General features: G+C 41.0%; 1 protein-coding gene and 1 long non-coding RNA gene across 2 annotated transcripts; both read right to left on the reverse strand.

The window, feature by feature from the left end:
- Nucleotides 1-12,113: 12,113 nt before the first annotated feature.
- Nucleotides 12,114-16,658, reverse strand: LOC132681641 (uncharacterized). The gene is made up of 3 exons (XR_009611161.3): nt 13,676-16,658; nt 13,178-13,413; nt 12,114-12,453 (listed from the first exon to the last, which is right to left on the reverse strand). It is a non-coding gene; the product is annotated as an uncharacterized LOC132681641 (long non-coding RNA).
- A 19,429-nt stretch (nt 16,659-36,087) lies between these two features.
- HSD17B4 (hydroxysteroid 17-beta dehydrogenase 4) lies at nt 36,088-121,377 on the reverse strand. The gene is made up of 24 exons (XM_060636300.3): nt 121,212-121,377; nt 116,426-116,479; nt 107,685-107,792; nt 105,490-105,549; nt 103,920-103,941; nt 103,766-103,812; nt 100,857-100,941; nt 99,332-99,519; nt 92,498-92,589; nt 88,961-88,985; nt 86,853-86,981; nt 84,269-84,372; nt 82,553-82,789; nt 79,472-79,523; nt 76,984-77,055; nt 73,578-73,681; nt 70,605-70,670; nt 60,260-60,329; nt 58,796-58,902; nt 57,606-57,692; nt 53,290-53,376; nt 51,936-52,074; nt 42,264-42,391; nt 36,088-36,482 (listed from the first exon to the last, which is right to left on the reverse strand). The coding sequence occupies exons 1-24, from the start codon at nt 121,267-121,269 to the stop codon at nt 36,393-36,395; spliced, it is 2,211 nt and encodes a 736-aa protein (XP_060492283.1). The 5' UTR covers nt 121,270-121,377; the 3' UTR covers nt 36,088-36,392.
- Nucleotides 121,378-124,235: the final 2,858 nt, after the last annotated feature.

Consider the following 124,235-nt stretch of genomic DNA (forward strand, 5'->3'; position numbering starts at 1 on the left):
TCAAAGTAATTTGAATATTTTTCAAGTAACTTTCCTTAATACTCTATGCAACTGAGAAATCCCACAGGCCTGTAAATGTTAGCAAAACCACTGTTCCCAGCTGTCAACATTGTCTTTGGGTTTGTCTTTCTCTCTTCTTTTTATGGATGAATAACATTTTCAATCGAGTTGTTTTTCTAGTTACTCTGGGAACCAAGCTCCATTATAATAAGCAGATATTCTAATAGAATAAGCGGATAGAATCCTCTATTTCAGGTTCTCTGGCCTCAACTTTTCTGTCTTGTTTCTGCTAGAGCATGACATTCATATTCCAGGAACTGTGTGGAATACAGGGGAGACATTTTGGGTTGGGACAACAGACTTTTGAAATCTTAAGAGCAGGGTCACCTCGGAGAAGACGCTTCACCCCTCTGAGTCTGATTGTCCTCTGTAAAACATGGCCAATAATGACACTAGTAAGAATCAAATAGGACTTCACTCAATGACACCTCCTCTACAAATGCTCTCCTGTAGACTGTCCTTCCCTTAGTGAGAACCACCCACTCCCCACCTTGTGTCCCTTCTGTGATGTATACCAACTTCAGACACAACCTTCGAGCCCATTTCCTGGTTTATATTTCTCTCTCCCCCCACCAGATTAAAAACTTGCCTTATTTATTTTAGGAATCCCCAAATCAGGAGGGCCAATGTTTGCTACGCAATGGGTTCTAATAAAATGTCTGTTGAAGGACTGACATGTTAATCAACTAGTTGACTGATTGAATGCTACAGATGAAAGCACTTTATAAAGCTCCAATCACAGACAAATGTAAATCATTATTACATGGAATGCTGTGAATTTGCTTTGAACTTAAGGTAATGAGGCAATTGCTCAAAGTCAAGGTGTAATGGACCTTATAAATGTTATTTCATAGCATCTTTAGTTTTTGTTTATTTGTTTAATCCAGACAGGTGCCAAGACCTCATACACTCTAGGAGAGCCTGGGTGGCTCAGTCAGTTGAGTGTTTGACTCTTGATTTCAGCTCATGTCATGATTCCAGGGTGGTGGGACCAAGCCCCACATCAGACTCAGCACTGAGCATGGGACCTACTTAAGATTCTCTTTCCCTCCCTCTTCCCAACTCACATGTGCTCAAAGGAAGGAAGGAAGGAAGGAAGGAAGGAAGGAAGGAAGGAAGGAAGGAAGGAAGGAAAGAAAGAAAGAAAAAAAATTCACACACTCTAAAATAATAACACACTAAAAAAAGCAGTCTATGAGGGGGGAGGGAAGGGGGTGAAAATAGCTACAGAGAGGGAGGGAGGCAAACAATAAGAGACTCTCAAATACAGAGAACAATGAGGGTGGATGGGAAAATGGGTGATGGGCACTGAGGAGGGCACTTGTTGGGATGAGCTCTGGGTGTTGTATGTAAGTGATGAATCACAGAAATCTATCCCCAAAACCAAGAGCACAATGTACACACTTTAGCCAATTCAACAATACATTATATTTTTTTAAAAAAGCAGTTCATGCAACAGAAATACTGAAAAATATTCTGCTGGTTAAGTTTGTGTTGCCTCTAAAAGACACAATAATGAAATAACACACTTGTATCCACTTGTATCCAAGTGCTTCTTGGGTACAAACTGGCATCCTGGTGAGACCATTAACACAAAAGGCCAACATGAAACACTGAGGTGACAGTCCTCAGATACCCATTTTGTTTTTACTGATAACTCTCGGTATAAGGATACTTATAAGAAGTACTTGGGGGTGCCTGGGTGGCTCAGTTGGTTAAGTGTCTGACTTCAGCCCAAGTCATGATCTCACAGTTCATGAGTTTGAGGCCTGTGTTGGGCTCTGCACTGACAGCTTAGAGCCTGGAGCCTGCTTCAGACTCTGGGTCTCCCTCTTTCTCTGCCCCTCCCCTGCTCACACTCTGTTTCTCTCTCTCAAAATAAATAAATAAACAAACAAACAAACAGTAAAAAAAAAAAAAAAATACTTGGCTTTGGAGGAGTTTTTTTCCCCACTATTCAACTTACAAATATTGGACACCAGCTGCACATTGTCCAAATCCAAGAAATGCAAACACAGTTTCTACATGGGCTGTGGGTTGCATGACAGGGTGTTGACAAGAACACAAATATCATAATCAAGGTTGAATGTAAACAATAAAATACAGACGTAACTTTTCCAGTGTAATAGGTCTAGAGACAGAAATAACAGGCACTTGGAGGACATCAGAGAAGACTTCATGGAGGGGGCGGTATCTCTGACAAAAGTTAAGCTTTGAACAGTTTGTCAATGCACATACAAAGGGCACATAGCATGGAAGGGTGGGGGGAAGAGTGGGGATTGGGAAGGAGGATTGTGATGCTGCACAGAAAGCCCAGAAGGGAAGACCAGCTTCCATGGCGGTCTTTAGTCTTCATTTCCAGAAGTTTCCATTCTATCTGCTCCTGGTACACTAATCTGACTCTAATTACCAATTCAAATTTGGCTGCATTTAATGTAAGGTAACACTCATATTATTACTGTGAAGATCTCTCCCTTCTCACAACAGTGGTAAATACGATTTTGAAGGAATGCATCGAATACTACGTGTATATAATATCCCTGGAGAAATTATTCATAATAGAAACACATTTGGGGCATACTGTAATTACATTCTTTAATTTTCATTAGAATTCAAAACAAATGCTTCTTAGCCTTTTCTGAAAATGATCAGTGCTTAACATGGAAAAACCTTTTAATTATTAGAGCGTAACATCTTGCCAACTTATACATCATTTTGCCCTTGTGAAATTCTGATGTCTAGCATTAGCATTTGCTTCTTTGGGATATTTTTAAGAGCTGGGAAATGCAGCTGTAGAACTGTATGACATTTCTTAACTCCATCAAAGTTCAGAGAAGCCTCTTCCATCTGTGATAGAAATAAATAATAGATTTAATGGAACGTCTCCCAAACTGGTGTTCTGCCAGATATTAAAAGATGTTTCATTTTAAAAAAAATGGGACGTGTTATTGGAAAAAAGTTAATTAAAAGTTTTTGTTTTCCCTACAAGACTTCTCAGCCATTAGTGTATTCTTATAAATTGTGAATCTCTAAAGAAGTGAAGGGACCCATGTCCCCATACTTACTATACAATGAAACATTTTTTCAGAACACATTCCCAGAATGTTGTTTCAAGAAATACCAACCTGAGAAATACTCATGGAATGAATTACTCTAAATTAAAGATAAGTCACAAGTCATGTTTGGGGGGGGGGGAGGGTCAGTTGACCTCCAGAGAAACTATCTCCTTCATCCAACAAAGAGCAGGCTTAGCAAAACAAATAAAAACACACAAAAAACAGAGTATGGATCCAAAAACAAAACAAAAGTTATATGAATTAGGTGGCAAATGCCACTTAGATAATTCTTTCAAGATGCCAAAACAAAAACTTCAATCATGAATTTCAAAGAAATACTGAGATTTTCCTGTAGTATAAAACATGTCTGAGAGGCACCTAGGTGGCTCAGTTGGTTGAGCTTCGGACTTTGGCTCAGGTCATGATCTCGTGGTTGACAGGTTTGAGCCCTGAGTTGGGCTCTGTGCTGACAGCTCAGAGCTTGGCACCTGCTTCAGATTCTGTGTCTGCCTCTCTCTCTGTCCCTCCCCTGCTCATGCTCTGTCTCTCTCTGTCTCAAAAATAAGTAAATGTTAAAAAAAAATTGTTTTTAAATAACATGTTTGGTGTACTAGTAAGTCAGTTACCATGTATGAGACAAGTAGAAACACAAGCTACTTTACACAGGTTTCCTTATCTGCTGAACACTTAGCATCAGAATATCTACTTTAATGGGGCTCCTGGATGACTCAGTCCATTGAGGGTCACACTCGTGATTTTGGCTCGGGTCAAGATCCCAGAGTTGTGGGAATGAGTCCTTCACATCCCCCCTCCCCCACAAACCCATGTCAGGCTCTGGACTGAGTATGAGCCTGCTTACTGCTTAGGATTCTTTTTCTTTCTTCGTCTCTCCCCCACTTGATACCTCTCTCTGTCTGTGTGTGTGTGTGTGTGTGTGTGTGTGTGTGTGTGTGTCCTTCAAATAAAATAAAATAGCAATAGAAAAGTCCCCTCTGGCTGTTCTCCAGACAGACCTGTATACTCTTCGATCAAAAGTGTTGTGTATTACCACCTTCACCTCCCTCGCCTTACTAAGGGAAAAATCTACCCAAAGAGTAGAAAGATAGAAAAGCTTGTGAAGAAAGTAGGTACATCTAAGAAGGATGGAAAAGCCCAAAATTTAGAAGGGAGAAGTGAGAAGACAGAAGTTTGGTCATGCATTGTTCCCCTCTGCCAAGACTATGATTTTTTTTTTCTATGTGTGAAAACTTTGAAAGATATTTGAGGTAGTAGTTGGTTCCAGAAAACTTCACTTTGTTGTAGAAGGATGTAAGAGTGATTTAGTGATTTGGGAGCAAACTGTTTTGAGTGGGTTGGAAATGCTTTACAATCTTTCCCATTTAAAATAATGAGATAAAGGTCACCACTATTCCAAATTTTAACATCCAAAATCTTTGCTTAGATGTGGTGAGGAAAGATGCCTGAATATGTATTTGAACTATTCATGGGGTAGGTGGTTCAATATCTGCCAAAATAAAGAGTTAGCCTTTCTCCAAGTAGGCACCTTGGGAATCTATGCCTTTTATCCAATAATGCTGCCATTCCTCAAAATATTTTGGAACACCTCTTTTAAAATTGCCTTTAGTTTGTGACATATACTTTTAAATTTCCTCAGTGGTGAGAAATTTTCAGCAATTATGGGTAGATTTGATTTGGAAAGTAGACAAAGACATTCAGAGCCGCATCTGGAAAATAAGGTAAATGGTCCTTCCAAGAAATGGTATTTTGCTCCATGGGAGTCTCCATATGATGTAATGACATGACATTTCTTTTGTCACTTATGAAGTGGTTTTTAAATCAGTAGGATAGGAGGAATTCCAAAGTGTTTTTATTAATGGCAGCATCGTTAGAAAAAATATATTTTTCCAAAATGAAAGTAAAGAATAAAATTTTTTGTTATGAACATGTAGATACGGTTTTTCAAAATAGTTCCTATTGCTTTTTCCAGATTTTTTTTCAAAACAACTTGTCCACGCAAGGCAAATCCCTATTAACTGGATACCTACCTGTTTTAATCCAAATGGGTTATTTCCCTTTCAAGTATTATTTGGAAGGAGACTTACCCTGTCTTCTCTTGAACCCTCTCATTTACAGGACTTAAAAAAAAAACTGATAGGAGATTAAAAAAAAAAAAAAAGAAAGAAAGAAAGAAAAGGAAAAAAAGCCAAAGTTGGGTGGATGGGAACTGGAAGGTAGTCAGCAGGTATTACCAAATTGTCTTTTGACCTGGAGGTCAATCAAGTCCCCAAAGTAAAGATGGTTTCAGTATCTCCCAACATCTCTCAAAGCAACCACACAAACCAATGATGGTTTTGCATCACAGTATTTTTTTTTAACTTTAATTTCAAATAACCTTAAAGGTCCAGTCCTTTTGGCCCTAAGCAATGTGGCAAAGTGCATTTAAGACACTTGCCTTCCAGTCTCCATTCTGTGCCTGCAGGTGGGAACTTGGCCCCTGAGCCAGAAAACCCTGTTTTCTTCACTAATGAATGAGTCCCAAACACTTAGAATGTGCACTTACAGGTACTCAACAAACACCTGCAGCAAAAGGGCTTAATCTCTCTAAGCTTCAATTTCCTTATCTGTTAAACGGGGATACTGGTTCAAACCAAGAGATTCCATTCACAGGGATACAGTAGTTACTAATAGAGCCTCATCTTTTTTTTCCTTGCATTTCCTTTCCAGGGGTACAAACTTCTCCCCAAACTAGACCAAAAGGCAGAAGATCAGTCATGTTAAAAAAAAAAATATATATATATATATATATATACATACATACATATATGTATATGTATACACACACACACACACACACACACACACACACTGTGATGCAAAACCATCATTGGTTTGTGTGGTTGCTTTGAGAGGTCTTGGGAGATATTGAAACCATCTTTGCCTTGGGGACCAGATTACTGTCTGTATTATCAACAGGCACTTTCATAAACTCAAGATTTTCCAGAAATGAAAATGAAGTGGGACAGAAACGACTGGTTGTCCACGGAATAGCCATGCTTTTCTTCTTTCTCAGTAGCAGTTTCAGTTTTGCTCCAACTATCCTGTGTTCAGCTAAAACAAAGGGAAAATATTTCCCCACCGGCCCTGTGGTCTCTGTAGTTATAGGACACAGCTCTGGGGAAAGCTGTAACATTTCCTAAAAGAAGAACAGAATCTCCTGATAGTGCCATAGCCATCTGGAAACAAGGGTACCCACCAGGGCTGAGATGCTGGAGGTGGGCCCGCCGTGTGGAAATCTCTAGCAGGGGGGGTAGGGGAGGGGGATAGAGGAGGGCCACGAGGAACAGTCCCAGGGAGATCCTCCAGGAGGCAGACACTCAGAATCAGATTGTTCCAAGAACATTATTGGGAGGGCATCCACATTTTTCTTTTCATTTCATTTTTCTTTTCATTTTCAGGTCACATGAAAATAAAAACCTAAGTGGAGGGATTGCTTAAACTGATGATAACAAGAGCTAGAAAAGATCAATGATCTGCATATAAAGATGGACACTCATATGTATGTAAAGGATATCAGGCGTATATACACCAAGGCACTATTTACAGTCACTGTGTCTTTCTTCATCAGACAGTTCTGGGATCATCTGAGTTGAATCAAAATAGTTCAAATTTACCTAATTATAAAAACTTATTTGCATCACATCCCCTAACACGGTTCTCAACAGCCGCCACTTACTCACCAGGAGCTAATTGAAGTGGGGGCTCAGTTTTCAAATTGAACCAAAATGCTCGGGCAGCCGGGACCCAGAGGTTAGGGAGCTTGGTAGTCTGAGGACCTCTTTCTGGACACCACATCTCCTCCTGCTTCGAAGAATCTCCAGGTAATGGTGGTGCCTGCACCCTCCAATGAGGAAAGCCTTCCAGAAGCTTCAAATGGAGGTGTTTTATCTGTTACATGGGTCATGCCAACATTGTCAATGTCCACCAAGCCACAGGGCACTGACTCTTGATTAGGAAATTCTTTATGCCTACTTCTTACAGTCAAGCAAATGATTCGTAAGGGAGCCCAGAACTGCTAAGACCTTCCTGGAGCCACAGCATTTATCCATCCCTAGACCTTTCAGGAACCAGACTTCTAAAGCAAAACCTCTGAGTAGATCAAGGCCAAAGCTGACACCCCTCACCCACCCTCCCTTACAACCATTACTGTGTTTTGTTCTCTAGAAGCTTCTGGGCACTGCACACCACCCAGAAGTTCTGAAGAGCCTAGCATTTCTTGTTTTGTGTGAGCATTTTTGTCTCCCTCCCTAAAATCATATGAATTAAAAAGCAATCCATACTAACATAAACTGGCTTTTGTTCTCTTAGAAAGACAGGGTTTCATTCCATGAATAAGCAGCGCCTGCTCCCATCCTTCAGATTCTCCTCCTCATCATCTACAGCTCCAGCCACGTGTGACCCAGTCACTGTGGCTCCAGGAGGGCAATGCGGGGGTTAAGTGGAGAGCGTCACTTTCGGCCATGGCTCACTAAAGCCAACCCAGCAAAGGTTGGCTCGCTCACCAGCAAGGTAACAGAATTTTCTTCACACGGTGAATTTTTCATTCCCATGCACCTCACCACACTCCACCAAGGATTGAGGAAGGAAAAATATGGCCACTTAATCAGGTTAAGAAGAGAAACCTATGAAACCAGCTGGGAAAATTTACCTGAAGATTAGGTTTGTTCTGTTTTGTTTTTAAGGAAGGCATGTATTTAAGGTAACGTCAGGGTCCATCTTGTTTACATTTAACATTTTAATGGTAGGAAAGTTAAGGTTTGGGAGTGAGACTTGTTGCTACTCACGTCCAAGCAACTGATTTTATTTTAGTGAACCTTACCCCCTCCCAGGCATTTAAAGAGTCCTGTTATAATGTCAAGCCCTGATCTTTTTCCTGAAAGCAGGCAAGAGAAGAATTAACTCTATAAAATGGCGCCGTGTCACAGCAAAGCCAGCCTACCTACAGGGGAGCTGAAAAGACAGAACAGACAGTGAGTTGAAAAGGACAGAGGGGAAGGAGCATCGGAGAAACGAAATTTCATGCTAAGGTCTCTGCAGAAAAACAGGAGGCAAACTCTTGGGAGGGGACTTGAGGTGATAACTCCCATTACAAGCTGGGGTTCTGCGGCCGATTTCTCACCCTGTCTGCCCTCACCCTCCTTCTCTTCCCAAACTTATCTTCGTCCTTGCAGGTTGCAAATAATTAACAGGTGCCCCCAGATGGAGGACCTTGTCGTCATGCCTTAATGTCTTTTCCAATTGCCTAAGAAAACGGGAATCTGGGATTTACTAAACCCGTTCCGCATATGCACCCCCAAAAAAGAAAATTGTACACTCACGCCTACTGTCGATGGCCTTTCCACAGTGAAACGTGTTTTCTTCAATCTCGAGCTGCTAGTTAAATAACCAATTCCACAGAAAATTGTCCCTTCGGAGAGAGTGCTGTGATTTCCAGTGCGGGAAGGTAAGAGGGCACTTTCAGGCCATCGGTCCCCAAGGGAGCGAAAACCAGCGGCCCAAGTCAGAGCAGCCTCAAGAGTGGCAAGCTCCCTCCTTCTACAAAGACAGATCCAGGTGGCCTCGGGACACAGCCCAGATGAAGGAAAACAGGTGAGGAAGAGCAAGTTGGCCTCAAAAAGCACCTGAGCACAATCCTCATCCCAAATAGGAACTTAAAATACTATCACATCAGAGAAGAACTTTCTGTTGTTAGACCCAAACTCCCTAACCTGAAATTCCCTTTCATTTTTTTTTTTTATGTTTTATTTACTTCTTTATTGTGAGAGAGAGAGAGAGGGACAGAAAAGCAGAGGCAGAAAGAGACTCCCAAGCGGACTCCGGGGCTTGAACTCATGAATCATGAAATCATGACCTGAGCCTAAGTCAGACACTTATCCAACTGAGCCACCCAGGCACCCCTCTTTTTTTTTTTTAAGATGCTCTCAGCTACGGGGCACATTGGAATCACCCAGAGAGCTTGGTGGAAAAAAATAAAGTGATGTCTACTCCCATGCCAAACCAATTACATAAGAATATCTGAGGGCAGGGGGCAAGCACTGGGGGGAGGGTACCAAAACCTCTCCAGATGATGCTAATGTGTCAGGAGGGTTCACGGTCCCTGGACTCCACCATCCACACCTTGATCAAGCAGGCACATCTGACACACCTCTTGTGACAAGAAATTCCCTAACCTGGGGCACCTGGGTGGCTCAGTCAGTTGAGCAACTGACTTTAGCTCAGGGCATGATCTTATAGTTCATGAGTTCGAGCCAGGCATCAGGCTCTTTGTTGACAGCTCGGAACCTGGAGCCTGCTTCAGATTCTGTGTCTCCCTCTCTCTCTGCCCGTCCCTGTCACACGTTCTCTCTCTCTCTCTCTCTCTCTCAATCTCAAAAATAAATAACTATTTAAAAAAAATTTTTAAAGGAAATTCCCTAACCTTCCATGGAAATCCATTCCATGTTGAGACCGTTTTGATTTTTAAAGGCTTTTCCTTACCTTGAGGCTCAACCTCCCTTTCCATAACATCCACCAATTTGTCCTTGCTCGCTCTGCTCACAAGGGCCACAGAAATCCACACAACACATATATGGAATTCGGGAAGGGTACAAACCCAGAGGAACTTCTGTGAGAGCACAACTGACAAGCCGAAGGCAAAGGTGAGGCCAAATTTCACAAAATAAAACCCAACATGTATCTGCATCCTGTCTTTTACTTAATTAAAGAAACACCTGTGAGAGGAGAAGATTGGGGAGAAAGGGTTTTAGCAGCATGAGTTCTGGGATGGACGTCCAGCACAGCGATGGAGGGGTGGGGGCAGGATCTTGATATGAATCATCAGGGGAACGTGGCTGTCCACTTTGCTCATGCTGTCCCAGGCTGCGTTCAAAGACGTGTGATCCCCAGAAAAAAGGGCACTCAGGAGACACACCTGTAGTAGAGCCCTATCGTGACCATCCTTCAAAATAAATGGAGGAAAACAGAGGAGAAAGACCCTGATGGTCATCGATTTTTAAAGGTCTTCAGTAAAGAAGTGTTGGCAGAAAAGCCACTGAAAAAGACAACATTAAAATGGCAAGAGAAGGGGCCGGGTTGCTCCGAGCGTCCAACTCTTGATTTCCGCTCAGGTCAGCATCTCACAATCATGGGACCGAGCCGTGCGTCGGGCTCTGCATGGAGCCTGCATAAGATTCTCTGTGTCTTTCTCCCTCCCTCTGCTCCTCTCCCCCGCTTACCCATTGCTCTCTCTCTAAAATAAAAAAATAAAATAAAATAAAAAATAAGTAAATAAAATGGCAAAAGGAAACTCACATTTGAGTTTATGCTCTTTGCTAGGTGCCCTATATCCATTCCTTCCAGTAATCAAGACAGCCTCTGAGGCTACCCGATGATCTAAAGGGAAGGTGTTTACATGATTTCAAGGAATAAAACCAGGCAGGTGGGGTTGGCTTGAAGCTTAAAAGAACAGGTATCAGCAACTCTCTTTTTTCTTTTTGAGTCTCCTTCAGAGAAGACTCAGTTCACCATGCTTCTCACTTGGTGACATTCCGTTCACTAGTCCGAAAAGCCTCCTCACCTACTTATCTAAATGAACCCTTTTTACCGTTTATTCACATGTATATGGTTTTAAATCTCACTCTTCTCTTCCTCTTCAAAGATAACCATATATATTCTTTTCTTTGCATATATCCTTGTAGAATTTTGCAGGTATTCTGTAAATTTTTCTTTCCTGTAATACTTTGCCATTTTCCACTAGAGTTTGTATCTTTTTCCTGTTAATTTGCAGGTATTCTCTGTGTTCTAGGTATCAATCCCTTGTGGGCATTCACCACTTTATTTCTAGTCTATTCTGATCTTTGTAATAACATTTCCCAGATGTCCTGAAAATCAACTTATTTTGGTATGGATTTTACATCTGAAGCTTTACTTAATAAATCCTTCCCTACCTAAGGTCACAACAAATTCTCCTACCTTTTCTTCAAACAACTGTATCATTTCAGCTCTCCTATTTAGATTTTTGATTCGTCTGGAAGCTACCATTGTGTGTGGCGTGATGACAAGGTCAGTGTTCTTTTTTCCATAGAATGAGCCTCATTTTCCAGTAGCATCTATTACACAGCCCTTCCTTTCCCCTGTTGACTTAGGGTGCAACCTTCATATTATATCACCTTCCAATCAGTGTATGAGTCTGTTTTAAGCTGTTCCTCCTATCGCATTGATCTGTTGGTCTGTCCTTGTACCAGTACCACACTGGCTTAATTACTATGGCTCTGGAGTCTGTCTTAATATCTGCCCAGGGAATATTACCCCACTTACTCTTCCCTGTCAAGATTGGCTTACTGTGAAAAACTTCTGGACATCTGCCATACAACATTGTGCACATAGTTAACAGTATTCTACTGTACACTTAAAAATTGTTACAAGGGTAGGGGCGCTCAGTCGGTTGAGTGTCCAACTTCAGCTCAGGTCACGATCTCACGGTTTGTGGGTTCGAGCCCCCTGTCGGTCTCTGTGCTGACAGCTTAGAGCCTGGAGCCTGCTTCAGATTCTGTGTCTCCCTCTCTCTCTGCTCCTCCCCCCCCCCCACCTCTCTCTCTCTCTCCCTCTCTCTCTCTAAAAAATAAACATTAAAAAAATTTTTTTAATGTTTATTTTTGAGACAGAGACAGAACCTGAACAGGGGAGGGGCAGACAGAGAGGGAGACACAGAATCTGAAACAGGCTCCAGGCTCTGAGCTTTCCACACAGAGCCTGATGGGGGGCTCGAACCCACGAACCGTGAGATCATGACCTGAGCCGAAGTTGGACGCCTAACCGACTGAGCCACCCAGGCACCCCTAAGAAATTTTTTTTTTTAAAGAGACTGGCTCACTATTTGTGGACTTTAATTATTCTGTATAAATTTCAGAGTAAAGCCTATCAAATTGATAAAAAAAAAAAATCCGAATGAAATTTTTTATTGGGATTGAATTGAAATCACAGATAATATATGAAGAATCACCATGTTCATGTTTAAGTCATCTCATGAAATGTCTCTCCATTTACTCAGATCATCCTCTATGTCCTTTACTTACATTTTAAACTTGTCTCCATAGAGCGTGTGCATAATCTTGAATAAATTAATTCCTAGATACAGTCTTTCTGGCGGGAATCCCTCTCCATGGACTGATAGAGAAACGATATCTGGACAGCAGTTCACTCTTATCGGTGGAGAATATGTTCCAAGACTCCCAGTAGATTCCAGCAACCGCAGACGGTACTGAATCCTATATGGGCTACGTTTTTTCCTCTACATACACACCTATGATAAAGTTTAATTTATAGATTAGGCACAGTCAGAGATTAACAACATCTAATCATAAAATAGAACAATTATAACAACATACTGCAATAAAATTTATGTGGATGTGGTGTCTCCCTCTCAAAATATTTTATTGTACTATACTCAGTCTTCTTCTCAGGACCACGTGAGATGATACCATGCGTGTGCAGTAAAATGAATCGAGGTGAATGACACAGGCTTTGTGATGTAGCATTAGGCTACGTATACTGCTGTCAGAAGAAGGACTATCTTCTTCCGGACTTTGTTGACCAAGAGTAACTGAAACCGCAGAAAGTAAAACCGCAGATAAGGGGAGACAACTATGTAATAGAGAAGCCTCTCACATTCATACCCTGTGCTATCCAGCAACAGCAGGTGTATGCAAAGCAGCAAACCCAGCTGCCATTGGCTCCTGTGGTCAGGACCCTACACGTCCTTGATCTGTTTCCATCTGCTTCAAGTCCCAGGTGTGTGAAAGCCAGCACAGATTTAGCGCTGGTTGTGTAACCTCTGCACCACAGACCCGAAGTCTCTGTTTTTTTTCCCAGCTGGTTGCTGTTCACTTCCCGGGTTAGCGCTTCAACCAGACAGATCACGTTCTCTGGTTAGTCCCCAGAGAAGTAGATTTCAGCTCAGTCCCAGGAAGGACTTTCTGTCCCAGCTGTCCTAGGAGAGAGTGGCTAACAGGTAGTTACAACCTCACCTAGTGAAGAGGGCATTCACTCAGCCTGGTCAGAGAGGTGATGGTGCAATAATCTGGAAACTGTGGTCTCTGTGGTCCCTCCCAGTTCTGATATTTGGTGGTTCCCAGGCTTCAGGTACCTCTTTTCATGGCCCAGCTTCACCTTCAGAGGACCACTCCCCGTGTTCATCAGTGGTCCCCACTTACCCCTCGAGGTCTCCAATCCAGAGCATACAGAGCTCTAGTCTTCTGGAGAGCTAGAGGGAGAGAAGGGACAATGGAAGAATCTGGCAGACTTGTGGCACATCTTTGGGCACAGTGGGCATCACCCAGGCTCCAAGAGTCCAGCTGGTACTAAGGAAACCCCACCTCCCTGCAGAGAAGTGCACTCCCCACACACACAGTGTGAATCTTGTTCATTACTGTAGATCCATAAAATGAGCTGGGCAGTTTTTACTCTCTGGAACATCTAGGAGGAATTAGAAATGAACTGTTTCTTGGAAGCTTGGTAGAACTTACCTGTAAAACAACTTGAGCCTGGGGTCCCAGGGAGGGGAAGCCTCCTGAAATATTTGTTTAATATTGATTGTTCTATTCAAGTGTTCTATATTTGCACTAGTTCTGCCATTTTATGTTTTTCAAGGAACATATCCATTTCATCTAAGTTCCTTTGCCTATAGGAGAGAAAATCCCATAATTGGATAAGTAGAGTGCAAACAAACAAAAGAAATCCATTGTGTAAGCACAGAGCTGTTGAATTGCAAGGTGAACCAGATGTTGGGGGCAAGCCTGCACAACCAGGGGCTAAGAGGGGCAACGTTACAAAGTTCACACTTACCCGGCTCGCTGCAATGTGATGCCATCTAGTGGTAATTGCCTGCTCTGGCTTATATACACAGCAGAATACTTCTGGGACCCAAGGCTGGCCAAAACTTTCAGGTCACTGCCAGCAATTCCAGAAATGTCTCTGGTTGTCCAATGCTGCAGATTTGGGCTAAAGAGATGCCTGCTCCCTTTCAGGCCTCTTCAGTAGTTGCCTGCATCTGCCCTACCTCAGTCTCACTCCCACACAATGGCCCCAGAAAAGATCAAACTTGAGCCCACAGCCATTTGAGAACAAGGGCAGGATACATCACCAAGCTCAGTGTACCAAGTTCATGTTATTGGGAGATATTAAGGTAATCTTTTATATGTGTGTGTGTGCGTGTGTGTGTGTGTGTGTGTGTTTCTCCCTCTCTCTCTCCCCCTCCCCTCGCTTGCACTCTGTGTCTCTCAAAAATAAATAAAACATTAAAAAAACTTTTTTAAACATAATGAAGGTGTTCTTACCTTACTGTAAATTATAAAGACTTTGGCCTGCTATAGGAAGAGGTGCTCTTGCCTAATTTAATAACTACATATAGACGTATATCTCCAGCTTTTCTGGATCAGATTATGTCCTATGAGGTAAAAAACCAGCTCTAAGTTAAAAGCTAGCCTGTTTCCCTGTTTTCTGATTGCATTTCTGATTATGGTTTATTGCTCATCATTTATTTCCCATAGGTGTTACTGAATGGAGTTTTACCCTGAAGCTTCATTTGTTAAAAAGAACACTATTAACATAAAAGAACCCTCACTAGAACTCCAAGGAAGATGTATTACTCCAGTTTTTTCTAGTAGCAGCCAGCACATATTTTATTAAAAGATTTAATAGACTATTGTTTACAAAAATGACGCATGGAAATCTAAGTCACAATTTATTTCTGAAAGATATAATGGGAAGGATCAGTCACAGAGGAGACACATGAGGAGTTGAGAAACTCTTTTGTTAGTCGGTGTCTGATATTATATCCAGCCTTCTAAAAAATAATTTCACCTTTCAGGATAGTCTGAGAGGGAAGCCAATCAGCCAGAAAGAGTTCTCTAATTTTCTTCAGCATATAATATCCATGCAAGGGAAGAGGTAATTTTAAAAGATTGAGAGCCTCATATCCCAAAGGTAAGGCATCCCCAAGGTGATATTTTTAGTTTTATAGATGGTTTCTCCATTATGCATATAAGGGTTCTCATTTTTCAGAAAGCCTTGAGTTTGGCTTGAGGTATAGTTTGTTTTTAATTTTGGATCATTTCATGTTGGTGTAAGTCTGTGGTCCAAAAGCTTCCTCGCCCTTCATACTAAGGCGACTGATTCTTCCGCAAGCTATTTCACTAAAGAGAACATTATTACACTTATGTCTACCCAGTGGCCACCTAATCCATTCTGGTTACATTTATAAAGGAGAATAGTCATAAAATTCCATATCCCAACTAGAATTCCTTGCATTACCTAATGAATTCATCTTAATCTGAAGGACTACACAAATATAATGTTTTGCAAGACAGGTTTCACATCCCATCTTCATTCAATTTGATTCTCACCTCGGACCCATTACAACCGATCCCAGGCTACATGGGCAAAACTCCCATGATGCTTATAGTCTCCTGATGTTGCCTCTGAGCCGCCATAGAGTTAAAAATGTAAGTTCTGCAAACGAAAATTGCCTTTCCTGAAATTCAACAGTTTCATGGTAACTGTCCATCCATATTTAATTTTTATGCACTATCATTTGGATAAATTTTCATTTAATATCATCACATAAGTTCCCCCTGGGGCCCAGTGATGTTCATGTTGTCAACTTAATCACCATGAGTCAGGTATGTATGTTGGTGTTTCCCAGAATTGCCCTTTTTCCTTTGCCTTATGAAGTCAGTACTGCCCTTCTTAGGCTCAGGAGTATTTTATACTAAAAGAGGCGAGATACCTTCCAGAGCTTTAGAAAAAAAAACAAAAAATTGTGGTTGGCTTTGTGGCCGAATTGCACCACCCCAGCTCAACGGGCCACATAAGCATTTGCTACTAAAAGAGCTTGAAGACCAGGCTCTGCTCTCCACCACCTCTCACCAAAGAGTTCTGGAAATCCCACCTTCCTGGGGCTGGAATCCACTGAAGGCATGGAGACGGGGTGGTGCTGTGACCTGACCATGCCTCAGAATCACCTAGAAACTTGCTAACACAGACTGCTGAGTCAGTAGGTCCGACCAGGCCCAAGAACTTGCGTTTCCAACAATGAACCGGATGGTAAAGACACTGCTTGTGCAATGACCATAATTTGGAAACCACTGCATAAATCCCATGGCATTAACCTCTTATCTGGAAAGATACTAACTTTTCTCAACGCATACCAATTGCAAAGACTGAAAAGGTTGGAAAAACAGGTAACACCGTCAAAAACTCGTTGGCGGCCTACTTCGAGATATGGTGGATTTTGTAAACCACTTGCCAAATCTGGCAGATTTCCTGGCCTTCTAGATTCTGGACCTTCCTCCCTTACCTAGATTTCCAGAATTTTCCAGACTCCGTCTGCTTCACTATTGGACTGTTGTTACCCTTGTCTCAGTATCACGGCTTTATTACCACATATCTTCTGACTCTGATAAAGCCTGCTGAAGAAAAACTTTAGTCATATTCTGAAAGCAGATGAAAACTGCTCACCAGGTCAGGATTCCTGACTAATAGTCTCCTATTTTTTTTTTTAATTTTTTTTTTTTTTAAGTTTTATTTATTTTTGAGACAGAGAGAGACAGAGCATGAACGAGGGAGGGGCAGAGAGAGAGGGAGACACAGAATCGGAAGCAGGCTCCAGGCTCTGAGTCATCAGCCTAGAGCCCAACGCGGGACTCGAACACACGGACCGCGAGATCGTGACCTGAGCTGAAGTCGGACGTTTAACCGACTGAGCCACCCAGGCGCCCCAGTATTTAGATTCCTCTAAAAGCACAAGCCCTTTTAAGGGTTCGACATAAACTAGCAATTCCGGAAGTCCCTGCACATTTTCAAGTGACTCCAAACTCATAGGATGGAGAAGTATCTGATATTGGCTTCCACTATTACAAACACTTTAATAGCTTGTGAACAATTCAGAAAGGCAAAAGCATGCCCTCAATGAGCTCATGGCTGCAATAAAGGCTGGATGAGGCTAGAAGAGGGGGTAATGTGACTGGGATTCACATCCCCCTGACAGTCCCCTTAATTTATTCCTGTTCAGGCCCAGCCATTTACAGATGCACTCACAATATAGCTTCGGCTCACTTAGAGTCCCTGGCACAAAAGAGGTTTCACAGGCACTGCTATTTTCATCGTCGAGCAAAATTATGTGCTGATTACCTTGGGATAGTTTGGGGAGAAGTCATGGATAATCTTTATTAAAGACAAACACCTGGTGGGGCGCCTGCGTGGCTCAGTAGTTAAGGGCCTGACTTAGGCTCAGGTCATTATCTCCTGGTTCCTGGCTTCAAACCCCACGTCAGGCTCTGTGCAGACAGCTCAGAGCCTGGAGCCTGCTTCAGATTCTGTGTCTCCCTCTCTCTCTGTCCCTCCCCCAGTCACACTCTGTGTGTGTCTCTCTCTCAAAAAAAAAAAATTAATTAATTAAAAAAAAAGACAAACACCAGTTGGCTCAGTCATTTAAGCAACTGACTCTTGATTTTGGCTCAGGTCATGATCTTACCATTTGTGAGTTTGAGCCCTGCATCAGGCTCTGCACTGACAGTGTGGGGCCTGCTTGGGATTCTTTCTCTCCCTCTCTCTGCCCCTTCCCTGAATGCTCGCTCTCTATCAAAAATAATAATAATAATAATAATAATAATAATAATAAAATAAACTGTAAACTCCCTAAGGGCAGGAGAAAAAAAAAACACGAGGGGCACGGGGTGGCTCATTTGGTTAAGGGTTAAAGGTCTGACTTTGGCTCAGGTCATGATCTCAAAGTTCGTGAGTTCGAGCCCTGTATCGGGCTCTGTGCTGACAGCTCGAAGCCTGGAGTCTGCTTCGGATTCTGTGTCTCATTCCCTCTCTGCCCATCCCCCGTTGCACTCTGTCTCTTTCTCAAAAGTAAACATTAAACAAGCAAACAAACAAACACCATCACCACCCCCCACAACAAACCCTCTGAATTATCTTCTCACAACCAACATAATGATTGAAAACAATCCCAGAACATATTAATGACTACAATTTATTTATGGCACGGAGCAAGAATTTCAAACCATAAATAAGAAGACCTTGTGTGGCCCAGTTCAGTTGTGCAGCCCCCCAACTTGACATCACAGAGGCAGAGAGGAGAACCCAACTGTTCTACTATCCAAAATGAGGTGGTCACCCTGGTTCCTAAGTCCATGGAAAACACATCAGCCATGTTGGCTGCTCTCTGGTTATGGCTGCCTGTCTTCTCTGAAGCTAAGAGGCTTCTTCCCCCTTCACATTTGGAGAAAGAAAACCTAACACTGCAGAGCAATGAAATTCATCTTCTTCAGGCAAATGTAGCAGGGAGCCTCCTGGCTTCAAAAGCAAGGGTCACCGTTCCCCTTGGGGTCTTCCTTGCCTTAGGCAGTCAAGGCCACAGAAGGAAGGAAGGCCCTTTGTTAGTCCTGGCACAGACCAGAGTGAGTCCTGAGCGGCCTCTTCTGCTTGCCAGGCACCCTCCCCATCCCCTTCTTCCCTCTCATTAGAAAACCTCTCATATCACCACTTAACTTTTTTGACTGATTATACTTCAAGGTAAATGAATTCCAATGCTTCATCCCAGCCAGGTGTTCGCTTTTATGCACTTAATCACTGAGGACAGATTGTGGTACCCTCTCTCAATACTGCTGTTTTGGCCAGCAGCAAGTAGTTGGAGGGCAAATTTTCAGGGAATGGTTGAGCACTGTTTCCCGGAAATAGAAGGGATATGGTAGGTGGGAGCAAGAGCCAGAGGAAAGTGGCACCTGAGGGACTGGAGCCCTTGTTCTCCAGCACAAATATCCTAACTGCCATACAGGGTCAGCCTGAATGTCAAGAGCATGCCTTGGGGCGCCTGGGTGGTTCAGTTGGTTGAGCGTCCCACTTCGGCTCAGGTCATGATCTTGCGGGTTCATGGGTTCAAGCCCTGCCTCAGGCTCGCTACTGTCAGCGCGGAGCCCCCTTTCAGATCCTCTGTCGCCCTCTCTTTCTGTCCCTCCCCTACATGTGCTCTCTCTCTCTCTCAAAGTAAATAAACATGGGGGCAACTATGTGGCTTAGTCGGTTAAGCGTCCAACTTCAGCTCAAATCATGATCTCATGGCTTGTGAGTTCAAGCCCACTTCATGCTCTGTGCTGACAGCTCAGAGCCTAGAGCCTGCTTTGGATTCTGTGTCTCCCTCTCTCTCTGCCCCACCCCTGCTTGCACTGTGTCTCACTCTCTCAAAAGGAAATAAACATTCAAAAAAAATTTTTTTTTTAATTTTTTTTTTAACGTTTATTTATTTTTGAGACAGAGAGAAACAGAGCATGAACAGGGGAGGGGCAGAGAGAGAGGGAGACACAGAATCTGAAACAGGCTCCAGGCTCTGAGCTGTCAGCACAGAGCCCGACGCGGGGCTCGAACCCACGGACCGTGAGATCATGACCTGAGCTGAAGTCGGACCCTCAACCGACCAAGCCACCCAGGCACCCCTCAAAAAAATTTTTTAATAAAAAAATCATCATAAACATAAAAAAAAACACAACTTGTCCTTTCCTACACACACAGTGCCACACCAGATGCCAGGATCCTGGACCCATTAGGACACACAGGGGTGTCTCTGGTTATCACAAAAACTCAGGAGGACCCCCAGCATTTCCCAGGACTCCTTACTCATCTTTTCAAACTGGACAGAGGGTGGTAGGTCACTCGATCAATGCTTTTTGTTGGATTACACAAATATCCAGTGATTCCCCTAAATGAGCAGCTTCTTATAAACAGAGTTGGAAAACACAGCTTAGGTCTAAGGCCACAATACAGCCTTTTACCTCAACTTACTGTGTCCAAGAAGTCAGGGTAATGAGGGGCGCCTGGGTGGCTCAGTTGGTTAAGCACCCAACTTTGGCTCAGGTCATGATCTCACCATTCATGAATTCGAGCCCTGAGTCAGCCTCTGTGGACAGCACAGATCCTCTGTCCCCCTCTCTGTCTGCCCCACCCCCATTCTCTATCTCTCTCTACCCCCTCAAAAATAAACATTAAAAAATTTTTTTAAAAAAGAGGCATAATGAAAAAGGCTATAGCCTATAATTAAGGATATCAAGAACTGTCAACAGGGCAGTTTCCTAAAAAGGGGGTGTGACTGAGCCAGCATTACTGGCTACCTTTGGAAGGAGGGCTGTGACTGGAACCTGATATCTGGGGGGAAGAGATGCATCGGCTTTGCACTACACTTACATATATGAGGGGACTACCTTTTTTTATGAAAATGTTCAAATGTGCACAAAAAACAGAACAGTATCATCAACTCTTATCTCTTCAACCCTACGTAATTCAGTGTGTCATTTCTCTAACAGAAGGACACTTTCTTTTAAATGTTTATTTATTTTTGAGAGAGAGTGAGCAACTGTGAGCAGGGGACCGCGCTGTCAGCACAGAGCCGACACGGGGCTCGAACTGACGAACCGTGAGATCATGACCTGAGCTAAAATGGAGAGCCGGTCACTTAACCAACTGAGCCACCCAGACATCCCAGCACATTTTCTTACATAAGAGAACACCACAGCTGCCCTTAAAAAAATTCCTAGATATCATCTGGCATCCAGTTTCATATTCAATCCTGAAAGAAGAGACATGTTTTTATTTTGCGTGGATAACAGGCAAACTGGTAATACTGAAAAATCGGTTATAGCATCACTGACTGTAGATACCAAACAACTGTAAAAGAGAAACAAAACTTAGGAACATTTGGTAATTAACACTAATCACAATGATTTATTCAACTGTCTGACACTTATCCCCAGTAACCACAGATCATAATAACAATTATGCATGTCATTAAATGTTCACGGGAGTACAGCTGGAATCAAATAAAATGGACATGAATAGGGACAACATCTGCTTGCAAATTTACAAGAAAATTGTTTGCTTCCGACAAAATCAAAGCGACCTAGATCATCCGAGTTCAGACCCAAGGAAGGGTAGTTTCTATCAAGAGAACCAAAACACTTTGGACTTCATCAAACTCCTACCTTTTCTCATTATCTTTGCAATGATACATTATGCTCTTGGCTAGGTGGAGAAAACGCTGATCCCAAATCAGCTGAATTACAGACCCAGCGCACCTGTTCGGGCATCTCTGAGAAGGAGCTCATTTCCCATGAACGTGACAGAGTGGGAAGGGCAGGTTTTGCGTACTGTTTAAGAACACTTCGTCCTCCCTACCCCTCCCTAAATGCACTTCAGTTTGCAGGACTGCACATAGGTGAGGGTGCAGAAAACTGACCTGGAGCAAATTCCTTCTGTGACTCGGTTTGTCATTTGGGGGACACTGATGGTTACATGAGAAGGCTTTCTGTCATGCTAGTGCACTACCTGTGTGACAAATTTGCGTGGTCCTTTCTAAATCCAGGTATAGTGGCACCTGGGTGGCTCAGTTGGTTAAGTGTTCAACTCTTGATTTCAGCTCAGGTCCTGATCTCAGGGTTCGTGAGTTTGAGCCCTGTGTTGGGCTCTGTGCTGACATCACAGAGCCTGCTTGGGATTCTCTCTCTCTCTCTCTCTCTCTCTCTCTCTCTCTCTCTGTCCCTCCCTTGCTCTCACTGTCTATCAAAAGTAAATTTAAAAAACATGATAAATGAATCAATCCAGATATAAAAGGATACATTTAGTTAGAAGGCAAAAGGGTCCAATAGAAGGTGAGGGAGCTCTGTGCACCTAAGTCTCCATTCCCTAGCAGTTGGTGTTTGCCATGAAAGCAGCACAGATCTCTGTCTCATCCTCTCCAGTGCTGGTGGCCACTTGGTTCTTTGGACACAGAATCTGCTGAACTCAAGGACCCCAACCTGCCCCAGGGATCAACAGCTGGGCTTAGAGCCCTTCTGACAAAACCATCCCTGTAATGTTGACTTGACTTTTTAGTAAGGTTGTAAGTATAACTGGGCGGGTTTTGTTAAGTTTACATTAGCCTAAGCCTTCTGCACAAGGGGAGGGAGGAAGAGAGGAAGGTGAGAAGACAGGCAGGCAGGCTGGGCTTGGGAGTGGGACTCTCTGAACCTGAAACACTAGAGAGCCCGTTAAAGGCTTTGGGTCTGACAGCCCAGCTTCCCCATTCCACGGCAGCTATAAACAGAATATAATTATACTTAACAGAAGCCACCTGCATTTTGAAGTTGCCCTAAATTTAAAGCTTCTGGGAGAGTTAATTAAATTTAATGAAAACCAAAGCCGCTAAACAAAGACGTATTGTAGCTCCCACTTAGGTATTCCTGAAGAAATTAAGTAGCCATCATGAAGACCTACCTCACCTTTCCCATTTAAACCTCTGGATATTAACGCCCTAAGTCCATAAATAAGGTAATGCGGTCTTCTTTTCGTTAGCTAATAACACTGTCAAACTGCTCATCTGTTCCTGTAGAAAGCAAGTAAAACAAAATTAGAAGGGAAAAGAGGAGGACAAAAGAAGGAAAGCTATCCTGAGCATGACACGGGGTAATATCCTAACTGACTTCCCATCCCTAAAGCCCCTCCACCCTCTCCACCCCACACCCAAGTGGCATCTCTTTAGTCTGTGAGAAAACTGTATGTTATTTGCCATTGCAGAGCAATGCAGATCAGGATGGATACCTGTAAATCACAGCACCGGAACATGTGGCTTGCTATGCTCTTGTGGTCATCTTATTTAACCCAGACTATTTCTATGTAGACGCCATGGTGATCCTTTGGGTGGAGTTTAGCAGTAGGCTGGTAGACGGTAAAAGGTGACACCAGGCAGAAACTTTTTTTTAAGTTAATTTGCTTATTTTTGAGAGAGGCAGAGATAGCATGAGTTGGGGAGGGGCAGAGAGCAAGGGAGAGAGAGAATCCCAAGCAGGCTCCACGCTGCCAGCGCAGATCCCCACGAAACCACAAGATCATGACCTGAGCTGAAACCAAGAGAAGGACGCTTAGCCAACGGAGCCACCAGGTGTCCCAGCAGAAAACTTTTGTCTAGAAGAAGGACAGGAAGAGGAGGAGGTGAAGTGACCTTATCTGCCTGCACAGAGGGTAACCAGACAGTCCGGGACAGGGTGCTCAAATATTAATGTGCATCACAATCCCCTGGGGAGCTTGTTAAAACATAGATTGCTGGACCTTACTCCCAGAGTTTCTGACTCAGGGGGTTTGGAGTGGGGCCCCAGAACTTGCCTCTCTAACACATACGCAGATGCTGACTGATATTGTGGTCCGCCAGACCATATTTTGAGACCCACTGATCTAACATGTAGTGTCTCCAAAGTCTAGAAAACAGAGGCATTTTTTAAGAAGTGTTTTGGTATTGGGTCAATCCAATCCAAAAAGCACAACACAGTGTTGAGAAAACTAAGCCGCCAATGACAGGAAGTAGGCAGGTAATGGCTGAGTCCCAGACATCTGCCCCATCTGGCAGACCCATCAGTATCAGGTGAGGTGAGCAAGCCTCCCCCTTGAAAGGTGAAAAGAGATGGGTGGGGTCCTACAGCCACTATCTAGCTGCTGGAATCAGATTACGACCTCAGCCCTTAGGGGAACCAAGAATAAGCTGTGGAGGGTCCCCATGGGCTGAGGAATGAATTTGGGACAGACTGCTTCAGGCCAAGGAAGCTGGGAGCATCTCCTACCTATGAAAAAACCTGACCCTCCAGGAATATGCATTCCCCTCCTGGCATCAGAACCTACCCTCTCCCCACCCATGTCCACAAATGTGCCAGCTCTTTACAATTCCTCTATAATTAAGCAAAATACCCGAATCACTAAAGTCCACACTCATCTGCCTACAATTAGAGCCCTGTACACCAGTTTAATGAATGATAAGGCACAGAACCATAAGGCAAAGTCACTAAAACACTTTCATGTTCACTGTCACATGACTCTTCAAACCACCCCATGAGATGTACCAAGAGAACAGGCGAGATAAAGTAAAGGATTCTCAGGCATCACAGGACTGGCCCTCAGACCCACGACTGTGTGAAGTCGAGGCCGGCCTCCTGATTCCAAGCCTGGCCTTTTGACTGCAAGTCTAGTATTTTTCCCCCCGTTAGACCACACTCCCTCCCATTTAAAAAGGATTTGAGGGGCACCTGGATGGTTCAGTCAGTAAAGCGTCCGACTTCGGCTCAGCTCATGATCTCGCAGTTCATGAGTTCAAGTCCCGCATCGGGCTCTCTGCTGTCAGCACAGAACCTGCTTCAGATCATCTGTCCCCCTCTCTCTCTCCCTCAAAAATAAATAAACATTAGGGGGGAAAAAACACTTATGTAAAAATAAATAAATAAATAAATAAATAAATAACATTAAAAGGATCTGAACCAACTCTACAGAACAGAAGAAACTTAATCTCTCCTGCTTCATTAAGCAAACACCCAAATCAACAGATTATCCAACAAGCATATTTCATCACTGCACTGAACTTTATAACACTTAGCTTAGTCCATTTCCCCACGGAAAGGGAAGTCCCTCCCCTGCCTTAGGAAAAACAGAATTCTCCATCCCTAGAGGTAACCAAGCAAAGGAACGTTGCAGAATTACTCACCAGGTACATTAAAAAGGGGATTCAAGTATTCAGTGGGATGGATATTGACAGATATGGCTATTGATTCTATTGATTATAAATTCTCTTAATTTCTTCATTAGGCTATTCATTAAAAAACACTCAAGGGGCACCTGGGTGGCTCAGTCTGACTTTGGCTCAGGTCATGGTCTCACAGTTCATGAGTTTGAGCCCCACATTGGGCTCTCTGCTGTCAGCACAGAGCCTGCTTCAGATCCTCTGTCCCCCTCTCTCTCTGTGCCTCGCCTGCTCACATTCTCAATCTCTCTCTCTCTCTCAAAAATGAATAAACATTTTTCAAAAATTAAAAAAAAAAGTATTTAAAAAAACACAATATCCCTATCACCCTCTCTGTCACTTTTTTTAAAATTTTATTTATTATTTTGAGAGAGAAAGAGAGACAGAGACAGAGAGACAGAGAGAGAGACAGAGAGAGAGAGAATCCCAAGCAGGCTCTGTCCTGTCAGAACAAAGCCCAATGCAGGGCTCGACCTCAGGAACCATGAGATCATGACCTAGATGAAAGAAACTGAGTCAGATACTTAACCGATTGAGCCACCCAGGTGCCCCACCCTCTCTGTAACTTTTAGGTGCAAAATGTTTCTGTGGGCACACTAATTTCAAAGGACCATGAAAGCCTGGTATTTTTGTCGCAACAATGAACATAAATGACAACGTATTTTTTCATACTTGCCAGCTAGTTCATTTTTGTCAAGTGGAAGAACACAGTAAGATATTTCTTACTGGAATCCATGGGTTTGGAATTCCAAAATTAGAACAATCCTAATACCTCACAACCCCAAATGTGTGTATTTCTTTTCCAATGGTATCTTTGCTATTTGAAAGTGTTATCTTTAATCTTCTTTAATGTATCTTCCTCCTTTTCTATTGTTCTCACTGTCAAGTTTTCAAATAAATGTCCATATGCATCAACTCTGTGATGTTCATTATAAAGTCTGCAAATTTTTAGTACAATCATTATAAAAAATTCTGCCTGTTAAACCCGAGTATGAGTATGGATACATGAATATTTTTTTAATATGAAATTTATTGTCAAATTGGTTTCCATACAAAACCCAGGGCTCATCCCAACAGGTGCCCTCCTCAATATCCATCACCCACCCTCCCCTCCCAACCCCCATCTACCCTCAGTTTGTTCTCAGTTTTTAAGAGTCTCTTATGTTTTGACTCCCTCCCTCTCTAACCTTTTTTTTTCCTTCCCCTCACCCGTGGTCTTCTGCTAAGTTTCTCAGGATCCACAGAAGAGTGAAAACATATGGCATCTGTCTTTCTCTGCCTGACTTATTTCACTTGCCATAACACTCTCCAGTTCCATCCACGTTGCTACAAAAGGCCACATGTCATTCTTTCTCTTTGCCAAGTAGTATTCCATTGTATATATAAACCACAACTTCTTTATCCATTCATCAGTTGATGGACATTTAGGTTCTTTCCATAATTTGGCTGTTGTTGAAAGTGCTGCTATAAACATTGGGGTACAAGGGCCCCTATGCATCAACACTCCTGTATCCCTTGGGTAAATTCCTAGCAGTGCTATTGCGATACATGAATATTTTAAATGGAAAGCCCGTCAAGACAGCGTGCCACGTAGAGTTAGGAGACGAGTGATCTAAGTTTGACTCCCGGCACCACTACATCCTAAGTCTGTGACTTTGGCAAAGTTTCCTCTCTGGGAAAAAAAAAAAAAATGAAGAAAACTGCACATAAATCACAGGAATAAAATGCAATAATGTCGGGGGTGGGGGGGCGCCAGCATAATGGATAAGGCAGCATTTTACCATGATGAAAAATGAAAACTATGTGTGTCCAAATCCCAGATCTGCCACTTGACAGTGATATGATGGTGAGCAAGTGATTTAACCTCCCCAAACCTGTTTCCTCATCTTTGTAATGGGGGTCATCATATAATCTACCTCACAGGTTTGTTGTGACGACTGGCTGGGATGGTGCTTGTAAAACTCTTGGCACAGACTGCTCCCTTTCCCAGCATCATTTTCCCCAGGGTCCTCAGGTCTTCCTATGCACCTCTCTCCCTATCTTGCCATCCTACGTGGCCCAGAAGGAGATACTACATGTAAGCTAGATGCTGAAGCCTCTCAGGGAAAGAAATGTATCTGTTGAGGTATGTACAGTGGAATCCTTGTTATCTGTGAAGAGAAACTCCCAAATGGCCTGGTTGAGAAATGAGCCAAACCATTGGATATGATAAAGGGGGAGAGCATTGAGCTTCCAGGGGCATGAGAGGTGAGCAGAGATGTGAGAGGAGCCATCCCATTGGGGAATGGCCAAGGCACTTGGACAGTGGGAATGGCCAAGGCACTTTTAAGAGCCAGAGGGTCTAGTATATGCCATGAGTAGCCAGTTGGGCTAAGCTGTAAGGTAAGCCCTCTGTGTTCATCCAAGTGTTTCGGTATCTGCCCAGTACACATAATTACCTTGAGTGTGTGTGGAGAAAATGTCAACAAAAGTGAATGCTGCTCCAAATTTAGTTTCAGGGCAGAAAGGAATGGCTGAGCCAGGTGAAATGAGAGATTATGATCCAATGGAATCAGAAAATCATATCAAAAGGTGACTGGAAAAGCCATTAAAACTCCCCAAGAATACTTGGGCGCATTGGTGGGGACACTGGATTTCTCATTGTAAGCAGGATGGAAATTCTGGATTTAATTATTAAGGAGGGGTGATGGATAGTGCTGGAAAACTTGGGCCTGACCCCCTTCACCTATCAAGACTGCTAACAGCTTAGTTGTGCCATTTTCCCCTTTTCATCACTAGCTTTTAACTGGACATATGTATGATTCTTACTCAATGAAGTGAAATATTTGATTCCAAAGCAACGTTGGAAAGTGCATGCTCATAGGGTTCTGGAAATCTTGAAGCAAGACAACCTTCTGGCAGTGACCTAGTCCCTGCTCATAACAGCTAGGGAACCAGCCTGGGGAGTGGCATGCCCAGATCTCACAGCTCATTCCAGCAGTAAATGGACTGGAGCTCACAGCCACAGGCAGCCATTCCCCTCCTTATCGCTGGGCTGGTTTGTTTCACGTCAGAAAGGGAATAAAAATGAGCCTGAGTGTGTAAGGTGGCTCACAAAACCAGGCAGCTCTTCCTAGTTCCCTGCAGACGTTCCAGAGAAGAGACACTAGTGATTCCACTTCAGCAACAATCTGTTTCAACTACACCAATCAACTATGTCAATATGTTATTAGATCTGGTAACTCTGACGACAAATGAATGTTCTTTTGAGGATAAAATATCATGATGAGACTCATTCTTTGACATAGAAAAGTGAGATGAAGTATGAAAACAGGCCCATTGGACTATCAGAGCTTCTCAAGTTTCGGGGCACCTGAGTGGCTCAGTCGGTTAAGCAGCGGATTCTTGATTTCAGCTCAGGTCACGATCTTACGGTTTGTGAGATCAAGCCCTGTATTGGGCTCCATCCTGACAGGGAGCTGAGACTGCTTCTGATTCTCTCTCTCCTCTCTTTCTGCCTCTCCCCTGTTTGTAGTTGCTCTCTCTCAAAATCAATAAATACCCTTCTAAAAATATTTAAAAAAAAAAAAACTTCTCAAGCTTTCATTTGCTTCTCTGTGTCTTGAACTGATTTTCTGGTGAGTTGAAACAAAACGAACACAAGTTTAGAAAATCGAATGCCTTTACAAAGAATACAAGACTAAGCAATTTTTGTGGTTGTAGTCTAATTATCGAGTATGTGCTTAAACTAAATGTCACTGAATGTATGAAATAAAAATGAACTAAACGTTTTAATTAACTTCATTTGGAGATTTTAAACCTGTGATTTTTACAGAATGGCTGAATGATAAAGCCATAACTCCCACAGTGGTGCGATACATTTTTAATAGTAATAACTGCACTTTCAAGGTATACAAAGAAGTCAACGATGAGCTACTCTATAGAACTTGAAATTTGGGGCACCTGGGTGGCTCAGTCAGTTGAGCGTCTGACTTCGGCTCAGGTCATGATCTCACGGTCCGTGAGTTGGAGCCCAGCATTGGGCTCTGTGCTGACAGTTCAGGGCCTGGAGCCTGCTTTGGATTCTGTGTCTCCCTCTCTCTGCCCCTCCCCTGTTCATGCTCGGTCTCTCTCTCTCTCTGTCAAAAATAAATAAACATTAAAAAAAAATAAAAATAAAAAAGAACTTGAAATTAACAGACCATGTCTCACGCCTCTAAGTATTTGCCTGGATAATAGAGTTATAAACCTAATTAAATTCAAGAGAAAACTTGACTGTCAACTATAAGATTTTATCAGAAAAAGACAAAAGATATTTGCTTGGGTATTAGAGGAGGTGTGATGGTCCAGGAGAGAGGACTCCCCAAGGTATTGTAAAAAGAAAGTTAGGGGAAAGAACTTTAAAACATCGAGGAGCTAGAGGAGAATAAGCCAGGGGCACGTTTTCAACCCTGCAAGGAAAATCAGAAATAAAACATGTCCAACATAAAGGGGCTTCTCTGGTCCATGTAATTCTATAATACCCAGCATTCTCCTATTTCATCTTTAGAGAATTTTCTATAATTCCAAAGTTATAGAGTTAAAGTCCTGCTAGCATTATAGATCAGCACTCCTCTGAGCTCCATTCAGTTTAATTTTTAAAAAATTATTTTTAATATTTATTTTTATTTTTGAGAGAGAGAGAGACAGAGTGTGAGTGGGGGGGGGGAGGGGCAGAGAGACAGGAAGACACAGAATCTGAAACAGGCTCCAGGGTCTGAGCTGTCAGCACAGAGCCCGACGTGGGGCTCGAACCCACAAACCGCGAGATCAGGACCTGAGCCGGAGTCAGACACTTAACTGACTGAGCCGCCCAGGCATCCCACATTCAGCTTAATTAAGGGGTCTAAGTCAAATCAGATGATGTACCAAAGATAGGGATGGAGGTTTAGAGATATCGCTTCGAATGCATAGTAGAATAAACACAAAGTAGGAGTGGGCGACCTTGTTTCTTGGTGTGACATTCATGAGTCTCCCAGGGTGATCTGGCGCAATTCATTATCTTCTGAGTTACATGGCCGTCTGCCAAATCAGGTTTTTTTAATTGTCAACTCTAAGGAGTTAGAAGCTAACAATTCACATGGAGGAAAAATACATATTTCTCCTTTTTTAAGTTTATTTATTTATTTTTGAGAGAAAAAGAAAGGGGCAGAGAAAATCCCAAGCAGGTTCCACGCTGTAAGCTCGAACTCGCAAACAGTGAGTTAGTGACCTGAGCCGAAATCAAGAGTCAGACACTTGACCGACTGAGGCACCCAGGTGCCCTCATATTTCTTTTTTTAAGATTATATTATTTTTTAAATAATCTCTACACCCAATGTGGGACTCAAACTTACAACCCCGAGATCAAGAGTCGCATGTTCCACCAAATGAGTCAGAGAGGTATCCCAGAATACATATTTCTGGAACAACTCCTAGGCAAATATATATTCTCTAATTAATTTTAAAAATGCAACTGGGGGCACCTGGGTGGCTCAGTCGGTTAAGCATCTGATTTCAGCTCAGGTCATGATCTCACAGTTTGTAGGTTCAAGTCCCGCGTCAGGCTCTGTGCTGACAGCTCAGAGCCTGGAGGCTGCTTTAGATTCTGTGTCTCCCTCTCCCTTTGCCTCTCCCCCACTTGTGAGTGCTCGCTCTCTCTCTCTCTCTCTCTCTCTCTCAAAAATAAATAAACATTAAAAAAAATTTAATGCAATTGAATTCAAACCTGAGACATCATGGAACATGTGCTAAAGAATAGTAATTTCTTTAAATGATAATATCTTAAGACATAACAATAAAATTGCATTCACTCTTCAATGGAACTAGCTCCATAATGTCAGATATTCTGTCTTCCTTGTTCACATCTGGATCTCCAATGCCCAGTACACATTAGGAGTCCAATGAATACTCCTTGACTGAGGATCCATTAATGGTCTTGAAAATTGTTCTCTGGGAAACAATTTCTGCTACTGCTTCCATATTAAGCTGAAGGGTGAAGAGTGAGGGGAAACAATTTGTTCCATCCAGTGTGTCCTTACCTCCACAGGCCAATAAAACTGAGTACTCTGAATTAGGCAGAAGAAAAAGAAGGGAGGTCTATTTTCACTGGGGACAGTGGGCAAGAAAGTCGTGGTACCAACACCCCAATCTCTAATCTCCCAATCAGAACTCAAAGGTAAAACACACTTTCACTGTCCATGTGTCCTCCGTTGGGACACAGGCAAACGTGAAGGCTCACTTTGGGTTGAGGCTTGGCTGTCATTGGACCCAGCTTCAGGTGATTATTCACAAAGGTCAGGACGACTGGGTGGCTCAGTAGGTTAAGCGTCCAACTTTTGATTTTGGCTCAGGTCATGATCACACGATTCATGAGATTGAGCCCCACATCGGACTCTGCACTGACAGATTAGAGCCTGCTTGGGATTCTGACTCTCTCTGCCCCTCCCCTGCTCATCCTTGCTCACTCTCTTTCTCTTAAAATAAATAAATAAACTTAAAAATATTTTTTTAAGTCAAAGATTCAACTCAAACACACAACACTACGGATTTTCTTACAATACACTGGGTGAACAGGACTGTTATGTTCTGATCATGAACCCACTTCCAATCAGAAACAGGGACCAGCCCCCAGACACAGGGCACGTACCTCTTGTCCAATTTACTGCCACAGCCACCTCATTTGAATCAGACATCTGAGTCTTAATTGCTTCAATTGCTTTTTCTTGTTTGGTGATACAAAACGTAGTAACGCTAAGCAATGAAAGCCTTGCTGCTGTCAGCAAGGAATGACTTTGCTTAAGGCCATCGCTTTTGGTTTTTTTAATGACAAAACTCACCGTTATGGACACGCTGACACCTGCCTTCCTTGCCTCACCTCCCCAAGTGAGACAAGCCTACAGGGAACCTGCCAGCTGTAAAGCCGCTCTTACCATCTGACCCAGTAAGTAATTCCACTCCTGAAAGTTTTAGTCTAAGAAAACAACTCCGAGGAAGGGCAATGTTTACAACAACACTGTGTAAACAGGGCGGAGGCTCATGAATGTTGACGGGGATGAAAAGTGAAGATCGAGGTGATACCTGAGTTGCTGGTTTGGAAAACTTGAGTAGGTGCCGGTGCCTCTCACAGATACAGGGAATGCGCAGCTCAGGCTGGTAAGAGCTGGTAACTGTGTGTGCCCGGCAGTTTTAACTGCCTGGGTGTGTGAGTGGGAGAGGGTCTTGCGTACTTCCATAATTGTTTACAGCAAGAAGGAATGACAGTCTTAAATACTGTTTTCTTTTTTGTTATTATTCATTTATTTTGAGAGAGAGGAGAGGGAGAATCCCAGCGAGGAATCCCATGCAGGGCTCAAACCCATAAACCACGAGATCGTGACCTGAGCGGAAACCAAGAGTCGGAGGCTTAACCGACTGAGCCACCCAGGCACCCTTTAAGTACTGTTTTCTTAACTGGCACTCAATATCTACCCCAGGCCCCATCCTATAGGCCAAATCCAACCCCTGACCTGTTTTTGTACAAGTTTGTACCTTTTTTAACAAAGGTGTTTAAAAAAAAAAAAAGTAGTAACATCAAAAGACATTATGGAATACAAAGCTGAGCTGTTCAATATTCCTTCAAAGGACTCTTCCTCGATGTGATACTTTTTAGTCTGTTTTTCTGGTTCAATTTTACATCTTCTTCCATTATACCTCCAGAAACTTCCCCCAGTCAATGCTGCCCCAAGCAACACACAGCTTTTTCTGCTTGTGTATTTTGTTATTCTCGTCAGCTGTGGATAATTTATGTAGCCAAGGTTCTTAAAACAGAGGTTCAGGGGGTGCTTCGGTAGCTCAGTTGGTTGAGTGTCTGACTTCAGCTCAGGGCATGATCTCTTGGTTGGTGGGTTTGAGCCCCGTGTCACGCTCTGTGCTGACAGCTCAGAGCCTGGAGCCTGCTTCAGATTCTGTGTCTGCCTCTCTCTCTGCTCCTCACCTGCTTGTGCTCTCTCTCTCTCTCACAAAAATAAACATTTTAAAAAATTAAAAAATAAAATAGATACACCGACTTCTGTGAGAAGTCAACAGTATTAATAAAAACAGTTTCACACAGGTGCACACTTGAAAAGTTTAAGGATATAGAGGAGTTTACCAGGTGATGAAGTTAAAAAAAAAAAAAAAAAAGGAGCTAAGGAGTCTTTGCAGAGGGACCATTGTGATTTGGTTTCCCAGCATTCTCGATTTCCTCAGACATCACACCTGATGAGCTCTTGGGCCATGAGGTTCGGGGAAAGGATCCCATGGATGTTAACAGAGTTAACAGGGCAGCTCTGAGACAGCTATCCTTAGAAAGGTTTGCCTGCAAGGTTGGCCCTCGGCTGGCATGTGGGAACTTAGATTTCAGGAGGGCTCCCCCATTCCCTGAGAAAGCGGCTCCCTGTTCCCAAACTGTACCAGGGGGTTTATGCTAAATATACCTGCTTTCCTTCTATGAATCTGGAATTCTGCTACGGGGTCTGGCAAGACGAGCCTGTGTGACAAGCCTCCCAGTGAAAACCCTGGACACTGAGTCTTGATAGACATTTTACACGTGTTGTCACGATTTGATGCTGGGGGGATTAAGCATGTCTTGTGTGACTCCATGGGAAAAAAAAAAGTCTTGAAAGCTTGTACCTGATTTCCTCTGGACTTCACTCAATGCAGCCTCTTCCTTTTTCTGCTTTTGTTTTGTATTTTTGATTTAATAAATTGTAGTCTTGAGTGTGGCTGTATGCTGAGTCCCACGAGTCCTCCCAGCAAATCATCAAAACCAGGGGAGTCGGGGACCTGCCAACACACTACCCTCAGCCATACGTTTGGGTCCTGATAGATGCATGCATAGCCAACATCTCTATCGAGGTGATCCGAGGATTGGCTTCTGACTCCAGCATGGCTAGTGAGACCAGATGAGGCCTTCCCTGGCGTTCTGAGAACCCAGCATTCTTTATTCTGCTGGTTGATGTGGGATGGGACTGTGAGGCTGCACCTGGTGGTTGCCTTCTTATGACCAAACAAGAACAACCTGGAGTTACCAGGGAGGGTACCACGTGGAACCTGCTGATAAGGCAGGCACAGAAGGCAAGGAATTGGGCCAGGATCACAATCAATTGCTTGATCAAGCCCCTTCAAAGACAGTCCTACCCTTCTAGATGTTTCCTCTGTTACGCAGGCAAGTTGTGTTACCAGTGTGAACTAGTAACACACCGCAAGGATCCCAACTGATGCGACACTGAACCATGCCAGAGTCTGACGGAGAGAAGACTAAGTGAGAACCCTGTCAGGTTTCTGAGTTGGGAAGTCACATATTTATTCAGGTGTGTGTACTAGTAAGGCCCCTCTGGTGGGCAGGAGGTGCGTGGTGAAAAACTGGAGACCAGTGGGAACACCACTAAATGAGCTATCCAGTAAGAGGGTATACATGGTACCAGCAACTGGAAAACCCTGGAAGATTCAGTAAATGGAAGTGAAGGATTGGCTGTGGGAGAGAGAGAATCCCAAGCAGGATCCCCACTCAGTGCAGAGCCCCATGCGGGGCTCAAACTCACGAACCACAAAATCCCAACCTGAGCCAAGATCAAGAGTCTGACACTTACCCGACTAGGCCACCTAGGTGTCCCTAAGAGGTGATGTTCTTAACTAAGGCAACAAGAATACATGCGCATTTAGGGGTGGAGGGGAAGACGACGTGTTGACCTGCACAGTAACCAGAGGACAACAGCCTCGTAATGACTTGTAACTGTGGGTGGGACTGTGGGATTATGGAAGGAGCGTAACTAAAATACAGGTTCAGGGGCACCAGCACTCAGGCGATGGGTGAAGATATGAGAGGAGATGAAACCATCCAGGAAGAAAATGTCTTCCAAAGGGTGGTCAGGCCTGAAACCTCAATCCTGATCCTACAGAGGTGGGTAGATAGGAGAAATTATAGAAGAGACAAAGAGAAAACAGGGAGACTAACCCATGGGTTCATTAATAAGTTAATATATTTCTTAATGAAGGATAAAAGGGAAATGATGAATTAAGGAGGACAGTGTATTCAACAGTATGAAGATTACAGAAAAAGTTAAGGAGCACAAAGACAAAGAAGAAGCCGCTCAATCTGGATAACAGCCTCTCTCTGACCTTTGAGACTGACAGAGAAAGGTTAGGAAGATAATTAAAACATCTCTTTCTTAACATGCTTTAAAGATGTAGGGTCTACATTCAACACTCTCATCAGTGTGTGGCATTTGATTCATTTTAACATACTGTTTCTATTTGAAAGGACACTAAGCTCTTCCAAGCTCAAGAGCAACAACGGCTATGACAAAAGACCAACGTTAAAAGGCTGCCCCTTTAAAAAACAAATTCAACTGGTGTAACAAAAAATCACTCTGAATTATAGTTTTAGGATACCATACAGAGATCGTGAGGCTGAGGCATAACTTCTAGGTCTTCTCTGCATCCTGCTCACTCATTAAGCCAACAATCCTGAGGCGTGCCTTCGTGTTCCCCCAGTGTGCTAAATGTTCCAATTCCATGTTTCTGAGACCGTTTCCCTTGATCCCTGAGCCTCCTGAAGCGAAGTGCCAGGCCACGCTGCCCGAAGCCCTATTTGGGACTGAAGATGGTCCCCCAGCTCCTGAGCAAGTCAACAGCGGTCTCTGAGCACACTCGTCGGCCCCAGGTCACAGTCTGTCCGTAGGCCGGGCCGTAATCGGTGACTGGTTAGCGCAGGGCAATGCTGACGGGCACCAGAGCCTCCTCTGTTCTCTCTCTGCCTCCTCTGCTTACCACTCTCCACCCAGGCGTTGATCCCACATCTCCAAATATATTCCTGCCCGGAGATCTCCACGTCAAAGCCCGGTGGCCAGGGAACGCAGCCCGTAACAGCCCTCTCCGCACACATGTTCTCGGCCGCACTCCACAACTGGAATTCACTCCATCTCCGACCTCGGCATCCCACTTGCTGGTCGCCTCTGCGGCCGACCCATCAAAAGGGCATCTCCTCGGCACACATCATCCGAGCTAAAATGGTGGGGGAAAACACCAGTGTGACAGCACTTGCCTGTGACCTATTTCTGATTTGAGAGTGCTGATTAAACAAGAAAATTCTTATGTTTGGTAGATTTACAGGCATTCTATGAAAATAAAAAAATTTCAACAAAACCGAGGTGAGAAGAAGGAAAACTATTTGGGAACATAAAGACCTTTTTCCTGCTTTAAAGCAGAACAATGTCATAGCAAAGTATGGAAAAATAAGTGAATACATGTGACAATTCATGTTAAAACTAGGGTATCAATACATTAGAGAACAGAAATTAGCAAAACAAAGTGCAGAAGACATCAAAGTGGTTTTCCTCATTTAATGTTCCTTTCCACTTATAAATGCTATCACAGTTCTAAAGAATTGGGAGAAAAATTTTTATTATGAAGATATAGCTCTAAGAACAGAAAGTAATTACATGCTAGCTTATAGTTCATTGTAAAAAATAATTATAACATGAAAAGTTAGTAAAAAATTAAAATCTGAAAAGTTATCTAAAGTCTGAAAATGTTAAGCAGAGTCCTCTGTATCTTGGCTGTGATCACTTTTGCATATCTGGGAGAGGAGAGTATTTAATTTCTCTATTCTCATTAATAAGGTGGTGTGTCCTTCACAGCTTGGCATAGTCTTTAAGAATCATCTGAAGCTTCTGGCTCAGCAAGATGTTCCCTTTGGCCTTCAGTCTGCCACTAAAGAATGCCTGGAAAGGAAAGCGGGACAAAAGAGCGCCAGACTTTATCATGTTGCATTTCATTTCTTTTTTGAAAAGATCACTGTTCAGACTGAATACAATTGAGATAATAACTCTGGATGACAAAGGCAACTTTTATCTAGCAATAATACTTTAATGATTATAGATAGTACCCAAATTCCTAGATACCTAAGGAAACAAACAAACAAAAAGACTCCTTGTGTATTTTGGAAAACCACAGAATAATTTATCTGAACTGACAGATCTGGGAGTTCTGTGTCTCAACCCACACTTGGATGTTGGTCTATGTTCTTAAATGTGAATTTGAGACCCTATGAATATAGGGCTTTGCTGTAGTCCTGACAATAAAAGTATTTCTTACTCCTTGAAAGAGAAAGCCATGTAACGACAAAACAACACCATGTAACTAAGTAGTGAATCGGCCCTGTGCTATAGCATCAGAAGGGCTGGGTTAAAATCGAGGCTCTGCCACTTCCAAGCAAGGTGAGCTTGGGCAAATTACTTAACCTCTCTGAGCTCTAGCCTCCTCATCTATGGGGGCATGACAACAGTACCTAAATAACGTAGCTTTGTCGCTGAGCTGAACGAAATAGTGTGTCAAGTGCTTAGCTTAGAGTGTGATGTGCGGTAAGGGCCTATCAAACGTGTCATTATTATAACCAAGTGAAGGCTGGAGAGTTCGAACACTACAGAATCGCCTGTGGGCGTGGCCTGACACAGAGACTTGTCCACGTTCCTTAAGTTCACCCTCGCTGTCAACTTCCCTCGCAGTAAGAAAACACATACGTCAAAGTTCATACAGCTAATGGGGAAATAGTATATAGACTATGAAGTGAAAAAGAAATCCCTAGGTTTTTAGATAGATGGAAAAAAATGTAATATCCATGTATTCTTACCATTACAAAGCAGCCTAGGAATACAGTCTCACCTGAGAAGCCAAGCCATCAGCTTGCAGTGAGCCTGTTTCCTGCCAGTTGACAGCTGAGAAAACTTGAGAGCTGTAATAACCGGCTCAAGGCCACAGCGCCAGCAAGAAGAGGGGCTAGGCCTTGAACTCACACGTGTTCTTCCTCAACACAGCCTCCGGCTTATCAACATACAGCAACCTGATCTTAGAAGCAAACTCTCATCAACTGGAGGGAAAGCCAAAACTACGCCAACTTCTTATCCCAGAAAAAAATAAAGGGGAACTCATTCACAATCAGGATCAACTGCGAGGGGTCCAAAGAGGAGCCTGGGATTTCAAAGCTAAGACTGCTTTCGCGGGGCAGTGACAGGCACTACGCTCCGCGAGCCTGGCAGAGGCGTCAGTACCGAGACCTGCCTGCTGGGGTCCAGCTCTGAGACGGACCTGCCACCGAGGATCAGAACACCTAATTCCTTGAAGTAGATACACCAAAGCCAACGAGGACAGGTGTCGCAGAGTAGAAGAATTCTGTACAGAGATCTCTGTCCCTATCTATTTCCTTAGGATAGATTCCTAGAAGAAATACTGAATCATGACACAACCACGCTTGCCCATCACCAGTGTGCAAACTGTGCGGCACAGTATGGAACAGTATGGAACATTTAGCATTTTCGAGGGAAATACAGGGACATCAGTGAAACACAACTCTTGCTTGGACCTAATCACTTAATAAAGGGCTGTTAGGTATTTCTCTGAGCCTAGGAGTGCGAGGCAAAAAGTACTGAGACCGCAGGTTGCCACGAAGGAACAAAGTCTGAAGCCCTCCCACAGTGCTTTCCAGAAAGACTGTACCCAGTTTATAGTCGCTTCAGCTACCTGTGAGTTCTCTTATCCCAACTGTAACAATACTGTTCATTTTAACCTTTGAAAATTTGAGGCAAAATGACATCCGCTAATTTGCATTTTGTGGCTACTGGGAAAAATGAATAGTTCTTATGTATCTAAGTCATTTCTATTTATTGATTACTGGATCACAACTTTTGCTAACTTTTTTCTATTTGGTGTTTTTCAGAGCGTTGCAGAGGTTACTGACACCACTCTACCGTGTATCGTCGTTGTCTGTGTTATTTCCCCCAGGTTTATGGGACCACCTCGAGGAGTCCGACAAGCTGGCGTTTTCAGTTTCCCCATGGCCTCAACTGCTGCTGGTGAGCTCCTGTTCCTGATTTTTATCCTTGCTTTCATCTGCTCAAGTATCAGTGAGGGCCCACAGTATGCCAGGTGATAATCTAGGCAGGAAATAGGTTATCTTCCTCTGTTCCCATGGAGCTAACATTATGGTAGGGGAGTCAAAAAATAAAATGTAAGCAAGTAATTAAAACCTGTCATAAACACTAGGAAGGAGAGAGCAGGATGCTATCCTCACATCCTTCCTAACAGAAAGGAACTACTCTGGATGAACTGAAGCCAGCTCTGCCAAAAGCTCAGGGGACAAGATCCAGAAAAGGCAACGGCACAGACACCAAAGCAGTAAAAGGTGATGGGAAGAAATGGAAAGAATGAACAATGTGAATGAATCAGAATTCTAAGTGGGGAGACAAACGGTGTGGGCTGAAGCGAGAAAAGACGAGCAAGAAAATCGCCACGCAGGACATGGGAGATTGGTAGTCTGGATGTCATCCAAGTGCAAACGGAAATCTTAGGGAGGTTTTCAGGTAGGGCGACCAATAATCTAATTTACATTTTTAAATGGTTCCCCTGGACCCTGTGTGGAGAACAGACTGGTGGAGAGGCAAGCTTGGAAGTAGTAAGACCAGCCAAGAAGCCACAGGAGTAAGCCAGCGGAGATGCTGGAGGCTTGGATCGTGGTGGTATCTCTAGCGGGGAAGGTGGAGGATGAATGTTAAGATATATTATGGAGAAAGATCAGGCAGAATTAAGGACAAACAGAATATAGAGGTATAGAAAGAAGCCAAGACAATCCTTACATTACCAAGCGTATTAACTTGTATAGATAGATGGTAGTGCCATTTACGGAGACAGAAAAGACTGGGGGAGAAAATGAACTCATGAGTTCTATCTTAGATGACGTCAGTGAGAGATGCCAGTAAGACCTCCCATCAGAGGGTCAGGTGGAGAGATGCCGACAACACTGTGGAACTCAGAGAAGACAAGTCAGACATTTAGATCTGTGAGCTGTCAGCACATCCAAGGCTTTAAATACCACAGGATGGAGGAACGCATTTGGGGAAAGACGTTACTTAGAGAAGAGCCCTGAAATGAGCCCTGAGAAGCACCAAATTTAATGGGTGGGGTGGAAGAAGAAGACAGTAAAGGAGATTAGGAAAAGCCAAAGGTACAGAAAGCAAAACAGGAGAATATGGTGTCAAGAAAGCCAAGGGATGACATCATTTCAAGAAGTTGGTGGTTAACTCAGTTGAATGCTAAGAAGGGCTAAAGCAGACTTGGAATGCAGTAAAAGATAATCAGAAGAGAGATGAATGAACAAAGGGTCACTTGTTGGAGAAGCCATTTTTATGAATCATGAGGGAAGCTACCAAGGTCAGCAAGAGTCGGTGGCAGAGAGAGAAAGACTGTATATATGAGGAGATGCGGTCTCTGATGACTGAAGACTAATGATCTTATTAGCACTGAGGTTGGGGAGAAGGTAACAAAGCCAAATGGCTTCAGAAAAACTCCGATATTAATTAGAATTTCTCAAAGGATTATCATTAAGAAGAATAAGTAGCTAGGTTTCTGTTAAGTTTTTGCTTCTGCTTTTATTTTTTACATTTAATCCCATTCCCTCTGGTGGTGACTTAGGTACATGGAATGATGAAAGCACTACCATTTGCTATGCCGCTGCCCAGTGCCATCCACTAAATGATCCATTCACCCCCAAGGGTCTTGTATTCCTGGCAATTACAAAAATGTTTCCCTGATCCTACATTAAATCTTTATATAAGGGCACCTCAAATGTAACACGTCTAAAAAAGAACTCCTAACGACCCACTCTCTGCCCTGGAGTCAATTTTCCACTCAGCGGCCAGAATGACCTTTCAAACTCATGCCACAATGGCTTCCTATCACACACAAGATCTAGACTCCTTGCCAAGACTGCGAAGGTCCTATGCAAACCAGCCCTTCCCCACTCTCCCACTCCCCCTCCTCCCTCCCTCCCAGGGCTCTTCACCTGTCTCCTCACAGTTAAAGTGCTTCAGTAAAGTCCAGCTACTCCTGCATCAACACTTCATGTCCTTGGCCTCATGGTTCATCCATGAGCACTCACTTTGGCCAGTGCTCTGTCAGGCCTTTTTGGACAACCCCATCTCAAACAGTTCCCCTAGCCTATCACCATCTAATCCAGGGGCCAGCAAACTACAGCCTGCAGGCCAAACTCTGAGGCCAGTTTCTGGAAATACAGTTTTACAGATGGAACACAGCCCCATTCATTTATTTCCATATTATCTGTGGCTACTCTGACTCTACAGGGGCAGAAGTGAGGGGATGCAGCAGAAACCATCTGGCCCACAAAGCCTAGAATGTTCACTAGGTGACCCTTTACCGACAAAGTTTGCCAACCAGTGCTCTGACCCATTACTGTGCCTTATTTTTCTCAATACCTGAAATTAGATTTTTTTTTCCCTTCCACTCCAGAACTAAGCTCAAACAGTAGGGGGCACTATCATGTTGAGCCACACCTAATGCCTGAATCAGAGTTAAGTGCTAAGTAAATTTCTGGGAAGGAATCAACTGAGGTCAGCTGGTGCGAAGCACCAGACTGAGCTCTTCGTATACGTTATCAGGTTTAGTTATGACTATTGTTTGGGATTATCACAATTATTGTATTAACTTTATCGTTGAGAACACTAGAATTTAGAGAATAAGTGACAGCGTGGATTCAAACTCAGACCTATCTCATGTCAAAGATCATATTTTTAACACTACACTAATTACTGTACAGTTCTTTTTAAATTAGTCTTTCTATCCAGGAAAAGTGCACTTTCTCAGGTATCCAAATTTTCTGCTCCTTGTAAACTTGCACAACTGTTCTCAAATAGGCTTTCCTTGTTCGGGAAGTCACTGGCATTTTACAGTTTGCGTTGTGATTATAAACAACTTTTATTTTCAGTGACATCTTCTACTTGGGTTCACTGCTGTGTGAAAGCTATTTTTTAATAATAATTGAATATCCAACTGCTTGCTTGAAGCCCTTCATTCTAATAAATAGTAGTTGATTCTCTTGGGATTTCTAGCTACATGATCATGGTTTGAAAGTAACAAGTTTTTCTCCTCCATTCTAATTGTTACATCAGTTTCTTTAATTTTGCGTCTGTGGTTTGGCCAAAAGTCTCAGAACAATATTAACTAATAGTGATCTGAGAGGGCAGCCTTGTCATAAGCATTATTTTCCAGGGAAAGGCCTCTAAATGTTTCATCTTATTAAGTAAGACACCAGCTGTTACATTCTATCCTTCTATTTCCAGTTTTCAATGATGATTAAGACAACTTATTAATCTTCTACATCAGGAATGAATTTCTAATTTCATAAAGTATCTAGTAATGCATGGTTTTTCACCTCTGAATTAATGACAGAATATATTTAAAGGTCTAGATGTGGGTTTTATATTGTTCTAGTCTATGCTGAAGAAGAACGTCACCCCCAAATTCAGTTTTAAAAGGTGTTATTTGGAACTCCTTTAAAAATATATATGATCTGTCAACCCAGATATTGATATCAACTGTGTCTTCTTCAAAGCTATAAGGAACCTGTCTTATAAATCAGCATTTGGGAGTCAGCTGAAAACTGCAATTGTCAAATAGGAAGCAATGATGATGAATGGACTTGTTAGGAACATTACCTTTTGAGGGTCAAGCTTGCCCAGGACTACCTCCATGAAATCTTCGTCTGAAAGTGTGAAGGTCGTATCCGCAGAGCCTACTGCAGGGCCTTGATAGACTTTTCCAGAACCATTTTTTAGGTCAATAGCTGTCAAAGACAGGAAGAGAGCAACGTGTGTTATTTTTTTTTTCTTCACAACAGGAGAGTAAAATAAAGCAAACGAAATGCAAACATATTTATAGTTTCCAAGATAGTGTGGCGCTTTCTACATTACACGTTCTCTGTCATTTAGAAAAATTAGAAAATCCTTTATTTTTCAAGATGTCTTTTTTATAAAGAAGTTCTTCACAAGAGTAAAAATCAATAATAGTTTCACTTCACTAAAGAAGTATATACAACAGAGACATTTTAAATGTGAATTAATGTAGAGTAAGATATAAGGAAGCTAAATTGTTGGTGGTTATATGGTTAAGGCCTTTAGGTTCAAATACAAACTCTATAGTCAACAAAGGAAGAAAGCTGAATTTTAAAACAGGTGCATGCTGGATACACCTGGGTGTCGCAGTTGGTTAAGCATCTGACTTTGCCTCAGGTCATAATCTTGCGGTTTGTGGGTTCAAGCCCCGCATCGGCTGTGCTGACAGCTCAGACCTTGGAGCCTGCTTTGGATTCTGTGGCTCCTGTTGTCTCTGCCCCTCCCCTGCTCATTCTCTCTCTCTCTTTCTCAAAAATAAATAAACATTAAAAAAAATTTTAAACAGGTGAATGTTAGTTGGGTTGGAAGAAGGAAATACACAATCTAGTCACCTTTTAAATACCTATATTCATCAAAGGTTCTGTCATAGCAAGATAGTCAAAACAGATGCGTAAAAATGTTCTAATTTGTTGCATGTACTTAGTATTTATTTACAAAATATTTCTTGCCCTAATTGTTGCAAATAAACATCAAAATTAACTTCTTTTCCAGGGCACCTGGCTGGCTCAGTCGGTTAAGCGGCCGACTTCAGCTTAGGTCATGATCTCACAGTTCGCGGGTTCAAGCCCTGCATCAGACTCTGTGCTGACAGCTCAGAGACGAGCCTGCTCCGGATTCTGTGTCTCCCTCTCTCTCTGCCCCTCCCCTGCTCTCTCTCTTTCTCAAAAATAAACATTAAAAAAATTTTTTTTCAATTTAACTTCTTTTCCCTTAACTGTTTTTGACAGAAGTATTTAAGTATCCCAGAAAAAGTCTGGGTAACTGGGAAAACTATGAAAAATTACCTTCATTGCTCTCTATAACATTTATAGAGTTGAATACCAAAGCCACAATTTACAAAGTTTTAAGTGCCTCCCATGTGACTGAGACCATCATCCCCTCCTCCAGTGCCAGCCTCCGGAAGGCGCTTTCTCTTGCTACAGCAAAGGAGCTACAATCGCATCACCGTCCCTACGAGTGTGCAGAGAGCTTAGGGCCCAGCTTAGGGCCAAGCTACACGTGCATGAGGAAAACCCAGAGTGCTTAACTACCTCCTGCTTAGCCCAAGACCTGCTCCAGAGGGAAAATGATATCACTCCAACTCTTCAGAGCAGAAGTTGGCCAACTAAGGTAAAACAAGAACTCAACGAAAAGTCACCTTGGGGAAGAAGAAGGGCAAGGAGAAGGGGAAGTTTTTGCTTTGTACACTTCGTTCACTCACTCCACTGCTGAGTTGCTACTATGGGTGTCAGACAAACGCAAGGTACTAGAAGTCATGCGTGAAGAACAAAGGCTCTGTTCTTACTGGCACTTAACTATGACATGTGTGTTCTCCTGTATTGCTTGTAGAGTTAAACAGAAAGAGAGAAAAAGGGAGGGAGTCAGGAAGGGTGGGGAAGGAAAGGGCGGGAGAAAGACTCTAAACTCTAAAAGGCAAACCTCTGGCGTTCAACAAACAACCTTCATGATGTTAATTCGTCACAAGTGAGCTAAAAGCCCACACCAGTCCTGCTCAGGAACGTTAGTGGGCTGCACACATCTTAATGCTCAGGTGAGGGAGGAAGGCTCTGAGCTAACGAAGGTTCTTATCTGTCCGCCTGCCCTCTCACTGCCCCTGGTTCTACGTGCAGCTTCACAGCCATGACTCTTGGAAAGCAATATGACTCTCCTCTGTGGAAAGCTAGAAACTAGGACTGATGAAAAAGAGGGCTCAGAGAAAGAGAAGGTTCTTAGCAAGAACACAGGGGGTGAGGGGAAAGGATTGGCATGTCCAATTCCAAGGTGGCTCAGGTTATGGTCTACAATATGGCTCGTTCAGCAGACTCATCATCCACCACCATTACCTTGAGTTTACATTCACCCACCAGTAAGGTCATGGTTATTCTTACTGAAATGAAGAAACATACTATATGTATTTTCTTTTACTGGTAGCAACTATTTTAAAAGCTTTGTGAATGACTTCAGCTTTGTATTTATATGATCATTAAGGCTCCGAAAGAGTCTATGAAAATTTCAGTTGTACTTTACAACATTTAATGGGGGTGAGAGACCATGCCATTTGGAAAACTGGGGATCTCTAAAGGTCTTGGGATATATGTACCTTACAAATCACAAAGGAGAAGGCAGCTGTTTATACTGATGCCTCCTTCCCTGAAGATTATAAATGCTCTGCTGGAACAAGAATGTCTTGTCTGTATCCCCTACACTTCCTCAAATAGAAAGTACTTAGAAACTATTTATTAACGGATGATTAAAAAAGCACACCGATGAAGCATCTCTATTAAAAAAAAAATAGTAACAACAAAATGAAAACTTAAGTTAAAAATAAAGACTTTTTGGGGGCGCCTGGGTGGCTCAGTCGGTTAAGCATCCGACTGAGGCTCAGGTCATGATCTCACGGTTTGTGAGTTGGAGCCCCACATCATGCTCTGTGTTGACAGCTCAGAGCCTGGAGCCTGCTTCGGATTCTGTGTCTCCTTTTCTCTGTGCCCCTCCCCCACTTGTGCTGTCTCTCAAAAATAAATAAATGTAAAAAAAAAAAGTTTTTTTTAATAAAGATTTGTTTTAAATCACACCATGAAGAACACAATACTTTTGTGCTGTTCCTGCCAAAAACTCAAACTAATAATCATGGGAAACATCAAATAAACATAAACTGAGGAACATTCTACAGAATATCTGGGCTCTATTCTTCAAATATGTCAAGGTCACAAAAAACAAGAAAAGACTGAGGAACTCATCCAGATTAACAGACTCAAGAGACCTAATAATGAAATGTAGTATCTGATCCCAATTGGACCCTGGACAGCTCTTTCTTTTTCTTTCTTCATTTCTATTATTGTTGTTATTATTCTTTCTATTGTTACTCTTTTGCTATAGAAAACATTAGTGGGACGACTGGTGAAATAAGAAAGTCTGTAGATTAATTAATACTGTATCAATGTTAACTTCTTGATATTGAGAGTGGTTCTATGAATAGATAAGAGACAGTCTTTGTTTTTAGGAGACGCTACTGGACTATCCAGGGAATAAAGGACACTGTATCTGTAAGTTTCAAATGCTCTCAAATGCTTTAGAAAAATGACCATAATATGTACGATGAAAAAAAATAGTAAAGGATATGGAATAAAATCATAATTTGGAGAAACTGAGTGAAAGACACAGACAAGTTCTCTGTACTATTCCTACAACTTTTCTGTAAGTCTGAAATCATTTCAAAAGAAAAAAGTACAAAAAGATGTTATTAAGATGAATAGCACCCACAGCAAGATGGAAAGCCATTAACGATTTAAGTGATTTTGTGAGCAAGTGAGTGAGTGAGTGAGTGAGTGAGTGTGGGCAAGCAGTCAGGGGCTGTGCTGTATGAGGGGATGTGGTCACAGGTGCTAAGGGAATCGAGAGTAACCTGAGGTAGACGCCCCTCCGACACACAGGTCCCCACCCCTGACTGGATGCCATAGTGCTTTCCGAAGGTCATCTCTTCAAGTCTTTCCTGTAAACCCATGAGACGCTTTCGGATCCCAGTCCAAAATGTGGAACAAGCATCCTCAAGACTGAGTTTATAGCCCAGCTGAGAAACCCTCAAAGGTGAACTGGTTGGTCTGCTAGAAGATGAACACCGACTATGAAGCCAATAGGTCCTAATGATCAAACGGTGCCACTAAGAATGAATGTATTCTGATCTTAACAGAACGCCAGTTGCCAAATCTGTATATATCCTTCCACATTCTGGCAAGTTTCTAAGGTCCAAAATAAATGACCTCTAATATTTACAGAACACCTTTGTCTAGACATTGTTACATGGTGCATAATGGATGCCTGGATCTAGTCCAATTACGTAGACTTAGCTCTATACAATTAATTTCAGTATATATATTTTTTAAACCCAAATAATTTCATTACATAACCAGCAGTATGCAAGCAATAATGCATAGTATTTCTACAATCTTGCTATATCAATGCCAATTCCAATCACGTTCCTATAATGGCAAAGAATACAAATGTGTGAAAAGAAACTAAATTTCCTTTAGGGGAAAAACAACCAAATGGTTCAACGCCAACCAGCTTAAACCTATCATCAGAACATATTTGTTACTCAGCAACACTGTATCATCACTACACGAAAAGAAATGGGTCTTTATCAAAAGTTTCAGTAGCGTGGCTATTCTACATCTACTAGATACAATCAAACAACAGACAGATTCTTATCTGGAAACAGAGGGTAATATCCATGTCTAGACTTACAACAAATTGCATCTTTAAGATTCCCGAGCCACAGTGTAAGATGCTCACTTTATTTAGACACAAATGGAGACGCTGGGGCCATTAGCTACGCAGCAGACAGTCTTGTCGGAACAAGGATCTCCCTCCATTTTCTTCCTGCGTGCCATGAAGCACAGCAGCAAAGCTACTGCCCGGAGTCCCACCCACCATTTCCCTGAGCATGGTTTCCAAGGCCCTGTCTCAGCTGTGACTTTATTTATCCCATGTTCCCAGCCCACGGTTCCTACCCACCAGCCCACATCTCAGTCTGCTACAGGTAAGCACCATGGCTTATCCTCTTCTCCCAAACCCCTCCCCTGGCCCACGTTTCACACATCTGGCAACACAGTCAACAACCCCAGCCACACAGGCTCCAAACTCTGGCATCCATTTGGACTCCTTCTCTTTCCTCTTGTTTTTCAGACATTATCAGTAGCCAAGCCAGTCAATTCTTCTTAGCAATAATCCACATATGCCCTCCTCCCTCCATTCCTTCCATGACCTTCAATTAGGTCTTCCTTCCCTTTCATCTGCAATGCAACAATCCTTGTCTCTCCAATCTCTGTATTCAAATTTTCCTGTGTCCCGCCTCTAAGAGGGAACAGCCAGTCTTCTCAAATTTGTGATCTGCAACCTAGCAGGGCACCTGGCACATTGTAAGCACTCAATTATTACTTGAACGAGCCAATCCCCCCGTTCTGTGAGAGTTGATGACACCTTCTCCATGTCTCTTATCAATTCTGTTCAGAATTATTGATGGATATGAATAGGCCCCGATTCCTTATTTGTACTCCTCCAAGCAAAATGTGTTTTAGAATTCAGAATCTTCCAGATTTCAGGAAGGAAATACAGCGCATAAAACATGTATCATCTATTATGGAAGAGATGCGACGATGTAACACTCTATACACAGATACACGATTTCTGTACTCAACTCATTCACACCGGGTGAGATGCGGACAATTATTTGCATTATATGAGTTCCAGTCAGGTTCTGGCATCAATGAGTTGGAAGGAAAAAGACCTTTCCAGTTTTAGACTTTGTGGTTTCTGGAATGACGGACAGAAGAACCTGTGTTTTAATTTTCAGGTAAAGCCTCTGATTCTTTATCATCCTCTATGCCTTCCTGTCATCTTTCATTTCCTCTGAATTTTTCCTGTTGCTTAGAACAACAGAATGGGATCCAAAGGGTTTAGCAGAACAACTTTTGGCTGGCTTTAAAAATTAACAGCCATGGGGGCGCCTGGGTGGTTCAGTCGGTTGAGCTTCCAACTACAGCTCAGGTCATGATCTCACATAGTCCATGAGTTCGAGCCCCACATGGGGCTCTGTGCTGACAGCTCAGAGCCTGGAGCCTGCTTCAGATTCTATGTCTGTCTGTCTGTCTGTCTGTCTGTCTCTGTCTCTCTCTCTCTCTCTCTCTCTCTCTCTCTGCCTCTCCCCCCCACTCACACTCTCGCTCTCAAAATAAACAAAGATATAAAAAAAAAGATTTTTTTAAAAAGAAATTAACAGTCATAGATGTTATAAGCTATATTGCTTACTTATAAAAGGTTTCAGTGGGATCACCCTGTTCCTGATTATTTCCCTCATACTAACTAGAAAATATCCACACAACACGTTATCATTTTAAAAGACAGAAGGTACCAATTTCAGAACTTAAAAAAAAAAAAAAAGCAGGTGTGTGATTCATCTAAGACTATATACTCTACATGGCTTTTAGCACTTAGTCAACATACATGGAAAGAGGCTACTGTGTTACAGGTTGTACTAGAAGCAAGAAATCAAAAATTAATCTGTAGCCCTTTCTCAGGCTTACCCCCAAGGTCAGATGGGAGGAGACACCTAATTATGAATGGTCATAACCCAGTAAGATAACTGTGACAAATAAAAGACTGTTCAAAGGAAATTTAGAGATTTCTTTCTCCCGCTAATGTCCATCTACACCCCTGCAACAGAATCCAAGAATCCCTATAAAAGTAAAAGGCTAAAGGAGAACATTTATTCAAAAGGGTAAAATACCCGAAGGAACAGAACATAAGAACATGGCAAGGCTTTCAACTACATTTTAGAGTCACAAAAAGACACAAATAACAAGATCATTATGTCCTTGATATCATTATATGGTTACATGTTATAAATACTATTTTATACACTATTATATGGTAATGATATGATATATAACATTGTTCATTATTAACAGTGAAATAAGAAAAACAGGCTTCTCAATTTCTATCTACATAAAGAAGCACTATGTACGGGTCATAACATTTTTAGTAATATAAAACAATGCTCTGTAATCGAACCATTGTCTCCAGAAGCAGAAATAAGAAGGTCCTAGTGAGCCTCCTCCCCAGAGTTCCTCATCAAGGCCCTGCTTCCGGCTCTTTATGCAGATCTGGCGCCCTCATCCCACATCTCTCTGTTCCGTGCTCTCGGCCCACAAGAAAGGAACGGACGGGCTCTCCAGCCTCTCTGAGGCCATCTCTGCCCAGTGAGGCAGAGGCCACACCGGCCCTCCTGCTCCTGGGTGACGACGCACAACAGGCTTCACAGGGCCTCATCTCAAAGACACAGATACGGCTCCTCTGCAGCCGAAACCAACCCTGACCCAAGGGCCAACACGAGAACTCAGCTAATTCTCCTGAGATTCAGACAAATTTGGTTTTAAAAGACTCTTACTCTCCCCACCTCCAACCACACATGATTGGGTGATGTCAGGAGTGGCATCGGGATGGCAGGAATGGGGGGGGGGAGGAAGGGCGGGGAGAAGACGGGCACAGTCCAAGATCTGCAGTTGGAATGCACCTTCCGGGCCAATAAGCCCAAACCCCCGGGTTCTGAGACTCGCACAAGGTCAGTCACTTGTGACGGTCACTCCGGTGACACCCATGCTCAGCCAAGGTGCAGTGAGGAGCTGCGGTCTTCTCTCCTGTCCACCAAGACACCAACGAGGCTGGGACAGCTAAGAGCAATTTAAAATACTAAGATGTTTAAGAAAAAATCTTTAAAACCGCTTGTGCAAAAAAAAAAAAAAATAAGGACTCCCTAAATCAAAGCATTCAACCATCCATTTCATGGCATTAAGCGCCAAGATGAAGACGACAGATGCCAACATGGAATCATTTTCTAAGACACCGTAAGCCCAGAGGCCTAGACAGCTTCTACTGCCGCCAGCCACGGTGACATAGTCTGTGACACAGAGACTGGGAAAGCAACAACCAGAAGTGGAAACAGTTACGACACAGCTGAGATTCAGGTCCAATAATAGGTGGCCGACCAAAGGGAACAGTGAACCCTTTCAGGGAAAGCTTTAGGATCCCAATGTGACATGAGCTTTACTAAGGACTGCTCAAGATGAGAAAGCAAGCAAAAAGCTACCGGGCATCAATAGTAAGTAGTTATTAACAGGATTCCAATATTTCCATTTTTCCAGTGGAACTGTCAGGAAAAACCCTTCTCCTGAGTTAATTAAAGGTCATTTGTAAAGGGAAGCACATTTGCTAACACTGTCTACGAGGAAAAGTACCAACAAGACAAGGGGCAAATCTGAGTTACTAACACTAGTTTGCCAAGAGTGAAGCTCTTGTCTATGTTACACATCCCTGCAGGGCTCGAGGGTGCCAACTTTGGGACCCATGATTCCAGCACCTTCTCTCACTATTTACAGATCTCATTCCTCTCCTCTACCAGTATCTTCAAAGATCCTGTGCTGTAATTCAACTTCTAACAGACATTCCTCCCTAGGGAAAAAGCTGAATTCCATCATGGAAAGATAGACAACGGGAAGGGTGTGATAACACCTGCACACACAGTGTTGATCTATGAAGTTATTTAGACAAAAATTAGACACTTTGAAATCTGGGGGACTAAATACCTATCACATGTTTGCCTTCCTTTATCCCCCCCAGCGCCCTTCTAAATTAACTTCCTAGAAGCCCAGTGAGTCCCAGAAGAACAAACATCAAAATGTTAACTGAGGGTGGTGGCACTATATACATCCTTATATTCTTCTTTATGCCTTTATATATCAAACTATATGTCACAAGCATACACTGCTTAAAAGGAACAACAGTTGCTATATTACAAAGAAGGTTGTTAATATTGATCCAAAATCAGTTTAACAAAACTCCTAAATGTTCTTCTAGGAATACATAACAGGAGACTATTTCAAAAAGTTTCAGTTGCTTTAGAGATATATTTTAATTTTCTGCTCTAAGTGAGCATTTATAGCGATGTTTAGTTGTAGGGAAGAATAAAACAAACTGATTTTCAAGGCACTCACAAAGTCAGTCTTAAACAGCAATCTGAGAATTAAGGTGCAATCCAAATTAGTAATGTTTTGGGATGAGGAAAACAGTTTTATTTATTTATTTTTTTATTTTTTATTTTTTTTTGATTTTTTTTTTAACGTTTATTTATTTTTGAGACAGAGAGAGAGCATGAACAGGGGAGGGCCAGAGAAAGAGGGAGACACAGAATCTGAAACAGGCTCCAGGCTCTAAGCTGTCAGCACAGAGCCCGATGTGGGGCTCGAACTCACGGACCGCAAGATCATGACCTGAGCCGAAGTCGGATGCTTAACCGACTGAGCCACCCAGGCGCCCCGAGGAAAACAGTTTTAAATCTGTCAAAATATAAAGATTTGAAAATATTTCATTTGACCTATAAATTTGCTTTCTGTTTAAGGGGAATTTAAAGACAAAAGAAGCACATAGCTAACAAGACTGTTTAAAAGTACTAATTTCAGTTATACACAATGAAATCTTTAAAAACAGATATTTTCATTTTCACGGATTCTTTACACCTCTGAAAAACACACATGGGTTCAGTGCCCTAAAACGTGTTATTTCCCATGAAAAGGTAGGGTTCACCTACCTTCAAAGACACAGGCTCTAATTATAACAAGGACGCTTTACCTCTATGTACTAAGAGTTACCTTAGGACAGGATAAGGTCAGGGATAGGACTTACTCCACTTGGCTGCAGTGTTTCCACCTTTAGTGATGTGCCACTCAAATACAGCATCCACTTTCTTCACCACCTCACGCCCAATATCCCCAAGGCGGCGACCTATTTCCTCAAACACCAGGGTACTCTGAAGCTCCTCATGCTGGCAAAAAGAGAAAATTTAATTTTAAAAGTTTGTAAAATGACACGAGGGGAGAAATGATTACAAAACGTATGTGCAATAAAGTGATTTTTTTTAATCTGCATAAAAATAAGGCAAATTAGTTTTTTGCACACCAGCCTTCTTTTACTCTTTCCTTACATTCATTCATGTCACCCAGGACCTCAGTCCTCTTAATGAGGATTTTACTTTTATCAGAATTCAGAAGTAATATTTGAAAAGCACACTCGACAACCTACGTCCTAACTAACTTCAGTAGGAAGACACTGGACAAATCAGTCTAACCTCTGCAGTCTCATCCCTTGCTTTGTAAAATGGGATTAAGTTATATGAAGCCTGATTTTCCTTGGAGCTTTAACACTTCTAAAGTTTTTGATCTTAGATTCTTCTTAAGGGATTTTAATCTTCAGTCATTATGGGATGACACAGCTCATAAGAGACAATTAAAGATCCTGTGTCTGAGAACCTCAGATTACAAAGTTAATACTTTGAAGACCGAGAATAGAAACATTTGCATTAAAAGCCTCAGCACGTTAATCGAGTAACACAAATATTTTAATAAATAATACATGCTATTGTTTTCATACTTGCATACAAAGCTTTACACAGATCTTTAAATCAAGAAAAGATACAGGATATTTAACTTTTTCATCTGCTTTTCCCCAAAATATTGTTAGCTTAAAATTTCCAACGAAAAAACTGATTCAGGGGCGCCCAGGTGGCTCAGTCGGTTAAGCGGCCAACTTCGGCTCAGGTCATGATCTCACAGTCCGTGAGTTCGAGCCCCGCGTCGGGTTCTGTGCTGACAGCTCAGAGCCTGGAGCCTGCTTCAGATTCTGTGTCTCCCTCTCTCTCTGACCCTCCCTTGTTCATGCTCTGTCTCTCTGTCTCAAAAATAAATAAACATTAAAAAAAAAAGTTTTTTTAAAAAAGAAACAAATGATTCAGTTACTCTAAAACTAAAATATTAAGTATTTTCTCTTGAAAGCCACCCCAGCATCTCCCTTTAAAAAGTTTTAAAAATTTCTAAGTTGTCAAAGTATTCCTTTTACTTTCACAGTTTTGAATTATTATCCTTCAAGAATAAGAATCTTTCAGAGCTCTTAATTTTCTAAAGCAGCCTGAACACTCTAGAAGTAATGTTAACTGAAATGCATAACTCAGGAAATGACTGGGATACCAGTTTCTACGACCTACCGCAGAGGATGTCTTAGCTGAAATACAAGATGCTGGCACAAGATCCACATATGCATTTGAAATGACGATGTCTCCGGTTTCATGAATCTTAAAGAGAAGAGGGAAAAACACCAGTTCACTCTGATGATTCCAATGAAAACACAGTATTGCCATAAAACAGTATAAAGTCATTTAAAATTACAGTTTTTCCTCATAAGAAGAAGAAAATAATAATCCAAATTAAATAAAGTTTATAAATTAAATATCAAGATGAATAAACATGAAGTCTTACTGTTTTACTACAACTGTTATTAACCCTAACTGGAGTCAACTGATGCCCTTTTAAAAAATACCTATGACCAAGGTCCCATCTCCAAACTTCTAATTTAAATAGTCTGGGGTGGACCCCTGGCATTCGTATTTGGAGATTTAAAAAAAAAAAAAAAAATTTATGTTTATTTATTTTTGAGAGAGAGACAGAGCACGAACGGGGGAGGGGCAGAGAGTGAGGGAGACACAGAATCTGAAGCAGGCTCCAGGCTCAGAGCTGTCAGCACAGAGGGGGGGGGGGGGGGGGGGGGGCGCCTCAAACTCACAAACCACGAGATTGTGACCTAAGCCTAAGTCAGACACTCAGCCTACTGAACCAACCAGGCGCCCCGACTGCATTGGTCTTTTTAAAGTAATAATCCAAGTTCTTTCAAATAGGAAGTATACATAGCATAAACAAAATGCTTAAATATACTTTCATCAAAATATTCATTTGAGGAATTCAAATTCTAATTCCTAATACTTCATCTAAAATTATTCCAGTAGCTACTCTTTCATAAAATTGTGATATTGCTACAAATATACAGGATAATGTCTAAAAATTAAGGTGGCATTAATGTTGACTTTTAACACTTAAGAAGATAATTGTTGGGGCAACTGGGTGGCTTAGTCGTCTCAGGTCATGATCTTACGGTTTGTGAGTTTGAGCCCCCTGCTTGTGCACTGTCTCTCTCCCAAAATAATAAATAAATAAATAAAACATTAAAAAAAGAAAAGAGCACACTCCTTTGACTACTTGCCATCATACTTGAGAAAAAAGATTTTTCAAACAATTTGTTCATTTTGTTCTAATTATATACAGTGCAAAACATGGAAAGAGACAATTTATGAACAAAATATACTTTAGTAAATTACTTTCTTGTGACCAAGCCAAGCATGTCATTTTGGAATATTAGTTTAAAATGTTTCTTAAAATACAACATGAAAGAAGGAAGGAAGGGAGAGAGGGAGGGGAGGAGGGGAGGTGGGAAGGAAGAGAGGAGGGAAGTAGGAAGGAAGGGGGGAGGGAGAGGGCGGAAGGGAAGGAAGGAAGGAAGGAAGGGAGGGATGGAGGGAGAGGAGGAGGAAGGAAGGAAGGGAGGGAGAAAGGATCCTATATATAACTAATAGGAAAGAGTATCTCTAATCACTGGGGGGAAAGAGCAAATATAGTGAAAAGATAAGAAGATATGCTTAGATTTTATCAAAATGGCAAGAAGGTATTATATTCAGACATTAAGTTATTTCTCAGCCCTTTCAGTTGTATCCATGGAAATTATTTCTGTGCTGTTCATTACTAGACCTGGAGAAAACAGAAACCTGTAATATAGTCATGGACCTTAACACTTTCAGATTTCATCATCTTACTCAAAAAATAAAACTTAATCAAAATAATGAGAAAACAGGAAGGCTCCAGAATATGTGGCACAAACATTAACCATAGGAGGACTTGAGAGAAAGGCAGTATGTGAGTTTGTGTGGGCAGAAAAAGAGGAGTGAGCAGTAAGGAGCTGCTGCCTCCAAGGGCAAGGTAAGAGCTTGAAAGGAAACTGAAAAGACAAAAGGCCACGGGAAATGAAGCGTATACACAAATAAAGCAGGCAAGTGATAGTGCAAGCTACAGGAATTAATGAGGAGTAGGGCAACCACATAAAGAAGAGTTCCACAAAGTTATTTATTTATGAAAGAAATTGTGATATAGTAAGAAGAGCGAGGGCCCTGGGATGTAGGCTTTGAGCCAGAAGACCTGGGTTTGTACCCCGGCTCCATCACCTTCTGTGGGACCAGGAGATGGTATTTAAGAGACCCAAACCCAGGGCGCCTGGGTGGCTCAGTCAGGTGAGTGTCCAACTTCAGCTCAGGTCATGATCTCATGGTTCATCGGTTCGAGCCCCACGTCACGCTCTGTGCTAACAGCATGGAGCCTGCTTCAGATCCTCTGTCTCCCTCTCTCTCTGCCCCTCTCCTGCTCGTGCTCTCTGTCTCTGTCTCTCAAAAATGAATAAATGTTAAAAAAATAATAATAATAAAAAAAAGAAAGACCTGAACCCAGATTTTCTTTCATCAAATACAGAGTTCTTAGGTATATTAGAGATTATGGTACAGCCTGCTCACAGATGTTTAATAGCTACTATTATTATTCATGATGGTGCCTACACTGCCCAACACAAACCATCTGTGTGGTACAAAATGATCAGGCCAAAAAGTACCAGCTTGGTCAACCATATTAACAAAAATTAGCTTTAAAAATCTCACATATAAAGGAATGATCGCATGTCCTTTTAGTATTTTACCGGAACACTGCTAACAGCCTCACCCAAACATTACTTAACTCTTTAGGGATACATACTTATTTTGTGTCTTGTTTACTATTCACTAGGCCCAAATTCTGTGACATAAGGTGTTAATTTGTGGTTTTTTAAAATTTAAATCCAAGTTAGTTAACATATAGTGTAATAATGCTTTCAGGAGTAGAACTTAGTGATTCCTTTCTTACATAGAACACCCAGTGCTCATCACAAAGTGTCCTCCTTAATGCCCAGCACTCATTTGGCCCATCCCCCCACCCCTCCCCACCTCAGTTTGTTCTCTGTATTTAAGAGTCTCTTATGGTTTGTCTCCCTCTCTGTTTTTATCTTATTTTTCCTTCCCTTCCCCTTTGTTCATCTGTTGTGTTTTTTAAATTTTACATATGAGTGAAATCATATGGTATTTGTCTTTCTCTGACTGGCTTATTTCGCTTAGCATAATACCCTCTAGTTCCATCCACAATTTGTGGATTTCTGTATGATTGAGATATCCAGTAGAAAACATACCCATAAGGGTATGGTTTTACTGTCCTGTGCAACATTAACTAGTTTTGTCTCTAATTCAGCAAAATTATTTAGAGTGGGTCCTGTTGGGCCATATATTGTTACTCCAATTCTCTTTTGGACCACTTTTATCATCTTGCCGGCTCCCTCATTAAGCAATTAGATTTGTCATATTTTCACTTAAAAAAAGAATCTTTTTTAATGTTTATTTTTGCAAGAGAAACAGAACATGAGTGGAAGAGGGGAAGAGAGAGAGGGAGACACAGAATCCACAACAGGCTCCAAGCTCCAAGCTATCAGCACAGAACTTGACACAGGGCTTAAACTCATAAAGTGTGAAATCATGACCTGAGCCAAAGTTGGATGCTTAACCAACTGAGCCACCCAGGTGCCCCTCATTGATGCAATTTAAAAAAAAAACTTTTTTATTATGTTTATTTATTTTGAGAGAGAGAGAGAGAGAGAGACAGAGTACGAGCAGGGAAGGGGCAGAGAGAGAGAGGGAGACACAGAATCCAAAGCAGGCTCCAGGCTTCAAGCTGTCAGCACAGAGTCCGACGCGGGGCTCAAACCCACAAACCGTGAGATCATGACCTGAGCTGAAGTCGGACACTTAACAGACTGAGCCACCCAGGCACCCATCATATTTTCATTTTATACCTGCGGAAGAGTGATGCCTTTAATATTCTGAAGATTACATTTTGACAAGTTGATTGGCTGAGTCAAAAAGGCTGGGTTTTCAGAATAGCTGTGCCTCTTGTACAAAGGCAGGTACCAATTCAGTAAAAAATAAAACAAAAAACAAGGGACATAGACACCTTTTCAATTAAAAGTTACCACTGATTAGGGACACCTGGGTGACTCAGTTGGTTAAGCATCCGACTCTTGATTTCAGCTCGGGTCATGATCTCACAGTCACCACATCAAGCCCTGTGTCAGGCTCCATACTGAGCGTGGAACCTGCTTGGGATTCTCTCTCTCCACCACCCCACCCCCCCTTCCTGCCCCTCTCCTGCTAACGTGCACGCACGGGGGACCATTCTCTCTCTCTCTCTCAAAATAAATTTTTTTTTGAAGTTACCATTAATTAAAAAGAAACTCTCTAGATTTTCTATCATACCCATAGCACTAACCAAAATAACACTGTAAGACAGAATACAATTACAGGGTGTGGTGAACCAGGTAACAAAGCCCCTCTGACTACATTACTCATACCTTGGTTTGGAAATGAATTCTATTTCCTTCTTTCCACATCTCAGTTTTTATAGTCTGTCCTGGATATACTGGTTTTGAAAAACGAACCTTTAAAAGAAAGGAGTTTGGGGGTTAACAATGTTTTAAAATGAAACCTTTCTACTCGTGGGGAAAGAAATTCCAAGGAAGGTTGGAGAACAAAAAAGGAAGAAAACAGGTTTAAATATATTTAAATTCTTAAAAGGACAAAAACAGTAGTAAGAAAAAATTACAGCAACGATATAGTTCTTATAAGCTCATTCTTTATCTTTCAAAGCACAGAATCCATGAATAGTGTTTAATCTTGAGAAACAGAAACATCATTGTATTAAGGACAGTTATACAGGTAGTCCCAGAACAGCTTCATCAATGCAGATGAAAGCAGTACTAAGTATATCCAGGGACTAAGATTTGGGGTGGCATCTAGAACAAAATAATCCCACTTCTTATTTCATAATTTTCTATGCCATATTATTTGCTCTGTGTATGTTTAGCTATTAAGAGTAGCTACAATAAAATGAAAAGCATGAAAATAATCTGTGTTATTAAAGGCAACACATCAGAAAATGCAATTTCACTGCTGCACAGAACACAACTGATAAAAGCTTTTGGAGCCATTTGACACTGTCTTAAACCATTTGTTAATGTCTGTCTTTAGACTTAACTTCTGCAAAGATGCTGTGTAGAGACAGGTTTTTTTTTTGTAATTTATAATAGATGAAAACGTGAAACCAACTTAAAAGTACAAAAACTAAAATCAATATGCAGCCGTCATGTTGACATAGGTATACGTTAATGAGTTCAAATGCAGCCACTTAACATTTTTTAATTAAATTAAGACAAATTACAAAATAGTCAAGAAAAAAAATGTTTAAGGTAAACCTCAAGTTTTTATTAATGCGGATATACTGACATATGCATGTATGCTCCTAATTAATGAAACAATCAAAGTAATCTGTGGAAATTATAATTGTATATGATATCTTTCATGGTTCATGCATAAGAGGTATTTATAGCTACAATAAGAACACGGGCTGATTGCCAAGTCAATGAAATAATAAAAATGTGTATTGCTTCAGTACGGTACCTATTTCAAATGAAGTCACTAAAACTCCTTTTCTAAAAATAAAAAAGGGAACTAATGTTCAAATTATGCAATAATACACATATACCTTAATTGCCTTGAATCTTGACGTATCATTATCTGCAAACTTCTGTAATACATGCCTCGCAGAAAATCCAAATGTACATAATCCATGTAATATGGGCTTGTCAAAACCTAAAAAAAAAAAAAAAAAGAGAGAGAGAGAAGAGAGAGAGACTTTAGTTAGTTAGATATAGGTATATTTCCTACTTAAAACCAAGGGCCCCTGAGGGGTTCAGTCAGTTAAGCAACCGACTCTTTGTTTTAGCTCACATGATGATCTCACAATTTCGTGGGTTCAAGCCCCACATCAGACACTGCACTAGCAGCTGGCTTGGGATTCTCTCTCTCCCTCTCTCTCTGCTCCTTCCCCACTCACACTGTCTCTCTCTCTCAAAATAATAAAAACTTAAAAAAAAATTTATTTGTATATATATATATATATATATATATATATATATATATATATATATACCAAGGATAATTAATTCAGGATTTCAAAAACACATCTTCAAATGGCACTATGATGGGGCATCTGCATGGGTCAGTTGGTTAAGCCTCCGACGTGAGGTCAGGTCATGATCTGATGGTTCGTGAGTTCCAGCCCTGCGGCAGGCTCTGTGTTGACAGATTGGAGCCTGGAGCCTGCTTCAGGTTCTGTGTGTCCCTCTCTCTCTGTCCCTCCCCTGCTTGTGCTCTGTCGCTTTCTCTCTCAAAAGTAAATATTAAAAATTTAAAAAACAAAAAACAAAAAAAAAAACAGCACTGGGATGAATTAATACCATCTATTTTAAGAAACATGGAAAATATTTTATAAATAATACTTCCAGGGAGAAAACTATGAAACAGAGAAGAATCAAGAAAGGAATGTGAGAGATGTGGGAACACAAAGAATTGTTTTGTTTGGCTGTGGTCCTGACGATGAAATCACCCCTGCTGATTTCAATATCCAGGTATGCAGATGATCCTTTCCTAGCCTTTCAGTTCCTTCCTCTCTCCTCCAATGTTCTTGCCCAGCAGGATAACTCCGACACCCACCTACATGATAAAATCCTAACCCTGCACTAGGAGCTGCCTTCCTCCACAATCTGAATTATGAATTCCAAGCACAACACCTCCTGAACACTACTTCCTACTTTCTCTGCCCTTAGCATAAATGTATTAGGAGAAGGCTATTTTTTAAATACAACTGGGATGCCTGGGTGGCTCAGTTGGTTAAGGGTTCAACTTCGGCTCAGGTCACCATGGCATGGTTCGTGAGTTCGAGCTCTGCGTCAGGCTCTGTGCTAACAGATTGATCAGAGTCTTGAGCGTGCTTCAGATTCTGTGTCTCCCTCTCTCTTTGCCCCACCCCCACCTCCCTAAAAAATAAACATTAAAAAAAATTTTTTAAATACTACTCAAACTACCTGTCTTAAGTAGCAATGTCCCTGAGTGTTATTTAGATAACGGAACTACTAGTTTTCATTGGTACACATTATGAGCAACTCACCAGCGAAACTAGAGAAGTTAGGATCAATGTGTAAGGGATTCCAGTCGCCACTGAGGCGGTACAAAGCAGCCTGAAGAGAAAGAATTATAAAAATAACTAGCACTCAGTGCTTTCTGAAAATACATTAAAAGAAAAACAGGAAATATGTTCAATTTTTATATAAGAAATATATAATATACCAAATTGAAGCTCTACTTAGAAAATAACCATCTCTAACACAGATGAACTGTAAATCAAGTGCTTTTTATAACACCTGCCACTGGAATCAGCTGGGGAGGAGGGGACCTGTCGGGTAATGGGAAGGGGCCAAGAACTACACCTGGGTAAAACCATGGTTAACTCTGCCTGAGGAGCAAGTCACAGAAAGGAATCCATCAATCTACTCTCATTACAACACAATGAAAGGGTGGGCGGCTGGGTGGCTCAGTCAGTTAAGTGTCTGACTTTGGCTCAGGTCATGATCTGATGGTTCACAAGTTCACACCCCGCATCAGGCTCTGTGCTGACAGCTTGGAGCCTGGAGCCCATTTCAGATTGTGTCTCCCTCTCTCTGCCTCTCCCCTGCTCGCACTCTGTCTCAAATATAAATAAACATTTAAAAAAAACACACACGTGGGGCGCCTGGGTGGCGCAGTCGGTTAAGCGTCCGACTTCAGCCAGGTCACGATCTCGCGGTCCGTGAGTTCGAGCCCCGCGTCAGGCTCTGGGCTGATGGCTCGGAGCCTGGAGCCTGTTTCCGATTCTGTGTCTCCCTCTCTCTCTGCCCCTCCCCCGTTCATGCTCTGTCTCTCTCTGTCCCAAAAATAAATAAAAAAAAAAAAAAAAAAAAAAACACACACATACACACAGTGAAGATAAGGTAGATGTTTACAGCCTCTGCTAACCAAGCATAATTTAGGCACATAATTTAGGGGTGCTTTCAGTTGAAGCCTGTAGACTACCACAAACTTCCATCCTCCTGGTACCCTAAGTCCTGAGCACTAGCTCTCCTGCAACAAAATAGACTGACAGGTTGCCATGAAGATTAAATTTCTGCTTGGCCCAGACCTTCATATCACTTCTTCACTTAGATGAGGCAGGATGAGCAGAAAGATACAGATAACAATAGAAAAAACGTTACCAGAGCTCCCAGCATTTAACTTGTTTACTGTTCAAACTAGAAAGTACTTTTCAGAAGGGGAGAGATTCACAAAATAGCAGACAGTAGGCATTTAATATATCTGTATTTAATTTTGATCCTCTTGTGCTGCCTCAATACTTCTCCCTGTTCTCATAGATTGCAATGTTAGACTTTCCAAGACTACCTAAATGTTGCATAAAGACTAATCATGTCAGGGGCACCTGGGTGGCTCAGTGGGTTGGGCGGCTGACTTCAGCTCAGGCCATGATCTCACGGCTTGGGAGTTTGAGCCCCAAGTCAGGCTCTGTGCTGACAGCTCAGAGCCTGGAGCCTGCTTCAGATTCTGTGTCTCCCTCTCTCTCTGCCCCTCCCCTGCTCACACTCTGTGTCTCTCTCTCTCAAAAATAAATAAATTTTTTTTAAAAATTAAAAAAAAAAGACTAATCATTTCAGCATATCTGACTTTCTTAATTACTGGGTTTTTTAATTATTGATTATTCTTTTTAAATAGATTTTATTAATAGAAAACAACATTTTCTATAATGCATAGGAAAATGTCATTTCTTTTTTAATATGCTTTGTACAATTTTAATAAGCTCTTTCTCTTCTTCATCACCACATATAATAGTTGTATCAATTATTCATTTTCTCAATTGCCGAATATTATTACCTTTCTACTACCTTCTAAGAATAACTAAATCAGATCAACAATTATCTTACAGCGGTGACTTACAAGATTCCACATAATATGTTGGAGGATTAAATGACAATATTTGAAAAGCTCTTTACAAACAATGAAAATACTAGGCAAATATACATCACTATGTTGCATACAAATGAAAGCAAAAATACATTTCAGAGTCTGAAAGGCAAACTGTTCAACACATGATAGACCATGGGCTTTGATACCAGCTCTGCCTTTAATGGCCGAGTTTCCTTATCACCCCAAGCTTCAATTTGCTCACCTGATAAACCTTTCAGAAAGCATTACCCATGATAAATATTAATACCTCAATAAATGTGAGCTATTGTTCTTATTTTAAAAGATATTAGCAACAGTATGTCGACGGAAAGAAAGCCGACCTCAAAGTAGGTAGGTAAATAAACGCTTTATTCATTGCCTTACTGAGGATGCCAGCCTGGGAAAGTCTTTCCATTTGCCCAGAAGAACTGCTCTGCTCTGCAGCGCATCAGCTACAGGGGAAGGGAGAAGGTGTGCTTGCAAGCAGTTCTCCAAATACTTGCGCGTCACAAGGTATATGTGTTATGAATGTCAAAACTAAGGTTTTCTGATTTCCACAGAGACACAAGAAAGACCCTTAGGTCATCTTAATACATTAGGTTTCAGGGCGCCTGGGTGGCTCAATCAATTAAGTGACCGACTCCTGATTTTGGCTCAGGTCATGATCTTGCAGTTTTTGAGTTCGAGCCCTGCTGGGTGTGGAGCCCGCTTTGTCTCCCTCTCTCTCTGGCCCTCCCCTGCTCGCTCTGTCCCTCTCTCAAAATAAGTAAATAAACTTAAAAAAAATATATTAGGTTTCTATATATCTGATTGTTTAAAAATATTGCTTCCATGTCTCTGTTTAACCGGTTCCCCAGTTCTTGCTGGTTTTGATTTCTCCTTGAGGTCACTTGAGACAGTTCCAGGAGGCTAATGTCAGTCACCTACTGCAGTTGTAGTGCACAAAAGTAGAACAGCCAAGTTTTAAGATTAGTACCAGTATTCTTATCCCACAGAGATCATTCCTATAAATGGAAAAAAAAACAAAAACAAAAACAAAAACCAATTCTCCTAAAGAAATCTTAAAGGAATATGAGAATTTTCATATTCTTTCTTTTTTTCTTTAATGTTTATTTATTTTTGAGAAAGAGAGAGAGAGAGCGTGAGTGGGGTAGGGGCAGAGAGAGGGGAAGACCCAGAATTTGAAGCAGGCTCCAGGCTCCAAGCTGTCAGCACAGAGCCTGATGCGGGGCTTTAACTCATGAACCACGAGATCATGACCTAAGTTGAAGTGAGACACTTAACCGACTGAGCCATCCAGGCGCCCTGAGAATTTTCATATTCTTTCAATGATAGCATTGCTTCCTACAGATGGCAGAGAAAGCAAAGACAAAAAAAGAGCCATCATGAGACATGACTAAAGTCAAGTAATTGGAGGTTTGACGAAATTCAATCATAAAGCAAAATAACCATTCTCCAAATAATAAGGAACACTGTGTTCAAGGCTTACTTTCTGAATATCTTGAGGGACATTCATATTTTAAGTTTCAGAAGGAGAGTTAAAAGCTTCTTTTGTTACATCTCTGCCTCGATAGAAAAGTCATTAAAACTTGCAAACACATATACACAGAACTTAGAAAATCAGCTATAAATTACCTTGCCCGTGTATTACATGTCAGCGGGAGTATCTTCTACATATGAGTATAGTAGTCCTTAATTTTATTTTTAAAAGTTGTATCTTTAAGTTAAACTAAATGCTAAATAAAAGAAATCAGGAACTTGTGCTTCTCAAATCCTCACATGCTCCAAAAAAAGGTTACAATCAACAAAAGGAATAAAATGACACAGATCCCAAGCCTACAGTATAACCAAAAGACAGAGAATACTGCCCACTTCAAATTGCTATAAACACAAAAATGAACACCGATCTCCCGCACCCTCTCCAAGCTACTGTAGAGTGGTGTGGGTAGAGAGGGGAGCGCGGAAACAGTGCATGGAAGAGAGAGGAAGAAAAGAAAAGTCACTTCTAGAAAGACCACCTTAAGAGGAAAAAGTACTGAGAAGAATCCCCGAAGATAAGAGCACTGACTACAAAGAGAAGAATTAAGAATGTATCAGCCTCCAGGTCGCAGTCCAGACTGGCCACATTTCTAAGGGAGAAGAGGGTTAAAAAAAAACAATGTCCCTTTTGAAGACTGGATAATGTAGGAAAAAAGAAGAGAGGAAATTTAAGATAAAGAGAACTAAAAAAATGTTTTGAATAAAACAGCTCCCGACAATGTCCCACTCCAAAAAGCCATCTCTAAAAAAAAATGCACTTTGCCACACTGACAGAAGAGGGCAATCTTGAATTTCATAATGAGAGAATCATGTAAACCATCACAAACTACCAATCTTCCTCTCAAACTGCATACATTTAAGTAATCTCCATCTATATGAAGCTACTCTAAGACTAAAAGAGGAAACAAGAACCAAAACATTACCATAAATGAAATCTCCCCAAACAACCAACTACCAAACAGAACAAAACTGTAACACAACATTCAAGCATTTGGGGATACGAAAGAAACACCATGAATTTAAAATTCAAAAACTAAGAACAACATCAACAGACAACAAACATGAAGGAATGAAATAAGATATAATTAAACTCTAGAAAGAAAAGGAAGGGGGGGGGAAATCCTATCAGAAATGAAGACTGAATTATAAAATGCCTAGAGGAAAACATATTCATTTTTTTTCTTTTTCTTTTTTTTTAATTTTTTTTTTTTTAACGTTTATTTATTTTTGAGACAGGGAGAGACAGATCATGAACGGGTGAAGGTCAGAGAGAGGGAGACACAGAATCTGAAACAGGCTCCAGGCTCTGAGCTGTCAGCACAGAGCCCGATGCGGGGCTCGAACTCACGGACCGTGAGATCATGACCTGAGCCGAAGTCGGCCGCTTAACCGACTGAGCCACCCAGGCGCCCCGAGGAAAACATATTCAAATAAAAATTTAATAAGGGGCACAGAAGAAAGGAAGGGAAAAAAAAAAAAACAAGAGAACAGAAATGAGACCAAGAGGGGCACCTGAGGGGCTCAGCTGGTTAAGTGTCCAACTCTTTATCTCAGCTCAGATCATGATCTCACGGTTCACGAGATTGAGCCCCACATCAGGTTCTGCACTGACAACATGAAGCCTGCTTGGGATTTTCTCTCTTCCTCTCTCTCTGCCTCTCCCCTGCTCCTTGTGCTCTCTGTCTCTCAAAACAAATAAATAAACTTAAAAAAAAAAAAAGAAAAGAAAGAGAGAAAAAAAAAAACAATGAAACAAAACCAAGAAAGAAGTAAAAAAAAAAAAAAAAAAAAAAGCCACGAAGTGGCTAAAATAAGACAGAAAAAAGATCCAATGCATATATAACTTAAGTATTTGAAGAAGAAAAACAGAAAAATGAATGAGAACTACTATTTAAAATTATAATCCTAGGGGCGACTGGGTGGCTCAGTCTGTTAAGCATCTGACTTCGGCTCAGGTTGTGATCTCGTGATTCACGAGATTGTCAGCTGTGCTGACAACTCAGAGCCTGGAGCCTGCTTCAGATTCTGTGTCTCCCTCTTTCTCTGCCATTCCCCTGCTTGAACTCTGTCTCTGTTTCTCTCTCTCTCTCAAAAATAAAAAATAAAATAAAATAAAATAAACATTAAAAAAATTTTACTATCTAAATATACCTATTAAAAAGGCCCACTAGTGACATAGGGTCAATGGCCAGGAATGGGCAACACTGAGACCCAGCCTAGTAAAACTACTTGACTTTAAAGGTAAAGAAAAAAGATAAAGAACAACTCTAAGGGCCTAAAGAATAAAGACCAAGAAACCTGGAGAAAGATAAAAAAGACTGTCATCAGAGTGTTCAAAAGCCACATTCAAAGCAAGGTCCATGGAGCACCATTTTTAAGAAATTCAAGATTTCATATCCAGCCAAGTTGTTCTTCAAGTATGCAGGGTATAGAAAAATAGTTTTAAATACACAGGAACCAAAGAAACACTATATACATGAGCGCTTCTTGGGGCACCCACCACAGGTGGGGCTTTATCCAACCAGGAGGTGTTGGGAGAAGGTTTGGCAAAAGGACTGATACAATCAGTCGCAAATCTAACACTAAAATGAAGATGGGGAAGAGAATACACAAAGAATATACAAATGTTAAATGCTCCGAAAAAGTAAAATTAATGCATATCAAAAGATGAGAATAAAGGAGAGAGAAACAAGAAAATAAAATAGGCTCTTTAACTGTAATACAGGAAACAAGTAAAAAACAGAGACAACAATAAATACTGAAAAACCATATGGTAACAAGTGAGAAAATGAGAAACTACTATTTTATGGTAAAAACCATAAAAGGTTTGTACCAAGGGCATAGGAAAAGGTTTATGATTTCTACTTCTGGCCATGAGAGAGTACTCTTCTACTGCCAACAACTAGCAAAAAAATTTTAAGGCAGAGAGGGAGGCACTGCTCTTAGATGTTACACAGTAAGCAGTTTGAGATTAAGACTTGATAGAAGAGACACAAACAAGAGCCACAGCTCTCTGACAGCACTTTTCAGACTGTGGGGCAAGAAAGGAAATCCAAACACAGCAAAACAGTCTCAGTGAGTTAAAGAGATAGAGATCAGAGTTCCAGGAGTCTATGCAGCTAGAATCTGTACGTACTGAAGAAGAAGCTACACAGAAAAGAGCTCCAGAAATCTAAACACAGGTCAGTCCCCTTGAGGACCATACAGAAAGGCCCTGGAAGAGGAGACATCACATGAAGAAAGAGGCCTTGTGGAGAAGTTTAGAGGCACTCCAGCCAAAAGTCAGCAAGAAGCCCCTAAACTTAGCAAAGATGGTATCTTTGGCCTCCCAGCCCTACCCAGCCACCATCTGAGAATAGCTACACAAGCTAAGGCAGAAGGAACACCCAGTCAATCCACAGTCATTAAAAAAAAAAAAAAAAAAAAAAAGTAGTACTTATAATACACCTCGTAATGTAATAAAAAATATTTTAATGGATGATATAACTAATATGCCAAAGACTAACTTTATTTAATAATGACAGTAGTGGGGCACCTGAGTGGCTCAACTGGTTGAGCACCCAACTATCGATCTTGGCTCAGCGAATGATCTCACTGTTTGTGAGTTCGAGCCCCACTCCAGGATTCTGTCTCTCCCTCTCGCTGCCTCTTCCCCGCTTGCTCTCTCTCTCTCAAAATGAATTAATTAATTTAAAAAAATGAGAGTAGCTAAAATCCTGTTGGAATAAATGGTATAAAATAACTATCTGGGAAACTAGAGATACTTGTTTTCATTCTTCCCCCAACTGTAAAGCCTGACATCTAATATCTATTTATTCTTTGGCCTTTCTAGATTACTAAGGATGAATTTTTTATTTATTAATTATAAAACACTCAAAGGACACTTACAACTTCCTAAGTTTGAAGATGAAGAAATTCCCCTAAGGACATGATAAACAGACCACCCCAGAAGTGATCTCAGTACAACTAAAACTACGGTTGCCTGCTTCCTCAGTGATTGAAAAGTTACTGACTTAATTTAAAACCTATCATACAGTTGACACTGTAACAGCGTAATTTTTTCCTTATTTCCACTCATTCAAGATCTGCCCATCCATGACCATCTCCCACTTCTCTGTCATGTGGCTGCTCCAGTTTTTACTCTTTCTACGCCATCATGCTCTTCTCTTCTCTTACAGTCAGCTATCATGACGTCTTATCCTCTTTCCGGCCAAACTGCAAGCCCTACGTCTCTGGTAAACAGAGAGTATCTACACGCCATTTTGGTTCAGCTAAGTTCCATCTTTCCTACCAAAGCCTGCTGAACATCATTCCCTGTGAGTATCCCCACTGTGAATGTCCACAGCACTTGCTCAGCAATTCAAAGCCCGTGTTTAATCACTCACAGTTTGGAAGAGGTGCCCTAGTTATTTTGACATTTACATCTTGAGTATTTGAGTGTCTTTCAGCTCCTTGATGACACATCAGTTTTTCCACTTGATCTATGTCTCCTATATAGCTCAGATTCAGTTTAAAACAGCCCATAACGCCCTGAAATTTATGCAAAGTTTAATGAAAAATGGTTTTTGAACAAACGGTGGCTTTTGTGAGATTTTCTTTTTGTTTTTTTTTTAATTTTTCTTAATGTTTTATTTATTTTTGAGACAGAGAGAGACAGAGCATGAGCAGGGGAGGGGCAGAGAGAGAGCAAGACACAGAATCCAAAGCAGGCTCCAGGCTCCAAGCTGTCAACACAGAGCCTGATGTGGGGCTCGAACTCATGAACCGTGAGATCATGACCTGAGCCAAAGTCAGACACTCAACTGACTGAGCCACCCAGGTGCCCCTCGTGAGATTTTCAAATGACCACATGAGACTAAAATGCTCTGTCAAATGACAGGTGCCCGTTATTTATACAAAAAATATTTGTTAACTAGGGTCACCCGGGTGGCTCAGTCGGTTAGGAGTCCAACTTTGGCTCAGGTCATGATCTTGCAGTTCATGAGTTCTAGCCTTGCGTCACGCTCTGCGCTAACAGCTCAGAGCCTGGAGCCTCCTTCAGATTCTGTGTCTCCTCCTCTCTCTGCTCCTCCATGTTCATGCTCTCTGTCTCTCTATAATAAATAAATGTTAAAAAAAAAAAATTTGGGGGCGCCTGGGTGGCGCAGTCGGTTAAGCGTCCGACTTCAGCCAGGTCACGATCTCGCGGTCCGTGAGTTCGAGCCCCGCGTCAGGCTCTGGGCTGATGGCTCGGAGCCTGGAGCCTGTTTCCGATTCTGTGTCTCCCTCTCTCTCTGCCCCTCCCCCGTTCATGCTCTGTCTCTCTCTGTCCCAAAAATAAATAAAAAATGTTGAAAAAAAAATTAAAAAAAAAAAAAAAAAATTTTTAATAAAAAAAAATTTGCTAACTTAAAAACTTCCCTTTGTCACACAGCAAAAGAGAACTCTGCTGAAAATAAACGTAAAGTTCTACTCTGAAAAAGAGGAAAAGAAAAAAAAGTCTCTCTACTTACTGTGTGTAGAAATTCAAGCCTTGCAAACTATTCAGCTTTTCTTATCTACAGCAGATACCTTTCATCATTTCAGTAACTCCAGAATAATAAGGGAGCACTGTGGGGTTTCGTGAACCATGAAACCACGAAGTCCTTTTCTGTTCTTTCTAGTGCCTTAATAAAATTAATTTCACTATGAAACTTTAATTAAACACAAATATGAGTGCACGCATAAGAAACTGATAAGAAACAGGGATGGGAAAAACATTTAGAGGCAAAAACTAATCTCTGGAAAAAAGTGTTCTCCTTTCCGTCACCTGGTTATACAAGCACAGGAGAAAAATATAATTAAATATGTACCAATCTTAATTCTTTCTGGCTCGTGAAATTATATTTCTATTTGCCAGCAAACAGAAATCCTGCATAAGTTCTCATATCAAGCATATCAAAGTTAGTATCAAAAACCACATATACTTTATAAATAATTTGCTGTCATTACAGTAGCTCCCTCACAGTGTATCTTCAAAGCTTTATGTTTTCGTTCTGTATCTGCATGGTTACTCCTCTGGCCACTGTGGGGAAGAATCTTTGGGGACTCTCAAACACAAAGTGGCTTTTCTCATCTTTATGGTTACCTTCTGTTTCTTAAATAAATATCTGCATGCTCAAAAAATTTGTCAACTGATAGGGCATTTTATCTCCTCCATCAGAAAACAAATTATTTATGCCCAAAAAAAGACATTAAATCACCTACCCCTCCTAAGATGCTTTATTTTGCCTATCCACTAAAGCTGGCATAAAATAATCTGTTTCTGGGGTGCCTGGGTGGCTCAGTCGGTTAAGGGTCTGACTTTGACTCAGGTCTCAATCCCACAGTCTGTGAGTTTGAGCCCCACATCAGGCTCTGTGCTGACAGCTCAGAACCTGGAGCCTGCTTCAGATTCTCAGTCTCCCTTTCTCTGTGCCCCTCCCCTACTCATTCTCTCATTCTCTCTCCCTCCCTCTCTCTCTCTCTCTCTCTCAAAAATAAACAAACATTAAAAAAGAATTTAAAAAATAATAATAATAATCTGTTTCCAAGCAATGTAGCTCAACTTTCTTTCCTGAAAGAGGAAAGGGTGACCAAAATTTGCCTTTTAATTCTTCTCCTCCTGCTCACTAGGGGTTGAATGAAATTCTTCACTACTAAGTTAGGCAGTGTCTTTAAGCACTGCCCAGCAAAGCAGGATGCTTCCTGAGGTGACATGTGAAAAGTCTTTCTATATTTTCTTTTGATTTATGGTGGAGAAAAAAATCTGATGAGCAAAAATGTAGAAAGACCAGATTACAACTATGGAAATATACCCTTAATCTTTATCATGTTCAAGGACAAAGCCCTACGTTTGGACTCACAAAACTATAGGATATCAGAGTTATATATTCAAAAGCCAGCAGTCAGGTGGCTTTATCGCTTTTCAAAAAACACAATCTCACCTGATTAAGTGAGGTGACATCTGTAAGTACAGCATCAGGAGGTCTATTAGGCACGGCTACAGCTTCCTGAAACCAAAAAACATCACAGGTTAAATACTAACAAAGTAATTGGTACTCTCTTTACTCAGATTAGTATTTGATGAACAACCATGTTTCAGTATAACAAAATCTGCAAGTTAGAGAAAATGTTTTTAAAAATAATTTCTGTTCAGGAGATAACATTTAAAATCTCATAACTGTTAGCCTCATCTATGCTGTGATTTCCCTGAAATGACCCTGTTTAACGAAAGGAATTATACAACCAGATCCATTCCCTGGGCCACCAAGGAGAAAGAGGTAAAGACCCTTTTCCCAGTGCAAAAGGTGATAATAACTATAAGAACTAAACAAACAATTCACACCTACATTGATTTAATCTTTAAATGTACTTTTTACTAACAGTGCGGGTCTCTTTGCATCTATATCCTATTTGGAGTTGGTTCAGATTCTTGCATGTGTAGATTAATGTTCTTCATCAAAACCATCATTCCTTCAATTATTTTTTCTATTTCTCTCTCTCTCTCCTCTCCTTCTGGTCTTTCCATTACATGCATCTCGCTATACTTAAGGTACCCCACATTTCACTAAGACTTCTTTTTCTTTTCATCTTTTTTTGTCTCTGGAGATAGATAGATAGATAGAAAGACAGACAGACAGACAGACAGAGAGAAAGATCTTCAGGCTTTTTGATTCTTTTTTCTGCCAGTTAAAATCTACTATTGAGTGCTCTAGAAAATTCTTCATTTCCCTTATTGTAATCTCAGCTCCAAAACTTCTATTTGGTTCTTCAACATAATTTCTATTTGTTGATTTTCTCTACTTGATGAGTCACTGTCATCGTACTTTACTTCTTTAAGCGTGCTTTCCTTTGGTTCTGTGAACACATTTAGAAGAGCTGCTTTGAAGTCTTTGTCTACCAAGTCCTCTCAAAGGCAGTTTCTATTGCCTGTTTTGTTCTGGTCTTATTTTCCTGTCATTTCTTTCCAGGTCATGTGCTCCTGTTTCTTGCATGTCTTGTAATTTTTTGTTGATGACTAGACATTTTAGATAACCTATTACACAACTCAGGATATTGACCTCCTTTCCCTGTGACAGGCTTGTGGTTATTGTTAATTTGTTTATTTGTGTGGTGCCTTGGCTAGATTATTTCAGCTAAGTCTATTTCCCCAATAGTGAGCAACTTCTGGTGTGGCTCCTCAGAGGTATAGCCTTGGGCAAGAACACAGTCAGTTACCCAGGGATAACAGTGGGTTTCCCAGGGTTCTCTGTGACTCTCTCTCCCTGATCTCTCTGCTCAAGTGTCTGCCTCATTTGGTATCATACCCAACCGTTAGGCTCCACTAATCGCCAGATGATTGCTCTATTACTTTCAATAATGCCCTGGGGCATAAATCACTCTACAGTCTGATCCAATTAAAGTCAGGCCAGTTTTTGTCATGATCCCATGAGGGCTCTTCTTAGCTCTCTCTTTCCACGGTTCTCTCTAGAAAACTTCTAGCTGGGCTGGTTGTTAGCTTATTGTTCTCATGGAGCTACAAGGTTCCTCTTGGTTGTTAATCTAAAGTAACTTAATATCTGTGGGCACCCTTACCTTTGAACTTTCAACTACTCTATTCCTTGGGATGAGCTTCAGAGATCTCTATTATTACAGGCTGCCTCAGTGCCTGGGTGAAACCTCTCCTCCACTGCAGTAGAAGTAGGGGCAAGGATAGTGGCCCACTCATCTCCAAGTGACATCCTCACTCTACAAGAAGTTGTGCTGGGCAGGGGTAATAGCTTCTGGCCTCCTCAGCTTTCCTCACCCTGTGGGCAAGTGGGGGCAAGAGGGATTGGGTCCTTCAGTCTTCTCAGCCTACCATGTGTGGAGCAGAGTTTCCACTCTACATGTGGAGGCCGGGTAGAGAACGAGAATGCTATAACTCTTAGCCACTTCTACCTGGAACAGAGCTTCAACAACACAAGCTGGGGGCTGTGGGAAGCATAAGAAAATCTGGTGACCTGCTCTTGCTGGGAGGACAGCCTGCTCTGGGAGCAGGGACAAGGGATCCTGTGCTTGGGCTACACATGCCTAGAGTGGAACTGCCATTATGCTGAGCCCAGCGATGAGGGAAAAAGGAGAATAGCCGTGGCTCAAATGCCACAGATTCTCAATGGTCTTACCAAGATAAAGACTTCCTTGAATAAATATTTCCTAATTTGCTATATGCCCTGAGGACAATCTCCAGACACTTTAAATGGTTTTCTTTTTGTTTTAACTTTCATCCATTATGATGTTATGGCTGACTCAATGGGGAGAGGGTCCAGGGGACTCCTCACACCATCGTTCCAGAAGCAGTTTGTCCATACTGCTTTAAGCGTACTTCATTTATCCAGAATATTTACGACATTATAATCTCATTACCTCAAATAAATCAGAAGTAAAGGCCAGGTTAAATGAAAAGGAATGTCCAAGTTATAAAATATTTTTAGAAAAAAAAATGTTTTTAGGTAGAATTTGAGAACTAAAGAGTAACTAGAATCATCTTACACAAGACAAGTCCTTAAGTCATTTAATGAATAAAGATTTTATTTTACACAAGGATCACTCGCATGTGTTAGGTTTTCCTAAAGACTTCTGGGTGATGCAAAGTCTGTAGAAGAAAGTAAAAACATTCCCATAATTATCTCAGATACATTACACTTATGTCAGCCAGACTCCTCTACAAATACGTGTTATATATTAAAATATGCAAACATACGTAGCTCTTTCAATTAATTCAAAGATACTCTGATTCAAAGAAGTGTGAATTACTGAGGATCTACTCTGTTAAATCACACCTATGGTAATATGATAAGTTCAAAATATACATACAGATACTTACATACCCATATATTTTGCTTATATGGATACTTACATACCCATATATTTTGCTTATAAAGCTTATAATAGCCTACCTTGACTTTGTCTGACGTCCGTTTTCCCCCAATGCCTCCAGAGCCAACGAGGAAGAGAGAGAACTGATTGTAACATATAAGTTCCTTCTCAAAATAAGAATAGACTGAAAAGCAAATGAAAGAAAAAATAAAGGAAGTTATTATCGAAAGACATAACCAGTTAACCACGACATGATCAGCAATTCCTTTAAAAGTTTCAAAAACAAAAAGTAGTCACTAGAAGGTCTGATAACTTAAAGATGCCCAAGTTTGGTTTATAAAGCATCTTTCAATTTCTTCACTACCGGTCTCTAGAAGGCAGAGTGAAGAGGACCTTCACATACCCTCTCTTGACTGTGAAACAGCAGTTTCTCTCTCCTCTTCTTCAACCTCCCCAACTGCCTATCCTATCTTAACTCTCTCCATCTCAAACATTTCACAAAATCCCACTACACAGTGCAGGTATCCAACACTCTCAAACATTCCAACATTCTGCCAAAGGACTCAAAAAGAGCCTGGAGGGGTTCCTGGGTGGCTCAGACGCCCCTCCCCTGCTCGAACTCTCTGTCTCAAAATAAACAAACAAACACACACACACTAAAAAAAAAAAAAAAAAAAAAAAAAAAAAAGAGGGGCGCCTGGGTGGCTCAGCTGGTTAAGCATCCGACTCTTGATTTCCACTAAGGTCACGATCTCACAGTTCCTGAGTTCAAGCCCCACAATCAGGCTCTGTGCTGACAGTGTGGAACCTGCTTGTAATTCGCCCTCTCCCTCTCTCTCTGCCCCTCCCCTGCTCTCACTTTCTTTCTCTTTCTCTATCTCTCTTTCTCTCAAAATAAATAAATAAATCTAAAATTTAAAAAAAAATACTTGAAAAAAAAAAAAGAACCTGAAATACAAAAGAAGAAGTGAAGATCAAGGTATAAGCTTCAGGAGGACAGAATCATGGGTCTTGCTCACCATTATATTCCTAGCAATCAGAATGGTACCTGGGACAGAAAAAGCACCTAACCAATATTTATTAAATTAATGAGTAATGAGGGGCGCCTGGGTGGCTCAGTCGGTTGAGCAAGTGACTTCGGCTCAGGTCTTGATCTCACAGTTCATGAGTTTGGGTCCCGCGTCGGGCTCCGTGCTGACAGCTCAGAGCCTGGAGCCTCCTTCGGATTCTGTTGTCTCCCTCTCTCTCTGCCCCTCCCTCACACGCACTCTGTCTCTCTCTGCCTCTCAAAAATAAAGAAAACTAATTAAAAAAAAATTTTTTTAAATTAATGAGTAATGAATAAATGATACGAGTTAGTGAATGAGTAAGCAAATAATGAATGAATGTAGGACAGCTGTCCCTCTTTCTACTAACTTCCTAGTGAGGGTGTGAGAACTCTATCTCCAGCTCTAGAAAATTAGAAATATGACTTTGAACTGCACACAAAAGAAAAAAATCTAATTATAACAAAAAATAAGGAAGGTCATGGCAATTTGTATTAAAATAAGATTTTTAACTGTATTATGCAGGAAATTGGATATCTGATTTCATTCGCACTTTGCGTATAAATTCTAATACATTATTACCCAATATCAAGCTGTAGTTAACTAAATGGAGTGGGTCAAGAGAAAATAGTAAAAACGAAAGTTAAGGTTACTGCAGAAACTTTGTTCTGAGGTATGTCACATGTCTGGAAGCTCAGGAAGAAGAGTAAAAGAAAACTGGGAGAGGAGTGCCTGGGTAGCTCAGTTGGTTAAGCGCCTGACTCTAAATTTTGGCTTGGGTCATGATCTCACAGTTTGTGGGATTGAGCCCCATGTCAGGCTCTGCACTGACAACGTGGATCCTGCATGGGATTCTCTCTCTCTCTCTCTCTCTCTCTCTCTCTTGATCTCTCTCTGCCTTTCCCCCAACTCTGATACTCTCTCTCTCTCAAAATAAACTTTAAAAATAATAATAAAAAAAAGAAAAAAGAAAACTAGGATAGTTGCAGCCAAATGTTGGCCAACTTCTGGAATGACAAACAAACACAAAAATCTAAAACATGGGGCATCTGGGTGGCTCAGTCAGTTGAGTGTCCAATTTCAGCTTAGGTCATGAGATCATGACCCCATGGACACAGGGTTTGAACCCTGTGTCGGGCTCTGTGCTGACAACTCAGAGCCTGGAGCCTGTTTCAGATTCTGTCTCCCTCTCTCTCTGCCCTGACCCCACTTGTGCTCTCTCTGTCTCTAAAATAAATAAACATTAAAAAAAATTTTTTTAAATAAAAAAATAAAAATCTAAAACAGAAAGGGGAGAAGGAAGAAGAAGAAAAGAAAGACAGGAAGAGGAAAAAAACAGACATGCTATGAAATACTATGAGCTGACAGAAATAATGTAGTAGGAGAATATTTAAGAGCATCAAAAATGTTCTCAACATATTATGTAGTAAAAACAAGGCAAGTTCCTACACAGCATATACAGTATGACCTTCCGTGTATTTAGAACAAAGATGATGAAGCCTATATTCCAACTATCAGACAATATCAAATTTCCCACTCTAATTTATTTCCAAAATTTTTGACAATAAAGATCTATTTCTTCTTTTTTTTTTATTTTTTTAAGTTTATTTATCTATTTTGAGAGAGAGAGAGAGAGAGAGAGAGTGAGCATGAGCAGGGGAGGGGCAGAGGGAGAGGCAAAGAGAACCAAGCAGACTCTGTTGTCAGCACAGAGCCTAATGTGGTGCTCGATCTCACAAACCATGAGATCATGACCTGAGCTGAAATCAAGAGTCAAACAGATGCTTAACCAACTGAGCACCCAGGTGCCTCAATATCTATTTCTTCTTAAACGTCAGAATAAATAAATTTTAAGCAATGTTTCTTGAGCTGATGTTTAATTACTAGTATGTCAACCTTTACTAAACTACTATAACCTTTTTTTCCCACTGCAAATAAAATATGGCTGTGGTGTTTAAACCACATTTGAGTTCAAGAGGCTTGAATGCACAACATTAAGAACTTAACCACCATTCATGAAAATGATTGAGAGCCAAATACGTTCCAAGTTCCAAAGAGCGAACAAAGACAAGAGTATCTACAATACTAATTATCCAGTGATGGTTGTCGATGTGTTCCTTCCTGCCAAGTCCAAACTCCAGTCCGCCACTACGTTCTCTGTACCAGCCGCAGTTTGCACCTCTGTGCTCTGGTCATGTGGTCTCAAATCCCCTGAAATGCCCCACTCTTCCCACCGCTACCCTAACCTGCTCCTTTGTCTCATCCTCACTTATTTCCTGAGAGCTTACAAAATTTTTAGAACGCTGATCGTTATCTTGGTTTCTCGAAAACTGGAAGATGAATGTGAATGTACTGATCAGTTTCTATGGTGAAGCACCACATGACACACACAAGGCCTGTCAATCTAACAATATTATTGTAAGAATTAAAAGTGACTTACCATCCATAAGAATTACTAAACCAGATCCTTTATCTAGGACATCGGCAATAACAGCTTCACATTTTAAGTTTCCTGAAATGAACAGCCAAATCAATCAATCATCTGTTTTTAAAAAGACCATAAGATCATTATATTAAGATATGAGAGAATTTAACAAAATCTCCACTGTAAGTTCAGCAAAACTAAAAGCTATGCTTTGATATAGTTTTCAAGGTACTGTTGAATCATTCAACATTAAAAGGAAAGAGAATACCTTAGTCACTACATTTGAAACATCAAGTAGAAACACAATAAAGATCAAACTTCTAATACCCAGAAAATCTGGAGACCAGCATAGCCTGAACTAGACCATGGTCTAGTTCACAATGGACACAAAGGGCTGCTGATAGGTTTCTTGTCCTCCATCTAATGCTTTTTTTTTTATCCCCAGGAGGAGTCACATGGCCTCTGACAGTACCAATGAAGCTGACAAATCCAGTGAGAGAGACAGAGACGCTGACATCAGTATCCTGATGCTTGTGGTCCTGAGTCTCATCACCTGCTGGGTTTCACAGGAAGATTATAAATAGTAGCCGTACCTTAGCTTTCTGTAGTTTAAAGAGGTTCCAAACCACAAGTATCTCGAATTTTGAATATTCATATTAGAGAGGCATTAGAGAGGTAGCTTTAAAAGTGCTTAAAGAAAATGTGCAGAAGCTACTGAAGAAAAATAATTCATGAGAAACGTAACTTGATGCTAAGGAGGTACACGAAATTAAGAAAAATATTTGCCACACCTTCCTATTCATATCACTTTCCAGGTGTAATCATTTTGGAGTATATGCCTGTGTCTTTCTCTTGATATTTAAAATCCCTAAGGGTGGGGCGCCTGGGTGGCTCAGTCGGTTAAGCGGCCGACTTCAGCTCAGGTCATGATCTCGCGGTCCATGAGTTCAAGTCCCGCGTCGGGCTCTGTGCTGACAGCTCAGAGCCTGGAGCCTGTTTCAGATTCTGTGTCTCCCTCTCTCTGACCCTCCCCCGTTCATGCTCTGTCTCTCTCTGTCTCAAAAATAAAGAAACGTTAAAAAAAAAAATTCTTTAAAATCCCTAAGGGCAAAAATCTACCTTACACATTCGTACTTTCCTTATAACAATGGTTCCCAAGGGAGCCCATGGTAGAGTGACTGGCACATGCCAGACAAAGGGAGCCTCCTGGCCTCTGCCCTGGCCACCAGTGCCACCGCCACATGCCCGCACACGATGCACACGTGCACACAAAACCTCCACGGTGGGGATCCAGACACCGTATTTCATTTAAAATAACAGGTAACTTAACGTAGTAACAGGCTGTTTCAGTAGGTAGCCAGGTTAGAAAATGTATCTAAAACTGAAAACTCTGCCTTGTCCATGGCAGGTAAGCAGCGGATGTCTGATGAAGGCAGTCACCACACATCACCTCAGATAAAAACAGTTGTGTGAAAACTTCTGCTATAACACTGAAATAAGGCTATTCAAATTGAAACAGTGAGAATCTCATACATTTTTTTGGTAAAATAAAAAGCTTCGGAAAAACATGAAAGGAGGATTCTAGCTTCTTGCTGACCTGCATGTTACATAAGGCGAAATGATAAATAAGCCCTTTTTTTGGTATTTTACCACCTTACGTGGTCAGTATTTAATTAGACAATATGCTGACATTAGAGCACTGAAACAAATCTATCAAACTATAGTCGAAGAATAAGAAAAGCAGCTTTACTGAACAAGTAGGATACTCCTGAGAAGAAGAAAATTCATTATTAAGGCAGACCTGATTTTACTTACTCTAAAAGAAAACAGGAATAGTTAATTACAACAAATCCTCTATCTTTTAATGCGCTTGCCTTTATGAAAATTGCTACCAACATAAATACCTGAGAAAAGAATCAAAAACCATTATTCATAGGAATCATAGCTGCCTATATACAATTACTAAGTTTAGAACACATGTATACAACAGAGATACTTTTTCAGTTGCTAATGACACCTGTATCATTAGAAATACACTGTTAGTATTTCGAGATAATTTAATAAACAAGACTATTCAAGGACAAAGCTTAAGGTCACCAAAATAGGTCCTGCTTCACATCAATCTATTCTAATGCATATCCACGCCTTGCGATATGACTTATTTAAAGTCACTCTAGGGGCGCCTGGGTGGCTCAGTCGGTTAAGCGTCTGACTTTGGCTCAGGTCACGATCTTGCGGTCCGTGAGTTCGAGCCCCGCATCGGGCTCTGTGCTGACTGCTCAGAGCCTGGAGCCTGTTTCAGATTCTGTGTCTCCCTCTCTCTCTGACCCTCCCCCGTTCATGCTCTGTCTCAAAAATAAATAAACGTTAAAAAAAAAAAAAATTAAAAAAAATAAATAAATAAAGTCACTCTGTGCCAGTTTAACACAATGACACAGTTTGGAAGGTTAGTCAGGAAATAAAATCAGGGTACAATTAAGGAATCCACGTATCAGGAACTCACCTGATCTGGGAAGTGGTTTATACAACTCCAAGTACTGCTCCCCATGGAGAACCTATGTTAGGGTAAACAAAATTTTATTGGCCGACTTTCCTGTTCCACAAGCTCTGCTATGAATATGGCTAATCACAAGTGATATTTCACTGGCCGCTTGCTCACATCAGTACTCCCCCCAAATTATCTGTCTCAGTTTGGCTTCTACTTCTTAATCATAATCATAATCAATCATATTCAGAAATAATCAGCCTCCCAATCTAAAGACTGTTAGATCTGTTGGAGCAGAAAAGGTATCTGTGTGTTCTTTCTTGACATTCATAAATCCTTACTGACTGGTAATTATGGATTACTTACTGATGCAAACACTAAACTAGGCTATATTTCCAGGGCTTATCACTGTGCCTGGAACATAAAGGGTAATTAATATATATCTGTTGAATAAAAATGGATAAATTGGGGGTGCCTACATGGCTCAGTCAGTTGAGCATCCCAACTCTTGATTTTGGCTCAGATCATGATCCCAGGGTCATAGGATGGAGCCCTGCATTGGGCTCTGTGCTGAGCATGGAACCTTCTTAAGATTTAAGATTCTCTCTCTCTCTCTCTCTCCACCCCTCTCCCTCACACACGTTCTCTCTCTAAAATTAAAAAAACAAGTTGGGGTTCCTGGGTGACTCAGTTGGTTAAGCCTCCGACTTCAGCTCAGGTCATGATCTCACAATTTGTGGGTTCAGGCCCCGTGTCAGGCTCTGTGCCGACAGCTCAGAGCCTGGAGTCTGGTTCGGATTCTGTGTCTCCCTCTCTCTCTGCCCCTCCTCCCCTGCTCTTGCTATGTCTCTCTCTCTCTCAAAAATAAATAAAATATTTAAAAATAAAATAAAATAAAATAAAATAAAATAAAATAAAATAAAATAAAATAAAAGTTTTAAATGAATTTCAAATCACATGTACCAAATACAAACAACTCAACTAAAACACAAGAGAGTATTACAACCATGTTCAAAGTAATTACAACCATGTTCAAAGCACTATCATTGTCCGTATTTCCTTAGTGTGATATCTTACAAATTATCTATAGATACAAAAATAGACATAGATGCATCTTATAAATTAACTATCAGTAGATACTAAGGACACTGTGTAACTCGAGAGACACTTAACCTCAATGTATGGAAGCAAGAATACACCAATATATGTAGGAAAATAATAGGACAGAAAAAACAAAATCTGACCCATATACTCAAATGACCACACCCCACTGCCATGGGACACCTTTAATTCTGTCTTCCTCCGAACCCAGAAGGAGAAAAAAATGAGACAAATGGAGGATGGCCCACCGTATCAAATGGCCTGGACACTCAAGGTGGGAAGACAGGGATTTCAATTCAAGAGGGCTATTATTTCTGGCCACAGATTCTGAACACCATTCATGATTTTTCCAACTCCTCCTGACTCTGAAGGAGTACAGTGCAGAATTCTGAAACATTTGCTTTGACTGTTTGCATTTCAATTATTCAAACAGAACTGTATGCAGCAAATACCATGGGGCAGTGACTAAAACAACAAACTGCCTGGTCCATATCTCTTGCCTCCCTCCCAACTCATCAGATACTCAAATAAAAGAAGTTCTCACAGATTCAGAGCAGCAATGGGCGAACCGCTCCTCCAGTAAATGGGTCCTCCAATCACCAAAGCCAGAGAAATTGGCTCACAGCTCTAGGATTCAACAGCTATCCCTGGACTCATTCTTGACTCCAAGAAATGAAACATGCCCCACCTCAAAAGCTTTCTCACAGTTGTTCACACCTTCCTTCTTGAAACGACTTGTCCATTTTGCTTCTCAGATACCACATTCTCCCGCTATTCCTCAGAGCTCATACCTTGCCAGCCATTCCTTCTCGGTCTCCCTTGCTGATTCTTCCTCATGTCTTCAACCTTTCAACACTTGTAGAGTCCGGTCCCTGAGCTCAGGCTCTTCTCTACCTACACTCACACGTTACGCTACGTGATTTCATCTAGTCTTGGGTCTTCAAATACCACTTCAAGTCTAAGAACCCCAGCGAGACCGCTACCCCCCAAACTCATGACTCACATATTCAACTGCCCATTTTACATCTCTACTGGATTGTATAAGAGAATCTCAGGTTTGTCCAAAACCAACTCCTGACCATCCCCACCTTGAGGTAACTGTATACATCTATCTTGTTATATATATGTTCTATATAACTACTATACATACTAAATATATTGTATATAGTTAATTATAAATCATGGACAGAGACATACATGCATATATTTCATCCCAGTTACAAAAAACTTCATCTTTGACTCCTCTTTCCTTCGACTCACATCCAGCCTTTTGTTTAAATTACTATAAGAGACTCTTAACTGGTTTGCCTGCTTCGGCTTGGCCCCCATATAATCTATTCTCCACACAGAAGCAAAAATGACCCTGTGAGTCAACACAGCCAGATCATATCACTCCTCAGTTCAAAGCACTACAGACTGTCTCCCATGTTAGTTAATCAGAGCATAAGCTAAAATCCTTATAATGACTACAAGGCCCTCTTCTCCTACCACATGCCCCACCCCCAGTTCATCCTGTAACAGACTGGCCCCCTTGCTGCTCCAAAAACAAGCCAAGTATGCATCTGCCTCAGGGCCTTTTACACTTGTTCTCTCTGGCTCAAATACTCTTCCCAGATCATTACCTGGCTTGCTCCCTCACCACTATCATCAAGCAAGAGTTATCACATCCATCTTATAGATAAGGAAACCAAAGCTTCAGAAAGTTCTGTACCCTTGGTCAAACAGCAAGCAAATGGCAGAGAGAGGATTGAGAACATTATGTCAGGGTCGTAGGACTGGACCTAATTGCTGTTTTCTTCTTTCTGCTTGTCCTTTCAACTAAGTCTCTTCTCTTATATGCTCAGAAAGGAAAATCAAAAGATATGCTAAATCTTTATTCCTGAACCAACCATGACAAACTATTTTATTAATACATATGCCCGCAAACAATGTGACATTTATCAATCATATTTGAAGAAACCAAAGAAAAGCAAAATAAAGGTTTCTTATTACTCTTACCTTTTCCAAGCTGATCGGAAGCTCAGGAACCCCTCCTAACCCTCCACCTACTAAAGGTTTCTGAGCTACGATAACTCCAAATGTAGGCAAACAGGAGAAGTCAGAGCTTCCTTCGTATATAAATTTCATATCTTTTGGCTCCTTCACCGATGCTCCCACGCCAAGGGCATACATAATAGTTTCCAGCTCCGTGTAAGCAGAAGAAAATGGAGGGAATTTATAGCCAATGGCTCTAGCCTATGAGAAAGGTATACGAAAGTGTTTTTTCAATGATATTTTTGTCAAATCCTTAACATTTTAACTTTTTCAAAACTATTAACTGCTTACGTACCTGGTTTTTGCTTTTGAAGACAGGTGAATAGAATGTCATGTTGGTGAATTTCATGGAGTGTCATAATTGTTTCATTAGATTTTATTTTAATAGAAACCAATTAGAAAGTGTGTGGGAAAGGACTTCATTTACAGATAAGAACTTTTTTTATAATTTGCTTCTTACTAACAGTATGTCTCATTTTCAAATTTCCTATCTCTGACGGTGAGAAGCCCAATTAATTCAGCAACTATTACAAACTCAAAAATACAAAAAAATAGTAATAATAATGAATAGGTCATAAATAGCGATAGTGAATCGCCCTACAGGAGCTACTGTATAAAATTAAATGTAAAAAGGGCAAAACGCTGCTTCATGCTTGTAAATTAGATGGCCTCAGAATGGTTTTAGTTAAAATGAGATTTTACCTTAAGTTCCTGGCTGGGAATGTCCCTCATCAAACTGGATATTGTATTTTTCTACTTAGTGATGATATGTCTTGCTAATGTGTGAAGTTGATACTGGGCTAAAAAGCAATGATGTCCAATTGTCAATCACTTTTATTCCAAAACAGGAGTCCACAAACAAGGGCTGAGAGCTAAGAATGTTTTTACATTCTTAAAGAGTGGTTTAAAAAAAAGAAAAACAGGAAGAACATGTGACCAGGAAGGGTAGGTGATCCACAAAGCCTAAAACATCTACTATCTGGCCCTTTCCCGGAAAAGTTTGCCAACCCCTATTCTAGGATAAAGTCATATTTATAACCCAATCATATTCTCAGGGTTAAAATTAGATTGTTAACATTATCACTCTATCTGCCCTGAGTCACAAAACACCAAAACCAAATGCATCAAATGATTTATTTCTCACTATTTATGCACTACATTTTTTTGTTTCAAGGTGACAGTAAATCAGCAAACTTCACATGAGCTATAACCACTATTCCATCAGAATTTCTACACAGTCGGAGGTCCTTTATTTGCAGCGATGTTGAAATAGTTCCAAAATACAATCTATCAATGCTTTCCCTAAAAAAAAAAATGACTCAAAAGAGGCACTTAGATATCCTTTTCTAAAAAGTTAGAAAAAACAGTAACTACAGTAGAATTATCAAGAATACTACCAAAAAAAAAAAAAAAGACACTTGTGTAATTATACTGAAGAAAAGAAAGTAAAAGTTACATAAGGCTACATCTTAGCCTCATGTTCATTCAAATTCTATAAATATTTAGTACATATTTTAAGAAAAGTCTTGTCACTTATCTTTCCTATTTAACAATGGACTAATAGCTTGGAAAATAACATTTTTGTATGAGAGAAAAGAGAAAAAGGAAAAAAAAAAAAAAGAAAGAAAAGAGAGGATCTCAACAAAAGGCACAGCTTTTAGGCTTTTCTCCCCAACTTACAAATCCTGATGGTGCTGTCGATGCTGCGTGACTCATATGATTTGTCGAAACTCCTCCATCTGAATCGATTTTACTTAAAACTCCAATTATACTGCCAATTGATTCTAAACAGTAATAACAACAAGGATGCTTCTGTTACAAGACATGACTAAGAAAAGTGACAACGTGCTCGATAATCATTCCTCTAACAGTGAGCAAGCCTGCCACAGGACCTTCACAGGCACTCATGAACTGAATATATGAGGTAGGACTATTAAAGGAAGAAGCTGTGAAAGACTCCGAAATAGACCAAAGATCACTGGGTGTTGTCAATGGAAAACAAGCCATTGTCCAACATACTCTTCCTGGGTTTTGATTCCAAAGAGGCACTGAGCTTTGCAATGTCTTTGATCAATTTTACAGCTCTGTAAAGTGGGACCCTTGTCCAGAGACATGCAATTTTTGGTGAAGGAAAAACAAATTTCCCTTTCTCGCCATCATCACCCCTCCTCCAGGATGGAACAATGCCAAGATTATCCTCCGAACCCCCCACCCACGTCTCAAGTGATAGCTCTGAAGTCGGTACTAAAAATTCGTCCAGAGAAAACCATCATTACGACCAGAGACTTCAGACAGGGTTCAGAAGCTACTGTTCTGGGGTCTAAAAGGTTAATAAAGGAGACTCATGGGGCTGCCACATATGCCAGAAGATTCCAAGGACTCTGAGACCTAACAAACCTGACAGGTACAGGCCTCTTTCTAACCTTGGACACAATCTATAAGCAAACCACAAACTGTGGTGTGACCAGGGATATCAGCCAGCTTCTTGCCTCCGAATCCTCCCCTCACCGCCCCACTAAGAATGCTGCCAGAAGGAGGCTTTTAACTGAAAGTTACCTTGCTACAGGCTGAAAGGACACACAGAGACACGGGCAACCTGAGTTAATGTGGCTCAAACACTGAGAAAGCTTGGGCCAGTTACGGCACTTTTCTGGGATTTAGTTCCATCATCTGTAAGCCATGATCAGTTCTGCAGAAAAATGTGACATGTTTCTTCTAACTCTACTTTTAACACTTAGAGGTAAATTTTCATTTAGAATTACGTAATTCATTTAGCTTTTTCTTTAGAATACTTTTAAGGCAATACAGTGGAACTTGGACATCAGAGGAAAGTTTTTAATGTACTTCTTTCTTTTTCCTTTCATTCATTTTCAATGATGGGTGACTCATTCACAGGCTAAATTTATCACAAACAGAAAAATATGGAATACAAGAAATGCTACCATTAAGGACATTACAATCGTGTTATCATCTGGTTGAGAAAGAGCATAATGAAAATTTCAATGAGGGTACCAGCAGGCAGGAAAGTGTCATTAAGGAGGAAAAAAAAACGAGAAGAGTCATTTTTTGAGATATATTCCCCTACCAAACACTGAATATAAAATTACTAAGAGGAAAAAAAAAAAAAAAAGATCTGTCTACAAAATAACCCTGAATCATTATCTTTCCCAGAAGAGTCCTTTAAACTCCATATACTAAAAAAATAAGTAAATAAGTAAAAATAAACTTCATATACTACATGCATATGTGAGTTACACTAGAAAAAAAACAACGTGCCTTTTGCTGGCTGCCTATTTCTATGGCAAATCATAGACAACTCGATAATTCCAGGGAGTAAGCATTTGCTGAATCCTTTCTGAGTTTGGCTCCAAGCGAGCACCAAACACAAAAGAAGTACCTCCAAGACACAGTCTCTGCCTCCAAAGGACCTTACTGTGCCGTTAAGAAACCACATATTTACGAAACAAAAGCAGCTCTGAGCAGATGCTAAGTGGTCAGAGTCCAGCTAAGAGAGAAATCAATGTAGCCTGAAATATCTGGGGAGGTTTGGTTGAACATCCAGGGCTTGGGTTTTGATTTTAAGAGAAGTACTCGGGTCAGCACAGGTGATAAAGGCAGGAAGGGGCATTTTGAAGTTTCTTCTCATTTATTTTTGAGAAAGATAGAGACAGTGAGAGCAGGGGAGGGGCAGAGAGAGGGGAAGAATCTCAAGCTCTACGCTGACGTGGGGCTCGAACTCACAAAACTGTGAGATCATGACCTGAGCTGAAATCAAGAAGCAGACGCCTAACTGACTGAACCACCCAGGTGCCCCAGGAAAGGGCATTTTAGAAGGGCAGACACACAGCAACAAAGACGAAGGGATAAAACAACGCAAAATCTACTCATTAGACAGAAAAGAGCTAAGCCTAAATAAAACTGGCCTATGTGAACTTTTTGGGAAACAGAGAAAAACCAGGTGAGGTAAGCAGTGACTGGTTAGATAAGAGAAGACTCTGAAACGAACCATCAGGGAGGAAGCATAGAAGGGTGAACAACTTGTACTATCCCCCACCCGGACATACACCCAAAACACAGGATTACAAAACAAAACAGAAAAAGTGACAGTGGGGGTTGACATACATATCTTAAATCTGAAGAGTTCTAATAGCTCCTGGAGCAAAAAACATGCACTAGTTAAAAACAGAAGACAGGTCCCTAAGAGAAGAGAATGCTTTGTTGCCTCTGGCTCCCCAGCCAGGAGTGAAGGGATCTGGGCCTCTACCTTGAATTCTCTGGGGCTTGGTGGCGTTCTCAAAGTCACAGATCTTCTTCCAATTAGCCTTCACCCCCTCGGGGGTCATGGGTTGATTCTTCTGTCTTACGATGGCTCCAAGGGACCGCTCCCAGCGTACTGAAACAAACGTACAGAAACGTACAGAAACAAAACGAAGAAGCTAAGCACAGAGTTTAAAAGGGACACAGGAAGTAAAACTCATCTGAGACCCTTGAATTTTTTTTAACTGCAAGAGAAAGGAATTCAGGGGGGACAAAATGAGTCTAACATCTGAAGAGTTATACTACATGACTTTAAAGAAGTTGTTCTTGAGATGATAATCCCATGAGGATAATGTGAATTTAAAAATATATATGTATATATACACACATATATATGTGTGTATATACATATATATATACACACATATATATGTGTGTATATATACACATATGTATATATACATATATGTGTGTGTGTGTGTGTGTGTATATATATATATATGTAAAGCTGAAGGGAAACAGCTCTCCTCTGACCATGCCAGATACTACTAAAGGAAGACTGTAATGCTCAATCATAAAAATTTTAATTATAGACAATCACACCAAAAGACTGACTTCATGACCAAAGATCACTCAGGTAATATACTTCAAGATCTTTTGCTAAACAGCAAAGTGAGGGATAACCAAATTAATATGTCACATAGCCCCAGATAATTCCCTCATGCCTCCCTTTGCTCTTTGCTCCTTTTTCACAGGAAGTCAACTAGAATAGGGCAGATTCACAAAAATCATTATTGCTGTAGAAATTCTGTGAGGAGAATTTTTAAGACTGTTGCCTTTCAAAAAAGCCCAAGGAATAAAATAACCACTAGTAACCTTATTTAAACATATTGGTCAGATTTTGATGATTATTAAATTGAAGCTTTGTCTCAGGCAATGACAGAAATACATGCTTCTAGAGTTTTCTTATTGACAAAGTCTCAGAAAAAACTTTTATTGCAACATTTCCTTTCTTAAATGGATATCCTGAGACACTTATGTTGAACAATGCTTAAGTAATATACGTTACTTTGATAACCAAAGAGAATAGTCATTAATGATGAAAATATTGATACTCTATGCTATATCAATGCCCTCCAGTAATGACAACCTTTTAAATAATTTCATTAATTCTGATACCAGCAGCCAACTGAAAACTTGATTTGGGATACTGGAATTTTTCACAATTTTTTTAAATGTCATGAAGCAATTGTCCAATGTGGAACTCACAAGACTGGGGAGCTGGGGAAAGAGATGGTTGAAGCCAAATGAGTTCACTATTGGACCAGAGGGCAACAATTTCCAGACATCATTTGCAATTTCTGTCTCAGCAAGTTGTCCCCTGTGATTCCTGACCATTACCTCCTGATGTCTCATAGCCCCAAGGAAGAAAAGAATCAAACAAGAGAATTGGAAAATTTTCCTGCTGTGCTCTCTAGGACAAGACTCTTCCCATCTTTACAAAACAGCCCCCTCTCTCACTCATTACTCTGCAGAAACAGCAAGAACAATCATGTGGGGGCACCTGGGTGTCTCAGTCAATTACGCATCCTGATTTCGGCTCAGGACATGATCCCATGGTTCCTGAGTTCAAGCCCCAGCATCAGGCTCCATGCTGACCGTGTGGAGCCTGCCTGGGATTCTCTCTTTCCTTCTCTATCTGCCCCTCCCCAACTCATGCATATGCACATGCTCTATATCTCTCTCAAAAATAAATAAACTTTATTAAAAAAATAATAATAATGTGGGATGCCAGAGACATAGGAGGACACAGGAGGACAAACAGACTGTGCCGTCTGAAGGAACAGCCAGTTACGCATAGGCCAGACAACTCCTGAATAAGGACTGCCAACAGGGGAAAAAATCCTCAACAGTTTCTTGAAAATGCCAAAGGCCTTCAGGACAGCTTCCACATTTTAGAATGCCTATTGGTATACCCATGTTTGAGGCAGAATATGCATGCACGAGCTCCAATAGTTAGCCATTTGGCAAGACCTTTACCCAGCTCCAACTGGATGTGCAAGGTTAAAAATACAGAAACAATATACGGCAAATGAAAAACTAGAAGAGACTTACATTTTCCAATCCATCCTCCTCCAACCTACCAAAAAGAGGGGAAGACAGTTATACCATCTAAAATGGATCACAAAGAGGATTTTTTAATAGAAAAACAGGCAGGTGTCATACTAAGAGTATTAGAAGGCTAGATGACAATGGATGAAAATAACACAGTTCTACAAAAGTCCATGGGCCTCCATGATTTTGCTTTGTTCATGTTACCACAGTAGAAATACAAAGCAGCATTAGGTGGTAGACAATGCATGTGGTAGAAAAGCATGACTGATGTCAGAAACTAAGGCTTTAGGGCCACCTGGGTGACTCAGATGGTTAAGCGTCCAACTTCGACTCAGGTCATCATCTCGCTGTTTGTGAGTTCAAGCCCTGCATTGGGCTCCATGCTGACAGCTTGGAGCCTAAAGTCTGCCTGGGATTCTATGTCTCCCTCTCTCTGCCCCTCCCCTGCTCATGTTCCATCTCTCTCAAATATAAATAAACATTAAAAAAAAACTTAAAAAAAAAAAAAGGATAGTTTCTTCTACTGACTAGTTGTATGAGTCCCATCAAATCATTTGAACCCTAAATCCAAGTTTTCCCCTATGTAAAATAAGGATAATAATATTCTTCATGAGCTAACCATAAAGGTTAAATAATATAAAATAGTAAGATTGTCCCAACAACACAGGCATGAAATAACAGCTCCCTCTAAAAAGATCTAGTGAAGAAAAACATAAAAAGGAAAGAAAATAAAATTAGGATTTGACTTAAACAACTACATATAGTCGTTTCAATAAGATATCTTTATAGAGAGAAGGCAAATGACCAAATATATTAGTTGCCACACAGAAAGATCACATTTTTTCTAGAGGTCATGCAGGGGAATCCCCAGAAGAGAATGTCTGATGTTAAAAAAAAAAAAAAAAAAAAAAAATCTTCAAGCACCACAACTACAATGTGTCAGAATTGATCATGAGAATTCCACAGGCAGAGGACAACAGAATATGTTATCAGTAGAGAGCACACAGGTTAGTGGCTCCAGGTCAAGGGCATGGCTTTTTATCACCCTTTGCCTATATATGAATATGCCCACAACTTTTACAACAGACCAGTCAGCCCTGATGCTGTCAGGGTAGGTAAGTCAGCAGTGGTTTCGGTAACAGACAAGACAGATGTCATATTGTACCGTATTTGGGAGAGGCTCAAAGCTGGAAACTCCTCCAGGCGCTAGAAACAGGAGGTCCAACTGAGCCAAAGAATCTCTATCTCTCCCTCTAGGTACCTCTCAGAATTTGGCAAACAGTGGCAAAACTTAATTTCAAGGTTTAAGGTGGGATATTACAGATGTTTCTTACTGTATTTTATCAATCATGCATACCAAATGTTCCTCACTAAAAATGTTCACAACATACAAAACACATAAAACTGTACGTATAACATGACCTTGTTGTCTCTATAGGTTTTGCTGTATGTATAAAATGTATATCTAAGAAAAGAGACTATTCGTGTAAGATAAACATCTAGGGGCGCCTGGGTGGCTCAGTCAGTTAAGTGTCCAACTTCGGCTCAGGTCATGATCCCATGGTTTGTGGGTTCAAGCCCCTCATTGGGCTCATTGCTGACAGCACACTGCCTGGAACCTGCTTCAGATTCTGTGTCTCCCTCTCACCCTGCCCCTCCACTGCTTGTGTTCTATATGTCTATCTCTCCCTCAAAAATAAATAAACATTAAAAAATTTTTTTAAAAAAGATGCAAATCTAATAAAAGACTGGAAGAATACATAAAAATATTAATAGTAGTTATCTCCAGATAAGGGTAATATGGAGGTTTTTATTTTCTTCTCTAAACTTTCCTGTATATTTAAATTTTTCTATAAAAGCATATACGATTTTTATCTACAAAATAATAAAAATTCCTTAATGACATAAAAGGCAGGCCAACTTCTGAGCTCCAGATGGCTTGATATTATTAAATCTGTAAAGTTCTTAGAAAGTTCTTTTCGCCTCTAATTTTCCACAATTCGCAATGTCTGTCATTAAGAAAGTGGAGGCACACATCTCTGCTTAGATATGTGTACATTATTTTTTATTTTATCAAGTTTTTATTCAAATGCATCAGGTTAACATAGCATTCACTTCCAACTAAGCCAGGTAATTTTGCTACCAAGAAATATTTTTGGATGTCATAGTATTCTTCATATAACAGGTTCATTATTACCACAGAGAATCAAATAAAGGTGGGGCGGAGAATCTAAAATATAGGGGCGCCTGGGTGGCGCAGTCGGTTAAGTGTCCGACTTCAGCCAGGTCACGATCTCGCGGTCCGTGAGTTCGAGCCCCGCGTCAGGCTCTGGGCTGATGGCTCGGAGCCTGGAGCCTGTTTCCGATTCTGTGTCTCCCTCTCTCTCTGCCCCTCCCCCGTTCATGCTCTGTCTCTCTCTGTCCCAAAAAAAATAAATAAAAAACGTTGAAAAAAAAATTTTTTTTTTAAATAAATAAATAAATAAAATATAAAATATAACAGTACTAGGGGGAAAAAAGAGATCACACTTAAATGAGGAATCAAAAATGTATAAATTGGCATAAAGAGATCTAAAAGGACTTTGATTACAAAGTGAAAACTGGATCTCACTGGATGTTTGGATTATGTGTGCTTATTTTTACAATAAACACTTAAAGCTCTACGATGAGGAAAAAGAGGAATGTTTATTCTTAAAGTTAAAATACATAATAGGTTATGTTTACTGACCTATCATGCCCAGACTAAATTTCTGGTATGCTGACATAACAGTTACAATTGAAGGCTAACTGTTATGTACTAGATCCAGTGCTAAGAGTTTAAAAATAGGATTTCTCGTTGTCACAAAAGCCCAAGAAAACTAATGCTCGGGGACATTAATTTGTACAATATTCCAGCGAGCCAGCAACTGTCAAAACAGAGAATTCAAAACTCAGGCTGGCTGACTCTGAACCATAAGCTCTATCCTCCTACTTTAACATTCAGGTTCCCAAACCAAATAAAACCTTCTTCATTTGACTAAACACCTCTAACCAGCCACATTTTCATTTGGTAAGCATATTAGAAATGAAGAAAGAAAGAAAAACAGAATTTATCAAGTTGCTATTTCTTTCTCAAAAAAGGACATTTGTCAACACTTGTTCCTTAGTTAACTATAATATTTAAAAAATACACAAGTGAGGGGCACCTGGGTGGCTCAGTTGCTTAAACACCCGACTCCTGATTTTATCTCAGGTCATGATCTCACAGTTCCTGAGATCGAGCCCCACGTTGGACTCTGCGATGACAACATGGAGCCTGCTTGGGATTCTCTCTCCCTCTTTCCCTGCCCCTCCCCTATTCACATTTTGTCTCTCTGTCTCTGTCTCTCTCTCTCTCTCAAAATAAGTAAATAAACATTAAAGAAAAATATACAAGTGATATCAAATGATGCAGATCTTTCCAAATGTGAGCAAGTGGAAAATATTAATGCTTAAATCATTTTTTATGTTTAATTACACAAATATTACTTTGAGAGAAAGCAGGAAGGTGCAAAATACCTCAAACAAGCCACCGTTTTCCTCACAGCTCTCATGGCAAAGCCAAAGGACCAAGGGCGCCACGTAATCAGGCTTCAAAGTTTCCAGGAGATCTAAAACACATCCCAAAAATGTTTGTTAACAAGAATATACACATATTCAATCCACCATTTTGCTTTCTGAAAACTCCTTACTTACAAATTTTGGTAATTCAAAATAAGAACAAAATGAGATCTACAAAATTAATCAGTCTAACATTCAAAGCTTTTGAAAGAACTGTTTCATCCCTTCTAACTTTGAAGGCAACAGATACACCTTTCCAAGAGGGGTAACATACTATACAGACGACAAGTTAAGTTAAAGCTACCTAGGCAGTAAGTGGTGAGTAGAATTCTACTTAACATGAGGAACTGAAGTCACCATTCATTCCCAAAACTATTTGGCTCTCCCAGCAATTTAACCAGAAGCTAGAAAACTACAAAACAGCCTTGACCATTGTAATGGTGGTAAGATAATGATGTGAAATGAAGCTTGCAACCATCACTGATGAGTAACAAAGTGTAAGAAATATTTTCCCACTTGATGCTTTCCATGAGCAACTTAATAGAGTAGAAAGGAACAGGCATACCTTGGAGATATTGTGGGTTTGGTTCCAGACCACCACAATAAAGCAAATATACCAATAAAGCTAGTCAAATGAATATTTTGGTTCCCCGGAGCATATAAAAGTCATGTTCATGCTACCCTATAGTCAGTTAAACTGTACATTAACATTATGCCTAAAAAAACAATGTACATATTTTAATTTTAAAATACTTTAGCCACACCTGGGTGGTTTAGTTGGTTAAGCCTCCAACACTTGATTTCAGCTCAGATCATGATCTCGCGGTTTGTGAGACTGAGCTTTGCATCAGGGTCCACGCTGAGCATGGAGCCTACTTGGGATTCTGTTTCCCTCTCTCTACCCCTCCCCTGCTCATACTATCTCTCTCTCAAAATAAATATTTAAAAACTAATAATAAAATAAAATACCTTATTGCTAAAAAACGATAATCATCATCTGGGTTTTCAGTGAGTTATAATATTTTAGCTAGATGAGAGTCTTGCCTCAATGTAAATGGCTGCTGATTAATCAGGGGGGTGGCTGCTGAAGGCTGGGGTGGCTGTGACACTTTCTTAAAATACAATAATGAAGTATGTCCAATCACTTGACTCTCCCTGTCAACTGATTTCTCTGTAGGATATGATGTTGTCTGACAGCATTTTACCCACACTAGAACTTTCAAAACGAGTCAATCTCTCAAACCCTGCTGCTGCTTTAACAACTCAATTTATATAATATTCTAAATCCTGTGTTATTATTTCAACAATCATCATGACCTCTTCACCAGGAGTAGATTCCATCTCAAGCACCACTTTCTTTGCTCATCCCTAAGAGCTCCTCATCCGTTCAAGTTTTATCATGTGACTGCAAGAATTCAGTCACACCATCAGGCTCTACTTCTAATGCTAGTTCTCTTGCTATTTCCACTGAATCTGCAGTGACTTCTTTCACTGAAGTCTAGAACCCCTCAAAGTCATCCATGAGAGTGGAAATCAACATCTTCCAAATTCCTGTGAATGTTGATAGTTTAATCTCTTCCCACAAATCACAAATGTTCTTAATGGCATCTAGAATGGTGAATCCTTTCCAGAAGGTTTTCAATTTATTTCTCCCAGATCCATCACGGGAATCACTGTCTAGGTCAGCTATAACATTATAAAATGTATATCTTAAATAATAAGACTTGAAAGTTGAAATGACTCCTTGTAGCAGGCCTGAAAACAACATTAATCTACATCTCCATCAGAACTCTTGGGTGAGCTGGTGTACTGTTAATGAACAGTAATATTTTGAAAGATATCTTTTCTTCTGAGCACTAGGTCTCAACAGTAGACCCAAAATATTCAGTCAACCCTGCTGTAAACACATGTGTTGTCATCAAGGCTTTGTTGTTCCATTTACAGAACACAGGCAGAGTAGATTTTGCATAATTCTTAAGGGTCCTAGGATTTTCAGAATGGTAAATGAGCACTGGCATCAATTTAAAGTCATCAGCTGCATGGGATGCCTGGGTAGCTCAGTTGGTTAAGTGTCCGACTTCAGCTTGGGTCATGATCTTGCAGCCCGTAAGTTCCAGCCCCACGTCAGACTCTGTGGTGACATTTTAGAACCTGGAACCTGCTTCGGATTCTGTGTCTCCCTCTCTGTCTGCCCCTCCCCAACTCATGTTCTGTCTCTCTCTCTCTCAAAAATAAATAAATATTTTAAAAAATTTTAATAAAATAAAATATTATAAAGATTTCCTTTTAGAAATTATGTTAAAAACCAGAAGTATTAAAAACCACAAGGTTGTCCACTAGTCAAGTAGTCTATTATATAATTAAGTATAAGAACAGGCTCTCAATCATACACTTAAATTTTACATTTTCAAAGAACAAAGTTGGAAGACTCATATTACCTGAGTTCAAGACTTACTATAAAACTACAGTAACCAAGGGACACCTTGGTGGCTCAGTCGGTTAAGCATCCGACTCTTAATTTGGGCTCAGGTCATGACCTCACAATAGTGAGATCAAGCCCCATGTCAGACTGAGCCTGCTTAAGAGACTTTCTCTCCTTCTCCCTTTGCTCCTCCCCTACTTGCACTCTCTCTGTCGAAAGAAAGAAAGAAAGAAAGAAAGAAAGAAAGAAAGAAAAGGAAAAACTATAGTAACCAAAACTTCATGGCATTGGTAAAAAGACAGGCACACGTCAGTGGAACAGAACACAGAATTCAGGAACAGACCCCGCACCTACATGGTAAATTGATTTTCCACAAAAGGACAAGGACAACGCAAACCAAGAATGAGTACTAATCTCTAGGACAAATTAACTAGTTTCTTCAACAAATAAATGGCTTTTTTTTTTTTTAAAGAACAAACACTTTTATTAAATAAAACAAGAGCTATGGTAACAAAATGCCTGTGGACTTTATCTGGACCCTGTGGAATAAGCCAACTCAAAAAGGGTACCTTTTAGACAGCCAGTAAATCTTAATATTAATTTATTAGGTGATGTGAAAGAATTATTTTGTTTGATGTGATGATGACACTGTGGTTATAATGTCCCTATCAGATATATTTCCAAGAATTTATTAGGTGAAATATAAAGTCTAAGACTTATTTTGAAATATTACAGAAAAAAAAAAAAAAAAAAGGAAGAAGGTGACAAAAAAAAATCATTTTGAAATATACCCAGAGCATGGTGCTTTCCTTAACAAAGGGCTATCTTCACGGGAGACTACCAGAGCCTCATCTGACCTAGGGAAAAGGCAATTAGCAAACTGGAGCCTCTCTAGCATTCCTGTCTCAATTAAGGAAAGAGGGTGAAAATGGCTAAGAAACTCTTCTGAAAGTCACAACCCAGGACTTTGACTCCCTAAAGAAAAATGGAGATTCAATCATAAGATTATAGAACATCTTCCCTCCCCATGACTTACAGCCACAGCAACAGGACTCCAGTATAACAACAGTGGGTTATACCTGACAGAACTCAAAGACACATTCTATTTAACAAAGAGTTTGTGGGGAAACCCAAAGACAACAGGGAACACAAAAACAAGGACAGAGAGGAAAAAAGCCTCTGACACAGATAGTCTCAGCAAACAAAAAACATGGCCTATGGCCTAAGCACATATACTTAAAATCTCACACTAAAGGGCTATTTACCTCACTTTCTACTATACCCCAGTGCACCATGTTCAGCTTTCAACAAACATTTCAAGGCATGCTAAAAGGCAAGAAAAGCACAGGCTGAAGAGACAAAGTATCAGAACCAGGTTCAAATAAAATAGACATTCTAGAATTATGAGACGAAGAATTTAAAACAGCTACAATTAGGGGTGCCTAGGTGGCTCAGTCAGTTACACGTCTGACTCTTGGTTTCAGCTCAGGTCATGACCTTGCAGTTCGTGAGTTCGAACCCCACCTGAGGCTGTGCACTGACAGTGCAAAGTCTGCTTGTGATTCTCTCTATTCCCCATTCTCTCTGCTCCTACCCCAATCGTGCACATGTGTGTGCGCTCTCTCAAGATAAATAAACTTTAAAAAAAGTCTTTAAAATAAATAAATGAATACATACAATAACTATAATTAATATGCTACGGGCTGTAATGGAAAAAGCAGACAGCATGCAACAATAGATATGGCTACAATAAGCAGGGAGATGGAAACTCTAAGAACAAATCAAAAGGAAATGTCAGAAAACAAAAGCAATATAACAGAAACGAAAAGGGTCAGTGAACTTAAATATATGTCGATAGAAACTTCCCAAACTAAAATGCAAAAAGAAAAAAGAATTTTAAAAAAGGAAAAGAATATCCAAGAACTGTGAGATAACTGCAAAAGAGAGAATGTGTACGTAAGGGTAACACCAGAAGGAGAAGAAATAGAAAAAAATATTTAAAGCAGTAGAGGCTGAAAGTTTTCCAAAATTAATGACAGACACCAAACCACAGATCCATAAGTTCAGAGACTATCAAGTATCAGTACATTGCCAAAAATCTCCACCTAAGTACATTATATTCCAACTGCAGAAAAACAAAGAGAAATATCTGGGAAGAAGACAGGGGGGAAAAAACACCTTGCCTACAGATGTATAAGGAAAGGATTACAGCAGACTTCTCTTCTGAATCAGAAACCATGTAAGAAGCAAGAAGAAGGTGGAGTGAAATAGTTAAGTGTTGAAAGAAAAACAACTACCAATCCAGGATCCCATTATCAGTGAAATCATCCTTCAAAATTGAGAAACATTAAAGGGAAAAAAAGACAAGCTATAGAGTGGGGAAAAAACTTTGCAAAACACGTATCTGATCAAGAACTTGTTTCCAAAATATGCAAAGAATGCTAAAAACTCAACAGTAGGAAAATAAACCACCCAATTTAAAAATGAGCAAAAGATAGGGGGCCTGGGTGGCTCCATCAGTTAAGCGTCTGACTTTGGCTCAGGTCATGATCTCACAGTTCGTGGGTTCGAGCCCTGCATTGGGCTCTGTGCTGACAGCTTGGACCCTGGAGCCTGCTTTGGATTCTGTGTCTCCCTCTCCCTCTGCCCCTCCCCTGCAGGTGCTCCATCTATCTCTCTCTCGCAAAAATAAGTAAACATTAAAAAATGAATAAATAAGGGGCACCTGGGTGGCTGAGTCAGTTGGGCGTCCGACTTCAGCTCAGGTCATGATCTTACAGCTCGTGGGTTCAAGCCCCATGTCAGGCTCTGTGCTGACAGCTCGGGGCCTGGAGCCTGTTTTGGATTCTGTGTCTCCCTCTCTCTCTGCCCCTCCCTGCTCACACTCTGTCTCTCTCTCAAAAATAAACAAACATTTAAAAAATTTAAAAAAAAAAATGAGCAAAAGATGTGTGCAGACACATCACAGGAGTGAATAGACAAACGGCAAACAAGCATAGGAAAAAATGCACAAGATCACCTATCATTAGGGAGCTGCAAATTAAAACATGAGACACCACTACAGACCTATGAGAAGGACTAAAATGCAGAAGACAGACAACAGTAAATGCTGGCAAAGATGTGGAGCAGTGAGAACTCTCCTTCGTTGCTAGTGGTACTACAGCACAACACACCCCTTTTGAAAGGAAGTCTGGAAATTTCTTAACAAAGCTAAACAGTCTTAACATACAATCCAGCAACCACGCCCCTTGGTATTTACCCAAACAAGTTGAAAACTTACGTTCACACAAAAACCTGCACATGGGGGCACCTGGATGGCTCAGTCAGTTAAGAGTCCGACTCTTGATTCGGCTTAGGGCATAATCTCCTGGCTCATGGGATCAAGCCCTGCAGTGGGGTCTGTGCGGACAGCACAAAGCCTGCTTGGGATTCTCTCTCCCTCTCTCTCCCCCTCCCCAACACATGCATACACACACACACACACACACTCTCTCTCTCTCTCTCTCTCTCTCTCTAAGTGAAGACACTTGAAAAAAAAATTTTCTCAAACTGCACATGAATGTTTACAACAGCTTTTATCCATAATTGCCAAAAGCTGGAAGCAACTAAGATGTTCCTCAATAGGAGAATGAATAAATTACAGGCCCTCCACACCAGGGTATGTTATTCATTGACAAAAAGAAATGAACTTCAGTCCTCCCAGACATTCAAGGAGAGGGAGGATGAAGAGGTGAAGGCACGGGGGTACTTTCAGGGCAGTGAAACTATTCTATAGAAGAGAATTCTGTATATAACAGTGGATACAGAACATTATGCGTTTGTGAAAGCCCATATAACTATACAACACGAAGAGTAAGCCCAAGTAGAAACGATGAACTTGAATTAACCATAGTGGATCAATACTTGTTCATCAATGATAACAGAGGTAGCGCACTAGCACAAAGTGTTAATACATAGTAGGAAAAACCGTATGGGAACTATCTTCACTATCTGCCCAATTTTTCTATAAACCTCAAACTACTCTAAAAAATACAGCCTATTAGTATTAAAAAATAATCATTGCTGTAAACCAGAATGCTATTGCTACCTTCAGTAAAAAGCAAAAACAACAAAGATATTTAGGTATTCATGTGTACCTATGCAGAGAAAAAGAATGAAATTTCATCTCTGAATGGTAAAATTATGGGTCATTTTACATTTTTTTCCTTTGGGTTTTCCTAAATTTTCTGTAACAAATACAAATTATGCATAATGCTTTTTGAAACTGTAAGATAAATAACATTTTAAGTATTCAGAAAATTAAGTACTTCTGCAAAACTCACTCCACACAGATTTGTAGCTAAGAGCACTGAAAAATCTAAGCTATTTACCTTCAGGCATAACTGTCTGGGTCATCCGGGATCCAGCCGTAGGGGCAATAGTGTTACAGTGAATGTTGCTTTTCTTGCCTTCAAGAGCAATAGTGTTTGAAAGGCCCAGAAGACCCAGCTTCGCAGCACTATAATTGGCCTGGCCAAAGTTGCCGTATATTCCTGAAGCTGATGTAGTCATAATAATCCTGAAAGGAAAAATTCATCTCTCAAAATCTCTTTCTCATGTTTTGACAACAATGCAAACTCCAAACTTAATTTTTTCTTTTTCCGTACTATTACACCTGTCAAAAGCAACTCTGTATACTGTCATTAGGTTCCTACAGTCATGATTCATAAAATAATAAAATATTATTCATAAAATAATATTAATAATAAAAGTAATCTCTCAAAATTTAACTACAAGATTTAACTTTTAAAAAGAATCCCCAATCAGGACCAAATAAATTCAAGTGGAAGAACGTATATTTATTATCTACTGAGAACAACAATAAATATTTATAAACAAAATAAAGTGGCAATATATGAGTTAATGCTACAATAAGAAGTATAAGAAAAACCAGTTCTAATTCTTTACTTCTCATTACACTGCCCCTTTTTGTGAATAATGTTAAATGCCTCATACTAAAACTATGCCATCTCCAAAACTGGACCCAATCTCACTCACTCTATTTAGTCGACCAAAGAAAACAATTCACGTCATTCATTTTCAGAAACTGAGGGTCAGGAGAAACGCTCCAAGAACAGGTATCACAAACAATTTACTGCTAGAAAATGCGTGTGAACCATAAGTTAACAGGACGGACTGTGTCAGAGGGCACCAAGCCACCTCCCAGCTCTGCTTTGTTCCAAGGCACTCGCACAAACACCGCCACAGATGGGACCTACAGGTCCCAAACCATTTATAAAGACCAGCTCCTGTCTGACCAGTACCAGCCAGCTGGACACACAGCTCATCTCCCCTCACGTGATCAGTAGACACAAAATAATACTTTGGTTAAAAAATAACGTACGGCTGAATCCTCCATGTTTGCACTGCTAGAATATCAGAGAGCAGCAGGAAATTCATTAATAATGAAAAGCAAGAGGTGAAAAGAAATACAAAGTTGGCCGGCTCAGCTAATATGTGGCTAAATGACCCCCAATTTAATGAGAGGGTATATGGCAACACTGCATTAAAAAGCCTGTGAGGGGCACCTGAGTGGCTCAGTCGTTTAAACGTCCAACTCTTGGGTTTCAGCTCAGGTCATGATTTCACAGTTTGTGAGTCTGAGCCCTGCATCGGGCTCTGCACTTAGAGTGCGGAGCCTGCTTGAGATTCTCTCTCTCTCCCTCTCTCTCTGTCTCTACTCCCCTTGTGCTATCTCTGTCTCAAAATAAATAAATTAAAAAAAAAAAAAAAAAAAAAAAAAAGCCTGTGCAGATCTGAATATATCTTCATCAATGTCAAAGCACTTATCTTTCCCTGGACATGAGGACCCACACACAGCGTCTCCAGTCCCCCAACAGCCACATGCAACTCTACCTCCCAAACTTCTGTTTCTTCATATGATCCCAAGCTGCCCGGGTCACTTGGAATGAGCCTCGTAAATGGACTCTATGGATTATATCTAAAACAACAAATTATTTTTATTACATATTTTGTTAAAAATTAGACAGGCATGTCTCATAATCAACATAAGCAATGATTTATTTATACAAAGACATCCATTTTATACCAAACATTCATTTAACTTTTTTAGTTAATTTACTTATTTTGAGAGAGAGAGAGTGAGTGAGCATGAGCAGGGGAAGGCCAGAAGAGAGAGAGAATCTTAAGCAGGCTCCACGCTCAGTAAAGAGCCCAATGCAGGGCTCAATCCCACAACCCTGGGATCATGACCTGAGCTGAAATCAAGAGTCAGATGCTCAACCAATAGAATCACCTAGATACCCCTATACCAAGCATTCAAAATCAACTATTATCACACTGCTCCCTGAGTAACTATTTTTTGCTTTTATCCCAATTATGTAAACAATCAATAGTTCATACTCATTTTCCCTATAATTCATGATAAAATTATTATAATCCCTGAGCACATCTAAATACAATGCCATCTTTATTTTAAAAATAATTTAATTTAAAAATCCTCTACTACAGGGGTGCCTGGGTGGCCAGTCAGTTAAGTGTCAGACTTCAGGTCATGATCTTGCAGCTCATGGCTTCAAGCCCTTCATCAGGCTCCAAGCTGCTGGTACAGAGCCTGCTTGGATTCTCACTCTCTTCTCTCTCCCTTTGCCCCTCCCCCATTTGCACTTTCTCTCTCTCTCAAAATAAATAAATAAACTTAAAAAAATAAAATCCACTGGAGCACCTGGGTGGCTCAACTGTCTGACTTCAGCTCAAGTCATGATCTCACAGTCCGTGGGTTTGAGCCCCACGTCAGGCCCTGGGGTGACAGCTCCGAGCCGGGAGCCTGCTTCAGATTCTGTCTCCCTCTCTTTCTCTGCCCCTCCCCTGCTCACACTCTCTCTCTCTCTCTCAAAAATAAATAAAGATTAAGAAAAAATTTTTTTAATCCACTAGTATAAATATCCAAGAATTTTACACATACATTGGGAATCAACACAAACATTAAAGTGTAATGTATATAATTGTTGAATCACTATGCTGTGCATTTGAAAATAATATAACATTGTATGTTAACTATACTTCAATAATGAACATTTTTAATGAAATAAATAAAATTTTGAAAAAGCGTGATTATAAACTACACAGTTCACTGTCCAGAAAACGTTGCTCACTATTTCCCTATTTTTACCAGGGTAAACTATAAATGAGTTGGGGCAGAGGGGGTAAGAAAATGGAGGGAGAGAGGGAGGAGACAGGGTTAAGACAGACCCATCTGCTTTTAGAGAGGTCAATCTCATGAACACACAAGTTGGGGAATGATTCAGATAGACAAACAGCCGCAGATTTCATTTGTTCTCTTAATTATCAAGGTTTTACCATTACTTATTTTTGTTCTGATCTGGAACATCGACAAATGTTTTCACATGTATATTAGAAGAATAAGGTAAAAATGAAAAGAGAGAAACTTAAGAAAGAAAAAGAAGAAAGGGAAGGTGACTAGGGGGTTCGGAATAGTGAGCCTGGGATAAAAGCAGAGGAGGAAACGGCCTGGCCCCACCAGAGTGGAAAGGAAATCGAAAAGGTAAGCCCCTTTTGCTAACTTTCTCAGCTTCTTTTTTTGCCCCAGTTGTTAAAACAGAAAGAGGAAATTAAAAGCCCTTCTTTGCTTAATTCTCAATCATAAAAATATTTTGCTTCTTCTGAAAGAACTCCTGGCCATTGTCCCCAGAAGCACATTCTATAGACGGTGATATGATTTACCTCAGTTGCCATGCCTCCCAAGGTCTCAACCACCTTTGTTTACTTTCGTTCTGACAGCCAATGAAAGTAAACACATGAAGACCAAACGGCGGGGGACAGGGGACAACTGTGACTTGTTTGTTATCTAAACTCAATCTTTCTGGGGCTCCTGGGTGGCTCAGTCAGTTACGTGTCCGACTTCAGCTCAGGTCTTGATCTCACAAGTTCCACATCGGGCTCTGCACACGTCGGATTCTCGGTCTCCCTCTCTCTCTACCCTTCCCTGGCTCACCACCCCCACCCCCAATCAAAAACAAATAAATAAACATTTAAAAATAAATAAATAAACTCAATCTTTCTGTGGCATTCCTAACGGGATTTTCCCCTACTCATTAGAAACTTTGAAATTACATTGATGGTTTTCCCTCCCCAGTTCTCAGAACTCCAATATCTTCGGTGCCTCACACCCCTTCTATATCCTGCTCTGGCTCTTGAAATAGGAATCACACAAACAGCTAAGCATGTTGAAGACCGTTACAAAGAGTTAATACAGCTGAGGGGCACCTGGATGGCTCAGTCAGGTAAGTGTCCAACTCTTAATTTCAGCTCAGGTCATGATCTCACAGTTTGGAGATTCGAGCCCCGTGTCAGGCTGTGCTAACAGTGAGAAGCTTGCCTGCCATTCTCTCTCCCTCTCTCTCTGCCCCTCCCCTGCTCTCTCTCTCTCTCTCTCTCAAAAATAACTAAAAAAAAAAAAAAAAAGAGTTAGTACAGCTGGGAAATGCTAACATCTTCTCAAGAAAAAGGGGAAAATGACTTGAAAGGCACAAAATCCTTTCAGGTAACTTCTGTCAACTGATTTAAAGTTTTCTGGTTTATCAAATGTTAAAAGAAAATAAGCTACTTCCAAATGTTGTTGTCATTTTCAGTTGTAAAGTTTATTCATCATATTCATCATCTACATTTGGAGGAGCAAAAGTAGGCAGAAGTAGGTTTTTCCTTAAATATACAAATGTCTCAACTATTATAAGGTTAAATGGATAGGTTATGTCCCACAGAGATATATGTTACAAACAACTTACCCCAGTCTTCATCACTTATTCTAGCAAAAGAACCATCCCTCAGAATTCTAAAAACAATGATATTATATAGGTTAGAGGGGAGGAGTACCTACTTGGAAAAAAAAAAATTTCACAGACACATTATTTTACTTAAAATGAAAAAAGAAATACTCACCCAGCATTGTTGACCACAACATCTACAACATAAAAAAAGAAAATATATATATATATATATATATATATATATATATATATATCCAAGTCACAAATATAAAAGCAAGCATGTTAATTTGCATTGGCTTACAATTCATATTTCTTTCAAAATTGGGGTCCCCCCATGGAAAAGTAAATAATAATAGGAAAAGAGTGATATCAGAAAAAAATTTTATACCTAAAGTAAAATAACAAAAAAACAAAAACAAAAACAAAAAACAATTCACAAGTATCACATCCTTATCAGTGCTTTCCTCTCAAACTTACATACGTACGTTTTTCCACCTCCACCTTCTGCCAAAATTCTATCAGATTGTTTGTAGGATTAGCTGTTGTCCAACCTGTAAGGTTCTTAGCATTCAGTGGTAACCACAAGCCATCCCTCAATTAATCTCAGAATTCACTCAGAAAATCAAGTTTAAAAGATTTGTTTTTGCCACTCAAAAGTCAAAATCCCAGAAAGGAACCCATCAGAGTGAGAAACTAACGGCCTATCACAACACACACTTGTATTCCCACTATTTAAAAAAAAAAAAAAAAAAAGGAACCATTTTTTTAAGGTTCTTGTGGCTGTTTTCACCCTGTGACTTCACACCTCTGTGGCCTCTATCCCTCTGTCAAACTATATGTAAACAAGTCCCTCATAAGATTAACCAAACATAACTAGAAAAACAAACATCCTAGCCAAAAATAAAAGCAGGGGGAGCACATTCACATTATAAAAGTTAATGTCTTCCAGACTATAAACATGTTGGGCTTACCAGAGGTAATGTTTCCCTGAAGTAACTAATAACCTTTACTAAGAATGTGTGGAACTAAACGAAGAACATTATCTAGAGAGGGATAAACTAAACAATACATATGAAATGCTTCTTAAAAATTAAGATTTTAATTATATATAATTCATCTTAACTAATTTGCAAAACATTGAATCATTTTAATCTAAATCATAATTATCCCAAAATTCTACTGGGTCCTCTATTGCCAAAATATTTATTTTATAAACATATTTGAGGTATAATCAAATTATGATACATAAGGAACTTAGAAAATGCTTCTAATTTTTTAAACATTCTTAAAATCTGAAAAAATATAAAACAAACTCGACACATTCTTGCATTAAAAAAAATGCCACCTCTTAGCCCTTTGTGTGAATGAGGTAGAGTATATAAAATAATTTTTAAAACAAATCTAAAAATTTAGTTATAAAGAAAGAAGGAGTTGTGGGGTGCATGGGTGGCTCAGTTGGTTAAGCATCCAACTTCAGCTCAGGTCGTCATCTCATGATTCATGAGTTCGAGCCCCGCGTCAGGCTCTGTGCTGGCAGCTCAAAGCCTGGAGCCTGCTTCATATTCTGTGTCTCCCTCTCTTTGTGCTCCCCCTGCTCACGCTCTGTGTCTCTCTTTCAAAAATGAATAAACTTAAAAAAAAATGTTTAAAAAAAGGAGTTTTTTATAAACCAAAATTACATCAAGAACATTAGGAAAGGTAGAAAGTGCTCTGTCAGGACCATAAACACAAAGAAACATCACCTATTCTTCCAAAAGCGTCCAGTGCTGTCTTCACAACCTTCTCTCCTGCTTCTACTGAATCTGGGGGAAGGGAGAATTAGTGTAAAACATCAGTAATATCCCTCACGATTGACTCCTAAATTCTGTGGATCAGAGCACAGGACAGATACTCTTGTCAACAGAATTCATTTCCACAAAAATAAATGTGTATTACAGGCACATAACAACTCAAAATATAGATGACCTAATGTTACAAAAGAAATGTAGCCCCTAAAACAATTATTTAACCTACTAAAAAAAGAGAGAGAGAAAGAGAAGGGGAATAAGAAATATTTGGCAAACGCTATCTGAAACAGCACTGTCTAGTACAACTTTCTGTCCTATTTCTGTACTAAGACAGTAGCCACTAACTACTAACCTTGAAGTGTGACTAGTATGACAGACAAACTGAGTATTTCATTTTGTTTAATTTGAAAAAGTCACACGGACACTTCCCCTTAAAGATGCAAATTAGAAATGAGGAGGAAGGAAAGGGGGTACACGTTTAATTTGAAAAAGCATGTCCAATGCTATATAACTACACATGGAGACACTGCATTATTAAACACAAAAAGTAAAGCTCAACAAAATAGCATAGCTTTCTTATTTTCTGTTCATCAGCCCAAGGGAAGAGCTCACAGGCCCACAGTTGTGTGTCAAATGGTCAGGGGTCAACTCAACATCACCCCTGCCTTTCTCTGTACTCTCTGCCATCACTTGGGAGGAGCCAAGAAATACATTCCCTTCCCTGAGATCCATACAGTGGAGTTAGATCTGCCAAAAAGAGATACCCACTAAAGGACAGAAAAGTAGGAAAAGCCTGCAGGTGCGGGCAAATCTTATGAGCAGAGTGCCGATGAAGGCTCGCAGCCACATCTAGGTGAGCTGTGAGAACCACGGGCTGCAGGCTGACAAGGTTACCCGGTTTCCCAGACATGCCCTTCCAATGGTCATGCAAGCCTCTAATTCTTTGCATGAAAACGCTTCACACTTGGAAACCTAGAGGGGTCTCTGTTTTCCTCACTGAATCTTGGGTGATAAGGGTTGCATGTCAAAAGTTGGGGGGGGAGGGGAAGAGGAGGGGGTCTGGAATCATTATCTTTATAAAAGTGATTCTTTAAACTCCAGAACTTAAAAAAAAAAAAAAAAAAAAGTTGAAAACATTTTTCTAGATCCTCAGTGTGAAGAAGATGCTAAGATGTCTGTCTCATTATTCCCTGGAACACTCAAAACAAATCATTTCCTATTTCCCTTCCTTTAAAATTTCAAAATGAAGGGGCGCCTGGGTGGCTCAGTCGGTTAAGCGTCCGACTTCAGCTCAGGTCACGATCTCACGGTCCATGAGTTCAAGCCCTGCATCGGGCTCTGGGCTGATGGCTCAGAGCCTGGAGCCTGCTTCCAATTCTGTGTCTCCCTCTCTCTCTGCCCCTCCCCCATTCATGCTCTGTCTCTCTCTGTCTCAAAAATAAATAAACGTTAAAAAAAAAAAAAATTTCAAAATGAAGTCACTGGCAATCTAATTTTATCTCTGGCCAATAAAAACAATCTGATTTGCGAAGAAGTCAGTAAGTACTCATTTCTGTTTGAGAAGGTTCCTTACAGATACTATTATAATCAATGTACCAAATGCTGTTTTCCTCCTGGCTTCATTTTAATGCCTAACTTTGAGTCTCAAGTTTTTCTACAGGTAAGAAAGTTACATAAGCAATGATTACTTATGCAAAATGGAACGCAGTGGTTGAGTAGAGAAAGGGGGCATTTCACTTCCCACGCTGTATTACTTCAAGAGCTGTTCTAAAACAATTTTTAAAAGAAGAATCTCATGTTACTCTATAGAAATACATAAAATGTTTCAGCTAAAATAGGTCTTCCAAGAACAAGAGCATATTCATATCCACATTATTAATAATTTACTGATTTTATCATGTGCTTATTAATAAAAATATTACATAAACAATATGCTAAAAGATAGACTCATGAAATAATCTACATCAAAAGTTTATGAAAACCTCATATGTTATATAAGATAGATAGCCAAACAGATTTGGCTGACTCAGAAAAAAATCTAATCTCCTAATCACAATGGAATGCTGAGGTATTTGTTCAATGATCATTAATGGGAGCAAAAGCGTTAATTGAAGGAGAATAAAAGAGTATAGTTCTTTCGAATATCCTACCATAGTTGGCCACGGCTTTTCCACCTTTACTTCTTATTTCTTCAACAACCTTATCAGCAGCAGAGGAGCCTTTACCAACTCCCCTGAAGTCCCCACCTAGGTCATTCACTGCAATGCAAAAACATACACAAGTCATTTCTAGACAGTCCAAATACGAATTGGAAATAAAATCCTACAATGAATATATTTCTTCAGTCACCTCTTCAATTCCCTCCTTCGGTAACCCCATCTCATTAAACACACCATGACAGGTGCCTGGGTGGCTAAGTCAGTTAAGCATCCGACTCCTGATTTCAGCTCAGGTTGTGATCTCACAGTTCACGAGTTTGAGCCCCAAGTAGGGCTCTGCGTTGACAGAGTGGAGCCTGCATGGGATTTTCTCTCACTCTTTCTCTGCCCCTTCCCTGCTCGCAAGCATAACGCTCTCTCAAAATAAATAAATAAACCTTAATAAACAAACACATCATGAGATACACACTTTCAAACATGCCTCTTCGTTTTTAGATACAGATATGAAGCAGATATTAAACACAGGCTCACGTCATGAAGTGCTCAACTTTGCAATGGTTTTCCTTTTTTGGAAAGAAAAAGAACATGATTCAACCCAATTTCAGCAAAAAGAAGAAAAGTATTCATAAAACATATTGTTTCAGGGTGTACAATAAAAGAGAGAAAGATTATTTATTAAAAGAGATCAGAAACTACATATAAAACTCACGCATTCAGTCACTGATTGATACCATGACTCCATTATTATATGTTAAACAAGTGACCACGCTCACTACATAGCATCTCCCTATATCCAGCCATAAAGGTATAAACATTAATTGAGCATTTACTATTAGCAAGGAAATCTACGGAGAGGCACAAAGATGTGTAAAAGTGGTGTCTGTCCTCAAAGACTTTCTCATCTACTGAAAATTAAGTATGGGATGACTACAATAATGCACACATTTTATTTCTTTTTTTTTTTAATGATGACTAACCAATCTTTTTTGTTTCTTTAATGTTTGTGTATTTTTGAGAGAAACAGAGACAGAACAGGGTTGGGGCAGAGAGAGAGGAAGACACAGAATCCAAAGCAGGCTCCAGGCTCTGAGCTGTCAGCACAAGAGACCGATACGGGGCTTGAACTCACAAACCATAAGATGGTGACCTGAGCTGAAGTCAGACATTTAACCAACTGAGCCACCCAGGCGCCCCTGCACAGATTTTAGCAACAAGTGTATGAAGGTAACAAAACTAAAGAATGGGAACAAATAATAAAGTTAGTTTTATGTGACAATTTAAGGTAAAATTTATATAATAGTATGCAAAACCTAATGAAATGATAGATAGAGCAAGACCAAAGAACTTGAAAAACACAATTTAATAAAAACACCTGGGACAAAGAAATAATTTACTTCGCAAGATGAACATTTGGGGAGTAAAAAATTTACCAGTTAATAAATGGCATGGTAGCATATACTAAAATTTAAATTTTTTTTTAACATTACCAAATTGACGGTTGCCACGTACGGAAAAAAAATTTTTTTTCTTTTGAATAGTTTTTCTTCCCCCCCCCCCCCTTTGGATGGGAGTCAAGGCTGGTGGGACTGGGTGATTAAAGAGACGAAAGAATGATGCAGAGAAAAAGCCAATACCAAGGCACCTGGTGGCTCAGTCAGTTGAGTGCCTGACTTTGGCTCAAGTCATGATGTCACAGTTAATGAGTTCAAGCCCCACATCAGGCTCACTGCTGTTAGTGCAGAGCCTGCTTTGGATCCTCTGTCCCCCTCCCCTGCTTGGGCTCTTTCAAAAATAAATAAATATTAAAATAAAAAAGAGAGACATTAGAAAAAGCCAAGGCCTAGCCATACTGAAAATCCACTAAGTCAGGTGTATTTTCACATAACGTTTTTAAGGAAATGGGCTTCTCAAAATGTGGCCTGGGATACATTTTTCTAACAATACAGTCTTATTGTCTTACCACAAATACAAACCGGTATGGAGGCACAAAGTAAAGAAAAGAGGTTTACATTATCCCTCAAGAGATGAAGAAAAGATTCTCAAGACTCAATTCCTATGAAATGTCCATTTCCGTGCAATTATTCCAATGACAGGAAACAATCAGTAAAAAAAAAAATCAAGATTTTAAGACATGCAGCTAACAGTCTTTTAAGAGCCTTTTTAACTAAGTAAGGGAAAGTTCAAAAGCGAATTGGCAAACGGGATATTTAAGAAACAACTGTTCTGTTGTGCAATAGAACACTACCCTCAAGTGGAAACTGTTCAAAGTACAACCAAACACGTAAGCACTGAAACCTGGGTAAATAATTCACTGAGGTCAATGATTTGCAGCGAAACAACGTGAGACAGATTTATTTAAGACAAGTCTTTACACGAGAGTGCACTAAGTTAACCCTGACCCCCATCGGTCATGCCATCATCACCAGACCTAAATCACAGGGTTACAACCTGAACTACAAAAGCACTCTGCTTTTGTGAAAACCTTTTTTAGCCACTGTATTATGCAAAGAGACATGTATCCATACTGTGTGACACTGTTACCACTCAAACGTGTGGCGAAGGAATAATAGTAAGTAAGTATATTTTTAAAATACCAATGCTACCTTACACTGGGATACGTAAACTATACATTTGTAAAGAGCCATGACGTACACTGCTGCCTCTGATGTCCATAGACCTTATTAGGAAGCTGGTGGGAACAGCTGTTTCAACTTTCACGGATAAGGAAAATTTGGACAAGTTAGGAAACCTGCCCCCAACTCGAACGCAGTATGAAATGGCAAACCCAGACTAGAGCGCGGACGAACTAACAGTGCCTCTAATGCTGTAAACAAGTCTCTTTTATCCTAAAAAGGGTGTAATTTTTTCCACTAAATGAAAAGAGAACAACACGGAGTCATCATACTATTTTCACTGTTCATCAGCCTAGTTCATCAGGAATCTTCTCCAGAGAGCCATAAATGTATCTAAATATTTGAAGGACCACAAAATGTGGACGCAGTGCAGATGTAGGGGTAGAGGTAGTGTCGAGGTAGGGGCATCTTAAATTAGGTCCCAGTAACCAATTCTCCTGTCTCAACAACAAGATGGCATCAAAGGTATCTTTACTGGGAGAAAAAACAGAAAGTGGGAAACTGATCATCCAGAGTTCAGTCCTTGGACCTCTTCTCTTTCTCATTCATACTTACTACCTGGGTAACCTGATCCAGTCCCCTGGCTTCAAATACCACCTATAAACCGAGAATCTCCAGATTTATAGAGTTTGCCTGTGTCCCCCACTGGTCGCGCATCCCACTGCCTACTTAGTAACTGTCTGAAAGTCTACCAGGAGCGCCTCCTCTCTGCCCATCTGGCCCTCCTTCAGGGCTTCTTGTCTCAGTAAATGGCCATTCTATCCTCTGCCTTCCCATGCAACCCACATTAGCAAATCAGCAAATCCTGCCATATCTACCTTCACGATATACCCAGAATTTAACCCCTTTGTACCACCTACACTCCTATGACCTGTTTAAATCACCACCATCTCTTACATGCATTACTGCAATATCTTGACAGGACTCTCTGTTTCCACTTCTTACCCACCCCCTCTCTTTTTTCGTGGAAAATCACAAGAGTGTACAAGAGGAGTTAACAGTATAAAAGCCCCAACGAGCCCATCATCCTCCTCCACTTCTAAGACCCTTGCTCCTCTGCAATCATTCTCCACATGGCAAGCAGAGTGATCCATTTAAAACTTCAGGGCGCCTGGGTGGCTCAGTCGGTTAAGCATCCAACTTCAGCTCAGGTCATGATCTCGCAGTTTATGAGTTCAAGCCCCATGTCAGGCTCCGTGCTTACAGTGCAGAGCCAGCTTGGATTCTCCCTCTCCTTCTCTCTCTGCCCCTCCCTGACTCGAGCTTTCTCTCTCTCTCTCTCTCTCTCTCTCTCTCTCTCTCTTTCACATAAACTTAAAAAAATTAAAATAAATAAAATTTAAATTAGGGCATGCTGCTCTGCCATTCACACTCACCAAAGGCTTCCCATCTCCATCAGGGTAAAAGCCGGTCCTGACTCAGAACTAAATGGTCTTATGCGCCCTGGCCTCCTGTGAACTCTCTGCCCTCATCTCTTGGTTTTGTTCCCTGTGATGATTTTGCGGCCGCTGCACCGGCCCAATCATTGACCCTAAACATGCTGAGCCTGCCCCTGCCTCAACACAGAGGCACTGGGTGTGCCCCTGCCATAGGCTCCTGGGCCCCCCATCTTGTCCCCTGCCTGTAGGTCTCTCCTAAGAGCTCTCTTCCAGCTCATTCACTCTGGTTTTCTCTCCATATCGTTATCTGATATATATACACAGGTATTCACTGTCTGTCTCCCCATCACCCACCCCTAGAACGTCAGCTCTGTGAAAGCAGGGCCCCTGTCAGTTTTATTCCCCACTCCATCTCCTCGACTCCTAGAGCAATGCTTGCTACCTAACAAGCACCCAATAAATTAAGTGCTGGATGAATAAATGAGCCCAGATGATGCTACAAAATGTATGGATTACTTTTAGTTTCTCAAAGCCAGGGTTTTTAAGCAATAAATGGCTAAGAGCTATTCTAAAGCTATCTTTACAGGCTGTCACCCATAACCTGGGTTAGTGACAGTCATAGGAAGCATCTGGGGAAGACGTGAGTGTTGCATGTATAGCTCATTTATTATAAGCCGGAATCCACATGTGCTTTCTCGTGATCTCCGTGTGTCATGTAACCCATTCCCTTCATCAGCATGTAAGTCTTGACCGATTACTAAGCAAAGCACTATGCTGACACGTGAAGAGAATACCTTAGTACGTAAGGCAGGCCCTTTTCTCTAAGAATCTAGAAAAGGAACACGTGTTAGATAAGGAGGCTGGGATGCCCGTGAGTTGTGACATATATCCAAGTCCTGAGCACAGTGCCCAGCACGTGGCAGGCAGTCCTGACTACTGGCTCCTTGCTTTCCCCTTAGAAATTGTTGATGCCACTGAACCCCTACCATAATCCTGAAAGTCAGACAAGGTGGTTACCAATAGTGTGTGAGAGGTCACACGATTAGGCAGTATGGCCAGGACTGGAAACGTGACCTAACTTCAAAGGCAGCTCACTTTCCCCACCACGGTTCAGCTTTTGGCCATGAGGATCACACAGGGGTAGAAACACGGGCTCTGGCATCAGCCCCCAAGAATCTGAAAGGCATCTTTACCAGTCACTGTGTAACTGTAGCCCAGGAAAGAAATGGTGCCCACCTCACACGAGAGGATTAGGATTTCGGTTACCCAAAGGTGCTACTTCTCCAGCTCAAGAACAGAAAACTTTCCTCCTTGCTTACTGTCAGAGAAGAGGTTCTTCTTGCTGCACAACTTCAGTCTTCTTCATGTTCGTGCCCTCAAGAGAAAACTTAATATTTGAGTAGTGGACATGGCTCACCTACTGAGCAAAATTCAAAACTATTCCATTCCCAGCATTCCCTTCAAATATGGGCAAACATTTCCTGTAAGCTGTAGTTTCTAGAAAACCAAACATCCTTTGTTGTAACTATTAGCCAAAGGCTGAGCAGTCCTTATGCCCAGACTGAAACCTCCCCTAAGGTTTTCTATTATGCAACATAAAACAGCAATCAGGGGCACCCTGGTGGCTCAGGCGGTTAAGCGTCCGACTCTTGATTTCAGCTCAGGTCATGATCTCATGGTTCATGAGATCAAGCCCCATGTCCAGCTCCACAGAGACAGTGTAGAGCCTGCTTGGGATTCTCTCTCTCCCTCTCTCTCTCTGCCTCTCCCCTGTTTTTGCATGCTCTCTCCCTCGAAAAAAAATAATAAACTTAAAAAAAAAAAACAAACCTCTATTTAAAAAAAAAACATAGCAATCATATTAATACAGAGTTAGAGAATATCTTAAGTGATGCTTGGCCAAGTGATTTCCTTTGGTCACTGAAACATGAGTGGAAGTGGATTTCAGAGCCAGCAAGCAGACCCACTGGTATTTCTCATCCATCCACCACCAGCAATGTCCCAGACAGAGCTGCTCCTTTAACTGGAATCCTGAAATTAGGAAGATGCTTAGAGCAGAGACACAGCTGACCAGAAGCTGAAAGCTCACAAAAAACATGAAATAACCCTTTATTATTCTACATCACTGAGATACATTTGTTTATCCGGCATAACCTGACATAAGTTGACTTATATGAGAAACAATTTCTTCTATCCCTCTGTTCTTACTTCTTACTGGACTCTGAGCTAGTCATAAAATTATCGGAGGAATCACCCTCCCGCAAATGAGATGTTCTGATGTCGCGCCGTTCTAGGTTTACTTATTCCTCTACTTTTTCTTACTCGTGTAAAACATACACGAGCAGAACTAACATTAACAAAGGAGAAACATTAGTGTGCGTGAGGCACCCCGGGAGCAGGGCATCTAGGTTTTCAAAAGCTGAAAGAGAGGGCAGCAGTGGTCGGGGAAGAACACAACTCATGGCTGGCCTAGAAAGCTCACGGGTAAGTCACAGAATAAAAAGCTGTAGAAAATATCAGCCAAAAGCTAAGCAGTATGACACAGTCCGACTTCTCCCCTCCACCAAACTACATCTGGCTCTTCAATCAAGTTTGACAAATATTTTTCCAAGGGGCAAAACTTCCTGCCTCGCCGGAGTTCTACCAGCACTTGTGGCAACACTCCTCTAAGCAAAGGGACATGCCATGCCTATTTATCTGCTTGCTGGAACTCAAAAACTCCTCTCCCCAATTTAGTAAGTTCAGCGGTAACACAAAAATATAGGGAACCTGATCCACACAAACTCACACTGCTGTAAATTTCTCTCCAAAACAAGTTTATAAGCTAAGATTATACCTAATCACGACAAGTAGGATTTTATCCAACCAGTCTCAAAGACACACCAGGCCCTCCCCCATTCCCTCCAGAACGAGTCTGCTTCAAACAACTATAAAGGCCCCAAGGAACAAAGTACCTTCTTTGCACAAGGATATATTCCAGGTCCTATAGGAGATAGAGAAGATAAAACAAGGACCTTATACTTACAGAAGTGAGTAGAAAAAAAAAAAGTAAATGCATAAAAGTTAAAAGTTAATAATATTAAGAAATGGATAGAAAAGAAAAAAAAAAAAAAAAAGACAAAACAGTAACAACATGAAATATCTTGGGAAAATGTGGCAAAGAGGGCCAGAACTATATACCCTCTAGCTAAATTTCACAATGTCAAAATGTGTCCTTGTCACAAGAAGATGGGATTAATGGACAGTGGACATGACCTTAAACAAGGAACATCCAAAGACTCTGTGTCCCTTCCATAAAGGTAAGCTACATAGGGGCACCTGGGTGGCTCAGTTGGTTAAGTGTTCAACTTCGGTTCAGGCCATGATCTCACAGTTCATGGGTTTGGGCTCACATCAGGCTCTGTGCTAACAGCTCAGAGCCTGGAGCCTACTTGGGCTTCTGTGTCTCCCTTTCTCTCTGCCTCTCCCCAACTTGCACTCTGTCTCTCTCTCTCTCTCTCTCAAAAATGAATAAACATTTTAGGGGCGCCTGGGTGGCGCAGTCGGTTAAGCGTCCGACTTCAGCCAGGTCACGATCTCGCGGTCCGTGAGTTCGAGCCCCGCGTCAGGCTCTGGGCTGATGGCTCGGAGCCTGGAGCCTGTTTCCGATTCTGTGTCTCCCTCTCTCTCTGCCCCTCCCCCGTTCATGCTCTGTCTCTCTCTGTCCCAAAAATAAAATAAAAAAAAAAAAAAAAAAAAAAAAAAAAAACGTTGAAAAAAAAAAAAATGAATAAACATTTTAAAAAATTAAAAAAAAAAAAAAAAAGATAAGCAACGGATCCACACTGAGGGAGAAGAGTATATTCAAATGTCCTGCTTGGGTGTTCTTTAGAAAACCAGGCTGCGCACTTACCCTTTTGTTATGCATGGCTCCATAAACAAATTGGAGGAAATTTGCTTCTCTGTATTCCTTAGTAAGAGGTAGAAAAACGGGCTATAGAAAGTCATCATGGGCGAACAATTTTATCCCAGCAAAGATACTAATAAATATTGGGCCATATCATCTGCCTTACCCACCTATCCTGCACTGAACACTCATTCATTTATTCCCCAGAAAGGAATGGCTGAAGACGAATCCACTCCTGTGTGCACACCACATCATGTCAGTCCAAAACGTTTAGATTCCTACAACCTCCCACCTTTGGGATTCTTCAGTACAGCATCTTCTAACTGATGAGCCATAATAAAATTCATGCAACTGCCTCTCCAATTAAAACTTTAAAAATGTGTTGCAAAAAGCTTCCATGTGAAAAATTTTAATGAAAGAGGTTTAAAAAAAACAACAACATACTTTGGATTCTCTGACTCCAAACTTCTAGTCCTCAAAATACTTCTTATTCTTACCAATATACTTATACTTACAGAGCTTCATCTCGAACCAGCCTTCTATCTCAAAAACTTACAGCTGGCAATTTACCAAATTCAAGAACTTCCTTTTATACAATAAATGCCTGACCATCTTTATCAATTCTGTTCATGTGCAAAGTCTATGAAACTAGTCTACTTTAAAAATTAAGTTATAAAGTCATTCTCAAGGAGGACAATTGTGCTGGCAGAAGAAATTAACCAGTGATGAAATCTGACTTGGGCAAATTATTTGCTATAAAGGCAAAGCTGGCTGACTTGTGAAGACTCTACTTTAAATACCAGCTACTCATCAAAAAGAAAAATATCAACTTACCAACAACTGATGCACCTCTTTCTGCAAACGCCAGGGCATAGGCTCGGCCCAGTCCTAATGAAAAATAAAATAATCAGAAAGTTGACCAAATGTTGGCATCATTTTTTTGGTCCACTCAAATCAACCCCTATTTCAAAGTAACTGGTGAGGAATTAATTATATTACAGTGGTAGTGTCTTCATTGGTACTCTCAACATCTATTTTACCTTCTTCAACCTATAGAGGTCTGAAAGCTTAAAACTATATTTTCTATCTATTCTGCCTACCATTTCCTACCCCTCTACATAGCTGCTAGGCTGGCTCAATGTGGGCACCACCATTACATGTATTTGCCTACCTGGAAGGTGGAAAGGAGGCAAAAGTTACCTTACTGTGACTTCTGGCTGTTGCTGTTGGTTAAGAGGCTGATTTCTTGAAGTTTCCTAGATATTAAGAAACAGTGAGTGGGGAACCTGGGTGGCTCAATCAGTTGAGCGTCTGACTTTTGATTTCAGCTCATGATCTCAGGGTTTATAAGACCGAGCCCTGTGTTGGGCTGTGTGCTGACAGCACAGAGGCTGCTTGGAATTCTCTCTCTCCCCCTCTCTCTCTGCCCCTCCTCTGCTCACTCTCTCGCTTTCAAAATAAATAAATAAAAGAAAAAGAAAGAAGGAAGGAAGGAAGGAAGGAAGGAAGGAAAGAAAGAGAAAGAAAGAAAAGGAAAGTAAAGAAAAAGAAAAGAAAGAGAAGAGAAAACAAGGAAACAGTGGTTATAGAGGCAACTTCTTGATCTAGCTCCCTAATCTCTGGACAGCACCTTCCATTCTCTAGATCCTTGATATCCAGGGCTGTTTGGGCTGCAGCAGTTCCAGAAGCAGCCGCAGGGGTAGTAGCTCCCCTAATGAACCACTTCCATATCGTTCCACAAGTCAATGCAAGAGGAAGTGCCTAAGACCCAGTGCCTGTGTTAAATCCTTTCCTGCTCCAGATATCTAGAGATTTCTATATCCTGCACTGAACCCTGACTACATAATCACCAAACACAAAAAATATTTAATTCTGACTCAAAGGTATGAGGTGTAAATTTGTTATCTGAAAATGTATATACACTTAGGAGTTTTCTGGGAAACACAAGTGTGTGACTAGCAACCAAGGGAGGAATGCTTGCAGGGCGCCTGGGTGGTTCAGTCGGTTGAGTGTCCAGCTTCAGCTCGGGTTGTGATCTCGTGGTCCATGGGTTTAAGCCCCACAGCTTGGAGCCTGGAGCCTGCTTCAGATTCTGTGTCTCCTTCTCTCTCTGCCTCTCAAAAGTAAGTAAACTCATGCTGTCTCTCTCACTCTCTCAGAAATTAGTAGACATTTAAAGAGAGGAATGCTTGCTTTTGTATTGTTTAAATTGTTTTAGCATGTATACATTTTTTATTTAAATTGATTGGCAAATGTGATTAGTAGCTTTAATTTAACTGGATAAAGAAGTATACAAAGAAGAAAGAACCCAAAAGATAGTTTTCCAAAACTGAAAGATATCACCAAATAATTAATTTATTTTACAAGTTAATTCACCATTTTTTTTTTTTTTTTTTAGAGAGAGAGAGAGAGAGCAGGAAGAGGGGCAGAGGGAGAGAGAGAAAAAAAATGAACTCCAAGCAGGCTCCATGCTCAGTGCGGAGCCCGACTCAGGGCTTGATCCCACAACTCTGGGATCATGACATGAGCCAAAATCAAGAGTGGGACGCTCAACCAACTGATCCGCCCAGGTGCCTCTTTTTCAGAAATTTTTTTTAGAAGTTAATCCACTTTGAATGGATAAGAGAGACCTCAGCCAATACAAGAACTCAAGTCTTCTCATATTTTATCCAAGCAAGGCTGAAGCACTTGTTCTAAACATGGTGTTTAAAGAAATCACATGCTCATGACCAGAATGCAAAATTAATGGTAACACAGTAGAAAATCATCAGATGAAAGGAACAGGGTAGGTCTCTCGGAGAGAGACTGACCTAATCAAAAAATTACCTCAACTTAAAATCAAGATACACAGTTCTCTCAAAAGATTCTAAGTGATGTACTTTTATCACAAAGGCCCATATAAACTGTACACAAATCTGCACAAAGTAAAAAATGACAGCCTCCTTTTTCCTCCAATACCACTAGCCCATAGCAGACTGGTAAGGGTCCTTCCAGATTCTAACATGTGTGCTTAGGTAAACATTATTTAACTACTTCATGTCCATTAGTCTGCCTCCCCACTTAAACTAGAAGGCTCTTGATGGCTGAGATTGAATATGTCACTCTTTTGCATTTCCCACAACTTGGCTTTAAGGGCCAAGGGCACAAAAACTTAAACCCAAGAGCCTCCATTTTGTCTTAATCTCTTAAATCCTGTGTCCCCCACACCTAAATACACTGCCAATCACCCCCTCCCCTCCATTTCTTTCTTTCTCTTTTTTTTTTTTTTTTTTTTTTTGACCTTAATTTCTTTAGCATTGTTAAATCTCAGTTGATTCTTAACTCAAACTGCTGGTTCAGTTTCTCTTCGATGGCTTACACTTCTCTCTACTCTAACAATGGAGCCCCTGAGAATAGCTTCCTAGACTCTTTCACTCTGTAGCTTTATCAGTCTAAGGAATTCAGATGACTTCCAAATCTCTCCCCTGACTTCAGGATCTCCACCTACTCACACCCTTCTCACTATCTCCAGATCCAACATTTGCTAATCTCATAACCATCTCAAATTCAAAATGGCCTGACTCCCTTCTTTCCCGGCCCAAATCCTCCACTCTCAACAGTTACATCCCCAATAACCATTTCAGTCAGCTAATAAACAGCTGTTATACCCTGTTATTCCCCTGTTGTACTACCAATCATGGCAAAAGTGTTTACATAAAGCCTGGACAATTCTAAACCTCTCCTATCAGGTTATTTCACGTAACAGATCTCCCATTGTTGCTCCTGAAATACATTAAACTAATCTATATTTCAAGCTACACAACAACACTTTAATAATGCAGATATATTTCTCTTTAGCTGCAGAACATGAGTGGATTGAAGTCAGACTAATTCCCACACAGGCCCAATAGGCATTCATGGACACCCTCTCCAGAGATGTTCAGCACTACCTCAGTTCAATGGGTTTGGATCTCTAAATAAGAACCCCAAGACTCAAGGACAATGGTCTCTGTGGCAGGACTGGAATTTGATCCCTATCTCCCTTCCCCAATGATGATCTGGAACAGTCTCTACTTCACCACAAAACTCCCTCATATCGGCAACAGCTAATGATTGTATCATAATCCAGGCAATGGAAAGTCTGCACAGCTCTTTAAGACACAAACCAGTTTGTAAACAGGAGGTACTAAGTCCTTAATTGTCGAGTCACAACTCTAATGATTCACAAAATCAATTTCGTAGGTTTTGCAATCTGCATGTACTTAGTGAAAGAGAATAGAAAATTTTAGAGTGCACTTCATTTACTATGTACCATGTCAGGAACTTGCTTCAAATATAAATGATGTACCTGTGTACTGAATCTTGGTGCAAAATGCATTTCATACTGTGAATCACTCACTGTCAAAAGAGGCTTAAAACACTGAGTGCATCACTTAATTATTTCCATCAAAAGCAAAGTGTAAACCAAATGTTTTCCTAAGGACATACGATCATTTTAGAATGAATATAGCGAGGAATACAAACTTGGCCACCAATTAATACTAAAAGCACTTTCCAAAAGGCAGCATTAGAATCCATTCTATCAATGGAGATATAAAGATACAAATGGACCAACTGGAATAATTCCACTGCTGTGACTGTTAATACACAATTTAAATTAATTACACATTAGGTCTATTTTAGATATAAGGTACCACCAAAGGGGATTCAAAGGCACTGAAGGTCAAGATCCCTACACGTGGTGGTTACAGAGGGGAAACACTGAAAAATCACACTGCCAAGCACCGGTATGGGTATGAGTGGTTTTAGTTTTTTCTCCTTCAAGAATGGGGTTATTTCACATAACACATCTCCATTTTGTTTCTCCGGAAATACAGGAAGATCTGGTCTACTTCAGAAATGTCTCTGCCCACCAGTTTGTCCCCACTCCACTCCCACACTAACGCCTGCCTGACTACTGTAGGCATTTGAGGCTTGATAAGCATACCAACTTAAACTTCAACAAGAAGACTCTTATCAGATAACTTCTTTAAAGAGGAACTTCTCAAGATGCCCAAATCAACCGACAGATGAAAAGAAACACTGCATGGTTGACTTTTCAAAGGCAAGGGGCTGACATCTCTACTCCTCTGCTGGGGGTGGGTGCGGCGGGAGGTTCCTGCCGCGAACGACTTTCCTGCAACCTTTAAAAGACTTGACGACAGGCCTAAGAGTCACAAGAAGGGTCGCGATCGAGCGTCATTAGCCACTTTTACCCAGTCCTGCAAGCCGTAATCCAGCCCGGCCTCCGTCTTGCAAGACCCAAGGCCTTGGGAAGCGGCCACAAGGAAGGTGAGGCGGGAAGCGGGCTGCACGGGACTGTGTGACGAGGTGTTGATGGCTCCCCACTCTGTGCTGGCCAGGCCCACCTCTCCCGGCTCGGCAGAGTCGACGACCCAAGAACAGCTGTTACCCGTCCTCCCTCCCGGCCCACCGGGTCCAGTGGGTCTCCACAAATCGCCTACTCCCGCCGCCCCACCGCTGCCCGCAGCCCCGACGCCAGGAATGCAGCTCTGGCTGCGCGGGTATCCTGGGAGGAAAAGGGGGTCTTCAGGGTGCAACAGCTAGACCGGCGTCCGCCCTCCGGCTTTCGCGTGCTCACCTCCCCCCGCGCCGGTGACCAGTACCACCCGCCCGTCGAATCGCAGCGTCGAGGCCATGAGTCCTGCCTGCGACACACACACAAGCCGAAATGCCGCAGCTCACACTGAGAGACCGAAAGGAGAGCGGGGGACGCGGAGGCGGGATGGGAGTGACCTGCGGGTTTTAGGAAAGGACGCCGTAGTTTTCCAAGTGCGCCCGCGCGAGAATCCCTTGGAACTCTGGGAAATGTAGTCCGGCGTGCTTCACGTGGCGGCAAGAGCCAGCTCAGGCGGTTTGGCTTGAAAGGGCCACTTTTGCTGCTGGAAGTAGTGGGACCTCCTAGGACCTGTGCAGTAAAATGGCTCACACGACACCAGACTTACCTCCATGCTCTTGTCGTTTTGTCATTCACTCAAAACTGTTTTCTGGACTTTGGCCCTAGCCTTAAATAGCTTTAAGACATAGCCTCTAAGAAAGGCACCTTTACCAATGGGTAAAGATTTCTTACAATGTAATACTTGAACCTCATGCATGAAAATCATCCAAGAACTGTCAAAAACGGACAGTCCTAGACCCTGACAGTGAACTCCCAAAGAAGAAACTCAGGGGACAAAAACAAAAACAAACTTTTAACAAGTGCTCCTAAATGACCTTCGCTTTTGTATATTAAGAAAGGTCATATGGGGGTGTCAGGTTTGCTCAGTTGGTAAAGTGTCGGACTTCAGCTCAAGTCAAGATCTGGACGTTTGTGAGTTTCAGCCCCGCATCAGACTCACTGCTCACTGCAGAGCCTGCTTCAGACCCTGTCTCCCACTCTCTCTGCTCCTCCCCCACTTGCGCTGTCACAAAAATAAAACATGAAAGAAAAGAAAAGAAAAGAAAAAAGAAAAGAAAAGAAAAGAAAAAGAGGGCACAGTGGATTGGGTGGTGACTTCGCCCCAGGTCATGATTCCTGGTTCGTGGGTTCCAGTCCCGCTGTCGGGCTTTGTGCTGACAGCTCAGAGCCTGGAGCCTGCTTGGGATTCTGTTTCTCCCTCTCTCTCTGCCCCTCCCCCACTCACACTCTGTATGTGTGTGTGTGTGTGTGTGTGTGTGTGTGTGTGTGTGTGTGTATGTGTCTCAAAAATAAATAAACGTTAAAAAAATTTTAAAGAGAAAGGTCATATGGTGTGATTCATTCATTTATCACTGATTCAATACTTACAGGCGGTAGACACAAGTTTACAGATGAACAATCAGGTCCTCCAGAGGTGTTCAAAGTTACTAAAGGTAAGCCTTTCATAACCCTACAGCATGATAAAACACATGACAAATCTGTACAGGTCTGCAACTAGTGCCAAAATATACGGCCCCTATCCTTAGGGTGAAAGGGGAAATTTCCAAAGGAGATGATGCACAAAGACCCTTAAAAGTGAGCTCTGCAAACAACGAATATTACAGGCAATGGAAACACTAGCTAGATGCGGGGGAGGGAGGATGTAAAGCCGCAGAAATAGCCAGTCGGTCAGATCATGTTTAGATGTTTTAACTTATTGCAAATGGTTTTAAGCAGGATTACTCCAGACTACACATTAACATCGTGGAAAGCTCACTCTGCCTCATTATTGACGATTGGTTGGAAGTGAACAAGGTGAGCAGAAACCTACTGGGAAAAATCTTGGAGATTCAAAGTAAGACAGAGGAAATGTTGGAGAGGGAAAATCTGGAGATATTTCTGGAAATGGGGTCAGCTCTTTGTGATTGGTTGACTGTGAATGTGAGGAACGATTGAACCCCGGTATTTCTGGCTTGAGAATCTAGGTTATGGTGGGCCATTCTTCAAAATAAGGAATAGTGAGAGAAGAGCAGCTTTTGAAGGGAACACGGCTTCGATTTAGGGCAAACTGCATTTGGGAAGGGAAGCGAAGCTACAGCTGGAGTTGTCTACAGACAGCTGTGATTCTAGAGCACTGAGAGTTTTTGGTATCCTTGAACTCAAGCCTAAAGCTCCAGAGAGCAGTCCTTTCTTTCACAGAAAACTAAACCAGCACCCTGCTGTCTTAGTCATTTGTCCACATCTGCCTTATGACGTTTGAACCCTGAATTCTGCTGCTCATTGAAACCCAGGAAGGACAGCCCAGAGCGCGCTGGACCCAAAGACAAGAGGGCTAGGGTGTTAAGAATTCCTTCCCTGCACTTCTGGCGGAAACTTGCCCCGCCCAGGCATCGCCTCCAACCAATGGGAACGCGCCGCCTAGAAGGCGGGGCTCACCTCTCAGTTCCGGGCCTGCGCAGCTGCCACCCTCTGCTCCGCCCAAAGGCTCCTCGGTTCAGGCCAATGGCAAACTTCTTTGCTTATTGGTCATGAAGAACGCCTGGAGGCCTCAACCGCAGGCATTTCGAAGGCAAGCTCTGCTCACCCTGTAAGTGAGCCGGGGGCAAGGCCAAATGGGAATCCCAGGTTCAAGAGTAACCCTGTGTGACAACTCAGCAAATATTGGTCTCCAGGTCCCTACTTCTTACCCACGAAGGATGGAATTTCAGCGACTGATAAAGCCTCAAGCTAGAACCCACCGGGAAGCACTGGCCCATTCGCCAGACTCCCCTGGTTTAAGATGTTGCAATAGCTGGACATCTGTTTTTATATAGTGTTGTAATCTCTGTTGCTTAATCCAGTAACCCCGTTCTTCTGTTGGAAGGGGGAAAAAAAAGACTTCGTTCATTATTCCTACTTACAGAAATGTAAGCACAAAATGAACCCAGGTGACTTACTCTGAAGAGCTTTCAGCCAAAGGCCTACAACAGGAGCCAAAAGTAAAGATTTCTCAGCCATTGCTGGGGAGCCAGTCCTCCATGTCCCAGACTCACAACTGGGCACTGGCTTGTCCCAGACCAGGGCCAACAGGCATGACCAAGCACCAACTAGTCTTCAATGATTGCCCAATAAATATGCTTTGAATATGAATGAGAGGCGGCACAGATTTAAGACCTAGAGTCTTGGAAGTTAATACACTACCAGGGCACTGCTATCTATGTGTAAGTTATTCTCTAGTGTTCTTAGGTT

This window comes from Panthera onca, chromosome A1, assembly GCF_046562875.1.
Source record: "Panthera onca isolate mPanOnc1 chromosome A1, mPanOnc1 haplotype 2, whole genome shotgun sequence".
In the NCBI taxonomy this organism is placed as follows: Eukaryota; Metazoa; Chordata; class Mammalia; order Carnivora; family Felidae; genus Panthera; species Panthera onca.

Coding starts and splice junctions, on each gene's coding strand:
- HSD17B4 (XM_060636300.3), bottom strand. CDS start 121,269: ATGGCCTCGACGCTGCGATTCGACGGGCGGGTGGTACTGGTCACCGGC. Junction 99,520..100,856: donor AAGAAACAGAAGTTTGGGAG/GTAGAGTTGCAT, acceptor TTTTCCTTTCAG/GATTATTATGACTACATCAG. Junction 58,903..60,259: donor TAACTTCTCTAGTTTCGCTG/GTGAGTTGCTCA, acceptor TTTTTTTTTTAG/GTTTTGACAAGCCCATATTA.